This window comes from Rhinolophus sinicus, chromosome 15, assembly GCF_057876585.1.
Source record: "Rhinolophus sinicus isolate RSI-liver-muscle chromosome 15, RSI-T2T, whole genome shotgun sequence".
Lineage (NCBI taxonomy): Eukaryota > Metazoa > Chordata > Mammalia > Chiroptera > Rhinolophidae > Rhinolophus > Rhinolophus sinicus.
The window spans coordinates 115,601,410-115,745,588 of NC_142515.1; the positions used below are offsets into that span (position 1 = coordinate 115,601,410).

The 144,179-nt window shown below is 39.5% G+C and overlaps 1 protein-coding gene across 4 annotated transcripts; it reads right to left on the minus strand.

Annotated features, from left to right (window-relative positions):
- Positions 1-11,500: 11,500 nt before the first annotated feature.
- On the minus strand, positions 11,501-81,557 carry SMAD1 (SMAD family member 1). Of its 4 annotated transcripts, XM_088792589.1 has the most exons (8): positions 80,156-80,424; positions 79,754-79,865; positions 52,191-52,774; positions 27,465-27,722; positions 24,824-24,940; positions 21,472-21,693; positions 15,987-16,243; positions 11,501-12,878 (listed from the first exon to the last, which is right to left on the minus strand). In XM_088792589.1, exons 3-8 carry the CDS (start codon positions 52,588-52,590, stop codon positions 12,735-12,737), a joined length of 1,398 nt encoding a protein of 465 aa, XP_088648715.1. In that variant the 5' UTR covers positions 52,591-52,774; positions 79,754-79,865; positions 80,156-80,424; the 3' UTR covers positions 11,501-12,734. The 4 variants fall into 4 exon arrangements, with proteins under 4 accessions (XP_088648715.1, XP_088648713.1, XP_088648716.1 ...); XM_088792587.1 differs by lacking the exons at positions 79,754-79,865; positions 80,156-80,424 and adding an exon at positions 81,340-81,557; XM_088792590.1 differs by lacking the exons at positions 79,754-79,865; positions 80,156-80,424 and adding an exon at positions 80,516-80,571.
- Positions 81,558-144,179: the final 62,622 nt, after the last annotated feature.

Genomic DNA, 144,179 nt, shown 5'->3' on the forward strand with positions numbered 1-144,179 from the left:
GGTTTCTCACCAGGAATCCTAGATAGCAAAGAGCAACTCTTTCAGTGCCTTCAAAGTTCTTGGGGGAAATCATATTCAACCTGCAGAGCAAAATGTAAAACATTTTCTCGAAGCTATCTTCCATTTTCTTTTTAAAGAAGTAACTTAGCTACACTCCAACCAAATGAGAAAGTAAACCAACAAAGTGCATGAAACGGTATCCAAGAAACATAAGTTCAACCTGGGAGAACAGTGAAAGTGAGTCCTGGGAAGGTGGCTAGCTGTGCAGACCTGGAGAGTGAATTATGTAAATTGGAGGGGTAGGTAACCAGCTTCAGGAGGGAGGGCTCCAGAAAAAAGGAGGATTTGGTAGACTAAATAGTATAATAAAGACATTGGTAAACTTGAAGATGTGATAAATGAACAGAAGGATTCAAGGAGAAAAGCAAAACCAGTTAGAGATGATAGAAGACAGGGATAGATAGATAGAGATACATACATATATACATACATACATATAGGTAAATTTATTACAAAGAACTGGCTCACATGACTATGGGGCAAGTCTGAAATCCATAGGTGAGGTTATCAGGAAGGGAAGAAGACCACACAGGCTTGACTCCGCAGGCACAGAATGAAGCTGTAGCTTCAGGTGGAATTTCTTCTCTGTCTTGGAGGGAAACCAGCCCACCCACGTTAATCTGCCTTCCTTGGAATCAGCTGATTGGGAACTTTAATTACATCTTGAAAATCCCTTTACAGCAACACCTAGATTAGAGTTTAGTAACAGGACTCTAGCCTAGTCAAGATGACATATCAGAAACCCATCACATGCAAGCAAAAGAAAAGGAATCAGCAACTGCAAGAAAAAACAGAAAATTCCTTTATTAGGAAGTTATGGTCCAAATAAAAAGCAAACTAGAAAATGTTATTTTGATTACATGGTAGAACACAGAAAAGGAGAACTTTGAACTTGACTCTAGACTCATCTTCCACTTACAGGCCCAGTTGTTGTGATATTGGATCCATAGAGGAGGATGGATGATCTGAGCTCACCACTTGGTTCTAGATGGATACATTTACCTAGTTATGAACATGTAAATGCTGTGCGTTGGCTTGGAACCTTTAGAAACAACCTGTGGGCAAGTCACAGGAAACTTGACTCTGTTTAAGGAACACTATAAATGCCATCAACCTTGACATTCTACAAATAGAGGTTCAGGTTGTAAGGTTGGGAGGAGAAGTTGAGGGCAAAGTGACGGAAATAAGAATCTTTGAGAGGAGGTGGGAAGGGGATGTGGGAGCCACATAAGTTAGCTAAATCCTCCATCACAGGAGGGAATAAACGAGGTCTAGAATCGATATATTAAGAAACAGAAGTAGAGGCTTGTTAGTTAGAACTGCAGAGATGGCAACCAAAAAAACAAAACCAGAAAACAACAGCAGCAATAACCGATGTACCAATGGTTGCCTCAGAGCAGCAAAATTAGGAAAGGGGAGAGCGGAGTCTAGGATTGCTGCTTTTCAATTAGTATAAGTCCTTCTATACTCTTTGATTGTTAATCAATCCTGTGCATGTCACCTTTATAATAAAATTTTAAACAATTGTATTTTTAACCAAAGTCTCGATCAGAAACAAAGGGACCTGGGAGATACGTAAAAGAGGAAAGTTAGACAAAAGCGAGCACTGGAGGAATCATACTATTCACAGTGGGAATCCAGGATTACCATCTCTATTGCCCATGCCCTCAGTGAGGTCCCGCCCAGGTTGGTGTTTTGGGGTCAGCGTTCAGCATGGTAGAGCACACAGCCAGCCTGGACCAGGGAAGCATCCCAGAGAACAAGTATAGCGTCCTAACAAGACATCCCACCCCTAATCGATAGCAGAGGGCATTTCTCCCATTGCCTGGCGTCTCGGGACATCGGCACTGTGTCCACTCACCTGTACAGTCGGCTCAGATGAAACAGGGCTTGACTACCCTGGGAAGGAACCTGGGGACAGGGAACCATTTAGCCAGTGACCCCAATTCTATTAGATTGTAACCACACACTGCTGGTGATTATGGCTCTTGTTGGAACTGTCCCAGTGTTCATTTCCTCATCGCGATTTCCTGGCAGCCCTGCTCCAAGGCTAGATGAAATCTTGATTCTTGCCAGAAACCATTCTCAACAAACGTTTGCTGAATAAATGCTTGCATACATGAATGGATGATTAGAAGCGGGAGGAATAAGCTTCCAAGAGGAGCTTGGAGACAGCAGGGCAGCAAGCAGGGAGCTTGGGTATCTCTGCAAGTGGGGGTGCAGGGTGGGGACACGAGAAAGGTGCAGGAAGGGGGCTGGAGGGCAGACAGCAGCGCTGGCTTCTCTTCTCAGTCTCTTCCTGTTCCTTTACGTTGTCAGTTCTCAACTCTTGTTTCTCTCCTGCCCGTGTGTTTCTTTGCACCTGGCCCGGGCTTTGGTGCCTCTTTCAGGGACCCCTGCTCCTGTTCCTCCGGGTTCTGTTCTGCATTTGCCATGTGCGGGCATGTGACCCTCCCACGCACAATGAAAATGCTTTATTTCTCCATATTCACATAACATTCCTATCATTTTCCTTCTGGTCTTTCTTTCTCTGTCCCATCTAGTCTTTTTAGGAATTCCTAGAAAGGACAGAGCTCCACCCCGACATCTCCCCACCAAGCTAGCAGTCTTTTAATGATAGTGACGTATCTCATTGCGTTCTTCTGCAATTGGAGCTTCTTCTCCCTGCCTCCCGCTCTTGAAGCTCTCCTTGTGAGACTTTCCCAGCAATCATTCCAAGCTTTAAGTAGAATCACCATAGGCAGCTGTGCGACTGGGAAAGAACCTCCTGTTCTCCTTCAGTGTTATTTAAAAGCCAAGACAACGGCTCCTCGATGACAGATCATTCTTGTCACATTTGTCAGCAATCTCATCGAGGCCGTAGTAACTAAAGAGGGGCGCCTTCAATGAGAAACAGAAATACAGAACCTCTTTTCTTACGACTCCAAAACAGAGAGCCTGGATGCCTCTCTTGCTAAAATCATAAAAAATGGAGTTGAAACAAGAACTTTCCAGGGAACTTCTGACTGTCATTTCCTACAGAGAAAACAAAGTAACAAAACACATAGTAGTCCCTTTAAAAGAGTTCAGTAACTTGGCTCATGAATAAATAAAGCCAGTCGTCATAACTTTAGAAATTAAGAACCTACGAAAATGCAACTTTCAAAGCTCCAACACAGTTCAGTAATTTTATTGTAAAATTTGCATTCTGACCTGTAGTACAAATGCAAAAGATTCTCCAAAGTGTGTGGGGGAGAAAAAACTGGAAGTATCGAATAGCACTTAATCATAGCACAGTTAGATAATCTGGTGTAACACGGAAATCAAATGCAATAAGCGTATTCCTTACCTCTAGTTTTAAAGGGGTACCCTTTGATATTGTATCTGACTTAGCACATATGGGATACTGCCATCAGTTTAAGGAGCCTTTCTCAGGAAACTGCCGGAAGCATCAGACTTCTCTGACGGGACGGCACCACGGACAAACAGTACAAAGATCCCTGGAGACTGGGTGCTAGACACAGCTGTGACACTGACGTGCTGTGACGCCCGGGACAAAGCATCCAACTGCCCAGGCCTCAGTCTTCTTTGTAAAAGGAGAGGGGTTGATACTGGGCTACATCTTCACCTTTTATTGGTCTCGGATGGTTTTGAGAATTTGATGAAAGCTATGGGCCCGTCCACCCTCAGGGAATACACACCTCAGGACATACACAGAACATTTTATGCGCAACTTCAGGGGCTCAGCCCCCACCCCTAATGCCCACACATGGGCCATCTGAGGGCGTGGGGGGGCTATGTGAGCTCCCTGGTCCTTCAAGCTCTTGCCTCCACGATTGTCTGCTGGGCCATTTCAACGTAGTTATGAACCAGGCTGGGCCACGTCCTCCACTCTTGGAAACCCCACTGTAGTGTTATGGTCACTAATGCCCTCGAAAAAATATTGTTGAATTTCATGTATGTAAATATTCACCTGCCTGCACTCATCTCCTGGGTTTTTACGTAAAAATATTCTGGAGAGGAGGAACCTACAAATTCCAAAGAAAGAAAGTTCAGATCTCACCTTCTGACTCAGAGTGAGCTTTCCCTGTGGAAAAAGTGAATCGTGTTCAACTCTAAAAGGATAAAAATCATACTTAAAATAGCAGTTTCTGGGATACCCATTTATTCCAGCAAGAAGAGTTATGAAGCTTTAGGTGAATTCATTCTTTCATTGAGCCAAGCGTTTACTGAGTGCCTATTATATTCCAAGCCAGTGGGTAGCACTGGGGCTCCTAAGATGAACGAGATACAATCCTGTAATCAAGCAGCAGCGAGGGGAGTGGAGGAATGTGACGAGAAATATTGACTAGAAATGTTTATGGCTTGAATGGGGGTATGTAGAGAGAGCTATGGGAACATAATGGAGGGGACACCCAACGCTACCAGGGACAGACTACACAGAAAAGGTCATGCCTCAAATATTTTTGATGAGTTAGAATTTTCTGGGCAGCAGGGGGACCTCTCAGACAGGGGCTATGGGGAACGATGACAAATTTTCCAGTGTGACTGGAGCTCGGGGCCTGTGTAGGCACACGCTCGGAGACAGGTGGAGCCAGACTATCTTCCCATGGTCTGCAAAGAGGTGACACTTTGTTCGATCTCATTATTACACGTCATATACGGTGATAAGGACTTACTGAGGGATTTTCATCAGGTTAGAGAGGTAACATCGGTATTTTAGAGAGGGGGTGTAGGGAGGATGGATTGGAGGTGAGGGAGGCAGGTTAAGTAACACTCTTTACACACATCTCTTTTTGTATACTCTCCTCGATAAAAGTTTTATTCGCTTAAGCCCTGTGTCCATATGCCAATTTTTGATGCAGATAATTTGCTTTTTAGTGATCAATACCTGTTGGGAGTCATCTGACGTCATGTTCATCCATTAGGATTTTATTTTTAACCCCAGTTTGAGCAACATGGCACTTATATTAGACCCCTGCCCAACACATGCCCACAAATATATTTTAATAACGAACTACCACACCTCATTGGAAAAGAAGAGCTTGCCAAATACTGTGAATGTCACTTTCAGTTAGCACTAATTTGCAGTCTCTGAAATGGTGAATATGGGTACCATAGGTGCCGCCATATTGCTTCAAATGCTGAAACATTTTATTTCATAATGCAAAACTTTATAGTTTTGTATGTTGTAGAAGTATGAATCCTATTTACATATTACCACCAAGATGCTTTACCTGGCCTAACCTTTATCATTCTTTCATGCCATGGGCGGGAGAATGGAGGAGGTCACCTTGGGACAGTGTGTGCATGGAGCAGAGAAGGCAGCAGGAAAGCCGTGAGGGCCTCCAACACCATGAAATGAGGCACTCTAGTAATCATTCCATTAAGAGAAAACACCGAAGTTTTTACATTCATTTTAATGGGGATATTTAATGATGGATAACACCGGTTTTGTCTTATGAACAAAAATTTTGGAACTAATTATACTCATTTATCAAAGCATGAGAATGTACTTTTTCATGAATTTCAAATTATTTCCCAACGCATAAAGTGTGATTATCAAAACACTCTTACGATACAAAAGTTGTAGTTAATGTTTGGGTTACGCATAAAGTGTGATTATCAAAACACTCTTATGATACAAAAGTCGTAGTTAATGTTTGGGTTAAGGGCAAACTACCTAGTGTTCTCATGGAAAAGTAGATGAAGTCCACTCCTCAATATTGGTTGGTCATCTGCAGAATAGGCACGGAGGTGTTTCAGCTTAAAAATCTCTTATATTTTCTAAGGGAACTTCATAGGTTCCTTTTTCTGAATTTTAAAAATCTTTCTTTTTTACAGATTTATTGAGCTATAACTTGGATACCATACAACTTTAATGTTTTCGAATCTGAAGGCAGTTACAGTGAATTTTCAAATAGACACATAAATTAAAAACATCCCACCAGCTTAACCAAACATAATAATGGCACCTACTGTATATTAGGCACCAACTCAGGTGACAGGTATGAAAAGCAGCACTTTACATAACAGTTCCTAATCTTCACACCGTACCTGAAGAATACATCTCCCATTTAAAGCTGAGAAAATCCAGCTTTAAAGGCTCAGAGAACTTCACAGAGGTCACTAGGGAGGGAGTTCAAGGGTAGGACCTGGATGTAGGTCTGACTCAAGGCCTTTCTCTTCTGGACTTAATCCTGCTACCAGTCTCATGAAAGACAGAAGCTGGAGTCTGGAATATATATATATAGAAATCCTCTACCCGTTTTAAAGATAGAGCCATGTCACAACCCATTGCTTTGGTGTTGTCAAGGTTTAAATTTTAAAGCGTTTTACTATCATATGGGGATTAGCTTCAGAGACATTTCTTAGTGGTGTTACATTTAATGCCTTATGCTTAAGTAGAATTACATATCCTACAAAGGTTAAATTGGCTTTTCTTGTCTCCTTCCTCTCGAAAGGACCTGTGCTAATTGAAGTTTCTAAATATATTTAGGCAAGTGCCGGGGTGGAGAAGAAAAATTGGTAAGGACGTGAGTTAATGGATTTTACTAGATACAAATGAGTTATTAATATATGACGACTGGTAACGGTAGAATCTGCTGTGTATTTAGGCAGACACCCAGGGCAGAGTGGCTGCCAGGTCACCCAGTTGGGAACCATAAACTTCCAGAAGTAGCATAGGAGCTTTTGATGTCCTGACCAGAGGAGAGAAAATTACACTACCAAAATAAATCCTTCCCTACAAAGGGATAAACAAGAATTTAGAATGGAATTACACAGAAAGACAATAGCTAACGTTGTGGTGAAGGAATCCACTGGATGTGACTTGCCAGTGGGGCGTCCTTTCAGCAGATGAAGTAGAACGTGTGTGAAAGTCAGAAGCTAAGAAGAGCTTGAATCCTGGGGGGTTAGCGGCACTCTAAGACTGGTGCTGGGAATTCCAATTGGAGATCAGGTGTGGCCAACATCCAAGGTAGAATAACCCGGGATGGAACCAGGAATAAAGAAATTATATTACTATTGGAAATCACAAGGGTAAGAGGTGTCCTAACAGGCAGCTAGTCTATAAATTAAGGGTGGCTTAGGGAGTGATGCAAATGAAAGTCAATTATTAGTTTCAGGAATAGCATAATGGGTAGACATTTATATAACTTACAAAGTGGTCCCTCCGACAAGTCTAGTATGCCCGACACCATCCATAGTTATCACAATATTACTGACTATATCCCTGTGCTGTCTTTTCCATCCCTGTGACTATTTTGTAACTGCCGGTATGGACATTATTCCTGACATGGTAAGATCTGGGGAAGCAACAAATCCATAACCTGAAATACAAGACTCTCGGGAGGCTGGGAATTCTGCCCAGTGTGCTTCACCAATCGCATTTCTCTTCTCGCCTGTTCCCTTTTTCCTGAGTTCCTGCTTTAACTGTATCACAAACGCTATGTACTGAGCTAGAAATCCTTCCAAAACCTCAGGTATAGGGAATCTTTGAGAGACACAGATGACATAAGATTAACGTCTATGAAAAACACCGAGCTCTGGGATGATACCAGCCTCTGCCAAGTGCTGGGAGAAGGAAGCTCTTCACCTTTCAAAGTGCTCCTTTCCTGATTCCAGGATAAACTGATGGATGTCCCTGATTCTCTCTGGCTTTTTTTTTTTTCCCCTGTGTCTTTCTTCTCAGAGCCCTGTTCTTCTGGATTCTTGATGGTTTAATTTTTTCTTCACCACTATGTCTCTGCTCCTCCCTCGCCCTAATTCCACTGTCACCTTTCGGTGTCTCCTACATCACCCTAAATGACTTCGATGTCCATGTGACTAGACCATATCATTCATTCGTTCATTCATTCATTCATTCATTCATTGTTTATGGAGTGCCTACTATCAGTCAAGCACTATCTGGTGACAGCATAAGCAAAAACACCTAACTCCTCTCAGCCTGCTTCTTGGTTCCTTGATTTTTCTCTCCTCCAGTGACCTTCCCAACTCTCCACTACATCAGCATTCTTCATGAAGGGCCTTGGTTCAGGATTTATTGTCTGAGAATTTTGAGAGGCTGCGTTCTCAAATTCCTCTGAGTGAAGTCATGAGAGAAGGCCGGGGTCACTGACACTGAATGTGCTCTTTGCTCTCACCTCAGCTGCCCTGCAGCTGTTTTGGCTTCTTGTATCTAGTCGGCTTCTTAGCCTGGACCACAGAGGCCATCGTTCCGATGCTGGGCATTCATTTCCTAGAATTTTCCCAAGGCTGCATTGTCAATCCTCAACTTCAGGTATTTTACCACATTCTTTTTCTATAATCCTGCCCCCACATTCCAGAGCCTGTATGTAACCCTGCAGGTTGGATCTACAGGTGAGGCCACACCACCCAACCTCAGTTGTGCCACTGATGCTCTTCCCAGGGCTTGAGTTAACTGCTAGTTGACACCCCTCTTCACAGCAACTGCTCTGACCTTCCTGTTCCTCTTCAGCCCAGCTTTAGTCCCCTTCTAGCGGACGACCTCGCCATGGAGGCAGACATCACACATGCATGTTACAACTCTGTTCTAACAGAGCCTTCCTTTCACATCTACTCTCTCTCTAGCCACCACCTTCAGATCTCCGTGTCCTTCTCCTCACCAATAAACTTTCCTAGAATCAAATGCTGTTTGCCTCCACTTTTTCAGTTCAAACTCTCAAACCCTCACAGTCTGGCTTCATGCACGACCCCAAAATACTTCTTTGGTCACTAAAGACTTCCTGATGACCAAACATAAACATTTTCTACCTTCTCAATCCTGTACTATTATCCCCTTGCCCGTCAAGCCCTCCTTGTTGAAAACTCTCATGGCTTCTATTTCTGTCTTTCTTAGCTCTTCTCTGCTCCTTGTGTGTACGCCTCACTGTCTGTTCTCTCCTAGACCCTGGACTGTTTCTCTCAACCTTTCTAGGCTGAGCTCTCTAGGAGCTAAAATCCTGGGTGGCGAGGGGGGGGGGGGGCGCGGAACTCCCATTTCTTAGTATAATGTACACAAGCTCTGTATTGACCTGGCCGCTTCCTACCTCTCCATTCTTTACCTTCACTAGTTGCCCAGCACTCCAGCTACATGGCATCACTGTTCCCCAATGTGCCAGGCTCTCCCATTCTGTCCCTTCTGCCTTGTATACATCTTCCTCTCTCCATCCCTTGCCTGTAAATTCCGACTTAGCACACCATCTCCTTTGAGAAGTCCTCCCTTCCTCTTCCGGTCCAGTTTATGTTCCCTTCTGTAGCCTTGCTGCCACAGCACGGTGTCATTTTTATTCACTTGTCTGCCTTTCTCACGAGAGTGCAGGCTCCCTGAGGGTGGGGCTGGGGATCTGTTCACTTTTATCACCCAGCACAGAGGCTGGCACAGGATTGGTGCCAATACCTGCTTAACAAATGGAGCTGGTAAGACTAACCGTTAGATCCAAAATGCCTACATAATGCTGAATATCTCTATGACAAGTTGTCATAATCACCAAGTTCAAGGACAAACTAATTCAATTATCAAGTGTTAGTACAGGTGGCTTTTAATTTCTTCTTTTTTATTTTCTTGGACTTTAAAAATCTTTAGTGAACAAGTAAAGATAATTCTCTACAGAAATGAACTAGGAGTCATGTCTTGAGACAAGCTTTATTGCCTCTATGTTACAGATGAGGAATGGGTGCAGCAAAGTTAAGAAACTGGCTGGTGGTCACACACTACCAACGGAGGCAGTGAGGCAGTGCTACTAGCTCCAGGGCTGCCCTCTTCTAAGCAGCCCAGCTAGCCGTCTCTTAGTGGCAGAAAATACATCCACTAGGAGACAGTTTGCTTTGTTTTCCTTAGTTCAAACTAGCTTAATTTTTTTCTAGTAATCAAACAAATAGTTCCTTTGACTTTTTCATTCCTTTCGTCGAAAACTTCCAGGAGACTTAATAGCCTCGTATGGCTGATGAGATTGATTTTCACTAAGATTTTACCAAAAATACAAAGAGCTGCACACAAGCCAAGTTATGCACCAGGCTGCAAAGTCTGCGGCTCCCAATCCAGTAGCCTTCAATCTCCTGAGGATGCTGGGGTTTCTTCTTGGGTAAATCTCCAAGCGGCCAGCGCTGCTGCTACACCCAATTATCAGCTTGCATGACTGACCCGTGAGGCAGCCACGAGAACTCGGAGAAAAATTGCTGTTCACTAGGAAAAGGGTGAGAAACCCTGACCTGACCTCTTTAATGTTAGACAATTTCCAGTTATACCTCACTGTTGAAGCCCAGTAGTTTTAATTTAATCTTCTTTTATTATATCCCACCAATCATCATCATCGCTCCAGAACACCTGTGCCAGGAATGATTTAGCAGGTAAGTGGGAAAACAGAGTACGAGGGAGGGTTCAAGAAAACAGTGACCCTTATACTTACACAGCAGTTATGTCCCCAAGGTGTTTCCACATGTGTTTCTTCCAATAGATCTCACCTCAACTCTGTGGTGAGGATACAACATCATCTCCATCCATTTTACAGATGAGGAAACAGAAGTTCACAGATGCTAAGTGATCCGGCAAAGACACACATGAATTTGTGTTGTAACATTACGTCTTCTATCCGGGGTTTTCTCCATTTGCACTATGATGTTTCTGGAAATAGCAAGATGCGGTAGACATTTCTCCTTGGTCATAGTTTGATGACTAAGTGGGGTTGGTAAATAACTCTGGAAAGAGGTATGAAAATGTAAAGGAGAAAGAGTGGCATCTATTTGGCCAGGGAAGAATCTACATCTCCTCAAATCTGCGTCTTTAATGGGCAAACTTTGTTTTGGGGGTGAGGTAGGGGGTGGATGGAGGTGGGGATGGACAGAGAGGATGGGATCACCCCAGGCCGAGTAGATTGTAAAAGTACAGTAAGTCCTCATTTAGTGTCTGTAAACATTGTAAATGAAACCAATTTTACCACAGACTAGTTGATATATAAATGAGAGTTAAGTTCTTATGGCATTTCACCAACATTATGATGAACAGAATGACATTATTCGAGAACCTGCTGTAATCGCTTTGTCTTGTTGCGGTTTTAGTTCCCCTCCCCTCCACCCCCAATATTACATCCTTTCACATTCACCCTCGCATCCCATCTGAAGTTCAGAAATTGGGGGTACTTTTGCTTGACTGAATGGTATCCACTAAGAATTGCTGCTGCTGTAATTCCTCACATTAAAAAGTTTTTATATTTAGATCAGGAATTCCAGATTTTGCTATTTTGTTCTTTCTTAATTTTTAAAGTTCCACGTGTCCGCTCCTTTCTGATTAAATAGTGAGTCTGTTTTCTGCACGATTCAGTCTCCATGTCTCTGTGTTAGTAATTTAGTTTGTTACGTTTGGCAAAGAATATCTGAGAAAAATCTCTCAAGAGAGTAGTGAATCTTATGGATCGTAAAATCTAGTGTGTGAAGAAAGGAAATAACAAATTTTTAATCAAAGTAAGCAATAATGACAGGTTTATTTAAAATTTCCAGTAGAGAAAACCCACTAGTTTTGGAATAAAAGTACTCAATGTATGAGAGCATAAGTGAATATAAAAGATTAGCAGAAGAAAAACAAAACCAAACATAGTACAAAAAAATTTAAAAAGTTTGAAATGGATTTCAACAGGGATGTTCTTTAAACCCTCCAAATACTTAACAGTTACTAAGTTTGGCAAACAATTCACTTGAAAATTAAAGCCTATTTTTGTACTGTAAACTCCATAAAAACTGCTTATTAAAATTCAAGCACTCCATACAATTGATGTTGAAACATATAGGCAGTCAATTTCAGAATAGCAGGAATTATTCATTTGCTCTCACAGTTATATGAAATTAACCAGCTGCATAACTGCTTTCTGGAGCGAATGAGATAGAAGATGACAAAAAAAAAAAAAAAAAAAAAAGGTAGGATAAAATCTCTAAAAAATTGAAACACAGCAAAATTCAGACATCAGTTTGTTTCTTTAAAACAACAAACTGAAGTTTTACAGTATATTCTACATCTGCAGTTGTCATTTCCCTTACCTCCCCCCACCCCCTCAAATACTCCTAAATCCACTAGTCTAATCAATTCTTAGCTTCCAAATATTCTGTACAGATATATTTAGCAAAGAGCATATGCCTAACATTATTCTGACAGCAGTATGGTTAGCATACAATTTTAGGAAGATTACTATGTATATCATCAAGATTAACCTTTACTTAAAAAACAAACAAACAAAAACCATTACTAAACAAATAGTTTTAAAATATTATGAAAACCCATGAAAAGAAGACTCAACATGGGCTCTAAACCTGATAAAAACACACTTCAGAAAGACTATTAATGCTAAACTTTTGCCAAACGATGACCTTAAAGTGCCAAACACAAAAGAATCTCTTAGGACCGTTTTTTTCCAACAGATAATTTGTCCCTGGCTTGGCCATCTCTCCTTTAACTATACACAAAGTCCTGCTAAAAGTATGCATTGTAGGTGATTTTACAATAGAATGTTAGAATGTAAACTAAACAGGTTCTTGATATCAACAGTATGTTACCAAGGTTTTTTAAATTTCTGAATCCAACAGTTGGTCACAGAGGTCAAGTATTATCAAGGCTCCTTTGTCAGTTCTCAATCGTGTCTGACTCATCCATCCTTCAAGTACATGCAAGGCTCAATAGTTTGCAAGAGGCAGAAGCCCTAGGCCATTTAAGACACAGATGAAATAGGATTATGAGGTGATCCCATCTGAGTAAGAACTTTATCCAGCCACTGGAGGGGGCCGTGCAGATGGATCTCAATCCAGCAGGGGGTGCTAGTAACATCTTGGCGGTGGTATTCGGCTCCCCAACCCTAGAAACAACATATTGGAGGTCATTCAACTTGCTTAACTCAGTGCTTACACTTATTAAGGAAAAAGACTTCACATAATCAGACACTTAAAGATACGGGTGCTTTCCACACACTTGCACACACAAATGCACACAATTTGGCAGGCAATTTCAGGGTGTGTTCACAGATTCGTGACATTCATCTATGGATTCTGGATTAAGAAGTACTGGTCTTGGGGAATGAATGTTTTAAAATACATTATAAGGCTGTTTTAATCAAGACAGTTTTAAACTTCCATTTTCATTGCCCGTTATGTTACTGATGGTATTGTAATAAATATTATTAAATTCTCACTTGATCCTTAAGAAAATAAGGACAAAGTTATGTTAGACAAACAGACATGCTGTTTTTTCCCTATGCAGCCACTGAAGGTCCTCCTATTAACACGGATTTCTTGAGCTTTTAATCTCTAATCAGAACTGGCAGGAGCACGAAAGTATCCAAAAAGCTAATATTGACAGCTAATAATTGCCTTGAATCAACAGATTCCATTATTCATTTGTACAAGAAGGTAGCTTGCCAGATTATCTCCAGGATTACTGAATTAAGACACCAAGTTTGCAGAGAAGAAAGTCACTATGTGAAAGAGAAAAGTGAGTTAGCTATTGCAAAGATCAATAACTCACCGGTGTGGTGGACACGGAATATGAAATTCTGATAAACTCTTGTTTCATGAGGAACATCAGAGAAGACTGGGTTCTATTTCTTTGAAGGCAGGGATCAGGTTTTATTTATCTTTGATCTCAAACATCTAGCACAGTGATTGGCACACAGCAGAAGCTCTATAGAAATACTTGTTCAGCTGAACTGACACAGATTTTTTCAGACTTTACTGTGCAAATAATTTATAAAATATACGTTTTGTGGTAAAGTCCAAAAAAGATCATCTTACAAATAGCACAAGATTGGCTATTAATATTACTCAAATGTCCTGCACCATTTCTCTAAGATGCTAACTGTGAGAGGGCCAAGTATCCAGGCCTTATGATAATAAAGAACAATGTTGTACTGGGCGCAAATGTTTTGTTGCTAATGTATGATAAGCAGCTGCCCTTTATCATGTCTGCAGGAGTTTTAAAATAAGATTAGTTTATCCTTAACTCTTCATTCCAGCACTTATCACATTATAATTAAACACGGTACTAGGCCATAAGCATCTTGAAGCTAGAGACTTTAGGTGCTTTCTCACCTTTGTATTTAATTCTCTGGAATAGTACTAAAAGTATTTGTTGAATGAATGAAATCTAACACATTTTTAATGCATACCTTGTGTTATAAACACTTTTTATTAGCGTAAAGGTTGTTTTTACTTGTGTAAAAGTAAATAATTAAAAACGTGTAAAAGTAAAGTAATTAAAATTGATTGGGTAATCAATATGAAATGAGTTTGAGGAGAAAGCCAAATGAGCATTAGAGTCATAAATTCTTCTAGAACGGCCCTTCAATAATAAAAGCCTCAGCAAGGGACCTTAGCAATGACTGCCACAGTTCTCGACTCCATTCACCCATTTTAAAGAGGAAGAGCATGAGGGTCAGAAAAGAATCCCCAGGTCTTAACCACACAGTTAAAATGGCACACAGAACGAGAACCTCGATCTCTTACTCTCAGAGGTAGTCTTTCTTCCACACCAATAAAAGCAGCACACAAAAAACAATGCTGGCAAGTCACTGTCCTCATTTTAAAATTCATTTTAGCCCAAATGCTAAGTCAAAAATGTTAATAATGGATGAGAAAGGTCTGTGTCGTCTCATAGGTGCAAAACATACAGGTAAAAATCCTCCTTTAATACTAAAAAGGTGCCAGGCTCAGCTATGAAGCATTATAGAATTACGTTTCGAGAAAACAAACACTAAGAGAATACAATGAAAATCTGCTAACATGATTTAAAGCAGGGGTAAAAAAGATATTCAGGGAAAGATACCTTTGATCTAAAGGATGATTAACAAAGTCAGGTTCCAAAATTGCCCTCTGTAATAAATACATTACAAAACAGGTTTAACAACAAGTTAGGTGAGCTTCCGAAGAGAGGACATGAAAGGTGGTTGCCTCACCCAAATATATAATTAATTTTGTTTCTCAAGGTAACAGGATAAAAATTTATCTTTGAGAACTCAGAGATAAGTCAGTCACTAGAATAAGTTACTGACTCATGAAATCTAATCAGACATTTTAATTTTTTTACATTTCAATGGCATCTTAAATTCTTTTTTCATTTCCCAGAGGTAGAAAAGGAGGCAGCAAAGAAATCAATTATTGAGAGCAATGTCTTTAAACTTCTCCCTCCTCAAACCTTACAAGACAATCTTAGAGCTAAAGGCATCTATTTCTCTTTGGGCAAAGGCCTTATTAACTTTTGAATTATAAGAAAATCATGAGGTTTACTGGAACCATTTAAAAAATAATAAAAAAACCTCGACCAATCAAAAATAAATCTCACGAGACGAACTTCTATTTTTACAAAAAGATCACTTGGTTATAGTTGAAACAAAAGCAAGAGGTGTTACCATCATAAAAGTATGAAAAACAGAATGAAAAGAAAGGGGGGGATGTGTTTATTGAATTGATCTCAAAAGACAATCATACATTTAAACTATACCTACATGTTAAGTATAGAACATAACGTACTGTAATGGTATTACAATAGCTTAAATAGCGCTATTCAAATAAGGAAAAGTTATTACAGCCTGCTACTACTGACATTTAACACACACACTCCTATATTCTGATGATACTCAACTAACTCCTTACTTAATGTTCTTCAACTTTACATGAAACGATGTACAACGAATATAACGAAACCAATTTCACCACAGGCTAATTGATAGAAAAAAGAGTTAAGTCTCTGTGGTATCTCATCAATGTCATAACAAAATGACGTTGAATGAAACGATGTTATTCAAGGACCGGCTGTTTTCTCCTAATAACTGATATCCTTGTTGAAGTCTAAAAATGCCTAGATAACATGTGGGCTTCTATGGACATGTATCAAGAGGAAATAGATTTGCACATTGGGGGAAAGCGCAGCAAGGCGTGTGAAACCCCAACCAGAGGAGTCCGGGCTCACTTACCTTCACAAAGCTCATGCGTATAGTACACATTTTTGTGAGCTCGTAGACGGTCTCAAAGCCATGGTTCACAGACTGTGCCAGTAACTGAGCAAATTCTTGGTTATTAAAAATTTTCAAACTACACCCACTCGGGATCTTGCAAACAGTAGTAGGATGAAATCCGTGATGGTAGTTGCAGTTCCGACTTTGCACAAAGATGCTGCTGTCACTGAGGCACTCGGCATATACCTCCCCTCCAACATAATAAAGATGGACGCCTACAGGATGACAAAGCATAGAACTAGTCACTCTCGTTTTTTTACAGCTGAAAAGCATCTGTGTAGCTTCAGCGTATGAATTTACATGGATTTAAACTCTGGCTAATTAGAGAAATATTCTCCAACTCTTGCACAACTGAGAAAATCTTAACTAACTGTATTAGTTAATACAATGCCCATATGTCACCATGCATGTCTTGGTTTCTAGGAAATAATATAACAGTCTATTAAAAATTTGTGACAAAGTACAGCCATTTCATCTTGATAAGCATTTAATGCCCTATTTGGTCATGGATTGAAAGCACAGTCTCACTTAAATGTAGCACAATAAAGGTGGACTTTATTATGGGTTCCTGCAAGTATTTATCACATACGGTAGTTCTCTGGCATTTACTTTGCGGCTAAGCTGTTTGAAAATTTTTAGGGTAGGAGAAGGGAGGATCGAACAAAGTAAAAGAACTAGCAAACCACAGGTGGAGGAAGTATTGCTGAGAGCTGTAAGATGTAAGGTTCAGGGGGAAAAAAAACTAGAAAAATTACTCATACTGTGTGGAATCTGATCTCACTGAACTACCATCTGCTCCCAACTTCTTCCTGTGAGAGCTGGAGTGCCAGGAGTGTAGGAAATTGATCCTACCCAGACTTTAAATAAAGGAAAGGGGGGGAGAAAAACCATTCTGGCAAAGCCCCACACCATTAAGGGCGATTACTTTATTACAGGCCACCCAGCAAACACAGTCACATCCCCTGTGGCTTTAAACCATCTACCTTGCAGGGAACGATGGCCCGGCTTAGTGAACATTAACACTACGTCTCACACAAAGTATCACGTGTTGTGTTTATATGTACACAGGGTGGCTAAGATTTCTGTAACAATTAAATAGCTGCTGGACCAGAAGTCCATTTTTCTGTCTGACGTAGAGAAAACAATGTAAGAGTGTGTGTTGTGTGTTTTTGTTTTTCACTTTTTTCCCTTGATTATAAAAATGAGAAATTCTCATTTTAGACAATTTAGAAGGTAAAACAAAATATAAAGAAGCAGAGAATACTCTCACTCCTTTAGTGACCTAGAGGGAAGAACTGTTAGCAGTTCGATACACTATTCGGTTTTGAGTATCATTAAACTTTCTTCGCAAACATTTAAAATATCTACATGATTGTAGGGATACAACCATTTATTTAAGTATATTCCCGTTACTGGACCATTGTGTTTACAATAATTTTCTGCAGTTATAACAATGCCATGATAAATGTGTCTGGATCATTTTTTATAATATCCTTAGAAGAGATTCCTGGACATTAAATCATTGGATTGCAGGCTCTTGATTCACTTTGCCAAACGACTTTCCAGAATGCTTGTATCAATTTACACCCTCACCAGCAGCGTATGCGTGCCTCTCTCATATCCCTCATGCCAGCACTGAGTCTGAGTTTAAAACAAAAGCAAAATGTCCCTATTTTAAAGCTGAAAAACAGTATTGTTTTAATTTGCACATGAGGTTGGATATGACTTCATGCTTATTAGCCATCTATGTTTCTCTTATGAATTTACTGTTCATATTTCTTACCTATTTATCCCAGTGGGGTTCTAGTATTTTTAAGAATTTGTTTATGAGCTGCACCTATAGGAAAGATATAAATAATTTACTTCTTATTTGTTTCCTCATTAGTCCTTTGTCTTTTAATTTTGTTCATGGTATTTTTTTAAACCTATATAAGTTTGAAATCTTTCATTAGTCAAATCTCTTCCAATTTTTTCTACTGCTTTTTATGCTTAGAAAATTTCTACCTCTCTGATCAAATATATTTTCTTCTAGCTTTTTGATAGCTTGCTTTTTAAAAAAAATTCAATTCAATCTATTTGCATATATATTTGAACCCCTGGCCTCACCCAAAAGCTAACTTTGTTATTGCAGGACCATTAGAAGAATATTCTACTGATTTGTTTTGCTCCACTTAACATACATTAAATTTTTAAATATAGTATAGTCTGAGTTTAATTTATTCTACTGTTTTGTCTGCACACTGATTTAATTGTAGTTTCATGTTTTATTAACCCCAACATCAAGAATATTTTCTATACTCTTCCATTAAAAAATTTAGCTATTTTTACTTGTTTATAATATTCAAAATACATTTTCCAACTTTCAAAAAACATCACATTGTGATTCTGGCATAGATTGTTTTAAATTATAAATTAAATTAGGAAGAATGAATAGCCTCAAAAATTTTCTCACAATATTAGGCCTTCTCTTTAAGAAACACAGACTGTATATTTAATTTATTCAAATTTTCTCTCTCAGTAAAATTTGGTTTTCTTTACATAAATCTCACATATTGCTGGTTCCAATTATTTCCCACAAAATTATGTTTTCTGTTGCTACTGGGAATGTAATTTTCCCCTCCAGTATATCTTCTAATTGGTTATTGCCAGATTAAAGGAAACTGATATATAATTTCCAAAAATAGGTTCTTTAGGGGTTTCTAGATAAACAACCATATCATATGAATCGACACAATGACCATAAGTAATACTGACAGGGGAGAAGGAGGAAACGCACTCATAAATTTCTGACACAAGTAGAAATTAATAAAAACTTCCTGGAAAGTAAATTGGTCAAATACACCAAGAGCCTTTGACCTACTAATTTCACTTGAATCTATCCAAAGAATTTCAGCAATCAATTAATTAATCATATCATCTGCAAAAAACAATTATTTTGGCTTATTTACATTATCTGTAATTCTACATTTGAATAAACTACTCAAGGCATCTGGAAAGATTTTAACAGCATTCCCAGAATTCTTATTTTCTTCCTAATTTTTAATAGGAATGTTCCAGAGTACAATGGCTTTTTACTTCCTTGGGGCAATGGTCAACTTTAGAACTTAATGAAAAATATGTCCCTCTGTCCCAAATGTATGCAAAATTGTGTTTATCTACAATTTCAGGGGTTTACAAACCACAGAAAAATATCTATGTTATGAACCTAAGCATTTATCATTAAATGTGTAGTTTAGGGCTCCCCCCCAATCATATTAAGGAACTATCTATTAATTCCTGTATTTTTTTTGTTCAGGGTTAAATGTTATACTTCATGTCAAATGTCTTTTAAGTGTCTATTAACCTTTTAATTTGGTCCACTGTTCTAAATTTCACAGTCGGTCATTTTTAAAACCTGGTACTTTGGAAATAATTTCAAACTTACAGAACAAGAACAAACAACAACAAAAATAGAACAAAGAACACCCATATAACCATCATCCGGATTCATCTATTGTGGCAATTTACTCCATATGCTTTACTATTTGCAGCCCCGTCCCCTCTACTCTTCCACACACACCCATATATACACATATGTACATACATACATATACGCATATATACGTATATAAGCGTATACACACCCTCATATTCTCATACATACGCATATATATATTCTAACACAGGATTGTTTTAGATTGATATATACACAGAGGGTGCCAATAAAAAAGTATGCACATTTTAAGAAAGGAAAAAAACTATTAAAATTGTAATACTCAATATACACTGATAACAAAAGATAACAAACCATGTGCCTACATTTTTTTGGTACCCCTGGTATATAATATCTTCCTGAACCATTTCATCATGGCCTTTTACCTCTAAATACTTAAGCGTGTATTTCCTAACAGGGGTATTCTCTTCCATAGCCACAGTACATCAGCAATGCCAGTACATTTAACACTGACATAAATACTTTAATCTACCACTCATATTCTAATTTTACCTGTTGGCCTCAATAATGGCCTTTACAGTATTTTCCCCCCTGTCTGCTACAGGATCATGTCCAGGGTCAGGTTATAAGATAGAGCTGATCTATCTCTCTAATCTCTTTTAATTTGGTATATTCTCTCATCTTTGCCTTTTGACATTGATTATGTTGGGAGAATACAGTCCCTCCTCACTTTTTAATAGAACGTTCCTTATTTTGGATTTGTCTGAAGTTTCCTGATGATTAGATTTAGATTTGCATTCTCAGCTGGAATTCTGCACAGGTGGTGTTATTTCCTTCTCAGGATACTACATCTGGAGGTCTCTGACATCCATCTGTCTCTCACTAGTGATGACAATTTTGATCTCCCAGTCAAGATGTTGTCCAATTTCTCCACTGTATAATTGCTGATTTTTACTCTCTCTTGAAACGAATAGGCAGCCTGTGAGGAAACACTTTAAGACCATGTAAATATCCTGATTCTTATTTTAAAAAATCCTCTATACTCCGTATCCATTAATGATTCCTGCCTGATGACTACGAAATGATGACTTTCCAACTCCAGCACTCACTACATTTACCAATCATCCTTCCCCCTTCATTTACCTATTTATTATTGGCATGGACTTATGAATAACTATTGTTTTTCAGGGTTTAATATTCATCACTGTACTTTATTCTGGTGCTCAAATTACCCTAGAGTTGGCTAATGAAAGCCCCTCCAAGTTGCCTCCTGTGATATGTCCACATCATTTTCATAAGCATTTCTTTACTTCCTGACATAACAAAATGTTCCAGGCTCATCTTGTGCCTCCCTGTCCCAGTCTCCACAGGGTTTATTTTTTGCCCTCCTCCATATTTACACGTCTCTGATTTCACAGTGAAAACCTTATTTCACAGAACAATACTACACATTTAGTCATTTGCTTAATCTTACAATACCTTCTGAAAGTTTCAGAACTGATTCATTCATACTGCTACTAAGTAAACAAGTCTACTAAAAACACACAGGGTTCTTTGCAATTACTCTACCCTACCTGCCCCAAACTGAGGATATATAGCCAAGTACTATATTCATAAGTTGTTTTGGATTAATTCTCTTTTTTATTACCCAGTGAGTTGTTGTTCATCTGAAATACATTAGGTTTACTTGTTTTAATTTGCTTTTAGTTTTAGGTTATAAGCAATTTTTTAACAGCAGTTCTGTTCTGTAACAATAGATAACAATAGACTCGTGCTGCCAAACAGCAAATCACTACCTCAGCTAATTACTACCAATCATTATGAGTTGATAGACCACAAAAATCACCGATTGGAAGGTGAACTTCCTGAGAATGCAAACTGGGAAAATATTTACAAACTGCAGCAAGTACGTATTATCTGGTGTTTGCTACACTAGCTCGTACAGGAAAGACTAGGCAGCTCTGGGGAAGCAGGGACGGCGCAGACAAAGAGGTAAAAGGGAACACGCACCTTTTCCGATGTGCCGCCTAGTGTTTTCAATAGTGGAATTCCGATTAACATTGGATAGCAGCCCAAGACAGAAACGGTTCTTATTGTTGGAAGGATCAGTGAAGCCATCCACCAACACACTTGTGGAGGACGCATGGAACGCTTCACCCACGCGGTTATTGAGCTCGTAGTAGACAATAGAGCACCAGTGTTTTGGTTCCTCATAAGCAACAGCCTGAACATCTGTAAAAAAGGAAAGCTTACAGTCAACCACAGTTAGTGCCTCGGGCTCTCAAACACTGAAGCTGTGTTGTACGTCCAGTTGGTTCAGGATCATGGCACGAAGATATGGAAGAGCAATTGCTATTATAATGTATACGGTTTAGCTATGACGTCTGAAACAGGTACTGCTTACTAAGTATGACGTTCTCCTTTCGTTGGACAATAATATTCTCCGATCTGTCAGATCACCGAAATGCCAGCAAAGCAGGCATACCCGCAGCACATGCTGAACACGCACAATATGCTACTAGCTCTGTAATATGCCAAAATGGAAACTACCCCCATTCCAGACCCTGGCTCACCATCTAAAGAAATGCAACAAGTGGTAAGTGAAGTGAAAAAAAGGGGGAAGAGAACAATAGAGGAGAGGAAATATGCCAAAGGTGCTGGCCAAAAAAGGAATTCCTTTCTACAGAGCCGCAGTATGCCGATGCTTTTTCAAAGCAATGAAAATCAGTTTCTAATTATTGATAAGAAGTTACTTTACTTCACAGGGAGTTGCCAATAACTACCATAGCTACGCTCTGCTCCAGTCCTCAGAGGCAGGAAGAAACCTTGCCAGCTGGCTATTCTTACAGAATGAATCATATCTCTCTCATCCAGATTTCATGCTAACTTCCTTATATTTGCTTTAAGTCATGCAGAGCAGGTGTGTTTTGTCTCTCCATTCCCAGAATGGGCCAACAATGGAAATTACCCAACTTTACCGACAGGATGCAGCTTGTTAAGTCAAATCTCTTAAGACTAACAAATCTCCCAACAGAACATGCTTCTAAACATTTGCAACTAAAAAGGTTCTAAAGAGAAGTTCGTTCTGTAGTAAAATCTCTTATACCACCACGTTAAGACATTCCAGGAATACAAACTCCGTCTACCCAGTATGCCAATATGCAATGATTTGAGGTTTATGAAGTCTTGGGTGTACAATCATAAAAAAAGAAAGAAAATGCACACTGGCGGCATGAACTGTAACTGTTAAAGCGGAAAGTACTTCTGTTTTCTTAACATCAACCTCCACAAATATTAAAATGCACTTTACTTGAGAATTTGGTAAACAAGAAAAATGATCATTAAAAAAACCACACAAACATCAGCTGCTTTATACACTTAAGCAGGTGAGCCGAAAACAAACATACACTCTCTTCTGTTTGCTAAGGAGCTATCCCTTCTGAATTTGCTCTTATTTTAAAGAACAACATTTTAATGATTTGCAAGTGCCAAACCTTAAGTAAGGCCACAACATCATTAAGAGAGGGCTTTTATCAGCTATCAGGGTTGTTCAAAAAACTATCCATCTAGGTTGAAGGTTGACAATTTTTTTTTCTATAAAAGACCAGAAAGGTTTTGTGGGCCATATGGTCTCTACTGCAAGTATTCAACTGTGCCCTACTAGTGCAAAAGCAGCCACAGCTAATAGGTAATGAATGAACACAGCTGTACTGCAATAAAGCTTTATTTACAAAAAGAGGCAGCAGGCTGAATTGGCCTGTGGGCTATAGTTTGACGATTCCTGCTCTAAGAAAACCACCAAAGGTAAAAACAACAGCGACAAAAAGGCCAACATTCCTTCCTCATGAAAACATTCTCTGTAAACTTATTTTAACTGGGGGGGAAAAAAAAAAAGTAAGCAATTTAAAGGTCTAGTTCCTGAAATCTGACATTATAGGCTTAGCAATAGCCAGAGCGTCCACAAACTCATGAGTATACAGAAGTGCTGTGTCTGTTCTTTCCTGATATCCTGTTCTCCAAGTAAAAATTCCAAAGACATGTGAGATAGGAGTTATTTTCCCCAACCAGAATCTTTGTTGGCTCATAATTATACCATGTTTCCCCAAAAATAAGACCTAACTGGAAAATAAGCCCTAACACGATTTCTCAGGATGACATGCCCTGAACATAAGCCCTAATGCGTCTTTTGGAGCAAAAATTAATATAAGACCCGGTCTTATTTCCGGGGAAATGGTATGTTTGAGAGGATGTTCTAGAGATGATCAAGAGCCGTAAAATATGGAGCCAATAAAACAGGCATGAAAATCTGTTACAGATTAAAAGGGTGTACATTCCAGTTTATTACACTGTGCATCTAAGAAAGGTGCTTTCAGTTCACCGTCAAATTTTGAGAACTTAAATGCAAGCAACTGTGACAAAGTCTGAGGTATCTCCAATTTTAATTAAAACGTTGATAAGAATGAAATAAGACATACTCAGCAGTCGAATTGCATTTAACTTCAATTTGCATAACATTTATACAAGTTCCATGAGCCATGCCACGTGCGGAGTGCACCAGGGAAGCACTTTCCTCTTATTTGGGAACAGTTTTTATTCCCGGTGTGGCGATGACTTTCTCCTGACACTTCTTTCCCTGAGCTCCCTGAACCCTTCAGCCTACTCAACTCACCCCTGCAGTAGCTCTGGATGAATGAGGGCAACCTCGCCTCAGTCACTGCCAGGGCACATGCAGAGCTGGAAGCAGACTCACCCTCCACTAGAGAGGGCAAGAAATGTCTGGTTCTGCTTCAAGTTCTTCCAGGTGAGAACAGGAAAAACATGAGCCTCGATTCCTTTTTGGAACACGGTTAGAAACAAATGAATACAGCAAGAAAGAAATGCTATTAGTTTGTTCCTCTTGCAGTTATACGTAAATGAGGGCTAGAAAATAGATGGGGTTTATGAAGATCTATCCTAACTACAAAAGAACCTTTTGGAAAGCTTTGTTATATGAACTTCTAAGTCTGGAAATCACCAGTGGAAACTCTATTTCGGTATTGTTTGGCTCATTGTTTCTCAAAACCCTTTTGTCTTTCCCTTAAAAATATTCTTCTATCAGCAACTCAAAATTATTAAGTATTGAAGCTCTCAACAGATGACTACACAATTACACTCAGACCTTCACTAGTTAAATCTGTATTTGTTCTTCATGTAAGAGACTTATTAGTAAGCCAAATAACTCTTTCTATAGAGCTTCTCTTACTGGGCTGTCTTTCTCAAATTGCTATCTTTATAATGACTAACAGAAATTTGTGAGAGAAAGTAACATTTGGACAGATGAACTTTAGGCCCTAAAAAGGGAGTAAGCAGCCATGCATTTTACCTCCTCTGCTGATTTCTGAGGGCAGTGAAGGCGCCATCATATTTGTGTCCATTGGCTGAGAGCCATCCTGGGTCATGGGGTCTTCAGGAGGCAGGTAAGCAGGTGGGGGTGTATCCGCTACAAAGTTAAAAAAAAATGTTTTTTTTTTTATCTTCAGTAAACACACACTTGTTTACTAAAATTCTATGCTGAAATTCTCAAGAGATTAAGTTGCCATTTCAACCTTCCAATCAGAAGACTGGTTACTACAGACACTGGACTTGATGCAAACTTGCAGAATTACTATCATCTCACCGATGTTCTAAAATTTTAGTGAAAATTCAGTGAGGAGGGGGAAAAGCACGAAATGCCAGTTCCAAAAGCTGTCTGCCTACCCAGGATCATGCCATTTAAAAACAGTCAGAGGAGCATTTAAACATGCTTTCATGCACTCTATTTCGAGAGGGATCTCTGTTTTGTAGTTTCACCAGTGGATGGAAAACCTTTGAATGCTACACAGGACTTAACAGAAGGAGCTTCAGGGTCTCCTGCATTAAATCCATGGGCTCTTAGGAATTTCCCAACTGAGTTTCATCACAATCAACTTACTGACTTAAATTGTTCATCTCCCGAGACTTCTGGCAATCTGTTAGGACTCCCTTCTCCCTACCCACTAGTTTTAAAATCCCTAGTAGCAGGGTAATAGAAAACAAATCAGATTATCACGGTTATCTTTTATTTCAGAATTTACACATATGTTTCTTCTGGGACGCTCACTGCCAGCAGGCAAATAAGAGGCAAACAATATGATTTTTGAAACAAAGAACACTAACATAAGTCTTCTGTTTTCTTAAATAAAATAAAGGGTATGGGTTTCCCACAAACAATTCTTTGTGATCAAACTTCAAGTTCCTCAGTGGCTATGGTGAGCCACGTAGCTGTTACGCAGAGCGGGGAACAAAGTCTAACCTCAGGGAAGCAGGAACAACCTGGCTAAGTCCTCTGGACCACCCCCGGCCACTAACCGCCATAAACAGCTAATAGTGCTCCCTGGAGTTCTCAGACATTTTCAAGACCGACTCTGCAGCGGAATCACAACCCAGTGATTTCCACCGTCCAGCTGCTAAGAAGCAAGAACTCAGAGAACAAAGACAGGCCTGTGGGGACCTTCTCTGGATGCCTTGTTCACTCTTTCTCCATCTTCTTTTAATTCGGGTTCTTCCGTGCAGCCAGAACACTGACTCGGCTTTACTTCAAGCCAGGAATGAAGACAAAGAACCTCCTCTGAGACCAAATGCCACACATTTCTGCACACAAGCTGGTGAAGATTTCACGGGCAACCTCTGGCAGGCATTAGCACCAAGAGGGAGCAGAGTAGCTACTGGTGGTGTCCACTATTCCCTCAAGGACCTCTTCCACCCCGGGTGACTTTCTCTTCTCCATATTTCCTCTATTTGGCCTATGTCTTAATCCGTGGCAGCCAGGGGGAAAGTGTAAATTCAACCAATAATCTTCAGTTTTTTTCATTCTTGGGCCCACCCTGGGTTTGCCCCTGCAGCTATCTCCTCCACTACTCGCTGTTCATCAAACCCAATGGGTCTGGGAAGGAGTGGACAGGACATCACCAGATGATATTAGTTTGATTTTTAAACTAAGGAATGTCCCACCCTCATCCTGAACAGTTTTGGACTGAAAAACAAACAAAACAATGCAAAATAAACAGACTTGAAATAAAACGAAGCAATACAAATATCCATAAAAGATAGCAGTATCAAGTGTGAACCACTTTTCAATTTTTGAGGACATATCAGCACTGTTGTTGAATTCGAATTTACTTAAAAAGCACTGCAAGTGGCCCAATAAACACGCATGCCCACTCGTTTTCCCTTCTTGAAATGTTAATAGGTGTCAGGTATATCTTTGTTTAGAGTATCTTTCTTGAGGTCCACTGGCAAGAAATTTGGCACTAATCATTTTGTTCTTCGAGATGCTTGCTTATTCACCTATGAACTTGAAAAATGTACTCTCCTAATTAATCATTTATTTTGATAAATATTACACCACCAGTTAAGTCTAAAAAAGGAGGATAATTGTTTTTTGTCTTTGCTAAGTTAAACAAGCAGATGGTTTCCAGTACTTCTGTTGCAATTCCTTTGTTGCTAAAGTATATGTTTCTCGGGATTACATCACCACTTAGATGAATTTAATTAAGTAGGGGGCTGTGATCCCTCAGGAAATATTTTTTCTGAGGTTGCACTGATAGCAGAATTTTTTTCCCACATATGAAATGATGTTGATGGAGGCTGTGTTTCTCCTAAAGCAAATGTGTGCAACGCACAGTCTTTCTTTCTCTCTTTTATCACGAGTGAATCCTGTAACGATGATGCCACTCCCCGAAGGATACAGCTGTTTTAAAACCTTTCAAAATAAAAAAAAACAAAACTTATTCAAGCAACTGTGGCTGAGGAATAAAATGAGGCATGTGCTTATTACTTGGCCCCGGGTGTTCTTTCAGCCACAGTCGAATGCTGGGTTCTAGAGCACAGCACCAAGTACCAGAGAAGAAAAGCTCCCTTCATTCCAGGTGTACCAGCTTCTCCTGGACACTGTGATACCAACCATCTAATCTGACCACAGAACAGCACCCAACATTCCAACCTACCTGGCATCTGAAAAGGGCTTCCTGGGTCTGAGCTGGTGGGAGAGTGAGGGTAGGTGCTACTGCTGCTTCCAGGAGAGTTCGGGTAGCTGCTATTGGGAGAATGGGGAAACGGATGGTTGTTGGGTTGCTGGAAGGAATCCGGGAACGTGGCATTGAGTGGCATGTGAGGCTCATTTTGTCCTAAGTTACGGAACTGAGCTAAGAGGCTGTGCTGCGGATTATATTCGCTGTGTCTTGGAACCAGCACTGGAGGAAGAACTGGGAAAAAGGAAAGAGAAAAAAAAAGAGACAAAAATGAAAATGTTGAAAATCTGTAACAACGTCACAATAAAGTTGAAACATGATCTGTAAGTAACAACAAATTATCTGAACCCTGTCCTGCTGCCAGCTCAAAAGCACCATTCAAATGAAAAGGCATTTTCCACTCAGGAACAAATGCAGTAAAAAAGTAGTGTCCTTAGTTAGCATTACTGATGACTTACGCCTGAGACCTGCAGCATTGCAGACAGAGGAAAGGCGGCAAAATACATTCTTTTTGGTTAAAATGTTAAGTGACGCTTCCCTACCTTTAATGTTTTACTAAAAATCAACGCATAATTAAGAACCTGTATCACCACTGACAGTTCCACTTTCATCCTGGCTGACAAGATTTTACATTTAAGAGTTAATATTTATTGAATAATATGTATTATTCACCACAAATGTTTTAAATTGACACATTAACTCACTTTCAACCAACAGGAAGCACAGTAAAGAAAGTTGAGAGGGTAAGTATAGTGAGTAGTATAAAATCCAAATGCCAATGAACATAGTTAATTAGACAAAATATGATGTTTTGTGGGACAGACTTTACATTGTGTTCTACTAGTCATACAGTCACATGCCGCTCAATAACAGGGACACGTTCTGAAAACATATATTCGTTGTTAGGCGATTTCGTGGTTGTGCGAACATCGTAGAGTGTATGTACACAGAGACAGATAGATAGGTAGGTAGGTAGATAGACAGACAGATGATAGACAGACAGACAGACCTAGATATACACAGCCCATTACTGTACTTGTACATGCTATACTTTCACAGGACTGGCAGCACAGGTATGTTTGCAGCAGCGTCCTCACAGGTACGTAACGCCTTATACTACATCACCACAGCTCTACAACTAGGTGATAAGAATTCTTTAGCTTCCATTATAATCTTATGGGACCATCAGCATATATGTGGTCCATCACGGACTGAAAAGTCGCCGTGCAGAGCATGACTGTACGTTACAAACCCCTTTTCTCTAAGGATCTTAATGTTTTTACCCACCTCTCAGTAATCCTTATCATTATCTGATATGAAAAAAAAAAGAAATAGGTTATAAAATCCACATTCCATTAACCAAATACTTAAGTATAAAGGTCAAAAATGTTTGTACCAGTAGAGAAGGAAAGAAAACAAGTCAAGGGCCGGCCTGGTGGCTCAGGCGGTTTTGCTCCTAACACCAAAGGCGGCCAGTTCCATTCCCACATGGGCCAGTGCCAGATGTGGCTCAGTTGGTTGGAGAGAGGGTTTTCAACCACAAGGTTGCTAGTTCAACTCCTCGAGTCCCGCAAGGGATGGTGCGCAGTGCACCCTGCAACTAAGGTTGAACACAGCACCTTGAGCTGAGCTGCCACTGGGCTCCCGGATGGCTCAGTTGGTTGGAGCACGTCCTCTCAACCACAAGGTTGCCGGTTCGACTCCTGCAAGGGATGGTGGGCTGCGCCCCCTGTAACTAAGAACGGCAACTGGACCTGGAGCTGAGCTGTGCCCTCCACAAGTAAGATTGAATGGACAACAACTTGACTTGGAAAAAATCCTGGAAGTACACACTGTTCCCCAATAAAGTCCTGTTCACCTTCCCCAATAAAAAAAAAAAAAAAGAAAAAAAGAAAGAAAACAAGTCATTCCTAAAAGCTCTATGTGATAGGAACCTAAGGAGTTAATAGTTAGCATGGTCAGAAGCCTCCAGAGGCAGAGCCACCACAAACGCAGTGATAATCAAAGGGAAGGGTGACTAACAGCCCTAAGCAGGGTTAGAGCCTCAGCTTCCTGCCAGAGGCACCAGATGGCTCTTCCCAATAATAAAGGCCCTTGGATTCCCTAGCTCGCGGCCTTGGCTAGAAAGAGAAACACAGCCCATTTGGTCAACTGTATGGGAGGAGAGAGGAAGAGATTTAAAATGTTACTGTTACTGGAAGTTAGGACTCAGAATCTATTTTCCCAAAGAAACAATACTTAGTGGCATTGGGAATTAAGTAGATTGTTGTGGGCTTTCCTGAGTATCAATCCATAATTTCTAAGCTTTCTATAGGAAAAAATGTTCTTACCACTTGGATTATCATGTACTCATGAGCTGAGACTAAGTGAAAATACGTTTTGAAGGTATTAAAATTTCTCATACACTGTTTAAGTTTCACATAATCCTGTACTCGTAGCAATAAGATTTGCTTATTTCCCTACTATTTGACCCCTTAGAAACGAATCTTTTTAGTGTAAGAAACGTATTTTATTTTTAGCACTGATGGAATCTGCCCAAACCAAGTCATCAAAAGAATTCCTCCTTCCACCTTTCAATCGCCATCTGAAATGTAAACTCCTTTGTTTTGCTGAACACAAACATTCCCGATAGTCATAAAGGCTCCCCCAACGCCAACAGAAGTCTATATTCCAAAATAAACTCATGCTATGAAATATCTCAATGCTTTTAAATTCCTTATGCAATCCAACATTCTCTTTTTCTTTTAGCTGCTGCAGCTTGAGTTACGCTTCCCAACTTGCCTTTTTTGGTCATCCAGCTATAGCCTCAATTCTGATTCATACCTTTAAAAGGGGGCAAATATTGGCCTCATCCCCTCCCCGCAAGTGCAGCACCAGACAGCAATCTGAGTCAATCCTCCAGCTCATCCCTTCAGAGGACCCCCTACCCCCCAAAACACACATTCTCCCCCCGAACCATCTCTCTTACTGGATCCCGTTTTTAGTGACGCCTATTGCCTGACAGGTTTAGAACTGGAATTCGCCTCTTCCTGTTGCAGAGGGCACTGTATTTGTGCACCCTGAGTTGCTCCTGCAGCAACTGCTGTGTGGTGAGTAGGGGTCTGGCTCTAAGGCACAGCGCTGTCCTTACTGCGCGTTACAGGTGAGATCCATCAGCTTTTGCAGGTAACCTGGGAAGTGAGCCACCAGCTACAACAAATCAGCATCCTATAGATGAACTTGACAAGGAAAACAACCTTTTTCCTCCCTCTGATTGTTAACATATTTTGACACTGCTGACATAGGTACAGGCATCTTTAGTAAACTTAAGAAATGTATTGAGGTATCACACATCTATACTGAAATGCACAAATCTTCATATAAATGCAATCGCATGTACTCTAGTGTCTAGCTTGTTTGGTTCAACAGTATGTCTGTTAAGACTCACCCAATTTTGTGTGTAGCATCTTATATGGAAACATTAGAATTTCTTACTTAGTTCCCCCACTTAACCTCCTCAGAAGATAATCAATTTCCTTTTGCTAGTGTATCCTTCCTGGGTTTCTTCTTGAAAAAAATCAAGCACATAAATATATGCTTTCAGAGTTCATTTTTGTCACTAAAAAGAAAGGCAGCCTACTATACATACTTCTGTACTTCGCTTCACTATCTCCTAGAATTCACTTCATTTTAGTTTATAGCAATCTTCCTCATTTGTTTTTACAGCTAATAGCACCACAGTTTATTCAACCATTCTCCCGTGTCTGGCCATGGGAGACAAGGGAGACAAAATACTGTCTAGTTTACAATATTTTACCATCATATGTAACACTGCAGTGAATAACTGAGTGGATGTATACTGTAGGACTGTTATAGGTGTATCTCCAGGGCAAATTCCTAGACGTGGAAAGACTGGGTGAAACGGTAAATGCAGGTATCATTTTGTTTTCATCAAGTACTCCGTACTAGGGTTGTACCCTTTTGCATTGCCACCAGCAACGTATGAGAGCGAATTTTTCCCCATAGCTTCCAGAAGAGATTATCTTTTGTCACGCTTTTTTTTTTTTTTTGACAATTTGATGGGCTAGAAATGGTATTTTGGTGCAATTTTAATTTACATCTCTCTTAATATGGTGAAAGTTAATCAACTTTTCATGTATTTCAGGGGACATTTTAGTATCTTTTTGTGAATTGTCTGCTTGTGTCTTTTGACCACTTTTGGTCTTTTTCATTTAATAATATATGAGATACTAGCTCATGATTTATTATACATTACAAGTATTTTATCACGATCTGTCTTTGACTTTGCTTATATGCAAAAGTTTATTTTTTAATTTTTTGGTAATCAAATTTATCAGTATTTCCTCTTATTGAATATGGATTTTGGTTCATAGAAAGCTTTCTCCTACACCCAGATTGTAAGGAGGAATTCATCCATGCATAGTCGGAATGCACATACAGTTTCTTATTATTTCAGATCTCTGATCCATTTGGAGTTGGCTTATTTATAGTATGAGGAATAGATCTAATTTTATCTTTTTCAAAGTGGTTAGCCAGTTGCCCCAACACCATTTATTAAAAAGCCCGTCTTTGTCCCTGAGATTGAAGGTACCACCATTCTCATAAACTTCCATACATTTATAGGCATTCCATTCCATTTTATTCCAGTCTGTGCCCTAGTACCACTCTGTTTTAATTATAGAAGCTTTATAGTATGTTTTAATATCTGATAGACTAAGTCAGCTTTACCAGTTCTTCCTTTTCAGTGTTTTGCTTGCATGCATCTTCTTCCATACAAACTTCATTATCACCTTGTCTACCTCCAGAAAGAAAAGATTATTGTTACTTTTACTGAGATCACATTATATTTATACACTAACTTAGTAAGAATTCATGTCTTGATGATGTTGAAATATCCTAGTTAAGAACCTAGTCAAGGTCTGCTCCAGTCTACTTTTGTGTATTTCAGAAGAGTTCCACCACTACTGTCTGCATTAGTTTGCTCGGCTTACCATAACAAAATACCACAGACCAGGGGCTTAAACAACAGAAATTTATTTCCTCAAAGTTCAGGTGGCTGGAAGTCCAAGGTCAAGGTGCGGGCAGGTTGGTTTGTCCTGAGGTTTCTCTTCTTGGCTGGTAGATGGCCACTTCCTCACTGTGACTTCACATGGCTTCTTTCCCTAGTGTTTTCCTGTGTGTCCTAATCTCTTCTTCTTATAAGGACACCAGTCAGATTGGATAAGGGCTCACTCCAATGGCCTCATTTTAACTTCTTTTACGGCCCTATCTCCAAATAGTCACATACTGAGGAACTTATGATTAGGGCTTCGGGTATATAAATTTTGAGGGAACACAATTCAATCTATAACACAGCATATAGGTTTAGACATTTCTTATTAAATGTATTCATACGTATTCTGTATTTTCTGTTGCTCTTTTAAATGGGGTTTTCTCTTCCATTGTATCTTCTAATGGGTAATGATTTATATATACATGAAGGTTACTGATATTTCTATGTTACTTCTATATCCGATTACCTGGCTAAATTCGTTTGTTGTCTGAGTTAGTTTTACCATTGATTTTTTTATATAGAGTTCTCCAGATAAACAATCATATCACCAACAAATAGATAAAGTTTTAATTTTTCCTTTTCAATTGTTGTCTCCTGTCTAATTGCATTGGCTAACAGTGCCAATATAATGTTAAAAAGGTAGTAGAGACAGTCAACTTCCTTGACTTCTTCTTAACCTTGGTGGGAATGCTTCTACTCTTTCCCCATTAAGAAGCTGACTTTAGGGCTGAGGGTATGTGCGTATATTTAAGGAAGTATCCACTTGTAACACTGTCATAAATCCAGTGCAAAAGTATTTCCCAAGTTCTTGCACATTTAAATCTTTTTTCTGTAGCCTTGACACATGAAGGAGAATTTGGCTTGCCTTTCATTTCTTTAAACTTCTAATGTTTTTTCACTAATGCCCATTTCTGTATGATGCTTTGAGAAGTCTGATTTCACCCTACTTTCTTGCCTTTGCAAGTAATGTGCTTTTTTTGCCCTAAAGACTTTTCTTTGTCTTCAAAGTCTAAGTTTTACTAGGATGTGTCTCAAGTTAATCATTGTATGTGGATTTTACAAGTACATGGCAGGTCCTTTCGATATGCAGATTTAGGTTTTCTCTAATTTCTGGAGTTTCCCTTGAATTATAGTTTTACATTCGTTCTGTTCTGCTGTCTCCGGGAACTTGGGAGCTGGAATTATTCATATGTTGGATCTTCTTTGTTGTTCATTCCAATCGCTTTCTCTTAGACCTTTTTCTATGTCTTTTTAAATCTCCTACTTATTCTTTTAGTTGTTTTCTTGCCTTTCTTCAATGAACCCCATTACATTTTAACATGAATCTATTCTCCCTTTGACATATTGAAATTTATTCTTTATTTATGAAGTGTTTTTGTCATTTAAATTTATTTTGAGTGTCATCAACTCTCATAGATTTTCTTTCAATTTTTGTCAATTTCTGTACTTAAGTTTCTGAATTTCTAATTACCCCCTCCCAAAAGCTAAAGGAAAATATTTTTAAATCACATATGAGGAAAAAAATAATTTGTCCTGAATAAAGAACCTCAAAACTCATTAAAAAAAATAAAATCCAGTTAAAAATTAGGCAAAAGATTTGAATAGACGCTTCACTAAAGAAGATGGAGCTTAAAAACATTATGCTTACTGAAATAAGACCCAGAAGAACAAATATTTTATCATTCTAATTATATGATGAACTTAGAGACAAAAGTTAGGATAGCGGTTACCAGGGGCCGAGGGAAAAGGAAGAGTTGTTGTTAATAGGTAGAGTTTTGTCGAGGGATGATGAGAAAGCTCTGGACATGGATAGTGGTAATGGTTATAGAACACTGTGAATGTACTTAATGCAATGGAATTGTACATTTACAAATGGTTGAAATGATAAGTAGCGTAATTCCCCAAAAATGAGACCTAGCCGGACAATCAGCTCTAATGCGTGTTTTGGAGCAAAAATTAATATAAGACCCAGTATTATATATTATATTACATTATGTATTATATTATACCCAGTCTTATATTATAGTAAAATAAAACCGGGTCTTATAGGTATTAATTTTTGCTCCAAAAGATGCATTAGAACTGATTATCTGGCTAGGTCTTATTTTCAGAGAAATGCAATATGATGTTATGCATATTTTACCACAGTAATTTTTTTTTTTAATTAAAAGGGTTGACCATACCAAGTGTTGACAACAGGAATTCTCGTACATTGCTGGCTATAATATAAAACTGTACAACCACTTTAGACAACATTTTGGAAGTTTCTTATGAAGTTAAACATGCACTTACCATATGACCCAGCCATTCTATTTATAGATATTTACCCAAATAAAATGAAAACATGTCTGTACACAGAGGTGTGTATTTTATTTGTGGTAGCAAAAAACTGGAAACAAACCAAATATCCATCAACAAGTGAATGAATAAACAGATTATGGTACATCCATTCAACGGACTACTACTCAACAATAAAAAGGAATGAAGTATTGATTCACATGACATGAATGAAGGTGAAAATATTGAGAGAAGGCAGACAAAAAAGAGTGCAAATGGTATGATTTCATGCACATAAAATCTAGAATATGCAAACAAATGTATCAGTAGTTCAGTAGTTGCCTGCGGATGAGGCTAAGGGCTGGAGGGAGAGATTGCAAAGGTGCAGGAATAAACCTGTGTGCGTATGATGAGTGTATTCATTACCATGACTGTGGTGATGCTTTCAGAGATATACATCAAAAATAATCACAATGTACATTTTAAACATGTGTAGTTTATTCTATACCAACTATTATTCTCAGTAACGCTGTTAAAAAAAAAATGTGAAAAGGCAATTAAAATTGTCCTTTGCCAATTTTTAAAAATGGCTAAAGTTTTCTATTATCTAGTCCTTTTCCAGTCCCATCTGCAAGGTTTGGGAACCAATCACTCTGAGCTCTCAACAGAATATTCCCAACTAAAAGTTTAGTTTTACCATCTCCATGACCTACCATGTGCTACTTTGGGGCCTCTAAAATGCGTATCTCCCAACTCAGAATCCCCATCCAGGAAAGGAATTCCAGTTCACTATCACAGATACAGCAGCTCTTACAGCAAAAACCAACAAAAGATACTGAAAGGGAAGAAGAGGAGCAGAAAGCCACATGTGAAAGTGGTGGTAACACTTAAGATGTTTTTTTGGGGGCCATTAAAATGCTAATAAGCAGAGCAGCAAGATAAACAATCTTTCTAAGAGATATTTCCCCAGTATTTCTCAACATTTACCACCAAAGTAAACATCAGTGCCAGAGGAGAGTAAACTCTTTGGGGGTCCCAGCAGCCCCACTGGAATAGTGAAATTACATTCAAATTTGCTTTATCTTACCAAATTCACATACGTTTTAGATTCTACTCCTCTTTACTTCTCAAATGTAAAAGAATGATATTTTAAGTAATTTACAATGAAGTAAAACTGGTACTCCGGGAGGCGTGCCATGCTACCTATGGCACTGAGGACTCGGTATGGCACACTGTGCTGGGGTGGGTGGTGCCCTCGTTTGAATGTGTGGGTTTCTGATGTACTCAGTGTCATCATTCTAACAAGTTATTAATTTCACAGAAAATGACAGTAAAACGTGGCTGGTAACAGCAAGGAGGGAGACAGTTATAGTATAAAATTAGACTCTAGAGCTAAGAGCATACATATAGAAGCAAGGAAACACTCATCCAGTTGATTTTAGGTGACCACCATGTTCTACAGAATTCCCACTATCACCACCACGAATATTTGCTCCAGGCCTGGAACCATGCTGAGCACATCAGACCGCTGTGCAAGTAAGAGTGTTAGGCTCACTTACACCAAGTATCAAGCATTGGCAAGGCAACGAGCGCCCTCTAGCACGATGATTACCGCATCATGTCCGCCCAAGTCTCCAGGAATGTTCAATTATGTTCTACACAGTTGGCTTGAGAGAGGGATGCGTAAAATAAATTCCAGAATGTCTATGACAAATGCAAGTTACGGTCACTCAATGTAAAGGAGAAAACTTTAGTCTAATGTAGTAAGTTCCATTATGAGAAGTACCTAATTTCCTGATGGTGTGTAATAAATGAATCATTATCAAATCTGATTTGTATCATTTGATGATTTCTAAGTAGGGCATCTGTGACGTCTGGCTTGCCCGTGACAGTCCCAATGCATACCTGTTGTCTCATGGAATTATTAATAGGTGACCCCGGTCACTCTCAAAAGTGTCCTGGTTTGGACAATAAATTACATGACCACCCAAACTATAAACAATAACTAATTAAATTTAGGAGAAGAAAGAGATGAGTATGGGGTCCGGAACAGCTGCTAGCCCTAGAGAGAAATGCTAACGTGGAAGAGAAGAGACACACGGAAGCTAGTTAGGCCAGGCTGAGCTTACACACACAAGTTGTGCTACAGTAACAAGGCCCGGGCACCTCTCACCTGTGTGGGAACTTAAGGGGCAACGCTGACGTGCTCTAAGATTTCTCTCCACCTCGCCCTGTTCTTCCTTCCACTTCACCAATATTTCAGGTAAGGCATAACAATGGTATCTGTTTTCTGTTGGTGGACGAGGAAAGAATAAACACCCAGACTAATTATCCATGTTTAAACACACCTACGTATGTGCGATTCTTATTTCTTAGGTGAGCGGCTGAAAGAATTAGGATTTCTGTACCAATGGGTAGCAGCTAGGTATTATCCATCATGCCTGTGCCGACAAACCATGGGCATGGGCCTGGCATAGCACAGCACAAGAAACACAGTCAATAATATTATAATAACTATAAAGAAAAAGAATTAAGATTTGCAAACTCTAGGCCTGACTCAGGTCAGAAATAGAAAGGAAGAGAGAGTGAAGAATGTCTTCCTCTGAATCTCTTCTTTCCCTGTTTCAGGCTATTTCTATTTGATGGGAACAAACATGGGAGCCCTGACTCCCCTTGGGGGCTGTTTTCTTCAGTGCACTGAATAAGGTTCCTCCCTCTTGGCACCATCAGAGAAGGGCTGAAGTCTGCGGCTTCCCTTTAAGGGTTGATCTTACTGCTTAATCTGAATTACAAGAATCTCCTTTGAAAGAGGAGGCCAACATGAAAACACTTTCTTTATACCCCCACATTTCTCTTAGATTTGAATCATTTAAAAATCAGACTGTGTTGTGTCATTCCCACATCCTAGGAGTTCCAACCCAGGTAAAAAGCCCTAACGTAGTTTCGCATCACCTCTTCAGATGTATCCTGGAGGGAGAAAGCAAGGCTCCTCTTGCGTGATTTCACCACCCCTCCCCGCCACCCACTTGCAAATCTCTAATTGCTGTATTCCTTTAAAAGAAGGAAGTGTTCTTCCCTTCTTCCCCTGACTTCTCGGGAGGAAAAACAGTCAGATTTCTGCCTTTTCTCAATGATGCACCTCTGCTTTTCAAAGTATTTATGCATCTCTTTCAGTTAAGAAATAAATAAAATCCCTTTTCTAGTCAGCAGGGAAACCAAACTAAGAAAGTTTCAGGAGATATTTTTGTTTCAGGAAGCAAGTTTCAAGAGACATTTGTGATTCTGCTACTGGACTCGGCTTTACAGCGTTGCCAAGGCACAAGGAAAAGCAATGAGAAAGAAACAGCTAAAACTGGAAAGCGGGGCTGAGCTCTGGGAAGCATTCCTGTACACCCTCCAGACTGGTGAGCTTTTTCAAGATTTGGAAAAACTGTTTGAAATTCTATCACCACGTTCTCAGTAGTGAAGTCGTCTAGAAACCGGATGAAGGCTGACAAGATCCCACCTGGGTGGGAACCCCCGAAATGTTCGTGGACAAGCTCTTTTGTTTTCAACAAACAAGTTCTGATAGCAAAGTTGCCAGGCCCATGTTTGTCCGCATAGACATAATGGAAAATAGCTAGCTGCTACCTACTCAGAGGTACAGAAACGCTTTTTAGTTCTGAAGCCTCGGAAAAGGCATTTAGGTAAGGAGTCAAGACTCCCAGTGCCGGCTCTGGCTTTGCCTTCGATCAAATCGCTTGACTTTTCAGGGTGTCAATTCCCTCCTGCAGAAAAGCCAGGGATTTGAACTCCAATTTACTGCTCTCAGCTGTCAAGTCTTCTGACTGATGGCAATGCTGCTTTATGTATGTCTGGAGCTTCACAGTGTACCAAGTTCAGGGCCAGTCTGCATCTCGGGACATGTCACTGAGGTCACCTAAGAGACGGATAGTGGCCGGGGATAATCAGGAATGGTCTGAGAGCAGGTCCCGCTGCAGCAATTCTCACTTAAGGACAGGCTGAAGGGGAGGGGCAGCCACGCTGCCAAAGCAGCTGTGCCCAGTGGAATATCGAGACCAGATACACGGCCCTGGATACAGTGTGCATCCAGTGACCTTCTAAACAGAAACATTTCAGGCAGAAGGTGGGGGAGAGGGGAAGATCACTTCCAAGTTAGCAGTATATGCATTTGTGAAATTGAATTCCTACCTGGGGATACGGCAGGGAAACTTTACACTGAAAAAAACACCCTCAGAACCTTTCACCGAGGTTCAATGAAAATATATATATATCTCCAGAGTACATCCTCGAAGATGCCAGGTTAGCGTTCCAGCCTCCAGTTCCAGGTTAGCGTCGGGGGTGACTGTCCTCTCACCCTACTCTTCACCCAGCCCTCGAAGCTTCTTGCAGTTTCTACCTGCTAGTTTCATACTTCTGTACCCTTTACTGACTTGGCCATATTTCCAAGTCCAGTTCTAATGTCATCTCCTTCAGGGTCTTTCTACCCACTCCCAGTAAAAACAAATTCCTCTTTGCTTTTTGCCCCACTGTGGCCTAAACAGACTTCCATCACAGCATCTGTAACATTTCATTGCTAATTTGACTTTATCTCATCCAGACCATAAGCCCCTTGAGAGTAGAACTGGGTTTTCTTTCTTGTGAATCATCCAGTGTCCGGCACACAGTAGGTCCTCAATGTTTTGTGTTTTGTTTTGTTTTTGTTTTTCAATTAATGTGTATTTGTGAACCATATGACTATTCCTGGACTTTTTATTTAAGCTGATTAATACAGAACAGCCTTTCTCAAAGTATAGTCCTCAGACTTGCTGTATCTAAATGAGCAAGATCCTTGTATAAACAGGCAGATTCTTGTACCTCATCCCAGACACGGTAACTCAGAACCTCCTGGAGTTTGGCTGAAAACAGCCTGAGTGAAGAAAGACAGGAGCACTGGTGGTGCTGGTGGTGGTGCTGTGGTCACTGGTAACATAGCACTAGGTGTCTTGCTCTCTAGATCTCTAACTACCTGTGGAATTTGAACTTCAATTTTCTCATCTTAAGTCAAATTTCTAGCAATCATCCGTCTCACCTCTAAAACCCTATACAGTGTCAGTCCTGATTCTCAGGACTACAGATTAAAATTAGGGTGATACAGAAAAGACCAATATGGCGTTACACTAAGCTGACAAGAAAATTCACAAAGTGTCCAGTTTTTTGGCCAGGCAACACGGTATCGTGTAAAAAGCAAGGGTTTTGTTTGGATCAAGATGGCACAGGATCCTAGCTGTATAATTTAGGCAGCATACGTTCTTGCCTGTGTTTCCACGTAGGGATGATAAAATAAGTTCCCAGCAGCTCTGTGAGGACTGAGCACGCTGGCTCGTGGCAGGCGCTCAAACCCTGGCAGGGATCCCTCCCTGTATCTTCTCCTCCTATCCTTACCCGTTTCCTTTCCTTTGCCCAATTATTTATTTGCTTAACTACCACAGAAGGAAGGTGCTATGTTTATTAGAGACTTCATAGCTTGTTAGAGGTAGAGAACTTCAGAGTGCAATCTAAAAATATCAGGGAAAACTTCAAAAGACACACGTGATGTATAACAACAGGTAAAGGGGTTTTAGTTTTAGACTGGGGAAATTGGAAGCCCTGCACAATTATTTTCTAGCCAATTAACGGTGGCAATTTATCATTATTATTTTTAGTTAGCAATTTGTTCTTTAAAATTCACTTCTTTCTTCTTAAAATGGAAATAACAGTACTTCTCTCAGATTTTCTTTTTACTTAACATTTATATAGTTCTTATACATGCCAAGCGCTGTCCCAAACATCAAGTCATTTTATCCTAACAACTCTGACCTACGCACTGTTATTACCTCCATTTTATAAAACTGGATATTGAGGTGAGACATGAAGTGGCTTGCCTGTGAGTGTGTAACCAGAGGAGGCAGGCGTCCCACCCAGGCAGTCTGGCTTCGGAATCCAGACTCTCACCACAGTCCTTGGTGTGTCTCTCAGAGCTGCACAAGTTACTTCTGACAAGGTCCTGGGCCACGGTGAGCGCTCAGGGAGGGCAGTTACTATTACACTAACGCAGCCGGCGGGCCTAATCATGTTAGACACGTCTCATATGGAAATGACACTTCCCCAGGTGTCACGCTTGGCAATGCGGCTTGATTTGTAGTTGAAGTTGAATGTAATTAGTCCTCATGCTGAGTTCAAATTTGATTCGTGTAATATATTAAACAGACACTAATCTATGAAACAGACACTAGCTGTCAATGATGAAGACTGACCAATGGGAAATAAAGTCTCCATAAACACTTGAAGCACAGGTGTGGACTTTCTCAATTTATCATCGTCAACCCAAATTCATGCATTTCAGGTCACATACATGTGCTACTACCATGTTTTCCCGAAAATAAGACCTCGCCAGACAATCAGCTCTAATGCGTCTTTTGGAGCAAAAATTAATATAAGATCCGGTCTTATTTTACTATAAGACCGAGTCTTATATTTAATATAATATAATATAATATAATATAATATAATATAGTATAGTATAGTATAGTATAGTATAGTATAGTATAGTATAGTATAATATAATATAATATAATATAATATAATATAATATAATATAATACAGGGTCTTATGTTAATTTTTGCTCCAAAAGACGCATTCGAGCTGATTGTCTGGTTAGGTCTTATTTTCGGGGAAACACAGCACTAAAAAGTCTGCATACCCTTCCCCTTTGAGAAAGAGAAAAACTGATTAAAGGGGGAAAACACTGCTTCTATGGGAAGCAGCACAGTTTGGTGGATTCTGGATTTAGACTGGATTTTGGAGTTAGACTTCTATTTGAATTCTGGCTCTCCGGTTAATTACAAGTTGTGACAACTTACTCAGCTGCATCTCAGTGGCCCTGCTGGTACCTCTACTTCTCACAGTTGTGGTCGGGATTAAATGAGAAAACATGGAAAGTGATAAACACAGTGCCTGACACACAGTAGGCATTAAAAGTTGCTATTTTAATTTTTATCATTACTATTACTGTTGCAACCATGATCCTCCGTTTTCCGAAGATTTGTTTAGTGAAAACTTATTTAATGTTATATTCTAAAGAAGAAGTGCACAAAAGTTGCATTGCTTATTTCACTATTGTGGCCACATTACGTTTCAGGAATGCATAGTCTTTTCACAAGCATTATTTATCTGAATCCTTGCCACAACCCTGGACAGTAGGTATGTTCACTCCCCATGTCACAGGTTAGCCAACACTAGTTCAAAGAAGACAAGTAACTCGCTCAAGGTCAAAGATATCAAGGGCCAAAATTTTAGTCCAGGTCTTCTGACCCAACATTCTCCCTGACCATATTTTCACCTTACAGCTAAAGAGAAATATGTATCTCCTTTAAATTATCTTATTTGTCCTGAATAAAAGAAAAATCCACATTTATCAGTCAGCAACCGGCATTCTACTGTGAGCCAGAGCCCCTCCCAACTCCCCAATTCATTCTCAGCATGGATTCCTGTTTTTATCCCCCAGTGGTTTATATTATAATTCATTTCTGTCCTTATTTTGTTGATCAAACTGTCTGATTTAGCCAGGGGCAGCCTCTTTGGGCTGCCCCATGTCCTTATGACATGCTCCTATCAGCTTTCTTTTTAAAAAAATAACTCATTTTAAAATTAGCTGTTGTTCTTATTTAAAAGCTGCAGGTTACCTGTCCCAAAAGCATTTACCCAGAACTGTTCCCAACTTGATCTTACCTAAATACCTGTCCAGTGCACTACCATACTCTGGATAAACTTTTTAGATGCTCAGAGAAAAATACTGTCAGAAAAAAAAAAAATACTGCTGAATCTGCTACAGAGCCAGCCAGGTATAACAGAGGGACATTAAAGGGAAACATAAAGGAGAAAACATACCAGGCAATTCTACTGTATTGTCATATATGTTTACTTTTAGTTTACAGGAAGTGCCCAAATCTCACTTATAAAAATTAGAGGCTCTCCTCTTGCCTTATTGTGACTGAAGACCCCAGACAGCCAAGCAGGCAGGTGGTCAGGTGACAGTGATGTGACTACGTAAGCCAGGTAACTACTTAGACATGGCTTCTTTCCTGTGAAAGAGTGAAGAGCTAAGAATAGCAGCATCTCGTGGAGAGGTGGTTTAGAACTGAGGTGGTGATGTAGTAGCACGTAAACCTCATCTTTCATTATAAGGTCTGCTACGATTCCAGAGCGTAAAAATGACAATTCAAAGTACTGGGGGGGAAATATGCCAAACAGTCCCTTGTTGACCTAAATCATTTCATTTACGTGTAGCCCATGTTTCCAGACTCTAGCTCTTTTATCAGGGAAGTTCCAGTTACTCCTGGTTGCATAACCCAGGTCACTCCTCGTAGTTGTACGAAGAGCACGTGTGCAATAGAGCAGCACAAGCGGCTTCAGTGCTAATGGTCACAGGCGCGGAGAAACCTTGCTGAGGGCACGGATGACAGTGGGATGGGTAAGCGGGCAAGTTCAGTTATCTCTCCATCTCCCACACAAGGGGAAGAACTCTGTTGACACAGTGGAAGCCCAGAGCAGACTAGACGCAGGGAAACAGAAGTCTGCAGCTTTTCAAACTAGTCCTAAAAGCAGTGTCTAAGGACTGCACTCATCCCCAGCCAAGATGGCAAAGTAACAAAATTGGGGTTTTGCAGCTCTCCCACACTTCAGGTCCTGAGATGGCTAGCACAGTGCTCGTGGGACCAACAGCGGCCCAACGTCCCCGAACTTTCCTCTTTAAATATTCTTTTTGCTTCCCTGTCTCCTTCCCAAACAAATCTCATTTTTCCAAGTATCGTGGCAGAGGTCTGATGACTTGGCTAATTCTTATCATTAGGTCCGATGCTGAGTCTTTCAAGAGAACATTTGCATTTCAAAGTGGAAAAAGACAAAGGGGTGGGATATACATTTGGGGGTAAGAAATCTCCAGTCTTTTCTTTGCCTTTTGGTATCTAGTACCAAGGCGGCTGAAAGTAAAACTGAGATAATCAGCCTGAGATTATGTAAACCCACCCTGCCTTCCATGTCTCTCACTTTTGAGAGCATAAGGTACTCCCAGCATGAGGCGAGTCACCTGTCACTCCTCCACCCCAACCACACAAAACACTCCCAAACCTACAAAAAAAATGGCTGTCTGAGGATGAGCCACAGGTGGGCAAAATAAGCCAAAAAGTATAACTCGCAGGTCTCAATATTATTTCACCCAAAGCTAGTCTCAGAAGTATTAGCCAGGGTTTTCCTTATTGTCACACAATTGCAATCAGTTCTTTCATTTATTATAACAAACATTTTTTTGCTGTGGTTTTCGAAATTGTTCCTTTTCCTCAGCCATGTTTTCTTGTGTTGTTTCTAACATTAGCTGGCTAGTGTTCCTTTGCCTTATAAACTAGCAGTGTTGGATCAAAGAGCATTGGACTTTAAGTAAATCAGAAAGTTCTGAAAATGTTTTCTCTCGCCCACCTAATGTGGCACACGTGAAAAATGAATGGAGCTAATGGTCAGGAAAGCAAAAGTATGAGAAAAAGATATTTGTATCATCTGTAACATACAATCTCATAATTTCGAATTGGAGCAGATTTGGCAACAGAAAAATTCCACCCCAAAACAAATCACATAATTGTCTAGATGCCTGCTTCAAAGTATATAATTCATGTAAAAATCATGTACAGTAACTGCTAAAACTTTCCATATGTTCTTTGATTAATAAGTAACACAAAACCAATGCCCCAAATAAGGCATTAGAAACAGTTGTTCAGGAAAAAAAAAATCAGAATAATAAACTACATTTTGCCTTGGATTTAAGAATATGGAATCCACTGAAAGATCTGGGTATAAAATCCTACTTGTGACTATATTACTTCCTCTGTTCTAGTAACAGGGTAGATGACAACAGTGAAATTACCAAACACAAGCCACATGCCAATGGTAGCAGTCTCTTGGAGGAAAGTTCACCATCTCCACGTCCACTTGGCTATGTGTGGAGCTTGGACAGAAGCAGAAATAGTGACCAAATGCTTTTGTTCAGAATAGAGCTTCCACATGGGTGGCAGAACGGCTTCCTGAGCAGACTGGGAGCGTGGCTGCACAGGCCGGGACACTCCTTGCCCCAAGGCGTGGCTCCCGAGGAAGCCTCTGCAAACCGACTCGGTGGCTTTTCCCAGCACCCACTCACTCGTTAGGCACACGTGCCTGGATCTGCACCTCTCACAGCTTTTAAAGCATTCTTCTTCATCCCAGTGGTACATGTATGGCTCCCCTACAGCAAAAGGTACTAGAGAACCATCCTGACTAGGGCTAGGAACGTAGTAACTATACACAGCAGTATGTCTGTACCACAGTAACTCTTATAGAACACATATGTGCTAATTGTCCTAAGTCTTGACCTTCTATTTTAATTTGTTTCTCCGGTCTACTTTATTTGTAACAATTTCTACTTTGCTGTATGTCTTCTTATAAACCGATTTAAATCCTCTGTACAATGAAATATCCACATGTATCTGTACCACCACATAGACTGGAACAGAATATCCAGATGTGTTAGGGTTGAGTGAGCTTCTTTTGTGGCCCCTCTCAAGCTTATAGGAGTTACTTAGTTGCATGCCCTGAGCACACTTGTTATTCAGTTTAGCACACTGTGCTGTAATTCATTACACACCAGTCTTTCCTGGGCGGACTCAGTTCCTGAGGAGCTGCATTAGGTCAGTGCAAAAGTAACTGCGGTTTTCGTAATTATGTTCAACCATTTAAACCGCAATGACTTTTGCACCAACCTACATGCACCATAAATGCTTGAAGAGAAATCTAGACGTAGATGAACACAGTATGTGACGGTTAATTATATGTGTCAACGTGACTGGGCTGAGGGATGCCCAGAGAGCTGGTAACACATTATTTCTGGCTGTGTCTGTGTGTCTTTGGAGGAGACTGGCATTTGAATCACTGGACTGAGTAAACAGGTTGCCCTCATTCATACAGGTGGGCATCATCCAATCTGCTGAGCACCTGAACAGAAGAAAAAGGCAGAAGAAGGCAAATGTGCTGTTTTGCCTGAGCTGGGACATCCATCTTCTGCCCTCAGACATTAGTGCTCCTGGTTCTCAGGTCTTTGCACCGGGACTTACACCAGCGGCTTTCCTGGGTCTCCTGCTTGCAGACAGCAGGTTAGGAGACATCTCAGCCTCCATATGCACAGGAGCCAATTCCTATAATAAATCTCCTCTCATCCATCCATCCATCCATCCATCTATCTATCTATCTATCTATCTATCTATCTAATCTATCTAATCTATCTATCTAATCTATCTATCTATCTATCTATCTATCTATCTATCTATCTATCTATCTACCTATCTATCTAGCTATCGGTTCAGTTTCTCTAGAGAACCCTAATATACAGGTCACCATGTTTTACTTTGATTTTTATAGTTAAGATTGTTGCTATTTAATCCCAAATTTTCAAAACACTTGTAATGACCATATCTTGACATCTGGATTGTAACTTTAGTTATCAGACACCTGGAATTCATCACTCAGATAAACTTAAAGGTCGATATTTCTCCTGTCCCTTCCCTTTGAATGGATAAGCTAACACAAGACTTAAAAACAAAACAAAACAAAAAAAACACAATAAACCCAAACTTGAATTAGATAGACATTTCTGTCACCGCTGGTTCAAATAAAGACATTCACACTATAAACACATTTTAAAATTTCTTTCTCTTTTTAAAAATACTAATTTTACTAAACCTTGATCCTTGAGTGTCTTTTTAATATTCTGCGTGACAAATAAGTACACAGAGCACCTTTGTTGCACATCCACGTACAGGGCTGTCTTGAGGAAAAGCACTAGTGGGACTGTTGGAGTCGTGAGCTGAACTAGTTGTGAGCTGCTTTTTCCCTGAATCACTATTTTTTAAATTGATGTAATTGCAGATATACGTGCAGCTATAAGAAATAATACAGAGAAATCTTGCCTGCCCTTTACCCAATTTCTTCCAATGGTAACATCTTGCAAAACTACTGAACAACATGACAATCAGAGTACCGACACTGTACAGTCAGACGTGGACAATTTCCATCAACCCCAGGATCCCTCATGTTGCCCTTTTATAGCCACACCCACTCCCTTTCTGCCCCTCTCAACCTCCTCAACCCCTGGCAACACCCATTCGTTCTCCATTTCTATAATTTTAAGACTCTCTTCTTAAGGTAAAATTTACCAAGTGATGAATTACATGGTGACTGAGGCAGCCAGAGTCAGAAACTTCATTCAGTCACCAGTGAAGAGGATTTTAGGTGTATTTTATTTTTAAACAGCCAGGAGCTGTGATACTGAAAATGAAAGCACCTAGAAGATAACTCCAGGGTGTTAAACATCAAAATTGAAATCTCAGAATTTCAAGCTCAGGTTTAAGATGGCCTTTCAAGTTGATTAAGTTCAAAGTACAGAAAGTGATTTTCAAGAACCATGTGACAAACATTAAAAAAAAAAAAAAAAAAAAGCCCAAATGACAGGAAGTGTCCATGAAGGCATTTTAACGGCAGCAGATAGCAACTGAATGGTCTTCTCAGTACCACAGTCAGATAGCTTACTTCACCACTGGCAGCATTTCCTTTGGTGAAGAAAAAGAAAACCTGCATTTAACCCAACCACTAATAAGTAGCCTTGATTCTAAAGGCTACTAAAAATCCAAGTAAATAGTCACCTGTTACATCACCAGTAGGGTCATAGCCTTCAGAAGCTACACAAACTTTCTCTTTTCTGTAACCGTCCACGCACTTGCAGAAAAAGAAATTCTTAACATCATGTACCCAAACATAATATTGTTTGCATCTACAATCATGCCTCAACGACATGGGGATGCATTCTGGGAAAGGCATCGTTAGGCGATTTTGTCGTTTTGTGAACCTCATAGAGCGCACGTACACAGACCTAGAAGGTGCAGCCTCCTGCTCACCCGGCCATATGGTCTGGCCTTCTGCTCCTAGGCTGCAAGCCTGTACAGCACGTTACTGTAAAGAACAGTGTAAGCAACTATAACACAGTTTTAAGTATCTGTGCATCTAAACACATCTAAACACAAAAAAGGTACAGTAAAAATATGGTATAAAAGATAAAGAATGGTCCACCTGTACCGGGCATTTACCGTGAATGGCTTACAGGGCTGGACGCTGCTCTGGGTGAGCCAGTGAGTGAGTGGGGAGTGAGTGAGAAGGCCTCGGACGTGACTGCACACTGCTGTAGCTTTCTAAACACTGTACCCTTAGGCTACACTAAATTTATGAAAATATTTTTTCTTTCTTCATAGATTACTGTAACTATTTTACTTTATAAACTTTTAATGTTTTTAACTTTTCAACTCTTGTAACAACATCTAGCTTAGAACACAAACATTGTACAGATGTACAAAAACATGTTCTTTCTTTATATCTTTATAAGCTTTTTCTATTTTTAATTTTTTTTTGTTTTTTTTACTTTTTAAACTTTGTTATTAAAAATTAAGACACAGACACACACGAGCCCAGGCCTCCACGGGGTCACCGTCAGCATCACTGTCTCCGCTTCCACGTCTTGTCCCATTGGAAGGTGTTCAGGGGCAGGAAAACACAGGGAGCTGGCTGTCTTCTGTGACAAAGGCCTTCTTCTGGAAGACCTGCCTGAGGCTCTTTTCCAGGAGGTGTCACCCTTTTCAGAAATATGTCCATAGTGGTTTGCATGGTTTGTTTCTTTTTTCATCACAGATTTTCTTATAAGCAGATAATGCACCATGAACATTCCTCAGTATGAATGAAAACCTTTCAATGTGGGGGCCCGTGTTTTGAAACTTTTTAAGGAGATTGGTGAGGTCTGCAAATGTTTCTGCTAAATGCTACCCTGTGAATTTTCTTGGGGGTTCTTCTTTTCTTCTCCCGCAGTTTCCTTTTCTCTTGCCCCTTCGTCAGCTGTGCGTTCCTGTTCCAGCTCCCACGACGACTCCTTAGTCAGTTCTTCAGGAACCCCCTCCTGGAGCAATAGTGTCTTCTTCCAGATGCCGTTCACACACTCCTTGGTGATGACACCACCCCAAGTTCAAGCAAGGTGTTTAATGCAAAACCTTGAATATCACAGATGCAGTGATCTTTCCAAAACTGCATCAGTGTCTCCTCAGCTGCAGCAATGGCCTGAGCAAAGGTCCTCCTCAGGCAGGAGGCCTTAAAAGCTGGTACAACTCCTTGATCCATTGGTGGGATCAAAGAGGTGGTGTCTGAGGGACAAACACCACTTTGATATTGGGATGAAGATCCCCAAGCAAAGGTCCAGGAGCCTGAGCAACAAGAAGTGAAATCTTGAAAGGCACATTATTCTCCAAACCGCACTTCTCCATTTCTCTGGCATAGCAATGAGGGCATCCTGGAAGGAGCTGGGTCATCCACGCCTTCTTACGCTCCTGTAGGACCCTGCAGGCGTGTGCTTACTGATATGCTTGAAGGCCCTGGGTTCTCACTGCCAGATCACAAAGGGGTTTAATTTGTAGCCTGCAACACGGCTGAGCATGACTGTTACCCTGTCCTTAACAGCCATGAAACCTGGCCTGGATTTGGCCTCCTTACACACGGAAGTCCTTTCAGGCATCCATTTCCAGAATAGGGAGATTTCATCCATATTGAATATTTCTCTGGCAAGTAACTTCCCCCCGTTATTAGCTTATCTAGAGTTTCCCAAAATTCTTCAGCTGCCTTCACATCAGCACTCACAGTAAATTCAGCATCATAGTCAGGTCCAGTCTTTTTTTCAACATCGCAAACACACTCTTCGCTTTGGCCATGATCTTCCCGGTGCTGACAGACAGACACTTCTGTGTCTGGTCTTCCATCCAGGTCACTGGAAGCCTCTTCATGTCTGACATAGGCCCTTCTCGAAATTTTGTTAGTCTCACTGCCTTCAATGAAGAGCTCCTCTAACAGCTCCTGTCACTTTGTTCTAGCTCAAGATTGTAGCCATGGTGGGATGCGACGTGCCTCCCTGGACGGAAAGCAGAAACTATCACTGATTTTCCACCTTCATAGTCCTTCATCACTTTTCATTTCGTTTTCAGGTCAACCACTCGATGTGGCCCCTTACTGGCAACACTAGCAGTGGGTTCTGTACACGTAGGGGCCATGATGAACAAAACAACACAAGAGTAAATCAAGCACAAGAGAAAAGGACACAATCAAGAGACTCGGCAAACGTGAGACGTATGAGGCTGCTGCTGATCAACACGGCAAAGTAGAAAGAGCACACTCTTAAAATAATGATAGAAAGTGTAGTACAGTAAATGCATACACCAGTAACAGTCTTTTTTATCATTATCAAATATTATGTGCTGTACATGATTGTATGTGCTGTACTTTTATATGACTAGCCGTGCAGTGGGCTTGTTTGCAGCGGCACCACCACAAACACACGAGGGACGCATTGTGTTACGATGTACGATAGCATAGGCCTCACGAAGTGACAGGAATTGTTCAGCACCATGATAATCCGATGGGACCCCTGTCGTATATGTGGTCAGCTGTTGACCGAAACGCCGTTACATGGCACATAACTACATTACCTAGACACTACTTTTTACTCTCCAAAACTCTTAACTCCATTTCAGTGTTTGGATAAAAGACCATGTATCTCTGTGTTGAATTTTTAAAAAAATTAACATCACAGCAGATAGGTAACGAGCAGTAAGAATGTCTATATTAGAATGAGGGGAATTCAGTAAAGTTGTTGGAAAAAAGCAAGTACAGGCCCAGCAAGAGCAAGTGTAACAAAATGTAACTTTAAAAGGGACACAATAAAACGCAAACAGTTATCTATAAATAAATCGAAGAAAAGATGTATAAGAACTTTCTGGAGGAAAATGAAAGAAAAAGACCTAAATAAATTTAGAAAAATATTATGCTCAAGAGCATAAATATGTCAATCTGCCCTCAAATGAAATCACTGAAATTCCAACAAAATCTCTGGAGGATTTTTCACAGAACTCGACAAGGTAATCCTAAAGGATCTGACAGAGAAATCACAAAAGCATAGTGCTAATGAATGAATATAACAAGTTGTAGAAAGATCCTCCAATATCATTATATAATACTTTTAAATATACAAGATAATATTAGATACTGCTGTGAATTCATACACATGTACTAACAGTGTGAGAGTATGCACGGGAACGATAAACATCAAATTCAACCGTCAAGTAATTCAAAATACTAGTTACTGAAGGGAACAGGATCATAGACGCATAAACTGGAGTTTATGTTTTATTTGTAATCTTTTATTTCTTAAAACTGGGTGGTGGATACGAAGATGTGATTAGATTATTCCCTGGTCTTTAAACTTTTTTTACGTGTCTTAAATATTCCATTAAAAAAACCCAGAATGCCTTTGATTTAAGAACCATGTTATTCCATGATCTAACAAATATCAATCCAACAGCTACATCAACAACACCTGAAGTACTTGTTAAATACGGATCACCAGGCTACGCCAGAATCAGAATTTCTGGGAGGGGAGCCATGGGATTCCAACCAACGCACAGCCTCATTTGGGAACTCTTGGTAACCACTAGCTATGAATGACTAATCCATCAGCAAAACTGGTTCCAATCTGAAGATGAGATATTTAAGTGGTTAAGATTGCCTAACCACTTTCCAATTGATGCAAATGTCTAGAATGTGGACTCTGATTTGAGAGCTAACCCGTATGAATTTTCAAGCAGTAATATCCTTTGCCCTACCCGCTCTCCCCCCAAAGGTCATACGAGTACATGGAAAAACTGCTAATATCGTATAAAGTAACAGTATCGAAGGATTCCACAGCAGAACATAATTCCTTTATATCCTCCATAGTGAGAATGTCACAGCAAAACTCCACCAAAGATGATAAAAGGTGCTATTCTCAAGGACACCGTGGTACAAATCCCTGGCAACTGCCCTCAACATGTATATCCCTCAAGTTCGTAGACGGCAACAGCATGCTTCTTTACTTTGCTAATTGTCTTCCCTTGTATTAAAATCATAGCTAAATTTGTCTAGAGAAATGCACAGAACCAATGGGAAACATAAAAAATTAATTTAGAAAGAAAACAATTAACTAAAAGTTCCAAGTACGAGTACCATGATGACAACTGTATCCCCTGCTCCTAGGAAATGCAGTTAACTAGGGAGGATTAAGTTGTTAGGATGCATGACATATTCGAGGGCTGACAAATATATATATTTTCCCTGATATTTAAAAGTCACAACTGAAAACAGGAAGAGGAATTACTGTGTTATTTTAAAGGACACAAATCGGCTAAATGCCCTCAATCACAAGGGCCGCACTTACCAGGGCTTTCCACTCGCTTATAGTGGTAGGGATTGATGCACACCTCCTTTTGCTTGGAACCAAAAGGAAACTCGCAGCATTCCAGTGGTTTTAGTTCATGGTGGCTCTGCAGGTCGGGCCAGCGCCACACGCGGCAGTAAATGACATGAGGCAGTCCCTTCCGGTGGGAAACTTGCAGCCTGCCATCCAGAGAGCGGGGAATGGTGACACAGTTACTGGGCTGCCCCGGGCAGCTCAGGGCCTTCTCCAGTTCCTCCATGGCCCCTTTCTTCTTCTTCAGTTTTTTCACCAAAGCATCAACAGCTTTCTCTGCCCATTTTTCTTCTTCATCGCCCTGTTTCCACCCAAGAAGTCTCTTCACCGCTGGACTTGTGAAGGAAAACAAACTGGTCACATTCATAGTGATGGCACTAGGTACACACTCCTTGAGTGTGGTGAAACGAAGGAGTCTCCAAAATGCGAAATGCCAAGAGAAGACAGTTCCCTTTAATTATATAGAATTCTCTTTAGCTGCTTAGTTTTGAGGTCATGAAAAGTAGAAATTACCATTCCTAGTGTTGCAAAACGTAACCCAAAGTCAGCACCTAGAAAAGACAAAAGGAAAAAAAAAATGTTTAAAATCATTTCTACCACAAAAACCACAATTTCTTAAAGAATGACTATGGCCAGGTCCAATTTTGAGTGCTTTTATGTACTTCAGTATGCTATGGACTGAATTATGGCCTCCCTGAAACTCATGTTGAAACCCTAGCCCCCAATGTCACTATATCTGGAGACGGAGGCTCTAAAGAAGGAGGATAAATGAGGTCATGACAGTGGGGCCATCATCTGATAGGATTGGTGGCTTTCTAAGAGGAAGGGAGAGCCCTCTCTCTCTCTCTCTCCCCATGCACTGAGGAAAGGCCATGTGAGGACACAGAGAGAAGGCAGCCATCTGCAAGACTGGAAGAAAAAACCAGAAACCAAATTGGCTGAAACCTTGATCTTGGACTTCCTAGCCTCCCCAACTGTGACAAATAAATTTCTGTTCTTTAAACCACCCAGTCTATGGTACATTAAGTCCTCGCTTAACCTCGATAGTTTCTGTATCTTTAAGCACACGAGGTATAAGAAAACCAATTTCACCATAGGCTACTCCATACAAACAAGAGTTATGCTCCTATGGCATCACATCAACATTATAACAAAACAACATTGAACAAAATGACATTATTCAAGGACATGTATTTTGCTATGGCAGCCCAAGCAGACTAATAATACACAGTACTTAATCCTTTAAATAATCCTTTCAACTAGGTAATAAAATCACTGCCGTTTCAGACTGAGACACAGATTAAACTGAGACACACTTTAAAAAGTAGCATGTTACTGTTTACATGAGTTCTGAGATAGAAGCAACAGACACCGTAGTGCAAAGAAGTCCAAGTTCTCAACAGATACTGTTTTCTATTTAGATTCATTTATAGGTACTAAAAATATATTTCAAGACACACCTCAATCAACAAAAATTGAAAGCCACAGGAAAAAAATAAAAATACAATAGTTTTAACATCTTTTTTTTTTCTATTAACATCTGTTTTTAGTTTGTTCCTTGAGTATTTCTTGTGCTAAGAGGAAAGGTAGATTATACTTCTACTACATAAATGTAGCAGCATTGGAGGGTATTTATTCCGTGAACAAGCCTGTGCCGATGGGCCACAGGGCAAGTGAGGTTAGGGAATTTATGTCCCACTTTTTTAAATTTGCTTTTTATTGACATGAGAGAAATGAAGCCCATGAACACATACTGTACCAAACTCTTTAGTCAAGTTGTCTCATTTAAAACTTCCAGTTATTCTTCACCAGATGAAAACATGAAAGGTGAGAAAGATTAAAGAGGATGCCTTTACACAAACTCTGGCTAAGATATCCCGGCTTTTAAAAGGAATGAAAAAGCCACCAAGGTCCTCAGGACTAGAGCGGCCAAGATGCTGGAGAGAAGGAAAAAGTAATGAAATGAGCTGAACGTGCTTCACAGTGTTTCTGCCTAAGGCAGTTGCCAAAGCCTATGCTATAAGCAGCACGAGGCCTAGTAGCCAAGCCGAAAAAGAACTAGGCAGAGATTTCAGTGGCCTCACAGTATTGAGGAGACCAAAAAAAAGTTAAGAGTTGAGGGCCTGCTGAGAAGGCAGACCTACCTGGTAAATACACTAGGTTTTCAGTTCAGACCACTAAGCGGGTATGGCCCGGTGTAAGGGCAAAAATAAAATGGAGCCATTTTTATACTGAAACACATCCTAGAATTGGATCAAGGTGATGGGAGAAGAGGAGAAAAAACTTACAGAAGAGACAATATTTTCAGATACTAGCCAAGGCTTTCCCAAAACTGACAATACACCTCTAGCCACAGATTCATGAAAGCCTACAAATTCCAAGAAGGACACATACAAAGAAATCTACAAGTTTTGATGTATCGTATCAAAGAAAAATTACTGAAACCCTATGACAAAATTCTTTGAAGACAGATTATTCTCAAATGTACAGTAAGGCTGACAGCTGACATTTCAACAGAAATGATGGAAACAAGAAGACAGTGAAATATCATGTCAGTGTACCAAATGTCAATAAATAGCTGGTGACTTAGAATTCTATGCTTAGTGGTAAAAACATGCAAAAAATGATTGTGAAATAAGGATGCTTTCCAACAAACAAGATCTGAGAGAACTGGCTTCCAGCAGGAATTCGTCAGGCAGAAGGAAAAAGATCCTAGAAAGCAAGCAACTGCAGGAAAGAATGAGTTCCAGAGGGTAAATAAGGGTAAATCTAAATGAATATTGACTTTACAAAACAATAATAGGAATCTCTTGTGGTGTTTAAAATATACAATTAAAATGCATGATAAAAACAGGGGAAAAGGGTAAATGAAGTTGGTATTCTAAGGTCCCTCCCTGTATTACCCAGGCTGTGATAAAGCATTAAATTATTACTGATATAATTAGTTTTGAAGTACGTCATAATAAAACAACCACTGAAAGAATAATTTAAAAACTATTAAGAGGTAATAGAGGAGTTAAAAAATATGACATGATTTTTTTAAAATATGACTAATACAAAAAATATGAGAAAGGAGAAAAAGGAGCAAATAATGGATGGGACAAATAAAAAACACTATGATTTAGATCTAATCCCTGAAATATCAGCAATTACTTAAATATAAACAGATTAAATATGCAAGTAGAAGGCAGGGGTGGGATGCGGAGTACCACTTAACTATGGTGACTTGCCAGAGACACACATTAAAATAAGAACAAAGAAAGGTTGGGGAAAAAAGGATATAAAAAGATACCCACACATATTCTAGCCAATAAAGCTGGCAAAGCTATCCAATTAGACAAAATAGACTTTAAACTAAGGAGCATCACCAGAGATAAAAAAGAGACATTTCAGGCTGCCCCAGTGGCTCAGGCGGTTAGAGCTCCATGCTCCTAACTCGGAAGGCGGCCAGTTCGATTATTCCCACATGGGCCAGTGGGCTCTCAACCGCAAGTTTGCTGGTTCAACTCCTCGAGTCCCACAAACGATGGTGGGCTCTGCCCCCTGCAACTAAGATTGAACATGGCACCTTGAGCTGAGCTGCCGCTGAGCTGCTGCTGAGCTCCCGGATGGCTCAGTTGGTTGGAGCGCGGGCTCTCAACCACAAGGTTGCCGGTTCAACTTCCACAAGGGATGGTGGGCTGCGCCCCCTGCAACTAGAAATAGCAACTAGACCTGGAGCTGAGCTGTGCCCTCCACAACTAAGACTGAAAGGACAACAACTTGACTTGGAAAAAAGGCCTGGAAGTACACACTATTCCCCAATAAAGTCCTGTTCCCCTGCCCCAATTAAAAAAAAATAGATTTCAAATAATAATAAAATCGGTATGAAAATCTCAAAACCAGAAGAAGACATGGTTTTAGAACAAAATTTTTAAAAAAAGGACATTTCATTTAAGAGTTGATCCACCATGACTAGATCACAGTCACACCATGAATATATCAAATTTTCAGCATGTAATTAGTCTCAAAATACATAAAGCAGAAACTGACAGAATTAAAATGACAGACACAAACCCACAAGTTAGTAAGTACCATACTAACAGATACACAAAAATCAATAGATATAGAAGATTAACAACGTTTAAAAACTTGATCCAACTCATGTACAAAGACCACTGAACCCAACAACAGTGAATGCATATGCGTAATACTTTCAAATACACACGGAATACTTACCCAAATTGACCATATAATGAACCATAAAGCAAATCTCTACACATATCAAACCCGTACGAAATGTCCTTTGATCACAGCATAACTAAGAAGTTAATAACAAAAATTTTGTTATTGAAAATAATTATACTTTTCAATAACTCACGGGTCAAAGAAGAAAACGACTACAAGAACAACAACAAAAAAGGAAAAGTAAATTAAACCCAAAGAAAGTAGAGGGAAATGAGAGCAGAAAAAAGCATAACAGAGAACACCTATAAAATCAAAGTTGGTTCTCTGAAAATACTGATAACCTGGGGTAAATGTCTAGGAAAACTAATCAGTGAAAGAGAAGGTACAGATTACCAATCACAGGAATAAAAGGGGAAAATCATTACTGATCCTCAGAAATTGAAAAGCTAAAGACACTGAACAGCTGTCACAGTGAATTGTGCATGTACACAGTACCACGCGGCCGTCCACACGTCCGTCTCCTCACAATAGGAAAACGATGGGGGAATTAATTCAATCTTACTGTCTTCCTGTCTTTAGAGCCCCAGACTGTACCTCGACAGAGCAGATTCTCAATGAATGTTTAATGAATGATTTAGCTCCCTGAAGAAATTAGAAGGCCAAGTGTGGGGCTTCAACTTTATTCAATAAAATATGAATGAATATCACTAAATGTAAGTATTCCATAAGCTGTAGGGAATCAGTTGTTTCTTTTTTTTAAAATAAAGAATTTTATCCAAATTTACCAGTTTTTTGAAACTGGTATTATTTTTAGTTAACAGAAAACAAAACTATGCTATTATCAAAAGTCACACTTGGCCAGAGTGTTACCTATTGAAATGATCATTTACTAAAGGTTAGTTTTGCAAAAGAACGAGAAAGACATCTAGTCCTTCGTCACCACTGATGAAGGGAATATATTTATTATTATCCTGGATATCTTGTTCTTCTATTCCAAAGACTGCTTTTTATATTTTTGCCAATGACTTTCAAATAGAGGGGGTGTGTTTGTATCAAAATCACTTGGGGCTATTTCAAATTCTATCACGGATAGGTTTGTTATATAAGGTACGTGTCTTGAGAGTGTGGGGAGGATTAAGAGCCACCCTTTCAGACCTTTGTTTTAACTATTCAAATTGACATTCATTCAACACAACTGCACTGAGCGCCTGCTAAGTACCTGGCGCTGGGCTGTACACGAGGACACAGGCAAAGATGGCTACCCCCAACCCCGAAGGAGCTCACAATCCAAGGCAAGAGCCAGTGTGGAAACAACTAAGTCTGCTGGGGCGGACTGGTTTCCTGGCATGACAACACCAGAGGTTTGCGGGGAGAAGGCGTAGGCTGTCTGAGAGCCTCAGCCAGGAGAGCGTGACTGTCCCAAGGTCAGCCAGGAGCACAGGACTAGGAGAACAGGAGGCCCATGGACGGTGCATTTGCCCACCATGAACGAACTACAATCCTGTGTGACAAGCGCTTGAAAACAGGTATAAACAGTAACATATAAAAGCAGAAAAAGAGAGAACCAATAATTTCAGGGATTTCAGGAAGTTTTTCCGAGGAAATATCAAACAGGTCTTCAAGGATGAGCAGAATTCTGTGAAACAATAGAGCTAACATTTTGAGTGATCATTGCATGACAGACAATGTCCCAGGTACTTTCCATCTATTAACTAGTTTAATCTTTGCAACAAACCCTCCAAAGTCAACACTGCCATATGCTTCATTTTATAGGTAAGGAAAGTGCAATATAGAAAAGTTTAATAACTTGCCCAAAGTTTACGTACACGGCTATCTGGCAGAGCCAGGGTTTGAACTCCTGATATTGGGCTCTAGAGCCTCAATTTGTTAACCACTTTTCTAAATTGCCAGTCCTAACAGACACATGACAGAAATGCCAAGGTTCAAGGTGGTTGGAGGCAATCCAGGCTGATAGCAAGGGCAAGGGCCAGGCTGTGAAGGGCCTGGGATACATCTTATCCCGCAGACAAGTGGAAGGTTTCAAATCAGAGCATTGCCATGATGAGATACATGTTTTAGAAAGACAGCTACGATGATATCCTCAATACAGGAAGTATTCTCCATACAGAAAACAAAAATCTAAAACAAAACAAAACAGAAAAACTACCACCTCCAAACACCGCAGGGGCCAGTCAGGAGGTGAACATCTTGATGCCACTCACAAAAATTAAAGTGACAAGATCACAAACTTTTGCATAGGAATGTGCATCGATGAAACAAAATGCAGGCTGATCACTAATTTTTGCCTTATTGAGTTAAGCTTTTTTTTTTTTTAAATACGCAAGTCAAATAAGTCATCTACCTCCCATTAGGAATCCAAATGAGTCCATGATACTATGGCCTTGGCAAAACAACTCCTTTTTTTCTCTGTCCCTTTTTTGTACTTCCTGCTTTAGTTTATGTCAAAAGTTAAGTGCCCTTATCAGTTTAAAGTGCAAAATAAAAACATGAGTCAGCAAACAGAGATTTCCTTCCCTCTTCTCCAAATACAAACATTTAACGCTGACCCAAAAAAAAAAAAAAAAAAAAAGCATTCATCCAGGAAAGAAACCCCCAGAAGCCTTAAAAAAAAAAAAACTTACTCTAAGTAAATATTCTGAACCAGAAAAGGTAAAAAGTTTTCATACAAGATTTTCATCAGAGCATTATTTACTAAAAGAGAAAAAAAATCTAATAATTAGGAAATAGTTACATAAGCTTAGAACAATTCACTTTAAACATTATGTTCATGAAAACTATGTAATAACTTGGGAAAAAACCTTAAGCAGAACATAAAACAGTATAGCATAAACAATTATGTAAATATACTAAAATATTAATAGTGGCTGAGTTTGGAAGGTTTGTCATACCTCTCTCCTACTTTTCTAAACCTTTCAAACACTCTTTAATGAAAAATTGTAACTTCCAATTTTTAAAAAAAGCCTCTATATGTAATTTAATAATTACCCAAAAAAATCAATTTCATAAGCTCAAGCCACACACGAACTCTACTTATACATCAGATTGGACTTGGAGTGTGATCTGATTTCAGAAGTAATAAAAACACAGTTTAAAATAGGGTTCTGAATTCAGAACCCTTTCCTATGGAGTCTTGCCCCTAAGAAGGGTTTCTATAGCACTGCCAGAAGTCAAATGAGAAAAATACTCTTATAATGCTCCTTTTGACTTGGATATTTAATTTTGCAACTTATGTGATATTCCTTAATGTTAAAAGTAAAGCAAAAAAAAAAAAATTTAAATACCTTTAACAGCTATGTAACTTGCTTTATATTTAAAGGCAAGCTAATTAGCCAACTGCACAATAGGTATTTTCTTCATCTTGGCCTCATCTAGTAAAGAAACATGTAATTATCCAACTGTGGGAATATCAACAAAATATACTCTCTGCCGTTCAACCTTTCAGATCCCAGTATCCCACAGAAAGTTTTAAAAGAAAATTATTCTAATGTGTATCTGAAGATACATTTAAAAAGGCAGGGGGAGGATAGCCGCGAAGTGTTACAAATGTAGTACCTTTAATAAAAGAATGAGGGGGAGAGACAGGTTAATGACCAACGGCCTCTGTAGCTTCAGACTAGTGCCATTTTATAATTCTTGCACTGGCATGGAATTCAGTGAGCTAGACAAAATAAACGATCCCATTAAATATTGACAAAATAATTAGATCATTCAATAAAATAAACATAAAATATAGGCTCCAAAAAGTGACTGGGGGGAAAAAGACTCCTAGTACCTTAAAATAAGGAACTGACAGAGATAAATGGTCTATTTTCAGTGAAGCAAGCAACTCATTTTTTTAATTCACTTCTTGTTCTTTGGTTCATTATTCTATCTTAACTCTAATGGTAAAACATCAAAGCATAAAAGATCAAAAGAATGAAGGAACTAAAATCACAGGGTATTGATTAACTGCACTTTGAAACTGTTTACCAGTTGGATAAGCTATTTAAGAAACAAGACTTTATAAAAATTATTTTTCTATAAAAATGTTTGATCCTTTTTTGGGGAAACAAGTATTTCCAAGTAAGTAAATAAACTAACTTTGTGCGTATTTCCTGACTTAAACCACTAGCTTTCTTCTTAAACAGATGATCCTGTGAATAAACAGAAAAAGACTTGAGCTTCCAAAGACGAGCTACGGTGGGGCTTCAGAGAAATTGTAAGCAAACTGTTATGATTTTTGTAGTTCAGTAGTTTTTAGATCTATAACACATCAGCATACAGAATGCTATGGAGATGTAAAAGACCTCAGAGATGTGTTCTACAAAGTGATCAGTGGCAATATTAATCAATATTATGGAAAGGTATGTGTCATCTATCCTAACACCCAATGTTAGATAGGCCTGATGAGAAATCTTGCTTCCCCTGAGACGCTTAGCTCAAGTAAAAAGTCAAAAAGGGTCAAAAAGTGAACATGCCAGGGGCTCCATCTTGTAATATAATTTTTCATTACTCCAAAATGGACTATTTTTTTTTAACCTACTTGATTTCATTTAGGTACCCAAGTCAACTGTATACTCCTACTATGAAAATGAATAAAGAAAAACCTCATTCAAAATGGAGTCATGAAGGGAGGGCTCTCACATACATACCACAAATCTAGCTTATTTTACGTACCCCAGCAGGAAAGAGCTTACTTTACATAGCCTCCTGCAGGAAGAGGCAGATTTTCTCCTTGCCCAGCAACAACTCAACCAATGAGAGGCTGCCACAATCCCAAATTCTTGCTAAAGACCTTTAGTTCAAAACCTGCCCTCCCAACTTCCTCCCTTCGTCTAAAAAAACATGTTCCTCTCTCTTCTCCGGAATGGTGTGCTTGTCCCAAATTGCTTTTCCTGAGTAAATTCATTTGCTGCTTCATAACCTTTGTTGTTTAATTTTTAAGGTTGACACTACCAAAGGCAGAATTGTCAAGAAAGATCATGATTCCCAAGGAAGATGAAACCAAGATGCCCTAAAAATTCCTAACACTCATAAAAACCATAGAATCACAGAAGACTAAACACTACAGATTAGGGTTAAAAATGCTTAAAAAGATGAAGGCTACAAAGGAGAATGTTTGAGATTCAATACCAGTAAATATTTTAAAACATAAAGAGCAAGCCATCATTAAGCCAAGAATTGCAATTATTGGTAAGGGTAAGGTAGAGAATTCACAAAATGGGGGAGGGGGGAGAGCAGGGGGGAGTCATAACCATGTCCATTAGACTTAAATAAATTAAGACTACAGAATTAATCAAAAGTCCTCAAGAATTGGGAACTTCCAAACTTTTGATAAACAAACCTGAATACCTATCACTCGCAAGTGGAACAGCAGGCAATCCGGTTGCCCGCATAGCAGGATGGCCAAGGTAGAAGCAGCACATATACTCCCGTCCCAGATGGAGAACAACCCTATGAGCAGTACCCACAAAAACCAGTACAGTAGTCTCCCCCTTATCCGCGTTTTCAACCGTGACCCGAAAATATTAAGCAGAAAATTCCAGAAATAAACAATTCTTAAGTTTTAAACTGCACACTGTTCTGAGTAGCGTGATGAAACTGTGCGCCACCCACTCTGCTACCTGGGACATGAATCACCCCTGTGTCCAGCGTCCCCACGCAGTAGACGCTCCCGCCCATTAGCTACTTAGTAGCTGTCTTGGTTATCATTGGACGGGCTATCAAGGCATCGCAGTGCTTGTGTTAAGTAATCCTAGTTTACTTGCTAATGGCCCCAAAGCACAAGATTAGTGATGCTGCCAATTTGGATACGACAAAAAGAAGCTGTAAAGTGCCTCTTTTAAGTGAAAAAAAGGTGAGTACAGTAAATATTTTGAGAGAGCACATTCACTTAACTTTTATTAATCTGTTATTGTGCCTAACTGATAAACTTTCGCACGGGTATGTATGTATAAAGAAAAACATAATATATAGAGGGTTTGGAACAATCTGCAGTTTCAGGCATCCACCGGGGGTCTCAGAATGTCATCTCCCACAGATAAGGGAGGGGCTACTGTAATGAAGACGTGTGGAGACAGCACTCTGGAACAAGAACACAACTCTGAGCGGTTCCTAATACCATGTTGCTCCGAAAATAAGACCTAGTCGGACTATCAGGCCTAATGTGTCTTTTGGAGCAAAAATTTATATAAGACCTGGTATAATATAATATATAATATTAAAATAAGACCGGGTCGTATACTAATTTTTGCTCCAAAAGACACATTAGGGCTGATAGTCCGGCTAGGTCTTATTTTCGGGGAAACACAGTAAAAGCATCAGAGAGTATTTATTATACGGCTCCTTAAGAAAAATGATACATCTTTACTCCAAGCCAAACAGGAAAAAAAAGTTTGCTACACAAGAATAATGCCATTACAACAATGAATATAAAAACAGAGCTGGGTTTTCTCTAGCTATTTCAGTCTTAGAAAATACCCCAAAGTAACAATGCTCTGTGACTTGGTTTCAACAAATAATCTGTTCAAATGTTTCTTCTCCCCTGTTACGCCAATTAGGCACTAACTTGGTTTTGAGATAGTTGTTTTGCAGGAGAAAACAGGTCAAGGGCCTCTGCATTTCTTTTTCCTGTTTTAAAACAGCAGTTAGCACAGGACTTTCAACATTTCTCAATTTCAAATGGGTCAGATGTAGCTAAATAAAACTTATTACTAACCAAAATAAGGGGGGGGGGGGAATCCTAGAAGAAGAAGAAAGGGAGGATGGATCTAACCTCTCTTCATTTCTCTCATAGATTCTAAAGCACCTGTTTAACTACCTACTCCATTGCTTAGGAGTTGGGCTAAGAGGAACTCGACTTCAACTGAGTCCTCAGAAAATGAAAACATATTTAAACAAACTTCCTAGGCAACAAAGCGATATGAAGATCCACTGGAGATCACAGAAGAGTTCTGCCCCGTCTTAAAGCAGAAGCTATGTCCTGCTCTCACCAACACCCAGATGTCACATTTCACCTTACTGAGCCTTTCACTATGAAGCCTTGTTTTGGTTACTTCCAAACATGTCCCAACTTTCTAAATGTGTGATTGACGCCACAGAATAGCTAGTTTGCCACTTTCTCACTAAATTGTTTTTCCAGAGATTAATTTTCCAGATCTGAGTAGCATGATGAAATTGTGCGCCATCCAGTATGCTACCTGGGACACGAATCACCCCTGTGTCCGGCGTCTCATGCTGAAGAAACTGGGGGGTGAAGGTGGGAGAGCGGACAAGCTCTTGAAAGCCTGTTTTTAGTAATGCAATTATGCGGACACTAACAGCTAGTCTTCCAGTCTCTCAGGTGTGACTTAAGTGACATGCTAGTGAGAGACGTGATGGGGTCTCTCAGGAGTGTGAAGTGAGTGGGAATCTTAGGAACCAAAAAGGAAAAAAAGAAAAGAAAAAAAGGAGTAACACATAAGCTTTGAATTCCAGCTTACCACTTACTTCTCACTTGTAAGTTCACTGCAAGCTGTGACATTTCAGTCAAATGATTTCAAAAGTGGTGTCCCCATGATGAAAATGAAGCAAGGAATTTATGGATGTCACAATTACATGAGTTTCTAAGGATACAACTGTAGTTTATAGATTTAGGTGTGTCAAGTATTGCTACTCAATATATCTCCATTGTGTTAGAAACTCTTTAACACAAGAACTCTTTCATGTTCTGCTCTGCACACACAAGTCCCTCCATCCTGACAAATCTGGACGGCTTGTAGGGCAACTTGTCAATTTCTCTTAGTCATAGAGATTCCCTACAGAATAGCAAGTGTCAGTTCTCTTTTGTTTTAATAGATGATTATTTGTTAAGTAGACTGAAGGCACTTAAGTTTTCTTACTGTCCTCAATTCCAACAAACAAAGTTGGCTTCTTTCGCTATCTCCTTGGCACTTCTTCTAAAAGTTTACAACATTCCTGAATCCCACTGAATCCCAAATCCCAATTCCAAAACTCATGCTTCTAACAGAAAACTGAACTTCAGTACATGCTGGCCTTCAAGAAGGCCAGGTCCTAACTACCTCACACTGATAACTTTCAATTGTATTCATCTCAGCTCAAAAGCTGTAGTGTTATTTGCCCTGTAAGTGCTCTTTTCTGACGACCAAAGGCATTTTAAAATTTAATTTCACTGACTGCAGAGGGAAAAAGCCTACAGTAGTTGTCTCTTAGAAAAAACTAGTATTCTCTTTGACTCCTTGCTATTGTAGAATAGCAATTTTATAGACAGCAAAGAATGCTAAATGTGGTAAATTTCCGTAAGGGGCCAGTTCTGAATGATTCATCATTAACAAATGAATGAAATTATTTTAATTGACCTATTCACTTACGTCAGCATTATATTGATTGTTTTTACAAACATCTTATTGACTCCTTACAGGAATTCTTCAAGGTGTATGTCATTATCTCAATTTTATTAATTAACTTGAGGATCAAGACCATATTCTAGCAAAGGGTACATCTGCATTTTAAACCAGAACAGATACGAAAGTCTACCAATCAGGTTAGAAAAAAAAAAAAAAAAAGGCAATGCAAATTCCAAATTCACAGATGAAAATGGAACAGGCTAGAGGAAGAAAAAAAACTATCCCTTTTATTTAAAAAAAAAAAAAAAATCCTGCTTTATTTCATTTTTGGGAACATATTTTTCTTGTTCCACTGATCTCACAGGTGCTGTTTATGACAACAAACACCGACATCTGTAGGGCTGAGCTGACTGACATTCACAAGGCAGGACAGCCTGAACCCTCTCCCTATATTTAGATCCTTCAGCTCAGATCTTAATTGAATAATTTAATCAGGACCCTCTAGAAGGGAAACACATCCATATTCATCACAGGCATCAAAGGAAACATCTTTGCAAGTTATATCCTTTTACAAACCAACATATGGTCTCACGCCATTCTCCCAATTGTTGAACTCCTCCTCTGGGAAGAACATGGAATTTTATTTCTTTTTATCACTTGAAAAAATCACTTCCCTCCTAATTCAGTAAAACTGGGTGGAGGCCACTTCCTCCACAGGTGAGAGAAATAAAACTTGTTGATATGTCATTGTCAGGAATTTTAAAGTTAACCATTTATTTTATGTACTTTCAAATGGAAACAAAAGGCAGACTAAATCCAGAGTAAAAAATCAGGCACATTCTTCACACTTTCAAATAAAACCCCTACAAATTTTTCTGTCATTTTTAAGATGTTTTTAAAAATGGAATAAGAGACAGATTTGAACAGCAGCTTTCTACTTAGTAGCTGCACTGTGAACCAAACATTTCTCTGAGCCTCAATTTTCTTCTCCACAAAACTTTGTTTCTACCACCTACCCCACTGGTTGTTATGAGGACCAAATATGAATATGTGAAACTGATCTGAAAACTGTAACATGCGGAAAACTGTGACGTACTCTATTAAGAGCAGTTTCACAAATAAGAAAGCTAATTTTAATATTTCACATATATCAAAAAGCAAAGTTTCTGTCCTAGTTCTAACGTTCTGTTTTTAAAAATGGTAAAAAGAAAATCCGATAAGCCCCACAGTCATTCAGTTTATTTGACAAACACGAACTTGTGCCAGACACTATTCTAAGCATGGACATAGCACTGCACAAAAGACCCAAAACAGTATTGTTTAGAATGAGACCCACATTCTCGTGGTTATGGGAGGCCCTACTGAGAAGGTGATGTCCCCACAGAAGCCTGAGAAGGTGAGGGGCTGCGCCACGTGGCACCTGGGGGAGCGCACTGCCAGCAGAGGGAAAGGCAAGTGCAAAGGACCGAAGGCAGGACCGGGGCTGAAATGTTCACACAGCAAGGAGGCCGATAAGGTGGGAATGGACGGAGGAGGAGCGAGTGGTGGGAGACGACGCTGGGGAGGGGAGCAGACACGTAGGAACGCAGAGGCACTTCTTAGCTTTCACTCGGAAAAAGACGGGGACCACCGGGAGATGCGAGCAGAGATGTCAGCCATGACTGACTCACGGTTTACGGGAGCTCTGCGCTGACTGGGTTGAGAACAGACGAAAACGATGGAAGGAGGACATCGTAGGGAGACCAGCTGGGAAGCTATGGCAATTGTTAAGGTTTCAGATGATAAAAGGTTTGGATCAGCGTGGCAGAAAGGGTCAGATTCTGGATGTATTCTGAAGGTCCCACCATGAACAAATACATTTTCCTGCTTAAGAAAGAAAATAATCAACCCTAAACTTAGAGAAATCTGTTCAATTGTTACAAGTGTAAAAAAGTCCCTTCTGATGGGACTGAGTACCTGAGGTGAGATCAAAGGTCAGCGGGGAGAGAAGTCCCGGAATGATCACAGGAGCAGTGCGGAGGAAACGATGGCTAGAAGCTAAAATCTTGTAGGGATGAGGGTGAATGATGGGGAGTGAAGCAGTGAGTGAGTCACAAGGAAGGGAAGTGAGTCGCAGAAGCTGACATAATGTTCAAAGCTGGGTTTTTCATGGAGGGTGGTGGGAGGATGGGCCAAGGGTGGCAATGAAGGGGACACCACCTCCTGGCCCCATGCTATGAGGGTTAGAAAACAGCCAGCACCTAAGGGACCTACCAGGAAAGCTGCATCCTTAGATGAGCTTGGTCTATGCCCAAGGTCACTCACGTTCCAAACAACCCAGATGTCTAACGGTAAGGGAATGATTACATAATTTACGGTACACCCGACAATGATATAACTGCTAAAAAAGAAAAAAAAAGACACTTTAATGTCTAACATGGAAACAAAAACCATACCATAATTGTTCAGTTCAAAAAAGTTGCAGAACAATATACATAATGTGATCCCATTTTAAAAACAGACAGAAGCAAAACTTGTATTACATGTATAAATACATGTGCATCTTTCAAGGCCTGAAAGGAAATAAACGAAACTGAACAGGTTACCTTCAGGAGTGAGGTAGGAAGGAGAAGGGAGTGCAGGAGAGTACTGTTTTTTTCTTCTAATCAATTATGGTTTTCAATTTTAAAACTCCAATACTACAAATAAAAACTGAAAGTAGGTAAGAGATTTATTCTCTGTGGCTCCAAAAGACAGCATTATGACCAAGAGGTGGTAAGATTTATCTTTTTATAAAGGAAAAAAATAATTGAAAGTGTTTCTGCACAGAATGGAAATACCACTGAACTGGGATTTTTCAGAGAAATTTATTCCTGTACACAGGGCTGGAATATATGGCCTAATTCTGGGAGAACATGGTATGGGTGGGAATGTAACTTTTTTTATTAAGCAATTCAGGCACATGATCATAAAATTCAATTTTACAAAGAGCCATAATATAACAAAAAAGTAAGTTTCCTTCCCATTCTAGTTCTCTAGTCCCCTTTCCATTAACAGTTCCAATATCGTTCAAAATTTTCAGTGCATGAATCTCACCCCAAAATGTTTTGTGTTACTCGAATATCTCAAGAGTAATTTGGTCCTGTGCATTTTCCAGTACATAAATCTGTTATTTAGAAGAATAAAATAACTTCTAAAAATCAAAGTTTACATAATCACTGAAACAAACACTGAGATCAGCCAGATTTCATTCTCCTCCACATGACAATCAATGACATCCTGTTTTCAATCTGCCAAAAACTGGACTCGACTTAGAAACGTTCACTTGGCCACCTCACAGGAGAAAATGAACAAAGAGCAGCAGCCCTCTTCCAGCATTGTAAGAGCTCCCTCCAGCTAAGAGCTAAAAGCAGCCAACGCCACGTCTTTCCCTGGGTCAGAGACATAATGCTGAGGATACCGGCATCTCCTGCAGGACGCGGTGAGCCAGTGAGACCTGCACCAGAAACGCAGCCCTTTGCTGCCTCATCACTGTTCAGCCCAGGGCTGTCCGTTAACCTCCCCACAGGGACCGACTTACCAACCAGAATGGGAAACCCTAAGAGTGCCCTTTGAAGGCTTAAGAACTCAAGGTCTCCCCCTTCTCACGTTCCACTAAGAGCGCGTTGGTCGCCACTAATGCACTATTTAACTGAACAGTTCTTTTAAGCGCGTGCCACATAAAGGTGCCGTGGAAAGAGAATGAGTATGAGACAGTTCCCATTCCCATCACTACCAAGCTTACAGCTATAAAGCGCGCGGGAGGGATGGGAGGGCCATGTTATAAGGTTGATGGTGATAAGTCACATGACACGATCAGGCTGTTTAAGGAGGAACAGACATGGAGAGTGGCCAATTCTTTGCTGCAACTACATCTCCCGGGCATCCGGGGCTCTGTGACACCGACTGTGCAATGGAAATCCAAATGAGTTCAACCGACTACCACCCAGGGGGGTCAATGGTGTGAACTGTGGAACGGATCATCCAAAGCAGACTTAGTAAGAATTAGCCGTTGCTTTTGGAATGTATTCTGCTTTATCAGAGAAAGCTTTCAATTCCTTGTCATGTTTTGCTTACACTAATAATAAAACTATTAAATACCCTGAGAAGACAGTAAATTCTAAAGAAATGCCTGTTCAAGACTCAAATATTTCTGTGGAAAATCTGTAAGTGGATGACGAACAGTTAACTACAATGGTTTTATTGTCCTATAAAAACTTACAAATGTATTTTATAATATGAATCACTCTATCTTCCTCTCAAAATTCTATAGACAAAAAGGCTTTATAGAGCATCTGAAACATCCCAGCTGAGGACTCAATAACCTCTCTTTACCATCAGCACCAACTTCCAAGGCAGAGAGTTGTCGTGCAGGCATGGGAGACTGCGTCCGAGTACATGCGTGGCCTCTGTCAATTTTCAGCTCAAGGAGTCAGAAAGAGTCAAATGCCATTCTCAGACCATCAGCACGCCACCACAAAGCGCGGAGCACTGTTCTGAGCACTTGAGACCTATTAACTCTCCTAATCCTTACGAGAATCCCATAAGGTAAGGACTATTTCAGAGATGATGAAACTGAGGTGCAGAAAGGTGACGGGACTTGCCAAGGCAGCCCCTCTCCCAGCCCGCTTCTCCTAAGTACCCTCCTCCTCTGTCTCGTGCAGAAAGCAGAGGGACTGACAAGCAAGGATTTGCTTCGAGTTTTATTTTAATCCCTCCAATTCCTTCCCTTCCCAATTCATTTTTTTATTGTTGTTACCTTCCTTCTTTCCTTCTTCCCACTTTCCTAGAGTTTTATGAGGGTAGCAGTGACAAAATTAAGCTCATTTTAACCTAAAGAGCCTAGAACAGGATAAGAAGTTATAAGCGATCCCTCAACAAGGCATAGGAAATTGACACCATTACATCACACCAACAGCCCACGTATGTGTTCAACTATTGATACTCTTTTCTTATGATGAGACTGTGGAACATTAAAATTAAACTCCTTTTAAGAAATTCATTTTCTTTACATTCGCACCGATTATTCTTAGAGTCCTGTACTGAAAACATAAACAAAACAGAACACAAATAACTGGCTCATTTTTCTTGAAGTAATTCTTTTCCATCCAAGCAAATGTAGAGGAGAAAATTTAACTAAAGAACTCTTTCAAGTATTGTATTTTATTACAGGTAAAATATTAAAATACTCATTTGAATGGCTCGTGCACAGCTGGCAGTCACAATGCTATCTACAGATACTGGCAAAAAATACTCCTCTCCACCGCGCAGGATGTGGGTACAGCGGGGGCTGACAAAGCAAACCGTGTCCCAGAGGGGCAGAAATGGGTCAGTGACACTCACTTCAGTATCCCCTCTGCCTCCTGATACCCCCTTTCCTCCTCTCTTCCAGGGTTTCTCAACCTTAGCTTTATAGGCTATTTAGCAGCACCCTGGTCTCTGCTCACCAGATGCTGGCAGAAACACCCGTCACCCTCCCGCAAGGGAACAACCAAAAGTTCTCCATGGAGACGTGGCCAGATGAACCGCTATATTCAACCCCCCTTTGCTATTCCTTTTCTCCTTCTAATCTAAGCACCTTGGGCCTCCACACCTTTGCTTAGCTCCACTTCTGGATTCCAGGACGCAAGGATTGCTGATGTCTGCAGGAAGGAATCAGGGAAAGACATCAAACACACATACCTGGTCTTCCTAGCACTTTCCTCCTCAAATAAGAAAAGGGGGAGCAAATAGTTAATCCTCAGAATTAACTGATATGTCTAGCTCACAAAGCACCAAGTGCTGCTGAGTATAAAACACACGTGCACACTCAAAACAAACTTACAACACAACACAGGTCATGTGGCTGTGATTCTCATGGGCAGGCAAGGTGAGGACCACTCACTGTGCCGACAGAGATCGTAGAGCCACTGTCCATACTTACACCCTCGAGGAACTGTCTAAAGAACAACTGTAATAAAAGTGATTAAAACAGAAGCTAGATGAGACAAGCAGGTAGGTATTACTCCTCAAAGATACAAGATCCTCAGCATAAGCCCTACATTTATGACCCCTTATCCCAACTTTATGAAGTTGCATAAAAAATATACTATGAACAGAAGTATAAATATAAATACACTCAAAAACTTGCTGAAAGAATCAATTAAGGTAGAAATGGGCTCTACCAACTGCATCAGATTTCTCTCCCAATCCTTGATCTTGAAAGACTATCCCAATTATAAGAGAAATACCTTCAAGCTAAGATGATGTAGCATCAATAACAATGCTTGGTGTTTACCTTTTCCTATCATCATATTCTCCCCTTCCCAGTAAGATCGCTTCTTCAGGGCAGAAACTGACTCACACATTTCTCTGTCCCTCTCAAAACAGGGCCCGGTGCTGGATACACAGTAGGAATCCATGAAATACTTGCTGAATTATTTATCAGCTTAACAAAAAACAGAACCCCACCGTAGGGATGCACCTTTTTTAAAGGAGGTTTTCCCGGCCAATGCGACAAGACAAACCTTTTTGGTGTTTAAATGCGAATACGTGCTGTAAGTACAGCTTGGGTGCCAATCACTTAAATGATAAGCTAATTTTGCTCACAGTTAACCAAAAACATTTAAAATCAATCAAACGTTCCCTCAAGCTTGAACAAACTAAACCAAAGTCCTGAGCACACAAACATGAGCAGAGGGACAATAAAGAGGTTCTTATTAATTACTCCAGACTGCAAAGCCAGCAACAGGCAAAAAGCAAAACAGGGAGCTGAAACGGAGGAGCTGGCAAGCTTTACACCACTATCAGCCGTGCTGAGCGTTAGTAGGGCTACACGTACAATTTCTAAGGCAGCATTCACTGCGTCATTCTTCTCTTTCATGAACAGCTACTCCCTTTCACAAAATTCAGACCCATTTGCTCTGCGTTCATCCCGCCTCTCCAACTCCAGCTTTCAGAGTCTGAAGGACGGTCCGACTTAGCATCCCAGTGCAGGCTCCCTCCTCCCTGTCACTGTCATTCAGAAAGGACCTAAGAATGGGGAGGGATGGTAGCTGGCCAAGTGCTGAGCCTGGAGGTGAGATTTAAAGCCTTTTCTTTTTCTAACTTTGAAATATCTGCAGATCATTTACAAGAAAGAAGATGGTGAGGCAGAAGACGCTGTCGAGTGGCTAGGAAAGCGCTCACTGCTGAGCTAAGACTGCATTTCGCTTAGGTGAGGCTCCCACCAATGGCCAGCACAGTGTTCCCTTACGGCAGCCTATGAAAAGCCTTTTTCATACCCACGACCCAGCCATCACCCTTAAGAGAAAATCTGGGAAATTAAATGCTGATGCCTAATTGTTTCAATTTTGTTTTTCATTTTATAAGGGATTTTACTACTTGGGGGAACTTTTCTCACTTTATTTTAATGCATTATTTACTAGTCCATCTCAATCATCAAAACCGTATTCTAAGACCGTCTCTGAGTCTCATAAGAATGAGGAAAGATCACTATAAATAAACGCGAAGACTGCAGGTAGGAGAGAAAGAGGCCCATTTCAATGTGCTCTATTAAGCACTGGTGTCTGTAAGGTTCGTCGATCGTGCGCCACTTGACTAAGAAACTGCATCACTGACAGGACCCTGAAGATCTGGGAACACCTCACACTCTAACGAGGAGTCTTCTATCCCAAATTCATGACCTGGAGGGCAGTACGGTAATATCAAGGAAATGGGACGGAGAAGGCTTATCTCTTAAAACACCAGCTTACGTATACCAGGTACCTCCTTGGAACTCCAGCTTCTCTTAGGAGGCAGGGAAACTGTGGTTCCCTTTCCTTCAATGAGAACAGCCCAGTTTTCCCAGTCTGATAACTTCCTGGTCAACAAACAGTAATACAATACAGAAAAAGAGAAGACTTCGCCCCCATTCCGGTAAAGACTCTGGTCAAGGACACCAAAAACTTTTTATGTTTAGTAGCTGTTTGCGTTTCATTTGTTTGTGAATTGTTTGGTCACATGCTTTACCAATTTTTCTATCGGGGCGGTGTTTCCCACTGATTTAAAAAGATTCTTACAAGAACAGTAACTCACTGCAAATCTGTTACCTGAAAGATCGTTTGTGAGTGTGTACTTGGTCATTTGCATGTGTTCGGTCACATAAGTCCTGTCAAATGTATACATTTTTCCTTTACGTTTTCTGCCTTTGGAGCCACATTTTGAAAAGCTCTCTCTACAGCTGTTTATACCGCTCCATCTCTTGAAATGGCACAAATCAATCCCCCTTTCCTCCTGACACTATGACAAGAATCCATGCCACCCACAATCTTTCTGCATTGAGCATATATTACTCAAATGAAAAAAAAAATTAACACTAATGAATGCTATAAGAAAGGCCACTGATAAATTCAGAATACTTACTTTTTAAAGCTCTGGGCAATTTAAATAACTTTTTAAAAATCATTACAGGGCATTCTTCTCTTAGTCCAATTAACTATACTTTTCTTAAAAACTTTTATCTAGACTCGTCAGGGAAATGCTCTATTTACAAATTCCCACACTTGATATTTCACAACTTCGTTACCAGCATTCCCATTGCTTAACGCTTCTCAGTTCATTTGGTTCATTAGACTCCTTATAACCTGTGACCCCCTTATCTAGATTGGATTCGATACTGTGCTCATTAACATTCTAGACCCTAAAATCACATTGATTTTTATAAATGTTACAAATAACATTTCCCAAGTGCTTAGCACGTGCCAGGTCCTATGCTATGCCCGTGGGGTATTCTGCATTTTACTGACTGTAAAAGATGCACCTCCCTCCCCCCCTCCCATTTTAACAACTCTGAAACCAGGAAACTTATAATCAATGGTATGTCATGTCTAATTGCCAGCTTTTTCGATAGTGCATGAAATAGTTATCTTACAATCGGCATTATCTTCGATTAGATGAACTATGGAAGTACAACTCATTTCATGTTCCAATCAATCCTAAGGCTGGTATGTGCTTTTTCAGATGAGGAAAAGCAAGGTACTAAAGTTAATGGTAGGTAGCTTTCCCAAAGTTATAAAAAGCCAAGCACGGTTTGGGACTTGGACTTAAACCCAAGTACCCTGATTCTAGAACCTCATTTCTTAACCGATTTGCTATCCCGAGGCCAGACTCATCTCTGCCAACATTTCCCTCCAACCTTACTATCAGGCCACCAAGTTCTAGTAGAAAGCAACAACTAGCTCATCTTCTCCAGTCACACTGCACTTTACCTCAGGTTCCCCCCTACTGTTTAGACTTTGAATTCTCTATAGATTTCCTGACACGCCAGCTACAGCTCTTCCAAAGCTTCTCCAATATTCTTAGTCTCCCAGGGCCATCTGCTGATTCCCCCACCTCACGATCCAGACGAAGGCACTTGCCTCTACACTACAGGCGAGGCCGGCACCGGCGGGCATGAGCTCTGCCATGCTTTCCTTCCTAACCCCATTTTGCTTCTTTCTCAGCCAGGACTCCCTCCTTAGCATGGCTAATACTGCGGCACCTGGGCTCTAGATCACTAACTCTGCCATCTTTGACTGTTTCCTATCCATTAACTGTTGTCCAATACTATAGCCACAGGTGACTATTTAAACATAAATTAGAATTTAAAACGCAGCTCTCCAAGGTTGCACCAGCCACGTTTTCAGTGCTCAGTAGCCACGCGTGGCCAGTGGCTGCCGTGTTGGACAGAGCTGCTCCAGAGATCTCAACACTCACGCTTCCCTCCCAAGGCTTCCGCTTCGTGACTGCCCAGGACGCCCGCCTTGTACCTGCGCAAACCGGCAAGTCCTCGGACACCAGCGGTCCTCCCCGAGGGTCTCTACAACTCACTCCTATAACACCTCGAAACAACTCCTGCAATGTTGTTGCATTTCATGTTTTTCATTTTTGTGTGTCTTCTTACCAATGACTGACTAAGCTGCTCAGAACTAACAAATACTCACTGAATAAATTAAGCATACACTTACATTACAGCATCAAAATGATCAAATAAGGGCATATTTAAAATCCTTCTTCCATTAAAATGACACATTTTCTTTCCATCTAACAAACAAAAGGTCCTGCATTTGGCTAACTAACTAATGACTTAATTTACTGTCTAATTATAATACTTAATAGATAATTAGTTCCCTTTTTTCTTGTGGTGTTTGAAATTGAAAGAAAAAGCTGTACAAGTGTGAAATACTTCCACTTTTCATAAGCACACCGCAAAGAAACCACAAAAGACAGACAATCAGAGGAAAATGAATGAATAGCTTTAGTAACTATACCCTAACTATCTGAGATTGTAGGAAAAAAATAGCTATAATACAGCTGCCCTAAAAATTCAGGGGAAACTACAAATAAAGCATTAAAAATTATGTACATAAATATATTTTTGAATAAAAAGCTAGACTCCTCTCGCCTCCTCTTCCCAAGCTTGACCCGGTGAGGAGTACTGACTTACATTCTGAGCTCAAAAGCACACAGATATATAATTAACTGTTGTGTGTGTATGTGTTCCTTTAAATTCAGACTTGTCCAGAAAATTAGTTAAAAAACCAATCCACCACACCACAGACCTGGGTTCTTACAAGGGAACAAGGCTCTGCCTTATTCCAAACACTAGGAACCAAGTAAAGGTTTGAGAGAATCGCCAGGTACAGATTCCCATGAACCTTGGAGGGTCTGGTGCTTTATTTTCAAGAGGCAGTGTTCCCTAAAGTTCTGATTTTAGCTTGTAACAAATATTACAACGATGTGAAAATGCTCAAATCCTGCAGTTTCCAGTACCTTCCTGAGAAACTGATGTATTCACTGGAGTCACTGTTTATGAGTTTTGGCTTTTCTCAACTGAAATAAAGCTTCCTGTACACAAATGACTCTTCTACAGAACCTGCTCGTTTCTGCAAGTCAGCAAGCAGTTGCTATAAATGTTGTAATGCTTCTACCTATAGTACTAGTCATGTATCTCTAAACCTGATACCATCTTAATAATGCACACCAAAGTGAAGATTTTAATTTAGATTTTAAGTATGTACATTCATGCTACCTAGCTTAGCGATTTTTTTTTTTTTTAAAGGAAGTTACTCCAGAATAAGTGTTAAAAATATTTCAGGTGTTTTGTGGCAAATCAGATGACAGATCACCAGATTAGACTGAATAGTTGCACTACCAGGTAGTAGCAGAAAAGGAATATAAAGAGTCAAAGAGATTTCGGTTTGGGGCCACATGGCGACGCCTCCCTGTGTTATCAAAGCACACCTGGCTAATCTTGGTACCAAAAGGAAAACCAGAGCTGCCAGGTTGTTGAACTCATCCAGGTGCTGTGACAGTGGCACACCTGGAGAGGGCATGGCAGTTCTGGCCCCTCCCCCCGACCTTGCCCTATGTATTGGCTACTCCTGAGTTGTATCCTTTATAATAAAACTAGTAATAGTAAGTTTTAAAAATAAGAAAAACCACATATAGAAGTACAAGTACAGAAAACACATCAGCCTTAATGGCATTTTATAACGTATATCAAACCTCTCTACCTTTTTATATTTAAATTATCCTTTTTCTTCTCAGATCTTTCCAATTCTCTCTCCAGAACCCCCGCTCTTTCTGTACATACCCCAACGTTTAGCTTTTGGTTAGGTATGTGAGTTGCTTTTCAGAGTCAAGACATGAGATTCGTATAGCATAATCGCCTGATTTAATTTGAACTTTGTACAGTCTCGGATCCCCCATTTTCTAGTAAGGTCCATTTGATTAAATCAGACACAGGTCTTTTCCATCTCTAAAATGAAAAAAAAATTCCATTTTAATCTGTAAAAAAAAATCTCTCTGAGGTTGTCAGACTTGATTCCTACTCAGCTCCAACAACATTAGGTACAAAAAATAAGTATCATACCAAGAACTTCTTTGCTCCCCTCCCCAAATTACCATACACTGGATATGCTCACACCAAAGCCTCAGGAACACTGCGAGTGTGGTGGGAAAAAACAAAGAAACAAATGGGAACTGAACAACAAGAAGAGTGACACAGGGTCTGGCTTTCCCTCTTCCGATCACTAGATGGGTGACTTTAGGCAAGTCAGCTATCTTCTCTCGACCTCAGATTGCACAACTTGATACAAACCAACTGGATCAGAAAATCTTCAAAGCAACTTTTAACACTAAATAGCTCTATTCTCTACGAAGAAAAATAAAAATCTTAATGTTTACGAAAGCACTTAGCAAGGCAGTGCTATGGATGCCATCATCTGAAATATCACGCAATTTGGATACGTAAGTGTACACACAAGCCTCCCAGGGCATGTAAGAACATTTGGATCAGAGGATGGGAGTGAGAAGAGGGTACAGGAGTCACGGTTTCATCAGATTCTTCAACTGACCGGACCAAAAAAAAAAAAAGTTAAGAATGACTGAACTATAAAGACTACACAAAAGTCGACATTAAATATAAGGAAAAAAATGCTAAGGAATTTGCAAAAAAACTATTCGCATCTCAAGCTGCAGTGTTTACGAGCCAAGGGAAGAATAATTTTGATGAGATAAATTGAACTACTAGAACTTCCTTTTTCAGTACCACCAGCTTATGATTATACAAGAAAAAATGCAAGGGGAAAGTGGCAGGAATTATCCAGAATAGCAAAGATACAACTAAATTGGCTTTGAAATGCATTATTTTTATGTCAGATTTATTCTTCCCATTCTGTTCTGCTTAGCTATGTATTAACATTATGTTTCCTTTCCTTCAAACACTGAAAAGATAACCAAGAAAAGCGTAATAGCACAAAATTTGTCTAAAGGCCTAAAAAATAAAAGCACAGTCGTCTCTACTGGAATAATCGAGTCCGGCAGAACAAGGATTATGTGGGTGTACGTAATAGTTAGGAGTGAGGCTCTAGTCAGCCCTCCTCGTTCACATCGTCACCACTAGGTGTGCAGCCTGAGGCAAGGCAGTGAATCACACCAAACTCAGTTTCTTTAGCTGTCAAATGACTCAAAGTTACAACAGTACTCAGGAAAGTTTGGAAGCTTAAATGACATAGCGGTATTAGAAACAAAGCAACAGTAAAAAGTCAGAAAAGAAATAGCTACAATTATTTCTCCTACCCATAGCTCTACGTCCAATTAGAACCCGCGACACCAATGACAAATACCCGTAATCAACCTCATTTTCTCTAGTAGCTTCAATGGTCACATCCCAACTGTTTTCTACCAAGAGCAACTAATAATCGCTTAGTAGCAAAATTAACTGATATATCTTTCTTTCTTTGGCCCCACAAACTCCTGTAACAAGCTGAGAACTAACTGAAAGATGAGTAAAAAGGGAGGAAAAGGAGAAGTCAAGGTCCCAGAGCAGCACCGTTAATAGAATCTTCTACGAGGGAAATGTTCTACGCGGACACTGTCCAGTATGGTAACCACTAACCATACGTGGCTACTGAACACCTGAAATGTAGCCAGTGCTACTGAGAAGACACATTTTTATTTTTACTTAATTTTAATTAATTTCAACTTAAATGCCCGCATGCAGTTATTGGCTACCTTACTGGACAGCACAGCTTTAGATGACCCATAAATTGAATAAAGGTTGCCAGAAAACTAAGCAAAAAACAAGGGTCTTCTTTTTCTGAATTGTTCATATGTGCAATTCAAATATATTTTTCAGTGGAGACCTGATAACTATGACTAGATAAAGATATAACATGTCAGCGGATACGTCAATACAGGGCAACTCGGTTCTAATAAAGGGATCAGAAATAAGAAGGATGTTGTCCTCTGATATTTTAGAAGGTCCCTAAGGTCAAGTTAAATTCAAGCTCATACGAAGCGTGACCCACTACAGGGATCAGAGCTGCCAAGGTCCTTATCAGCACCCCCAAAGCATCTGTCTCTCCACTACCAAATGGAAAGCTACTTAAACAATGCAGACTAGACATCTCTGCATTTCTGTTCAATTTTTTCAAAAATTCAGAGTTCTGTAAACCTTCTGCTCTTTCAGAAAAAAATCAGCATTCCTGGCCAGTTCAGCCTTTCCACTATAAACAAAATCCATGTACCACCCATATCTGAAGTATAACGCCAGACTCCTGCTTAGCTGCCCCTGTAATATGGTTTAATTATGATGACTGAACTAATAGGCTGACATCATAGACTTTTACAGGCTGACCCCATGTCATCCTGATGTATCATTTTGCACCAGTTCAGTGCTGTAAATCAATTTAAGATCTCGAGCAGGTTGAAAAGGCTGGTAATGATGCTTTCTCTGCTGTCTCTGGAGACTCTACATTATACACAACTTACATTATTTATAAAGCCTCAATGATGCCTCCATTAGCCTTGTAAGACTACACAAATGAGATCTTTTATACACACAACTTGGCCTTGATTATGTAGGCGACTGCAGTTTAAATATACTCGTCTAATTACACTCAAGTTTATTCTTTTTGCTCAAGTTTATTCTTTTTCCAATCTAACCAAGTTACTATGTTTTATCTTTAAGCCAGAATTATTAGAAATCACAATTACAGTCTGAAATTTAGTTTTTAACTAACAAATATATTGGGGAAAATGAGACTTACTTCCTCTTAATATACTTTAATGAACTCGGTAGAAAGGAATTATCAAGCTCCAAGAGGTGGAAGAGCTTAAAATTTTTAATTGCCTAAAAACTGTCATTCCTCCAAAATGCAAAGGTCCTCAGCTCTTCAAGAGTATAAAATCAAAGGGTTCTGAAAATAGGAAAAATGGATTTGGTTACATACCTAAGGTTGGAGGGATCAAAACTAAATCAAGGACAAATCCCTACCCTTAGAAGAAACCCGATACCACCTGGATCCTCCAGAGGCTCTAGCATCACCCACCTCTAGAAAATCATCTCTCAGGACCCTGGTTACAGTTTCCTAAAAATTGCAATGTTACACAAATGTACACCACCTGCACAGAAATATCAAATGACTGCAAATGGGAAAGAGGGCGGGAGAGGGGAGAGCAAACACTTTAATCAGTATAGCCTAGCAGGCCAGGTACCTCATTCAGAATAACACCGACGCAAAATACTTATACGAATTGAAAATGCTGGGGCAGTGAACACTGCCTCTACCTCCATTCTTTTTCAATCGTTCCAGTGCAGCTCATCCACCTCCAATAAAATGTAAAGTGGTAATTATCAGCACGGTGAAAAATCAACATGGGCAGAGAACAGTTTTCTCATTACTGAACGTAGGCATGTTACCCACCGCAGGCAGTTAGAGCAAGAAACGTTGGGAAATAAAGGCATTCTGTGATTTAGGTGCTGAGACTGTCAGTCAGAGAGGAAAGACAGACAGAAATCATGCAACTTCTGCATCAATTTCACCTACTTTGCAACTTCAGATACAATGGAAAGAGAACATTAGGAGGAAGAAAAAGGCCAGATGTCACAGCACTCACGAAAACGATGCTTTCTCAGGAGATGGTTCTGAGCCGCGCCTCATTTTCAGAAGGGAAGCCTTCGCCTCCCTGGTGATCTCGCGCAGTGTATTTAAAAACCGTACGCGCCTCAAAATAAACAAAAGCCGCACCAGTGTAGTTGTGAGATCCGGCAGGCGTCTGTCCTTCCTCACTCCCTAAGTACAGTAAGGAAACGCTCTCCCTTTAAGCCGTCATATATATTTGGCAACTAGAAAAACAAGCCCACGTCTCTCTCTGCTCTCACACCCACCACCCCCACCTTCTACAGAAACAACCCCGAGAAACCCTCACAAAGCCAGGGAGCAAAGTAAAAGAACAGTTGTTCAACAGCGAACTCACAAATACACATGCAGTGAGGCAATCGAATCCGGTCAAGGGAAAGGAATGAGACGACACTTGGAGACGCAGGCGGGTGTAGGCGGAAGAGAAAAAAAAAAAAAAATTACGCGCCGCCGCCAAATCTTTGAATAAATTAGAGGGAATTTCGGTACGAACTTCCCTTGACCTCGACCCCCAAGAGGGTCGTTGGGGCAGAGAAGGGAACCTGTCTGGACGCGGAGGGACCCAGGGCACCGGTGTCCCCTTCGTGCGAGACCGGCTCCCCGAGGAGCCGAGTGCTTAAAGGGCAGCGCCGGCGGCCGCCCTCCAACTCCCGCAAGGGTGGCCCGGGCCGGCGCGGGACACAATGGGCCCGCGGGCCGCGCGGACGGGCCTGGGCCCGGCTGCCGAAAAGGAAAGGGAAACAGAGAGCGGGCGGAGGGGGAGGGTGGCCCGGAGGTCCCGCAGGTCCCGCCGCGGCCAGGGCCGGGGGCGAGGCTCCAGCGAAGGAACGCGGCTTCCCCACCGCAGACCCAACAAAGACGCGAGGGAATCCCGGCCGAGCCCGGTGCGGCCGGCTGGGGCGAGAGAAGAAGGTGGCAGGTTCGCTCCTCAGAGCGACTGGGAGACGCCATCATGGGGGAGGGGGGGTCCCCGTTCCGACCCACGCGGGGAAGAGCCGCCTCCCCGCCGCGGCCCGCGCCCGGCCCTGACGATCGCGGCCGCCCTGCGGGCCCGCGCCCGTCCCATCTGAGGCGGCGGCGGCGCTGGAAAGTCCAGGGTGCCGACAGGCGGGCGGGGACGCGGCAGAGGGGAAAGTTGGGTTCGGGTATGTTTCGTTTTACCGGGTTGGCGACGCGCCCGTCCGCGCGGGCGCAGGAGTGGCCGGACGAGCGGGGTCCCGCGGCCCCGGTCCGGCCGGCCAGGCGCTGCGCTCGCAGGGTCCCTCCCCGCGCCTCGGCCCGGGCTGAGCCGCTCGGCCTCTCCTTCCTCCTCCCGCCCGCCCTCTCGCTCCCGGAGCCTGGATTGATCTGGTCGTGCTGGCGTCAGGGAGTCGGAGCCGCCCAGCCTCCACTCCTCCGCTGCCAATACCCAGCGCACTCGCCCGCCCGCCCGCTCGTTTGCTCACACGCGCACCCGCGCGCCGCCGCCGCCGCCGCGCGACCAGGGATCCTCTCCAAATTCCCCGCCCCGCCGGCGCGAGCGCGGCGCTGGGAGGCCCGAGGACCGCGAGGGGAGCGGCCCCAGCCCCCGGCCCCCTTGATTCCAGCAGGAAAAACAACGCGCATTCTTGCCTCCCCCCGCCTCCTTTCGTCCGGGTGAGCGGACTTGGTGCATTATCTGCAAGTGAAGTTCTGTGTTCAGCGTTTATTTTCTGAAATGCTCATTTACACGTCCACCGCGCCCACCGGAACGTACTGTTAATGTGGAGTACATGTTTGACAATTATCGTTTCAGACTCGCTTTTTGTGTCTCGTTTTCATTGCCCCTCACTTACTCCCCAATGATTTGCAAGCCTCAGAAGTTGCACGTACTCAGAATTGGATAGCCTGTGAACCAATACATGCGTGAGAATCGATTGCATGTGAATCAATACATGCGTTTCGTGCCTAATGGTTCGAGTAGGTAACTTCATTGCTCCAAATCATGACAGATGCCACAATAGCACTCTAAATTTTTGACCCAATTTCTACAATCTTTTCGATGACACCCCTCCCCTCAATTAAAACAGACTAGCTCTCATCTACCTGAGCTGCATAGACATTGAAAATACCTTTTTGTAAGAATTAATTTTTCTATTAACTAGCTCTCTGGAAGCTGGCATGAAATCTTGGATAATGTACCATAACATTATGTTTAGAGATGAATCCTAAGGAATAAATTTTACATGAACCACAAGTATCATTACCACCAAAATAAAATGTCAAAGATCTCTGTAAATTAATGGTACTTCTAGTTGTTCACATACGTTTACATGTACACATTCCATTTAAAATTCTTACTTATTAACTATTTTACTATTTCTGCATTCCATGTTTAATTATCCAAAGAAAATGTAACAAACCCCACAAAACACAAAATAACAGTTTATAAATTATAGATCAGAATATTTCTGCTAATTTTTTTGTTAAACTACTTGAGCACTTACTGGTCAACTCTTGGTCCTCATCTTATTTTTCCTAAAAGCAGCATTTGACACAGTTCGTCATTCTCTGCTCCTTGGAACAACACCTGGAGTGAGCCTTGTTAAATGCCACTCAGATCAGGTCGCTATGTTCAAAACCCTTGATAAATAGAATGTGCTATCTCCATCCAATGGAATATTATTCAGTCATAAAAAGGAATGGAGTTATGACACATGCTACATGGATAAACCTTGAGAACATTGTTAAGTGAAAGAAGTCAGGCACAGAAGACCACAAATCGTATACTTCTACTTACTGTATATAAAATATCCAGAATAGGCAAATAATCTATAGAGACAGAAAGCAGAATGGTGGTTGTCTATGTTTGGGGGAACGGAGGAGGTTAGATGGTGATAGCTAAAGGTTATGGGGTTTCTTTTGGGGGCTAACAAAATGTTCTAAAACTAGTTTGTGGTGATGGTTGCACAATTCTGTGGATGTACTAAAAACCATTGAATCATACACTTGAAATGGGTGAATTACGTGGTATGTGAATTTTAGTTCAATAAAGCTTTTTTTTTTTTTAAAGGCATGACAAATAAATGCAGTGTATGCTCCTCGACTGGATCCTGGGTTAGGGAGAAAAGCTGTAAAAATGACATTATAAAACTGTTAATTTTTTTAGCCAATGGATGACCTTTCTTAGTGAAATCCTACTAGCCCCAAATAGTAATTATTGATACTACACAATCTATGAAATTTGATTTTGCCCCTTGTGCAACTTATTTCTGTAAACAGTGATAGAAAATTGGACTTTAAAATAAAAGGACATTGCCATGGCCAAGCATTTGGTATTCAACGCCAAGAAGTAGAAAAATAAAGAATTAAAAAAAAAGGATATTATTGGAACAATTATGAAAACTTGAATATGGGTTGTATACTAATATAGTATCAAAACAACAAAATCCTCCCTTGGCTTCCCATTTCACTCAAAATAAAAGTTCTCACAATGTGTACAAGACTGTACATGATTTTTCCTCCCCGCCCTTCTCTACCACTCTATCCTCGTCTCCTATTCTCTACCTTGCTCACTTCCTCAAGTCACTCTGGCCTCCTTACAAGTCCTGGAAAAACCTGGGCACACTGCCACGTCAGGACCTTTGCACTAGCTGTTTCCTCTCTGGAAAGCCGGTACCACAGATGTTCACATGGCCCACTCCCTCACCTCCCTCACGTTCTTCACTCAAGGTTTCCTCTTGCAATGAAGTCTACCCTGGCCACTTTATTTAAAATTTCACACACACACACACACACACACACACACACTGCATACCCCTCCCATTTTATATTCTCTTTCCCTGTTTGGCATGGATATTTTACTTATCAGTACCTAACTTCTTACTTAGTCAAAAGCAACGTTCTGTTTATTACTATACTTTCAAGCTCATTAAATACCTGTTGAATGAACGAATCAAGTATTGTTCAAGTCACAGGAGACATGGTGGCAAAACAGAGAAAAATCCCTACTCTCATCACGGAAGACAAATCATGAATACATACGGGCATGCACCACAGAAGGACACTTCGGTCAACAACAGACCACATATACAATGGTGGTCCTATAAGATTATAATGGAGCTGAAAAATTCCTATTGTGATGTCATAGCACAAGGCATTGCTCGTGTGTTTGTGGTGACGCTGGTGTAAACAAGCCTGCTGTGCTGCCCGTCCTATAAAAGTATACTGCAGACAATCATGTCCAGTCCATGAGAATTGATAATGATAATAAACGACTATGTAACTGGTTTATGTATTTACTATGATAGACTTTATCATTACTTTAGAGTGTACTCTTTCTTCTTATAAAAAAATAAAAAGTTTCCTAAATGCCAGGTTAGCAGCAGCCTCATACAGCTCATGCTTATCGAGTTTCTTGATTGCATCATTTTCTCTTGTGCTTGATTTAATCTCATGTTGTTTCATACACTAAGGTGCTGTCCAGGCTTGTAGCCTAGGAGCAATAGGCCAGATCACATGACCTAGTATGTAATAGGCTACACCATCTAGGTTCCTGTACGTACATTCTGTGATATGTTCATACAACAATAAAATAGCCTAAGAATGTATTTCTCAGTATCCACATCATTAAGCGGCCCTTGACTATATACGAATATGCTAGGTGGTCATACATGGGATAGAAGCAGCAAGATTAGAGGGGTTGGGAACAGGGAGGTTGATATTTCCATAGGGGAAGGGAAAAGCTCACTGACAAGAGGTCCTGAAGGAAGAGGCAGCATGCCACATGATCTGGGAGGAGGTTTTCCAACCTCCCAAGCAGAGGTAAGAGAAGGGCAAAGACCTTCCCCCATGAGTCTCCTTCCCCCATTCACAGAAGAGCCACAAAGAGCCAGCCACAGGAGCAGAGGCGGAGTGTGTGGGCCCAAGTGCTCATGGGCTGGTGGTTGTGGAGTTGGAAACACAGGAACCTTCTTTTCTGTCTGCTTCTCTTATCTTGGTGGAATAGCCATGGACCCTTTTTCCTGAGAATGGTGAGCGTGGAAGAGATGTTGGAGGTTGGAAAAGAGGAGCCAATATGAAGCACTGATATTCTGGGAGAGTTTGAGAGCAAATGAACATTGGGAATGTGGTGAGATTGCCAGGCAGAGCTTCTAAGTGCCTCTTTGAGGTTAGTGGTCATGAATTTAAAGCAAGGCCAGTCAGCACGGCTGTGGATTCTTCTCCAGCCTCCTCAGCCATAGGGGGCAGAGCTGGGTTTAACCAGGGATGCAGTTGTACAGGTGGCTGTGATGGAAGGAGAGTATCCGAGAGCAGAGGGTGTTAGCAAGGGTGTGACTATGCAGAACTGTGAGAAGGAGGGAAGAGAGGATATAAAGGAGTGGGGGCCAAGGGAGAGGCGATAGGATAATAGATTGAAGGTCTCAGTGGGGTCCAAGAATTGCTGGAGTTAGGAACCATTCCCAACACCTGGGGAACAGCCTGAGAATAGGATGCTTGAAATTGAAATCACAGAGCTGGGACAGTTTGGGGTAATGCCAAGATCTAGTGTTGTGACCAGAGACAGCAGATGGCTGAGGCAGGTAGAGGACAGGATCCTGGATCCCAAGGTCCCTCCAAGTATGACTCTGATACGCATTTTTGCCTGGTCTCCTTCACACTCCCACACACACGCTGGCAAATTTGCAACGATATTCCTCTATTTTATTTAAATATCATATCCTTTGTTCATACTTGGATATGATATTCCTCCTTTTTCATATTTAAAAGACATTTAAACATGATATCCTTTGTTCATCCTTGGTATATGATCCTGGCTCCTCCAATTTTCAAAATTCTACCTATTCTTTAAGGCCTGACATCGTCTTCTAGATAGTAAGCAAACAAACAAAAATGATTTTTAAAGCTGCAATGGATGGGTTTGTTGAGCTCAAAATTCTCATTTTAACAAATGAGAGAAATGGCATCTAGAAAAGTTAAGTAATTTGCTCAAGGCCAAAACACTAGTAAGTGGCAGAATCAGGTCCAATTCCAGGTGTCCTAACAGAGTTCTCTCTTCTCTATTCCAAAGCCTCATCCCTGAGGCCTTCTCTGCTCCCTTCCTCTTGCTGTGCCATGAATTATACTTGTATATTATGAAACCCCGTATGTATATTATAGAAATGGATAAATAATGACTAGCCTTCCCTTCCACAAAAAACTAGTTTTTTTTTCTTTACCGACGCAGTATTTTGGCACAAATCTCACTAAAAGAGCCTCATTCGAGTGCTGCTATTGCATCAAGCTCATAATACGTAAGGAGCTCATACTAGCTAGAGTTTACTGAGTGCTACATGCTAAATGCTTGAGAAGCATCATCTCTTTCTAGTCTTAGAATCCCTCTGAGATAGATGCCATTATCCTCATCTGCTGGTAATATCAGTGCCTATTGAATAGGGCTTGTGGGGAGTAATAATAATGATGATAACAGCTAACACTTATTTAGTGTTTACTATTTGCCAGGCATTGTTTTGAACAGTACTTTATCCTTAAAAACAACCCTAATGATACATCTCTTATATTATCTCCATTTCACAGGTGAGGAAACTGAGGCACCAAGATATTAAGTGAATTGCTCAAGGTCGTACAACATGGTATGTAGTATAATATATGTGTTCAATAGAGGCAGACAATATTCTTTTCACTCAGTGTTCATAGAGATGTGGTGAGAATAAATTTCTGCCTCCAAGGTCAAGTATTTTAGGTAGACTCACACCAGAAAAATTATTTAGTGGATTATTCAGTTTTTAAAAGTTTTAATGACTGTAATTATCAGGAAAAAAATTAATTTTGTTTCTGGTAGTAATTTCTCTTCACTAGACCTGCATCCATTGGCAAGTTCACCCGAGTTGAAAGGCTGGCTTTGGCTGCATTTAACACAAAACCTAAATGACAGTGGCTTAAGCGAAAATAGGAATTTATCTTATCTCTTGAAAAAAGAAGATCAGAAATAGGAATTTCAGGAATGAGGAGGCGACTCAGGATGTCAAGGCCAAGGTCTCTGTGATTTCCTTGGCCTCTCCTTCATTGTTGATTATAAAATGGGTGCTGTAGCTCCAGTCATCATGTCTGCATTCCAGGCAGGGGAAAAGAAAAAGGATCAAGACAAAAGGAGTGGACTGAGTCTAAAGCCCCTTTAGAGAACACACCACCAGCACCACCATCTATGGTGGGCCATCACCACTACCATGACATCCACCTTCTTCTCATCAATAAATACTGTCTTATGGTCTCCCCTATCTGCAAAGATGGCTACAAAATGTCATGTTTTTTACTTTTAATCTTAGAAAATTGCCAGTGCAACCAAATGGAATTTTTGCTAGTGAAAGAGAAGGGAGAATGAATGTAGCAATGTGCTCCAAATGGCTCACTCTGGCTTGTGAGAGCCGATGGTTAAATTTTTAGGTTTTTTACAAGGCGGTTGTTAAACGCATTGGTAGCTTGAAATTGGTCACAGTGGGAGTATTTACACCACAAAAATCAGCAAACACCACAAATTAAGTCCCCCCCCCCCGTGTTTTTTTTTCTTTTTTTTTGAGAGCCAGTTGTTAAACATTTACCAGCACCCCACTGAATATTGGATAGGTAACTAAGAGTCCCTGCCACAGAAGGCTTTTCATTTTCCTTATTATATTTGTCATTTATCTCTGACTATAATGCTTGAGACTTATGAACACTTAGGCAGGTAATCTTTTGAAGTACTTGGTATATTAATAATCCCCCTCTTTATCCCTTAAAGATGATAGGCACATTCATTTACATTAGGCTTTAGTATTTCCCAGAGAATGTGCAAGTTGTTCTTCGGTATTAAGCTAGGGATGTCATGAAACTATTGTAAATTTCTGTTCAGGAACTTGAAAAAGTTTTATGTAAAAATATTCTGTTCTGGTCAGATTCAGACCTGTGCAGCCTCTGCATTTTGTATTTGAGACAACTGTCATATTAAGTTATTGCTAAGACAGATCAGCTTTTCTAAGTTAAGGTATAACTTTACTGAAGTATTTTACTTTAAAATAAATTCTTCTTCCAAAATTTAACCCTGGAAAATGAGTAAAGTGGAACAATTTTTCCTCCTGGGTATAAGGAGGAATCAACAGTTTTTCATTTGTAAGGAGGAGACTCCCCAGGTGGGTCTTTTCGTTTTTCTTTTGAACACAAACAGGCACTTAAAAACACAGCCCTGATAAGACAGTATAAATTCAGTTGGAAGATATACCAACTGAATTTCATATATAAATATATATAAATTCAGTTGGAAGATATACCGAAGGTTTTTATTTTTATTTTTCATGATAAATGGACAAAACTGACAAAAAGAAGCCTTCGAAATTTTGCATTAAACTTTAACTTTTTATTTCTTTGGATAATATATTTTATGACAGGAATTTTTACTGTTGTTTTGTCACCTTTAGAGTCCATTGTACAAATAAAGATAGTAAATCCTTTACTGTCCAAAAGATTTCTCTTTTTAAAATCTTGCTTTGTATGATATACATTAACTAATGTTATCCAACTGTAGCAGTTGTGATGAAGAATCTTATTCGAAAATAAAAACAATGATCAGTAGCAATCAATCTATAAGGCTTGTGTATCCCATTGAATCAACTATATTTGAGCACTGTCCGTTTAGGGTTTTTTGGAGGATGGTCAACAAATAACATCTGCTTCCTCTCCTGAGTATGGAGACAAATAAAAACCACACCCAGAAGTCAGACAGATGGAACTCAAAATATGATCGTTATGATCTATAAAGCGGATTGGAATATTTAGCCATAGATCTGTGGCCAAATTGGTTTGCCAATATTTTACCTCCAGATTAGAAAGCCTCAGGCATTAACACAGTGGGACAGCCACAGGCTGAAATTTACTTGTACAACTGTGGATCACAAGGGTCACTCCCTTTCAGAGAATGCCCTTCTTCTGGTTTCCTAAAGGATTCTTCCACTCTGCATCAGCATATACCCTGACTTAGCTCATCTTTCAAAAGAAAGGCTAATGTTGCACTTTCCCACTTGAGACAAGGTGATCAGGTTTTTTTCCAGTTAACCCAGGGATACTCCACTTTGCCTAAATAAAGCTCCCTGAAGTTTGCATTTTGTTTTTAGGGAGCTCAAACTCAAATTTTTTCCACTTCAAATTTCTGCAGTTGTTTTGACCGCAAGAGCCATTAACAGTTAAATTGAAATGCTGTGTGTAAAATCAAAGGAGAGAAACTAATATGTAAAAAGATGGGAAGATGACTTACTATAGAAGGTCCCAGCAAAAGTCAAAGAACAATATTAATTCAGTCAGCAAATGCATATTGAGTGCCTACTGTATGCTGGGCACAGTTTAAGGCACTAGAGTTACTACAATGAAGAAGGAGCTTTTGCTTTTGGTTGGCACATATTTTAAGTGGGGAGATAGACAATGAAGAAAGCAACACAAGTTAAGATGTGATCTTATAAGCTACGAGGACAATAAAACAAGGCAATTAGATAGATTATGACTTTAGGGAATGGGTAGGGTTCTGTTTTAGATAAAGTGGCAAGAAAAAGGCCTCTCTGAGGGAAGAGCTTTGAGCTGAGGTGTCGACAATGAGAAGGAGGCTGAAGAAGGTGCAGCTAATCATTTCAGACCCTCACAAGGACTTTGGAGTTCTGCTAAGTGCAACAGGAAATCACCGAATGCTTTAAAGCAGGGGACAGACAGGATTTGGGCTACATTGTCCTGGCTTCTCTGTAGAAAAGTAGGAACTACAGATGACCTTAAAAGGCTCCTAACATGGTCACAAAAGAAGATGGCAGCATGAACTAGGGGTTAGTGATAGTGATGGATCAAAAAGGATAGAACACTATAGCAAGGATAACGGATAAATGCTTCTTTTATTACAAGCTTCTAGAGGACAAGAGTCAGGCCAGTGAAATTTGCCTTTTCATAGTGACATGAGTTCCTGTAAATTTCAGAAAATGTATTTTAAAACAATGCTTGTCTCACATTTATATTTTCCAATCATACTTTCAACAACCTCAAGAGTTTTCTCTCCCAAAATGAAGAAGTACAGAATTTCCCTGCTTACAACACCTTCTTTTCCTCTTTTTTTTAACTTTTTCTCTTTATGGCTCCTTCCCCGATACAATAAACATTCTCTACTAACATCTTCCATCCTAAAAATACAGCTACACATTTATAAACATATAAAACAGAGCCTCGAAAACAAAACCCCTCTTGTTCTGAAATATTTCTCTACTTATGGCTCCATGTCTCTGCTCGTCCACACTTCCTGAAAGAGTAGTTTATACTTCCTGCTGCCTCCATTTTCTTATGTTACATTCACCCCGTAACCTGCTATACTCTGATTTCAGTTTGGATCATAACACTGAAACTATTCTTGCTCAGCTAGGGCCACGCGTACTGCTGGGTAGGTTGTGTTTGTACAACTTAGCCCTGGTTAATACTTCACTGACCTTCTCATTGCCAAACCCAATGAATATCTTTCTGTCTTCTATTGGATGGGTTGGATTCACTGGACACCACCAGTCATTCTCTCATTCTCAAAAAACTTCAGCTTTGTAAAAATTAGGAAACAACCCAAATATCCATTCCGAGAGGACTGGTTGAATTAAAATAATGGAATACATTGGAGCTGTAATAAGGAGTATGGGCTATTTCCCATAGGCTACATGAAGTAATCTCCAGGGTATCTTGTTAAATAAAAATGTGAGGTGGAAAAAAAAGCATGTATAGTATGTTATCATCTGTTTTAATAAAGTGGAGGGATATGAAAATATATCTATGTATATTTGCTCATAACGAAACAATAATGGAAGGATAAACCAAAACTTTTTTTAAGAAGCTACGTACAGGGATGAGAGAGAATAAGACGGAGGAAACAGGGACGGAGCTAGATTTCTCTGATTATACCACGCTTGTGGATTTCACTTTGGAACCATGGAAATGTTTTACCTAATTATAAAGCAAAAGTAATTTTTAAAAAAGAATCAATTAAAACTAAAATCAAAATGAAACAAGTGAACCTAACTGTAAATCAAGACTGTGACATAAACACACAGAGAGGAATTATTTTAATGACAAAAAAAAATACAGTGATCTGACTGTAAATTCCTACTGTACCATAATTTAAGGACAAAGAGAACTAAACAAAATCTTAAACTGTTTTCAGTATCATTAGTAATATTAATAATATTTGGCTTTTTTGTTCTGAAATTATCATAAAAACATATTTAAAAGTAATTATTTTAACATTGTTGCAAACCACACTTTTCAGCATAAGAAAAAAGCAACACAAATACTAATTTAACTAAAGATGTTTTAATCTTAATTTGAATTGGGAATATTAGCATGAACTCATGATGCATTTTATCTAAAAATACATATTCTCTGGCCTTTTGAAGGAAAATTCCTAGACACAATTACGAATGCAAAGGGAATGAGATTGTGGTCCGTAAAAGAAACCAGAACATTTTAGAGAAATAACTGAATCTAGATGTGGACCAACAAATAGGTAAGATGACTATGGATCATCTTGTCATACAGAAAGCAAAAAAATAAAAATAAAATTCTACTGGAGTTAATTCAGAAAACTCAGGAAACAACTTAGAAAAACTCCGATGGGACAATTTGTACAGTGATAATAAGATTCTCTATGAGTTCACCACTGTTGATGGCTTTATGGGAAATCACTATACTCTATTTTTATGTTTGAAATTTTATATAATAAAAAGCAAAACAAACAAATAAATAAAAAACCCTTGGCTCCCATGACAGTGTACTCCCCCAGTTCTCTCCTCCTTCCCTGACCACTTCTTTTGTCCCTCTTTCACGGGATCCTTTTTTGCCTCGTCCATAAAATTTGGTGTTTCATTCTTAGCTCACTGCTCTTCTCACTCTACCTACTTCCCGTGGGCGATTTCATTCTGCAATCTCACGGCTCTGACTACCACTTCTGGCTCTAACGACCACGTATTTGCCAGTGGGTTCCAAATAGGAACCTCTCTCTCTGGCCCAGAGCTCTCACTCTCTGAGCTTTAGAGCTCACGTCCAACCACCTAATGATTTATTCTGGAACTCTCACACATCCTTCAAACACAACACATCCAAAACAGATGATCTTTATCCTGGAGTGTGGGCGGCGGTTAGTGGCATTGCTCATAGCCATCCAGAGTAGAAATCTGGAAGTCAGGCTTGTTTTGTTCTATCTCACCTCCCACATCATCAGGTAGGGTCAGTTTTATCTCCTGAGTATTTCTTGAATCTATTATTCATTTATTCATTTGGTGGCTGTTTATTGAGCACCTACTATGTGATAGGCACTAATCTAGGTGCTGGAAATACAGAACTAAACAAAATAGACAAAATCCCTGCTCTCGTAGAGCTTATATTCTAGTTCTAGATTTTAATTTAGATGTTCCTTTCTCTTTCCTGAATTACTGACCTATCCTCCTAAGAGGTCTCCAGCCGTGCCCTCTTTGACTACATCCTCTACAACAGTACTTCTGAAAATGTGGTTCCTGCAGCTGCAGTGACATCACCTGCCACTTGCCAGGAAGCAGATTCTCAGGCCTCACACCAAGCCCACTGAATAAGAAACTCAGGCAGCCTCAGGGTGACGTGGACACATATGCTGAAGTTTGACATCCACTCTCTAAGGAAACCATTGGAGAAAGCTATCTAAAATGCAAGACTGGCCATGTGGTTTCCCCGCTTCGAACCTTTCAGTGAATCTCCCTGAATACAGAAAAAGCCCAAGCTCTGGGGGAGGACACACAGGGCTCTCCATGGTCATGTTAGCCGTCCACTTATAGTGCCTGCTCATCTTTTAGGGCTTACTTCCTTCGTTGTTCTCTCCACCCCAGTCAAAACCCTGAGTCTGTGTTTTTACAATACTGTGCATTTATCCATCATTTGCATGTCCATCATCTGCATATACATATAAGTAGAGGAATGTTTCAAGGGCTCTGGAACCAGATTAGCCGTGAATTTGGCCAAGAAACTCAAGATCTTTGCTCCTTCATCTATACGAGGAATGATTAAAAAAAAAAAAAGAAAACAGTTAATGCTTACATAAAAAAATTCATTACAGTAAAAGACACATTGCCATTAATCCCCCTCAAAATACTCCCCCTCGCTTCAAACACACTTATCCCATCGTTCTTGCCACTTTCTGAAGCAGTTCTGGAAGTCCTCTTTTGTGAGTGTCTTTACTTCAGCCTCCATCATGACAATGCTCCGTGTCACACATCGCTTCTGGTACGGCAACTTCTGTCCCATAAAAACATTACGGTGTGTCCTCATTCAACTTATTCACCGGATCTGGCACCGTGTGACTTCTGGCTCTTCCCCAAAGTCAAAATGACTATGAAAGTTAAACATTTTGAATTGATTCAGGACATGGAGGCAGCCATGACAGCACAACTAAAAACAGTCACAAAGAGGACTTCCAGAACTGCTTCAGAAAGTGGCAAGAATGATGGGATAAGTATGTTAGAAGTGAGAGGGAGTATTCTGAGGGGGATTAATGGCAATGTGTCTTTTACTGTAATACATTTTTTTATTTAAACATTCACTGCATTTTATGATCACATCTCATATAATGGATTAACAGGCTACACCGTAAGGGTGTGAGAATTATGTACAGTGCTGGCTTGTGCTTGGTAAGAGCTCAGTGCTACCTATTTTTATGATTTATCTCTGTGTATGCATCTCCTCACTAGATTATGTGCTGCTACCGGGCAAGTGCCTGGGTGCTATTCAGCAGTGTGTTCAAAAGACTTACCACAGGGTCTGCCAACATAAGAAATGTACCATACATACCTGTAAATGAGTTAATTTCCCAAATGTTCATTTAAAATAGAAGACTCAATGGTTGGGCTCTAAATCTCTGTTGCTAAGTGATCAATATATTGCTTATAGTGAAACATTTATTACTAGAGTAATGCATGAAATCTAAATGGAAAAGTATGATAAATACAGGTAATTTAGTTGACTATTCTACTTAAGTTTCTTAATAATGCTAATTGTGTAAAACGATCTCACTACTAGTTTATTCTTTTGGCAAAACTGTTTTTCACACATTTAAATGGTCCTTTTTTTAAATCAAAGATAAAATATTCTTGTCCTTGAAGCTATTCTGACCCTTTCAGTCACTCTTTGGAGAAATCAATTTTTAGCACATGCTCAGCCACAGGAATCCTTGGATAAGGTACATCTTCCCGTCTTCCCATTTCTTCTCACTTAGTCTAGACATCACAATATGACTTAGGCCTCAAGCCTCCCTCACAGTGTAGCTCCTAAAATTATAGAGGAAACAGCAGAAAACTTCTTTCCCCACATTCTCTGTTATAGTAAGCCCTCACTTAATGTCTTCAATAAGTTCTTGGAATCTGTGACGTTAAGCGAAACAATGTATAACAAACCAATTTTACCATAGGCTCATTGATAGAAACAAGTGTTCAGTCCCATGACATATTTCTGTTCACAGAAACATCCCCAAACTTCTAAATAAAGACCCAAAACACTTCTAATATTAAACATCAAAACAAAGTGAACTATACATACATTTAGAAAGATGAGTATAAACAAGTAAGGTAATTCTTTTCCAACCTGCTTTTTACAGTTCAGGGTCCCGGTGGCTGGCGCTCAGGACACGAGGCAGGACCCCACCCTGGACAGGACACCCCTCTATCACAAAGCCACTCCCATCCACACACATACACGCACTCATACTGGGACAACTGAGACAGGTCAATTCACCTAACACCTAACACCTTTGGGATGTGGGAGGAAACCAGAGTGCCCCGAGAAAACCCACGCAGACATGGGGAGAATATGCACACTCTACACAGACAGTGGCACCGGCCAGGAATCAAACATTTTTTTTCTCTCATCAACATTATAACAAAATGATGTTATTCAAGGACGTGCCGTATTTCCCGGACACACATCACACAAGGCCGACTAACCCACACAGGGAGGAAAACGTACAATCTGAAATAAGTCTTAAGGTATTGTCTCTTTTGCCTGTCACCTGCTGGAATATCTGGCATCAGGCCCAGAAAATCGAGATTTATTTCCCCTTCTTGGAAGCTCTCTATTTCCTCTAGGTAGAGATCCTCATCAGTAAGCAAATGTTCTTTGGCTCAGTGTGGCTTAAAGGGGCCTAGACTGAAGCCCTCCATCACATAAGCCTTCTCCCCAGTGCATTTGTATTAATGTGTTCCTTCCTCTCTCCAGCCTCTCCCAGGAAACTTCTCCCTCCCTGGTAGTGTTTTCAATGGACAGAAATGAACCCTCATCAATCTTCACTCCTACAATGTAGTGTTTGGATACCTTCACGTCCGTTAGCTCACTAGATTCATTTGTTTGTTCAATAAACATTTACTGAGCATCTACCAGGCCCTCTTATAGGGCAAGAAGCAATGCACAACTCTTGCTTTCCAGGCAGTATGCAAGTATGGACGGAACAGCATAAAGAACTGGACTAGCAAGTGCAGATTTCCTGTTCTCAAAGCTCTCGTTATATTACATATAAAAATGGGTCCACTTTTCCCATAGACGGGCTGCATGCTTTACTTCTTATATTCCCAGAAACATTGGGCTAACTGCAGGTGTTGTGGGAATATGTTTAAGCAATTTTAAGACATACCATAAGGGAAATGACTCATGTCAATAGTATATCTGGAATGATCCACTTTATTGACTTGGAGTACAAACACAATCGCCTCACTTTTACTTACTCAATTTATTGCTTGAGCACCCACCTGCCCTTAGTGACAGGAAGTGCACTTACTTCCCAAGGCCTCCCCTAAACCTGCTATTTGGGCAGGAATACTAGGAACTTACTTCACAGGACATGAGTCCTGCTGCAGAAAGCTAGGAAGAGAGAGAAAGCCAGAAGTGTGACCATTCCACTAACGTCATGGCTTGGGTTTCTGCCACATAAGGTTACAGGTGGGTCCTGCACATTCTGTTGTCAGGAAATTTGTTCGTGATTGCTATGATACACGGACTCCTATTGATTCAGCTCTTTCCTTCCCATTAGCTCAGCAGTGTCCCGGCTGAGCTCTGAGGCCACACCTCTTTTAGCTCACACTCCATGCTCAGCCAGCCATTTGCCCTAATGCTTAGGACAGTGCCAGGTGGGCCACAGCTGCAGAAGAACCCAGCCGCAACCTCCTGTCACACTGGAGTAAGTCTTCCCCACGAAGCCTGGTTCGGTCCACGTGGCATCTTCCCTGCGTGGGACCACCTCAGCACATCCCAACAAGGGGTCTCCCTGATGCACATAAAGGCGAAAGACAGGTGTTACTAAGCGATAAACACACACATTTTGCACACCTACATCTACATACAGGCTTTCATAGGCAAGGATTGCCTGTTTGCCTTAAGTTTTCATAACTTGGAGGGTGTTTTAAATGATTCTCTACAGTGAAGCAACATTCTCCAAGCTACTGTTCTTGGCTGTATAATGTAGAAGTGGCAACCCATTCCAACACCAATGTTTCATAAAGAAAAGTCTGCTTCTTGGACTATGGCTTTTGAGTGAGGCCAAGAAATCATCTTTCAGGTCTTGAATGCTCTGCGGAGATGAGGGAGGTAGTTAATTAGACCGTTTGCATCTCCCCTTAACATCTGGTAGTTCTACTGAGCATTACCCTTTTAATAACTGAAGAAAATATTAAAGGGAGAATGTTAGTGTGCTATTTGTGTTGCTTTAAATAGGGAGGGTGGTGTTGAACAAATACAAACCAACGGTGGTGACGACATCCCAGATTCTCCGAGGACAGAGCACTCATTTTAAGGCTCAGCTCTGCTCCTTTCTCCTTCAAACACCTCATCAACTTTCAATGACACGACATGGACTGCAGAACCAAGTCAACATCTTCAGCCAAGCATTCAAAGTCTTCTACAATCTCGGCCTTACCCACCGGTTCATCTTAATTTACCACGATTTTCCTAACCAATTTCTGAGCCTCGGTTATATTTGTTTACTCACTATCTCACGAACTCAGCTCACACGTTTTTGAAGATAAACTTTAATTTGGAATCACTTTAAATTTACAGAAAATCTGCGAAGATGGTACAGAAACTTCCTATATACACCTCACTTAGTGTCTCCTAATGTTAACCTCTTTTGTTATCATGGTACATTGATCAAAATAAAGAAAACAACATCGATATGTTACTGTTAGCTAAACACCAGTTTTCCTTCCAACGTCCTTTGGCTGTTCCAGGGTGCACTCCAGGACGCCAGGTTGCATTTAGACCACACACATTTTCTTTGTCTCTAGCCTCTGTTTACCACATTTTTCCTCCCTCATTCCCTTTCCTCTCCTGACCTATTTAAGTTCTACCTATTCTTCAAGTCCATCCAAATCTTATCTCTGCAATGTCTTTCCTAATTGTTTCTGTCCTCAGGGATTTCTCTCACCTTCAAATTCCAGGACTGCTTTGGTCTGGATCACTATTTGGAATGTGACATATGTTGGCCTGTATTGTTATGTATGTTTTGTTTTTTTAAATTTCATTTGGCAGTTAGCATTTAAGGAAAGGATAAGGTCTCATTCATTTTCTGGCACACCTGGAAGCATTGTGTTCTCAATGAATGTTTATTGGTCATGAATTTATATATTCATGATGTTATTTTATCATTAGCATACATAACTGGGAGTAGGCTGTAAATATTAATTGAATTCTTAGAGGCCCAAGGTTACTACATTTACATTTTATAATGTAATAGAAGGAAATACAATTTGATGAGCAATAATGAGAACGAATATTTACTGAGTGCAGACCATATGTCAGGCAACCTGCTAAATGTTCATAATTCTTAAGAAACTTTATGTGGCAAATACTACAGTTATCCCCATTTGAGGTTAAGTAATTCGCCCAAGACTATCCAACAAGAAAGAGGATGGAGCCAGGACTCATGCCCAAGCAGTATGGCTCTAGAGCTTCTAACCACTTCTCTATAAAATGCTTGTTGTCCCAACAATGACTTCTGATGAGTGATTTGCACGTAATGCTCCTTTTCATCAGCATGCAGTCTTTTCCTAAACTTCTAAATCCCGGTGTCCCCAGTAGCCCACTCACACTGTTCCTGAAAGTTTCACATTACTTTTTTTCTTATTTGTTCCAGTCGCCTTATAATTTGTGTCATGATGTTTCTATTCTCCACACTGAGTTTGAACTTAGAAGCTGTTTTGCATCATGTCCCATTTGTACTCTCCGAGGGCAGGGACTTTGTATCCTCGGCCCAGGACTAAGCTTTGAACACCACAGAATACAACACCAACTGTATTTCCTCTTTGTGACAATATTTTGACTGTCTTAAATTTTTTAAGTTATAGAAGAAGTTTATGCTCATTAAGAAATTCTAAAGCATATAGAGAGAGAGTAGTGAGAGATACCTTCTTTCCTTCCTAGTCCTCGGGGATAGTGTTTAAAATTGGGGCCTTGACACAGATTGTTAAAAATGATGAATATTTTTAATTATTAAAAAAAAAAATACTGACCCATGATTAAAAAACAGAAAACTTTCCAATTATATAGAAGCATATACAAAAACAAAAGCTCCCTAAATTCTGCGTTTCACAGTAAATTGCTCTTAAAAGTTGACTATTGTGAAACCTCCAGAATATTTCTACACGTATAAGCATTTGGGGTTTTGATTTTGTTTTGGGCAGGGATAGAAGCTGGCATGCACTGTGACAGGTGTCTTAGACTTCTGTTGTCTTTAACAGTTACCCATTCTTCCCCCACACACACACACATTCTAGCCACTCTCATTTCCTAGACACTAATCAATCCTTTTCCTCTTTCTTAGTCTTCCCCTTTCTGACTCCAGTTTATCACGATGTCTGTTCCTTCTCTGAATATCTTTATCCTCAGAAAGTTTACCCATTCTCTGGGCAGGCTACCACCTTCTCTCACTCTACTCTCTTGCTGCCACAATTCTTTTTAGACTTTCTCAACGCACCCTCATTTCTCAGCCCCTTGGTATCTGCCTCACATCCGCCACTCCAGTAAAATTACATCTGAAGGTTCCTGAGACGTCTCTTAATCACAGCAATCCCCTTAGACTCCCACCGTAAGTGCTTCTGAGTGTCCTTTTGTCTCCTTTCTGTTAGAAGCACGCCCTTCTGGCTTCTGAGACATTGCAAACTCGCAGTTCTTCCTTCATCTTTAGGTTTGGAGCCTCCCCTGCTGCTGGCCCTCTGGGTCTTTCGTTCTGATCTCTATCTCTCCCAGTGTGCTTCTCCCTGGGGAATGTCTTCACCTCTCACAACCTCAAACATTGCCCAACTCCACGTGCCCAACAAGAACTAACCTCTCTCAAATTCCAAGTCCACATTTCCAACTATCTGCTGGTCAGAGTCACAATTTTACCTCAAGGCCAGCATGTCAAAGCTTAAAGTCACACCACCTAAAAACATGTCCTCTTCCTGACTTCCTTATTTCTGTTATTAGGTTGGTGCAAAAGTAATTGCGGTTTTTGCAATTGTTTTTAACCTTTTAAACCACAATTACTTTTGCACTAACCTAATAATATTGCTACCACTATCTTGGTCAACTAGGGAACATACTGGTCATTTTCTTCTCCAGTGCCCCTTGCGTCTCATCAATCGTCTCTCCCATGAATTCTACTGCAGTCTCTTTTTGCCTGCTTCTTCTATCTAGACCCACCACCTCATGGCTTGGCTTCTCGACTTCACCCTTACCACCTTCTGATTGTTTTATCTTCACACAACGCCCCTTCATTGTCTGTCTCCCCACAAATTGCCAGATAAGTCTTCCCCAAAGCCCGACTCTAATCTTGCACTTCCCTGCTCAGAACTCTTCAGTGAAAAGCCACTGCCTGTGAGTGAAAGACAAATTTTTCAACATAGTTTTAGAAATCCTCTGTAACAGCCATTCTCAAACATTTTTCACTCTGAAAAATTATTGACCCCAAAGTGCTTTCATGTATATGGGCTGTATCTATCGCTATTTATTGTATTAGAAGTTATGACTGCATAAAGTTTTTAACTATTTCCTTATGTATTTAAATATAACATGAACAAACCCATTCCATGTTAACATGAATACCACATTTTATGAAACAATAACTGTTTTCTAAAACAAAAAAATGAATGAGGAGAGTAGCATTCTTTCACAGTTTTGTCAAATCTCTCCAAGGTCTGACTTGATAGAAGATAGCTGTAATCTCCTATCTGCTTCTGTATTTAATCTGTTATAATATCACAAGCCATGGAGCCACTGGAAAATTCCATTGTGTCCTTAGAGAGGAGTGTGAAAAGGCAAATAACGCCTCAGCATGGATGGGAAAACAGCTTTGGCCTCACAGCCCCTTTGAAAGGGTGGCAGGTCCCAGACCATGCACTGAAAACCACGGCTGTGTCCTCTCTCACTGCTCCTCAACCAAACTTCATACTTCAGTTAATGCAGACTGTCCTTTATCCCCTAAACGTATCCACATTCTCACAGCTCTCCTCTGAAATAATTTTGGTAAACACTTTTGTTTATTGGGATTGACCTATGGTTTGCCAGGGTACAGGGAGTTAGTGAAAAAACAAAAAAGAGATGAGATTCTCCCCCCCCCCCTCTGATTTGCTGGGAGGCACTCTAGACTGGGAATCAAGGAAATTACACAGTAGTGACAATTCTGTAACTAACATTTTATGTCACCTTGGACAAGTCATTTAACTTAGTTAACATCTTGGTTCTCAGTTCTTGAATTTATAAACAGAGGAAACACGATCTCTGGAAGTTGTTCCAGTTCTAAAATAATCAGTGATTTAGAATTAAATGATCCTGAAGTCTATTCTGAATAAATAGTAAAGATGTGCTACCTACAATCTTCGTATGCATCTCTCTCTCGTTCTTTCTCTCTCCCTCCCTCCCACCCTCCCTCTCTTAAGTAGAAATTGCTGTCTTTTTATGAGTGCATAAAAAATCAAGTTCTCTGTGTTTACAGTTTCTAATGACTGTCTTGAAGGGCTTCAACAAAGAACCCAGTAGAACCTTTGTTGAATTTTTTTTAAAACTGAGATATAACTGATGTATAACATCATATTAGTTTCAGGTGTGCAACGTAATGATTCGATATTTGTATATATTGCAGAATGATCACAAGTCTAGTTATCCATCACCACACATAGTTACAACTTTTTTCTTATTACGATAATTTTTAAGATCTACTCTCTTAACTTTCAAATATACAATACTAACTACAGTCACCATGCTGCACATTACATCTCTGTGACTTATTTACCTTATCACTGGATGTTTGTACCTTTTGGCCCCCTTTATCGATTTTGCCCACCTCTCACTCACAGTGACTACCAATCAATCTCTTCTCTGTATCTGTAGTTCAGTTTTTGGTTTTTCTTTAATTTTATCTTTTAAGATTCTCCATGTAAGTGAGATCATACGGTATATGTCTTTCTCCTTTTGACTTATTTCACTTAGCATAATGCCCTCAAGTTTCATCCATGTTGTTACAAATGACAAAATTTCCTTCTTTCTTGTGGCTAAATGATATATATATATGCCACATTTTCTTTTTTTTCTATTGGAGAACAGTGTGTTTTCCGAGGACCCCTCAGCTCCAAATCATTGTCCTTCAATCTAGTTGTGGAGCGAGCAACTCAGCTCCAAGTCCAGTTGCCGCTTTCAATCTTTAGTTACAGGGGGCATAACCCATCATCCCATGCGGGAATTGAACCAGCAGCCTTGTTGTTAAGAGCTCGTGCTCTAACCAACTGAGCCATCCGGCCGCCCACCACACTTTTTTAATTCATTCATCCATCGATGGCCACTTAGGAGTTGCTTGAATTGCAGGTAGTTTTAATTAAACTGAGAATAAATTTCCAATACATTTCATGAAATCTGGAATAATTTCAGCCATTATTTCCTCAGTCCTTTCAGCATTCCTTTCTTCTTTGCTCCTCTCCTGCAGGAACTCCACTTGTCACACACCCATGGTGCTCTGTTATTTTTCTTCTTTTTTTCTCTCTGTGTTTCATTTTGGATAGTTTCTATGGCTATGTCTTCAAATTTGTTAATCTTTTCTTAAAACAGTGTTTACTCTCTGTTAATCCCATCCGGTGTAGTTTTCATCTCTAGCAGTTTATTTGGGTCTTTTTTTCTTTATCCCTTTCAAGTCTCTTAACATGCTCATGTTTGCCTCTACTTTCTACAACTTATGGAGTATATTTATGACAGCTGTTTTAACATCCTTATCCACTAATTCTATAATTTATTTCATTGGGTCTGTTCTTATTGATTTTTCTGCTCATTATAGATCATATTTTTCTTTTCTTTGGCAAAGTTTTCTTCTTGCTTGCTTGCCTGGAAATTTCTATTGGATGCCAGACATTGTGAATTTCACATTGTGCATGCTGGATGTATCTTTATTCCTTTAAGTATTCTTGAACTGTGATCTGGGATGCAGTTAAGCTACTTGGAAACAGTTTGGTCTTTTCAAAACTTGCTTTTAAGCTTGTTTAGGTGGGACCAGAGCAGCCTTCAGTCTAGGGTTAATTTGGCCCCATTCTGGAGCAGTACCTTTCTCAATGAGTACTCTGTTGCCCTGTGGAGTGTGAGGTTTTTCCATTCTGGCTGCATGAGCCCTGTGTGATCTCTGGAGATTATTCCAACTGCTCCTTTCTGATGATTCTTTCCCGGCCTCTCAGCACATGCATGAGATGATCGATCTTCAAGGGGAAACCTCTGCAAATCTCCAGAGCTCTCTTTATGCAGGTCTTTCCTGGCTGTGCAGCAATCTCTTCGGTACTCTGTTGTACAATTCCAGCGGCCGTGTCCTCCCTGAATTCTCAACTCTGTCTCCTTAACTCTGGGAGCCACCAGGCTCTATTTGGGTTCCTCCTCCCTGCACTGCAGCCTGGAAATTTTCTTTACGCACTAAATTGGGGGTAATTCCAGGGCTTACTTGGTTAGTTTCCATTCTCTCAGGGATTGCTGACCTGAGCTGCCTGATGTCCAATGTCTGAAAACTCTTGCTTCATATCTATGTTCTCTTTAAGTTTTGTTAAAGTGTTAAAGGTTTTGTCTTTCACATTTAAGCCTTTGATCAAGCTGTAATAAATTTTTCTTTTCAATGGTACATAGTCGGTGTTATGTACTGAACTGTGTCCCTTCCAGATTCGTATGTGGAAGCCCTAACCCCCCAATGTGGATGTATTTGGATATGGGGCTTAGGGAGTTAATTAAGGTTAAATAAGGTCATAAGGGTGGGGCTCTAATGTAATAGGACTGGTGTTCTTATAAAGAGATAAACAGACACCAGGAGAGCATGCACACATAGAGGAAAGGCCGTGTGAGGACACCGGGGAAAGGCGCCATGTGTAAGCCAAGCAGGAAGGTCTCATCAGAAACCAACCCTGCTGACACCTTGATCTTGGACTTCCAGCCTCCAGAACTGTGAGGAAAATAAATTTCTGTTGTTTAAGCCACCCAGTCTGTGGTACTTTTTATGGCAACCCTAGCAGACAAATACAGTAGGATCTAACTTCATTTATACATGTTATCCTACCATGTGTTCTGACAGTCTCATCTTTTCTCCACAGAACTGTGACCTCTGCCATATACTAAATGTCCTGTCTCTGAGCTTTCTATTCTGTTCCACTGGTTAGTTCATCTCTTCCTGCACCAAAACAATACTGTCTTAATTATTATGATTTTATAATGTTTTACTATCTGGTGGGCTAATGTATTGACCTTCATCTTTGTTAGGAGTATTGGTAATTCCTAGTACACCGCTCTTCTGTATGCATTTTAGAAGCAGTTTGTCAAGTGCTACCAAAAGCAATGTAGGGGTTTTAATTGTGTTGCATTGGAACTAAAGATCCTCTTAGGGAGTATTGATATATTTCAAATACTGAGTCTTCCTGTTCATGAATATGGGATCTTCCTTACTTCTTCTTTAATGTCTTTCAATAACATTCTATAGATTATCTATAACAGTCTTGCATATTTCTTGTGAGATTTGTTCTTAAATACTTTTTATTGTTGTTGTCATTGTAAATAAATGTTCAGAGTCCATTTGAGTTTTGTGGCTGGTATATATAAATGCAGTTGATTTTTGTGTTTTGAGCTTTTGGCCAACCTCTTTGCCAAATTCATAATTTCAGTAATTGGTCTACAGATTCTTTTGTGTTTCTGTGTATGTCTATCATCTATGAAAAATGACTACTTTTGTTTCTTCTTTCCATTCCTTGTTCTTATTTCTTTCTCTTGACGTATTGCACTGGCTTAGGATATGTAGCAGGTGGAACTTTAAAAAGCAGGCGGAACTTTTTGTGTTGGTCCTGATTTTAAAGGGAATATTTTCAGTGTTCGTCATTTAAAATGACAGTGTATATAAGTTTTTGGTAGTTATCCTTTATCAGGTTGAGAAATTTCTCTTCTGTTTCTAATTTAATAGGCAGTTTTTATGAAAAACGAGTGATACATTTATACTATTTTTATGCTACATCTGTTGAAAATATCACATGGTTTTTCTCCTTTAACACTGTGTAAGCGGGCGTTTTCCCGCCAAATCGCGTGGTAACGCGGGGCTTTTTTGACATTTTCTCGCCAAAATGAGACTTTCCGTAAAATATTCATATCTTTCGATCTATTTGATATTTTTCTATGAAACTTTCAGTGTTTTAGTTTAAAAAGAGGTCTCTATTTATTTACTTTGCAAAATTTTTGCCGGTTCCAACTAGAGGCGATATGACGAGTTTACTCGTTTCCCACAAACAATGTAATATTTATGTGGCAATTGACATATACAGAGTTTCTAATATTAAACCACTCTTGCATTCTTAGGATAAACACACAACTTAGTTATGGTATATCTTCTTTTTCTGTACATGCTAGATTCAGTTTGCTAATATTTTAAGCTTTTGCATTGTGTTCCTAAATTAGATTGACTTATAATTGCCTTTTGTACTATTCTTTATTAATTTAAAAATGCCTCTCAGAGAATGCATTCCTGTTTTTCCTCTTTTTACAATTCTGTGTAAGTCTGTATGAGACTAGAATTATTCATTTCATAAAGTTTGGTAAAATTTGCCTATTGCATTTATATAACAGATACACACCTGAGTCAATTTCAGGATATATTTATCTAAGAATTTGTGCATTTTGCCTTTATTTTCAAATTTATGTTGACATAAGCTTGTTCATAGTACTCAATATTATAACCATGGATAGAACACAAATGTTATGACTCCCTTTTCAATCCAATACTGATCATGTGGTCTGTCTCTGTCACTCTCTCCTTCTTCCTTGATCAATTTTACAAGAGATTGACCTCTTAATAACTATTTGTAAAGAACAAACTTTATAGTTTTGTTGATTTTCTCTTTTGTAATTGTTTCCTAATTTATTAATTTCCATTCTTACTTTTATTACCTCCTTCCTGCCAGCTTATACTGCTTTTTTCCCTAACTTATTAGTTGAATATTTAACACAATTTTCAATCTCTATTCTTTTCTATAACACTCCCTCAAAGTGCCATTTTCACCTCATTCCACAAGTTTTGATAAGTTAAGTTTCATTCATTTGTAAGTGTCTTAAAATTTATTTTTGAACCATGATTTAGTAGTCTATTCTCAATTTCCAAGTGTACATGGATTTTATGTATCTTTTCATTATTGATGTTGCCTCATAAATTTTTAGCATTATTGTCTAATTTGGGAAAACTTCAATCCAGTTTCTTTAATGTATGGGCTATAAGATTTCAGGGCATTTCAAGCTTTCTAATGCAGGACACATTTTAAATAAATAGTCTTTGAACTGAAAACACTAAATAAGTAACTTGTCATAGAAGGTTGACGTTCTTGTTCAGTAGAGCATTATGAATTTTATGCTATCTTGGATTACATTTAGAATTTTGACAAATCAGCAAGGAATTTATATTTTTCCTATGGATTTATATGCATAATTTTCTTAATTAATTGCACCACACCATCAGAAACCTAGTCATTATTTCTGTTTGAAATGGATCTATTTTTCTTAATGAATTATGATTTTTTGGAATGACCTGAAAAATTTTTTGCTTTATGTCAAAATTATGTCAAATAATTCCTATTGATTTCATCAATCATCTTTATTATTTTCATATTCTAGTAGTTTTAATTGAGTTTCCTTCTGTTGTTGAATATATAAATTTATAGATGACAAAAGAAAATACTCTTCATATATGTCCAAATCAGGCATTTTTAATGTTTCAAACATCTGTGCAAATTGCAGTTAAAATGGCATAATTGGCTACATCAATTTTTTGAATAAACATTTTTCATAAAGGAAAATGGATTTGGATTTGGGTTTCTCTTCCAATTCTTTGAAAATTTGGTTATCCCTAAAATGCAAGATGTGAACTGCCTTACAGAGGACAAACCATTTGGGTACATACAGTTTCTTTACAGAAAAATCCAAGTTAGCATATACGAGTATATTAGTTCACTAGGGTTATCATTAAAAAATACACTACAGACTAGGTAACCTAAACAACAGAAATTTATTTTCTCATACTTCTGGAGTCCAAGATCTAAGTTTTGGCAGTATTGGTTTCTGATGAGGCCTCTCCCGTTGGTTTACAGACGGCCATCTTCTCCCTGTGTCTTCACATGATTCCCCTTCTGTGCGGGTCTGTGTCTAAATCTCTTCTCGTAAGGACACTAGTCAAATTGGATTACTGCCCACCTGACCGCCTCATTTTAACTTAATCACCGCTGCAAGGGCCTGTCTCCAAGTACAGTCCCATTCTGAGGTATTGAGGGTTACGAACTTCAACATATGAATTTTAGGGGGCAATAATTCAGCTCATGACAACCTACATATTTAAAATGGTCCATCTTTTGGGTAAACTGGAAAGACTTTGCAAAACATGAATGAGATGAAAGAAATGAGCCTTATGTGGCCTGTATGCAAACATATGAATGTTTTAAGTTGGACTTGAACTCCTTTGTCCTCACTTTCACAGCAAGAGTATTGTCCTTCGATTGACAATGGCTGTTGTTCAACGGCAGGTTATAATCATCCAGAACTTCACTTTGTTGAACAACAGAAAGATGATTTTCCATTAACAATAAAAGTTAAAAATTGCTCTTAGGGTTTCCCATCATAACTGTGTCATACAATAATTACCATCTGATTAGTATTTGTCACATCTGGTGTGGCATCTCTAAGAATGGAATAATATCTGTTGTCTGGTGAATTTATTCATTTTGTACATATTTCCACCTTGTTTTTGTTAATTCTTCATAAACTATTATGGATAAATAAACCATGTTGAGTTTTTATTTTCACATGTTTCCATGTGCCCATGGGTGGAAAAAAGAACAAATTCAGCACTGGTTTGATGTAGTCCATGAAATTTTCATCGTTTGAAGTGCACCACGTTCCACTGTGATCTCAGAACATATCCCCGTTGTTAAGGGCACGAGACTGAGCACATGAAAAAGGGGCAAAGCTCATGCTTTCCAAACAGCTATTGGAGACCAGTTCTGAAGGACGGATAGAAATCCAATTATTTTCTAACCAAGGATAACACTACAAAACAAAGTGTATTTTCAAGATACAAACTTAGTAAAATTGGTAGTCCCAACAAATCCTACCGTTTCCCCGAAAATAAGACCTAGCCAGATCATCAGCTCTAATGTGTCTTTTGGAGAAAAAATTAATATAAGACCCAGTCTTATTTTACTATAATATAAGACCAGGTCTTTATAATATTATAATATAATATAATATAATATAATATAATATAATATAATATAATATAATATAATATAATATAAAATAAAATACTGGGTGTTATATTAATGTTTGCTCCAAAAGACGCATTAGAGCTGATTGTCCGGCTAGGTCTTATTTTCGGGGAAACGGTAGGTACTTTATAACAAGGTTTGTGAAAGAAAAGGCTGAAGGTTCTTAGCATTAAGCTTCCATGTACTTGGAGTCAATTATGAGAACAACCTGCTTACACTGTTTAGACAATCCTGACTCAAAAGAGAGTTTCACAAATAATAGTGATCACCCCAAAGCAACGCTGGGACAATCCAGCCTACACATCAGTCAGGCCAATTCCGAGTCATCAGAGGCACTGAAGCAGAAGCCAGTTGTCATTTACTGTGGCGCAGGTATTTTTAAAAGCTGAGCACAGCAGAGCCTCCCCCATCAATTCTGACTGGCCTCAATCTGTTGCCTGGAGCTATACTGCAGAACCTCTGATGTACTGCCAGAGGGGTCACTGGAGAATTGTGTATTTGCTCAAAGGTACTCTAACCCTCTTGTCCTTGCCCATAAGTCATAGCATTGAAATGCTCGAATTGGCAAAAACTACTCCAGCTGCCCAGGGCTTCTTATGACAAGCCCTTCAGATCTTCTGCCATCATATCTAACAGTATGTGGAAAACACAGAGATACCTATATCTCTTGAAATAATAAGCACAGCACCAGGACTGGGGAGTCTGAAGGAAATCCAAGAGGTTAACAACACGTCATAGCAACAACTTGAGGCAGCCAAGTTCCACATCTATAAGAGCATCCCTTATTCATACAAAGAATTAGAACTGCTCACTATTAGAAAGTACAAGCAGTGAAGCATGAGGATAAACTGCAGCTTCCTCAAGTAGATGGTGTCACTAGGGTACAAACAGTATCCTAATTGTGGCCTCCCCTCTGCTCAGCCCAGGACTACAGAGGGGGCACCGTTTCTAACCGGTCAGTCAAAAGGTGATACATTTTTGTAAGCCCGACCCAGAGGGATCTGGATGGGATTTCCGTCTCCTCTGTTAAAAGGCACTTTATGTTCTAGCATCAGCCCTGCAGGCAGGGACATTGTGCCATTCATATTTTAACCCTCAGTGACAGGTGCAGTGAAAGACATGGGGACAGGCAATAAGATACAAGTTGGTTGAACTGAATGTCAAACTGGGGTTTAACATCCTGGCGTCTGCCTCCAAGAGTACGCTCACAGTAAAGCTGATGAATCCATCTTCTCTGCCTCCCCCACTACATGGACAGTTGGCGTTTTGAGAGTGGGAATCATGTGTCCACTTCCTTTATGATCCTCGAAGCAACATGCATGGTGTTATGCCCAAAGTAGGTATTCAATGAACATTGGTGAATGGCTCGTCCACGTGAAATAGAGGGTTTGTTTTAAAACCCATGTCGTAGGCCTACGCCATTTGAGAACCACTAGAGCTGATTTGCGGGAACTCTCCACTTCAATGTAACTTTTGACACAAAACTCTGAAGTCCCTACAGGCAAATTTTAATTTATACAAGTGTTCAAAAGAGACTACCCTGAAGGTATGCAGGTGTTTCTTAACACAGGCGAGTCAAGCCTGGCAATGGGAACAAAAAAGTTTCTGGGTTCCTTAAAGAAACAGTATGTATAGGAAAAGAGAGAGAATCCTTCTTCTCTTATTTCCTAGAGCTTAGCTAAAACATAGATATAACATGTTTACAGGCAAATTACATGGCCTAATTGGTTTCCAATTCCATCTCACCTTCCTCAGAAAGCATAAATCAAACACTCACAAGTAGAAACTGAAATAACATGCTAAATAACTGGCTGGCCCTACTGATCCCTCCCTTATTTTCCAAGAGAAATTATTCATAAAAAGGAAGAAAATGTTCCAAAAGGTTAATGGTGGCCCACTATGGATGGTGAAATATTTATATTCTCTTTTTTTATACTTGTCTAAAATTTCCACAATTTTTATAAATGACAAATTTTAATTAAAAAAATATGCTTAAAAAAATAACACAGTATCCTGCTTTCCCTTGGCCAATGGGTGGGCGCATGTTCTGGGCTGACTGGAGTCCTTGATTTTTAGTATTCCTTACATAGCCCGGCTTTCTGCAGATATCACGGATGATATTTCCAAGCTGCTACCTTCATTCTTCCAGCTATGGGACTCGAGAGATAAGACCCCTTGTCCTCCAGCTCCAAATGGAAAAATCATAGAGAAGGGAAGGACTCTTCCACCCTTAAGTATTTATCCAAGAAAAATGAAAGCATATGTCCATTCTGAAATGAGCGGACATTCTGAAATAAAAGCCTCCTGTCCACTTGTACAGATGTGTGCATAGCAGCTTTATTTGTAAAAGCCCAAAACTAAAAAGACCATAGTGTCTACCAAAAGGAGAATGGGTAAGTAAATGATGACATAATCATTTAATGGAATACTGCTGCATAACACAAAGGAATAAACTATTGATACATGTAACACATGAATAATCCTCTACCCCACCCCCACACAAAAGAATCTATACAATATACATAATCCATGTGTATAAAATTCCAAAAGATGAAAACTAGTTTCTAGTGACAATGCAGACCAGTGGGTTTTGGGGGACAGGAGGAATGCCGGGGCAGGGAGGAGGGACTAGAAAAGGAGTCAGAAGAAACTTTTGATGGTGATGGATATGTTCATTAATCCTGACTGTGCTAATGGCTCCACAGGGGTTTATACCGGGGGTGTCAAAAAAATCTATACACATGACTTGTATTCATCTTTTGTTATCGGTATATATTGATTATTACAATTTTAATAGTTTTTCCTTTCTTAAAATGTGTGTACATTTTTTTGCACCCTCTGTATGTGTCAAAACTTATCAGACTTTACACTTAAAATAGACGCAGTTTACTATATGTCAGGTATACTTTAATAAAGCTGTTTTTTAAAAAACACAAGGCAATAACAATTAAATCTCTCTTAGATTCCATTTTAGGGGCTATCGTTATTCACTGATATAGTAAAAGAAATGTGCTCCATGTCAGTTTTGTTCACTTGTCCAGTGGCAAGGAGTTCCAGAGGGACTGCCCGAACACAAAGTCACCTATTCTAGTTACCTGTTCTAATATGATTGTGATGCCTTCCTCTCTGTTTGCTTAGCAAGCTGTGTGTACTTCATCCGTGCAATCTTCCTTTTCTTCCACCCAGCTCTTTGTACAAAAAACAAAAGTAAATTTCACCTCTGCAATATCATTTGGAAATGTTAAAGAGCATCAGAAACAAACAAAGAAACAAAACATAGTTCAAGTGGAAAGGGAAAATCCAGAGGCAATTGGATAATATAACTTTGGCTAATTAGGAGGCTGTCAGTCTGTTTTTTGCACCATAAACCCAGGCCCTACATTTTCAGGAATGGTGTTTTAAAGATTCTAAACATCATAAGGAAGACCAATGCCTTTCACTTCTTCTGTGACATCCACAAACGTAGCTTGCCTCAGGTAGGGTACAGGGTACTGATTAAACACAACAGACTGGTGTGATTGATGGCTGTGGAAACTTGAACAAGTTGCTTAATCTCTCTGACACACAATTTCATTACCTGTAAAATGGAGTAACAGTTCTTACCTAGGAAGCGTTGTTTTGAGTCTAAAATGAGAGGCTTTCTTAGAGCAACTGTCCAATGATACATTTTGAGTTCTAGATGTTTTAGGGTAATTCACTTAATCTTCATGACACCCTTGCAAAATGGGCATTATCGCACACCCACACACACTTTACAAATTAAGAAACTGAAGCTCAAAAGTTAAATAATTTATCAAGACAATAGAATTGGTGGCAAAGCAGATTAATCTGACTCAAAAGGCCAATCTTTTCACTAAGCCATATTATTTTTCTGACATAGTTAATAAATATTTGCTGATTGGCTGGTATTCAAGATATGACTTTAAAAGTTACTATAATTTAAATATCCAAACCATGGGGGCGGGGTTCTCTATGGAAAGTAGTTAGTTATGCTGTCTGTGCTCAAATGTTTTAAATAGAAATACCATAAGAATCTAGTTCATGCTTTTTAATGTGCTCAATGGTGGCAAAATTTTAAGATGGATATGATTAAGGAAAGTAGACAAACACATTAAATACATTAGTGTGAATGACTAACTAATCTAGGTAGTTTGGGATAAAAAGCTAGATGGTAATATTGATCCTGTTTTTTCTTTGTAGTTGTCAAAGATAATTTCAAAGAAGGATTGCGAAAAATTCATCAGGTAATGATGGTATCAATAGAAATAAGTGGGTAGTCTTTTATGGTGCCCATTTTAAAGTGGCAAATACTAATTTTAGTGAGATCTGATGCTTAATTGAAAAATATGAAACTCATATCACAGTCATAGCTCATTTAGCTTTGATCTGACTCTGGTTCAAGCAGTGATTCAAGGGTGGCAAATCATTTAAGCTTCTGCTACAGTAGCTTTGCCTGTATAAACATTATAGTTGAGCGTATTGTTAATAGCTGGTTAGTTGTCTTTGAATGTTAATTTGGAATAATTTTAAAATCTATTACATAGGTAGTATCTATGCTTGTTTGAATATTATAGATTTTTCACTACTGCAATTTTTTAACATTGAAAAAGAATAATAGTTATTCTAACTAATTTAAATTTAGAACCTGGGTTTATAAATAAAGTTAATTATAACAGCAATTCACAGATTTATTGCTGCTAGACAAGAAAGAGGCTGAGTGTCAAAATGCCCGGTTTCAGTTCCAGCTGGAGCTGCTGAGTGACTGCAGACAAATGGTAATTCCCTCTGATCTATCTTTCTCCTATTTTAGAAAGTTAAGTGATATGTCACATTTCTTGTTAATGGCAGCACCTCGGCATTTTTGGATAGACTATAAGTTTAAACAGCTTTTTTGGATTTAAACTCCATTTTCACTGCAGCTATGAGAAACTAATTAAATGTTTTGATGGCAAGGGCTTTTCCTTTACCCAGTGCTTGAAATACGGGGAGAAAATGTTATCCTGTTATTAATCAAGTGAATGTTGTCAAAAAGGATGTAATTGGAAGATAACCTCAATATCTATAAAGACTATCCTGTAGGGAGAAAGAACCTTGAGTAAAATATACAACTTTATCAACTATAAATTTTCTTATATAGAACTGAGTCATACACATTATAATTTGTAATAAATTGAATGCACAAATCATTCTGCTCATTTCCACCTATGACCTAGAATACCTGGTGGAACAAAGCTTTCAAAAGTGAAAGACCAATTGGCCAACTTCCAAGTCATCCGGCACACTAATGTTAATCATTTAAGATTCACATAGCTACACAGCTTCATTGCTTATTCCCAAAGCACACAATACAAAGTATGGCCTAGTTTCTGGTGAACACTGCTATTTAAATTCTTTGTTGTAAACTATTTTCCAAATGCCCCACAGAGAATTCATTTCTTTTTTGCCAGCTGATTAGTCGGGAACCAAACAAGACGACCATCAATAAGTGATGCCTATGTTTGATGTCTTTGGAAGGCGGCCACACTGCACACACGCACGCGCGCGCACACACACACACACACACACACACACGGAAAAATAATTAACTGAACATCTGTTATTTTCTTTCAAATTTGGGCTTGGCTAAAAGGACACAAAGTACACAGCAACAACCAGCTGCTGACAAGCAAAGTTCAAACATTTTAAGTCTGTGCCAAACTGCGTACTACCTCTTCCTCTGTAAAATTTGATTGTGAAATACAGAATCACAAAATATATAGGACTCTTAATTATGGAACATAATCCGAATTAAGACAGGCTAAATTTGTATGCTACCATGAGAATACACGCTACTAGAATCACGTTTTATCTTTAAAGATAAGAATTCACCTCTAAGAATTCAGTCTGATGCTAGCAACCTAGACTTTTTAGATTTGGCATCTAGACTTTAATGGGCCAATGCATGTGGACCCCTAATCAACACATTTTAGTTATAACCTTCAACATCTCAGGTTGTACTTTGTCACTTTATTGCCTTTCAATTTTCTGAATGCACAAATAAAAAATGTAGCAATTAACACGTGTGTATACTCTGAGAGACATTGGCAAATTAACCAGAGTACCTCTTGTCATCTTTAGGCATATACAGCAGTCTATTCACTTATTTCTACAAATATTCACAGCACTTACTATGTGCCCAGCATGATCTCTGTGGATACAACTATGCACAAGACACTCTCCTTTCTCCAAAGAGGTTATTATACCATATTGCAAACAAGAAGCAAGTACTTTCATCTCAAATAACCAAGTAAAAGAGCTTTGTGCAAAAGGGGAAGATTTTTACAGCTTCTTTTTCATTCATCAATTTGGGGATATGCCTAGAAGTGTGAAGCATTTGTTAGCTACTAACCATACTTAGGAAACTCTATCTGTGGGATTTCAGTAGGGAAACTATGCTAGGCATTTGCAAATGAAGATGTGAACACCTAGCAGCTAACATTAAAATTACTTCCAGTAGTGGAGACATATTTCCGAGGCATGCAGGAGTTCAGTTGTAGGAAATGCCATCAATCTTATGGGGATTTAGTGACTGGTGGTGTATAAAATGAGAAGAAAAATGATGATATAAAAATGTTTTACAGCGTTTAAGACAAAAAATTTAGACATAGTCAATTTCTGTTTTCTAATCATATACTCATAGCTTTTACCCAATTACACCCAACCTCAGTTTTCACCAAGTGGGAATAAACTCAATGATAAATTTTAATATTTTCCTGGTTGCCCATACCCCAAGGACATAACTCTCTTTAACAGCTGCCCAACAACATTAAAGACCTCAGCTTCTAGACACAATAGAATGACAAGGATCAGATTTATTTCCCCATCTTAAACAAATATAAAACTAGACAAAATATAATTACAAAATATAATAGCATACATGATAATTAATAGAAAAGGACATTAAGCTATCTATACCAATAATACATATATTTAAAAAGGTAGAGAAAAGCAGAAACATGATAAAGCAAGAAATGGAAGACATAAAAAAGACCCAAATGTAACTTTTAGAGATAAAATATATAATACCTGAGACAAAAAAAAATGCATTGGATGAAATTAACAGGAGATTAGATACTGCAGAAGAAAAAAAACAGTGAACTTGAAGACCTAGCAATAGAAACTATTGAAATAAAACACAGAGGATAAAAAGACTGGAAAAAAGTGAATAGGACATCAGCAAGCTGTAGAACAAGCCTACTGTATTTGTAGTTGGAGCCCCAGAAAAGGTACGTCAGAGAAGAGAACAGAAAAGTTATTTAAATAAACAATGGCCACAATTTTCTAAATTTGATGGAAAGTATAAACTCACAGATCCAAGCTCAACAAACCCCAAGTAGAAAACACAAAGGAAATCACACGATGGTATAATCAAATTGCTGGAAACCAGTAATAAAGAGAAAACAGAAATGTTACATATAGAAGAATAAAGAAATATTAGTCAGCTCTAGCTTCCATAACAAAACGCTATAGTTGGAGTGGCTTAAATCATGGAAATTTATCTTCTCTCAGTTCTGGAAGCTGAAAGTTCAAGATCATGTGCCAGAATGGTTGAGTTACGATGAGGGATCTCCTCCTGGTTTGCAGATGGCAGCTTTCTGGCTGTTTGCTCACATGGCCTTTTCTCTGTGCAGGCACATGGAGAAAGACAGAGCGTGAGAAAGAGATTTTTCTCTTTAAAAGATAATTGATTGCTAAAAGTAATCATGTATTGTAGGACTTATAACACGTAAAAGTGAAATGTATGATAGCAATACCACTAAGGTTAAGGTTTGGAATAAGCATATATTGCTATAAGGTATATAAAAATGATATGTTATTTGAAGGCAAACTGTAATCAGTGGAAAATGTACACTGTAAACCCAAGAGGAATCACACACACACACACACACACACACACACACACACACACAGGGGGGGGGGGAAACAAAAGCCAATAACAGACGTAAAATGAAATCATAAAAAACATAAACCAAAAAAAGGCAGGAAAAGAAGAAAAAGGTCACAAAGGACAGATGAAAAAAACAAAACAAATAGGAAGATAGTTACTATAGACTGAATGTTTATGTTCCCCCAAAACTCACATGTTGAAACCTAATCCTCAATATGATAGGTTTGGAGGTGGGGCCTTTGGGATGTAATTAATTAGATTATGAGAGCGGAGCCCTTGTGAATGTGATTGGTGCCCTTGTAAGAAGCCCCAGAGGCCTTCCTTGCCCTCTTCCACCATGTGAGGACAGTGAAAAGACAGCAGTCCAGGAATCAGGAAGTGCTCCTCACAAGACACTTGGATGTTGGGCTTCGCAGCTTCCAGAAGTGTAAAAAATAAATTCCTGTAGTTTATAAGCCACCCAGTCTATAGTATTTTTTTATAGTAGGCTTAACTAAGGGTATGATAGATTTAAAACCAACCATCCTGAAATTACTTTAAGTGTAATTGGGCTAAACACCCAATATAAAAGGCAGAGATTGTGAGCTCTGAACAACAGGGTTGCTGGTTTGATTCCCACATGAGCCAGTGAGCTGCGCCCTCCACAACTAGATTGAAGATAACGAGATGCCGCTGAGCTTTCAGAGAGATGGCCAAATGGCTCAGTTGGTTAGAGCAAGAGCTTTTAACAATAAGGCTGCCGGTTCAATTCCTGCATGGGATGGTGGGCTGCACCCCCTGCAACTAAAGATTGAAAGTGGCAACTGGACTTGGAGCTGAGCTGCGCCCTCCACAACTAGATTGAAGGACAACGACTTGGAGCTGATGGGCCCTGGAGAAACACACTGTTCCCCAATATTCCCCAATTAAAAAATTTTTAAAAGGCAGAGATTATCAGATGAGATGAAAAGCAAGATCCAAGCATATGCTATCTTTCAGAAGCCCACTTTAAATATAAAGCCATATAAGTTAAAGTACAAGGATAGAAAATATACCATGTTAAAATGAATTTCATAAAAGCCGAGCGGCTCTAATTAATATCAGACAAAGTAAATTTCAGAACATAGAAAATCACCAGGAACCAAAGGAGTCATTTCATAAAGATAACCAATTCATCAAGACTTAAAATACTAAATATTTATGTATCTAATAACAGAGTTTTAAAGTACACGAAATAAAACCTCCTAGAACCAAAAGGAAAAAAAAATGAATGCACAATTATGGTTGGAGATTTCAACATCCTCCTCTCAAGAATTGGTTATGATGAATTATTCCCTTTTTGCTTAACAAATGTTAAGCAAAATAATAATCAGTTTGTCCTGGACACTCTTACTTCTCTTCTACTCAACTCTTTGTACAAGAACAAACTACCTTTCATCTCTGAGGTAGTATGTTAGAGATGCTAAAGAGAATGAAAAAAAAAAGAAGAAAAGAGAAAATAACCAAGTTGGAAAGAGAAAACCAAGGAACAATTGGGTAATACAGCTTTGGGAGGTCAGATACAAATGTCAATTAGGCGGTTGTCTGTCTGTTTTTGTGCGATACACCTAATTCCTATATTTTTAGGAATGGTGTTTTAAAGATTCTAAGTCACGAGGAAGAAGACTAGTGTCTTTTTCTGTGATGCTCATAATACATAGCAGGTATCAGGTGGGACACAGTGTAATGATTAATTACAACAGGTTTAGATCAAAAAAGTCAAGTTTGACAGATGGCTATGGAACCTTGAAAGTTACTTAATCTCTCTGGCACATAGTTTTACTATCTGCAAAATGAGGGTAATAGAACCGTATTTGTTTCTTAGGGCTGCCATACAAATTATCACAAACTAGGGGGCTTAAAACAACAGAAATGTATTCTCTCACAGTTCTGGAAACCAGAAGGCTGAAATCCAGGCATCAGCAGGGCTGTGCTGCCTCTGAAGTCTCTAGGGGAGAAACCTTCCTTGCTTCTTCCAGATTCTAGTGGCCCCAGGTGTTCTTTGGCTTTTTCCATTGTTAATGAAGTGCTCGTTTAGGCACACTGATTTGGTCTTTTGGTGGCAACATGAATACATTTAGGGTAATGGTCTACATGGTAATAAATGGCACCCAGGACCCAAAAATCTGTAGTATAGCCAGGTGAGGTTTAAGTGAAAGAGCTTTCTATTATAGAGCATATCTATATGGTTTGTTAAGTCTATATGGTTTGTCTCATTGTTAGGTCAAAACTCCTAGAGTGTCATGGTTAAGAGAACTTTAGGGACTCGTGGAAGGTAAACATGTAATGGACATCATTGGCCACTTGCCCTGTTACAGACTGTAATAATCGGACTACAGTTTTTGATGTTTTACTGCTGACAGCTTTTAAGCCTCAGCGCTTCTTTTGTCCCACATCTGAGCAAGATGGTAAGAAAGCCAGGGTGCCCTCCTTTGGCATCAATGGAAAATTCAAACCACAAAAGGTCCTGCTCTCAGCCTGCCCCAACTCCTAACCACAAAGAAAAAAAAACAACCCCTAACCAATCTCCTTAACTTGCTCTTTCAAGACATTTTTGGACCAGTTTGGGAGGCTTGCCATGCTCTCCCCAAAAAGCCTCATCATAATAAGCCCTTTAACACCCTCCTGGTATGTGTGTAGCTTCACCAGTATTGGCACTTGTATCCAGTTGTACATGGGAGTGGCTCCCATGCCCTGGGATGGCCACAACACACACTCTTCTAAGCATTTTACACGGGTTTCCCATTATACAGCTGAGGAAACTGAGAAGCAGGGTAACTGGCTAAGGGTCGCAGGGTGAGTAGTAGACCTACTACTAGGATTCACACCAAAGGCCAAGCTGTCAGGAAAGACAGCTTTCTGCTGATCAAACCAGAACGACAATGGTGACAAGCAGCAGCACGAGGATGAGACATGTCGTTGTTATTGAAAGTATCAAGACACTGAAGGGATTTTGAAAGGCTGCTTCAAAATCGGATGCAACAGCCTTGCCTTAGCTATCTGGTAATTCAGGCTGCTGTTAGGTTAGCCTAACACGTTCAACCTACGAGTGTTAAAGATGCAGCTCTAGAAAGCCAAGGCTGGTCAATTTGGCACTAGAAAGAATTGTTTCAGGAATGTCTCCTTTTGACCCTCTCCTGGTATTAGGTGGCCCCAGCAATCGGCACACTTTATCTAGATAAAGAAACAGAGGACTCTATTTCAAATGTCTTTCCAAAACTGGCGGATGACCCACAAATTAAAGAATGTGTCACGTAGTTACAAGGTGGCTTTGCTGTTATGGAAGTATCAAATGGGTGAAGCCTTCCTGGAATTTTGGCAGTAGAAAGAGGTAGCTTATATGGGATCCCCTACAAATAGAACCAAAACAGTTAAAAATGCAGTCATGGGTAAATTACCCAGGCGGGGAGGGGGGCAGTCAGGAGTTCCTTTGGAAGTAAATGCTGCTTTTTCTTGATCTTTTACACTGATATAATATTTAACACCAAAGTATGCAGTAGTAGGTGTCATGTTTGAAAGATGTGCAAAAGGACAGTTAAAGGTACTTAAAAAAAAGAAAAAAAGATTGACTAGAGGCCCAAACAAGGGATGAGAAGAATATCAGAACAACCACGTTTGACATTTCTGAGATCTTCCTGTTTCTCAGGTACGCAAAGCACTTCCCATTTGTCATCTCACTCAGCCCCTATAGAAATCCTTAGAAGGAGAGATTATTCCCATTTTACAAGTGAGCAAGCGGAGACTCAGAGAGATGCAGTACCTTATCCAAGGTTACACTCCTGGTAGGTGGCGAAGTCCCAATGCGACCCTCACTCCAAAGACCACACACACCCTGTAATACCGTCTCTGAACGGCTGCCTCCTGACTGCTTCCCCAAGCCTGTGTGGGAACCAGAACGCTATCTATCATTTGAAGATCCAACTTCATTTCCCGCCCCCCCACCGTCATTTGCATTTAAGATAAATGACTATCGATTCGCTCCTCAATATACAATAACTCTTAAGTACACCAGTGGTACATTTACTTCCAAATATTTCCTAAACAATGTTTTACACACTTCATTTTTTCGTATCTACTTAATGTTTTCCTTTAGCTGTTTCTTTTTACTTTAGCGTCTTCCTAAGTCGTAATACTCATCACGTCATAGGTTTGATATGTTACTTACATTTTTCCAACAAATATGAAACACATTTAATTATTAACATAAAAATGTCCACCTGATTCCACAGTGGCTCACATTCCACCACCTGGGAAACTGTTCTTGAACTTGTAAGCAAGGAAAATTGAAATGCGCCCCACCCCACGCCCCACAGAACTGACCTTTTCATAAAGAATGCCATCCCTGTTCCCTAAGGTAGATATTTTTGTTTCAGCCTCATCCAACCAAACGGTGAGATGTCTTCCCAGTTTCCAGAATCTAAAACCTTCTGCCCTCACTTGGTAGAATTGACCATCCAATGATGTGGAGAGAACTGTGTCAGGACCCTGAGACCTTCCCCTGATCTGTTTCTAACTGCTCCCCACTCTGGTTCAGAGTTGTACCACCAAATTGTACCACGACTTGTCCGTCTCCCGTCATCCCCCAACCCAAGCAGGGTCCTCTACTCATCTTCAAAATCTCCTTTAATCTTGAGACATTTCTCCAGGGTACAGTACAATTTCCCATCTTATTATGCCAAGTGTGGAATTAATAAATGAATGCAACGCGTCTCCCAGGTAAAATATTTGCACGTGAATTGGTCTGTCTGGAGGCCACAGTACAGCTCTAAAGGTGGAACTCCAGGTATTTGGGCAGCCTGTGGTGAGACAGTCCTTCCGTGTCCTTCAGCTGATGGCATCAGGTACGTGGCCACCAGTCCCCTCTCGGTATGGTCTGATCCTGCCTCCACCAGGTATCCCTGAGGCCCAGGATAACATGGCTAAGCTTGGAAGTTTACCCCTGTGATATTTCTGAGGGATTGGTTTGGCTCTCCTTCTATTACAAAAGCCGCCTTTTTAAAAATAATAATAATCTCTCCTGTCAACATTTCCAGAAGACATCCCACTATTTGTAAAAAATTTATCATTGTGTTCACTATTTTAAAATCTACTTTATTATTAATATGTTTTCCCATTATTACCCCATTGTTCGTATGTAAAAAAACACATGTCTATATATTAATTATATATCACTTAATTTTGCCTAACTTTGTTTTGTTTTGGTGATCAAAGCACAAAACTGTCACTCCTGGGGATCTTGCAGACCCAACTTTTATGCCTGAAGATTGAAAGAATAAAAGTATCTCCTCCATTAATCTAAAAGTCAGAAACTAGGACCCGCTCTAGAATGGTCCTGCAAAGTTCAAGACAATTTTACGTCTAGTCTAAGAGAAAACAACCAAATGATGTTGAATAAGATATGAGATATCGAATGCAGTTGGGAGAACATGATACATTGCTATCTGTGCTCTTGATCTTTCAATTTGCCTTTATTTATGTATTTCAGGCTCAGCAGCTGCCTCCACACCTAACTGAGGAACTATTGGTATGTTCACTCCCTCTTCTTCCTGGAGGGTGCATCTCCTGGTCCGCGTGGTTTTGGGGTTTTTCTTTTCTTTTCTTTCTTTCTTTTTTTTTCCACTGCTGCTAAAAGAACATCCACAAAAAGTGAGAGAGGGCTGACCAAAAGGAGTTGGATTTGGCCAAAAACATATGACTATTTCTTGGCATCTGAGAAAGGAAGAAACTTCTTATTATTAAGAATAGTAATGTCCTCCCTGTTCCCTAAACATATGCTGTCTTGAGCAGCTGTGTGTCCCGGGAGCCCTTCTGTTAACTTAGGAAACACTCTAAATGTGGCCCCGTCACCTTTTCATCAAAGAAATCAAACATTCTATCAGATTTTTCCTTCCCAGCTAAAAATGGACATGTTGGGAACTGTAGAACTTGCTCAGACAAGTCTTTTACTAAATATAAAAGCACCCCATTTCTTAGAACTGTAGAGTTGATTCTCCTCCCTCAAATAGCAACATGGGGAAATGTTGGCAAAATATGTCTTTATTCCTAGAGCCCTCAGTCTGAAAATTGTACGTTTGTGACTTAAATATAAAGCACTGGCATCAATTAAAGCAAATGGGAATTTACAAGTCTGTGGTTACATTCTTCATGCATATAAGTGAAAATGATGCCTTTTCTTTTTTTTCCCCCAAGGCAAATTTTGTCACATTTTAAAGTTTGAGTAAATAAAGCTTTTGAACATATTGGGATTAATCAAGAATACCTAAAACCAAATTCTTGTATCTCTAGGAAGAGCAAAAAGGTGGCCAGTTTATTTCTACTGACTTATACCATTACTGATGTAATGATTACTTGCCATCAACATGTCTATTTGTATCAGAGATACCTCGGCGGAAAGTAAATGCTCCTTCATTATTTTCCTCATCTGAGTATGAAAATATTAGTATTTTTTTAAGCTCATATTCTATGCCTGGCACTGTGCTGGCCCTGGGGATAGGAAAGTAAATAAGACACAGTTCATACTCTTGAGAAAAGGTTTCTGTGGAGCCCAGCCCCAGACAAAGAAGTCAAATGTCTACCAAGTCTATTCTTTGGATGAACAAGTTTCATAATTCAACCTGCAGAGAAGGTTGGAATGAATGGTAGTGCAGGCACGGGAAGTGGACATGAGACAACTAGGACATCCCCTAGTCGGTCGGCCTCGTAACATCTGGCTACATTTTGGCAGGCCTGTGTAAAGACAGCACTGGTGAGTAAACTATACATAAGCCATAGCTGTTCTTCAGTTTGTTTTGGCCCCAAACATTGCCTAGAAGTGAATGAAGCAAGAGGCACCCATTATTCAGGCTATCACCTAGGCCTAAACAAAGAGAATACTGCTGTTGTAAAAGACATTAGATTATCTATCTGGTTTTCACCTGTTGTCTCTCAATTTCAAGCCTATCCTTATGGAGTCCCTGACATACCAGGAGGGAGGAGAAACTGGTAGTTGTTTCTTTGACCCCACCATAGTTCCTTAGGATGGTTCTCAGCAGGACTGGGACCACAGATAGCTCTCCTTTAGTTGAGTCTCTAAGGAATATCTGTATGTTGCCCAAGAACAGTGTTTCTCAAAGGATGAGTCAACCAGGGTGGATTTTTTCTTAAAAACAAGGATTCTTGGACACACCCAAATTTGCTGACCCAGAATCTCTAAAAATGGAGCCTGAAATCAACAATTTTAACATCTTTCAAGGGTATTCTTTGGCATACTGAAGTTTGGGAAAAAGTCCACTGCAGAATAGCCTGAAGAGACTGATTTGGGTTTAAGGAACTCAGTGAATGTAGTTAATGTTTACAGGAGAATTAAGATGCTTTGAAGAATCCTAGATACCCATAATGTAAAAAGAGCCAGTGGGTGACAGATGAAACCCTTCAGTTAGTCACACCACTTGAAATTCTTCAATAGTCAAATACTGATTTGATTAAATAAGCTTAAGTCTTTCAATTTGTATGTTCTCTGATGGATTCCAGGAGGAGCTATCGGTCAATTACATTTTGGTATAAATTAATCTTAATGGCTTTATATAAGATAATGGGATAAAAGATAAAAAAAGGAATGTTAGCCCACTTAATGTGTCTCTCACAGCTCAATTGAAAATGCATATATTCCTAAGACTGCCCTTGATGGTCAGTTTTATGTATCATGTTGGCAAGGCTATAATATTCAGTTATTTAATGATAACTACCGTGTTTCCCCGAAAATAAAACCTAGCCGGACCATCAGCTCTAATGCCTCTTTTGGAGCAAAAATTAATATAAGACCCGGCTTTATATTATATTATGTTAGATAAGACCTGATCTTATATTATAGTAAAATAAGACCGGGTCTTACATTAATTTTTGCTCCAAAAGATGCATTAGAGCTGATGGTCCGGCTAGGTCAAATTTTCGGGGAAACAGGGTAATCTAACAATTGTGAGAGTATTTTGTGTGGTTAAATCAGCTGACTTTAAGGAGATTATCTTTGATAATCTGGCTGGGCCTTATCCAATCAACTGAAAAGTCCATAAAAGGAAAACAGGTTTTTCTGAAAAGTAGAAATTGTGCCTTCAGACTGCAGCGTCCACTCCTGACAATGTCTGCAGACCTGCCCTACAAATTTCAGGTTTGCCAGTCCCTCCACAATCATGTAAATCAATTCCTTTAAATAAATGTCTCTGAATAGCTAGATAGATAAGATTATATATATAATATTCCTTTATATTATATATGATATGTACCATTATATATATATACACCCACGTGTGTGTGTGTGTGTGTGTGTGTGTGTGTGTGTGTGTCCTACTAGTTCTATTTCTCTGGAAAACCCTGACCAATACACCATCTTACAAACTTTTCTCTTCCTATCTTAACAGAAGGGAGTTGGGGTGGGGGAAGTGTGATGCTCTCAAGGGAAAAGAATGCCACATCCTTGGACGTCATGTTCCTGCCTCAGAGGAAGAAGGCAGGGATACAAGACGAAGTGGCTCCCTGCTCTACTAGAGCAACAAGGGCTCTTAGGCTCAAGGGCAAATAGACTCCTTTTATTTCCAAAACGCCTCCAGAGATGCCATCTGACCCTGACTTAAAGTACCATTCCCATGCTCTGCCCAGGCTTCTAAACCTACCTTCCCTGCACCCCTCACCTGCAGAGCCATGTGAGGGAGAATGGGTGAGCAGTCTACCAGAAGACCATTAGGCTGGACTTCAATGTTGAAACCCTCAAGTGTACACACTTCCTGCTTTGTCCCCACTTCAAGTTCACTCCCTTATTTGTTCCTCAGATTAATTTTTTTTAAAAAAACAAAACTGAAGTTTTCCTGGTTGAAGGCCAAAAAAGGTCTATAAAATGTCCTCCCTTTGAAAATCTTCCTTATAGCAAGTGAACTAACCCTCAGAGCTCTATTTCACTGGCCATTAATAATAACCTTAGAATCCAGAAATAACTTGCCATTTGTGGTTTCCTATGCCTGCTCCCTACAACACACCCCATTAAAGACTCACCTTATTGAAATGGAGTTGGATCAAAGCTGTTGCCTTTGTTTGCTACACCTGTGAGGTGCCTGAAAGTGCTGACACTATAGAAATATTAGAAAGAAAGAAGTGCCACAGGTCAGCAGTTATTTGCCCAGCCAAGGTAATTCATCTTATCAAAAACCAAGCATGGTGTCCATTCCACAATTCTTACTGCCTTCCTCAGTAGATGAGGTCATTAAGTGATTTGGCATTTAAAGGTTCAGCAGTTGCAAGTGCTGGCAACAATTAAAGGAAATAAAAGCTGATTCTCAAAAATCATCCTAGCAAGCAGTGGTTTCCCACCACAAAGAATCTCTTATTTTATCACACCATAGACTTTAGATTTCATGTTGAGATATGTTTTAGGCATTGCTCTTTCTACTTAAAAATTTAATGTAAGGTTTCACATAAGAAAACTACAAAAGGACTTGGCACTGACTTCTGGAATTTATCCAGAACACAGCTTTTATTGTGTTCCACAGCAATTTATCTGTTTAACAAGTGCCACAGCTAGTAAGGGGCAGAAACAGGATTTCAAACCCCCTCTGATCAGGTTCAAAGCCCATATGCATTCTTTCATTCACTCATTTAACAGAGACTTATTAGTCACTCACTCAGTACCAGGCAGTGTGTTATATATGTCAGATCATCTGAAAGAAAGGTTAAGAAGGAATAGTGGTGGTGCCTGCCCAAATCTACCTCCCACCAATCGGAAGTCATGGAAAGGGACTCAGACAGCTCCTGAGACTACAATAGATTGAGCAAAATCTGTGATTACACTATTTACAAATAAGAAACATCACTCAGAAAAGTTATCCATTCCTCTCGTGTTAACACAGACCCAGTCCACTTCTACCCTTCGATGTCCTAAAACGAAACCATTTGGAAAAACCTGCACTTTCGGGTGAAACAGGTAATCCTCATTGTTTACTATTTAACCATTTATGTGCACTGAACAAGAAATGTAATTTCTGGAAATATATCTTTGTCGTGCAGGGTGCCAGGCAGGGTCTCGGCTCCCGCTCCCCACATAAGAACACAGGACATGGTGAGGCCAAAAAGGAACACCCACGGAGCCATAAGTAGAGAAGTCATACCACTATATTCTCGCTGGCGGCATCCGCTTCTCTGCAATCCGCTCTTGCTAGCTCAGCCACCATCTTCTTGCTAGTCCCCATTTGCTGCTAGCGTAGCCACAGCAGTTATATTAGTGGCCAATGGCTCACTGGTTACAGCTGACGGCCAACTAGCCACAGCTGATGGCCATGCAATCACAGTTGATGGCCATTTACTACCTGAGCCAGCACCTGTCTATGTGAGGCCGAGAGCCTGGAAACTGCACTCCTGGCTCTGTCCCCACAATCTTTTAAAAATAATCCAAAATATGGACCATGTTTCATGCATGAAAATCTTTACTGCCATGTTATTTATAATTAAAAGTTGGGAAAGAGTGGATAAATTATGGTGTGTCTGGGCAAATAATGGTATTCTGCAGTCATTAAAAAAATGTGTAGATTATTAATCATATGAAAATTGTTATGAAACAATGTTAAGGGGAAAAAGCGACCTACAGTACTGTATGGGTATACTATGATTAAAACCTTTTTTTTTTTAACATACCCCAAAAAGACCAAAATGAACCATGATGCTAAAAGTGGTTGTTTTAAAATGGTAGGCTATCTATTACGTGGTAGCTTTCCCTTGTTTTTTAAGCATTCTTTGTAGAGAAAATAAATAAAATAAAAAAAGTTAATACCCTAGTAATAGACAGGACACCCCATGCTAAGTGAATTGATGGCAATTACTATCCCAGTGTGTGGGGAGAAGTCATGCTGGAGGCAAATTAAAAACAGGTAATGAACAGCAAAAAATCTTCTACAGATGTGGTTACTACTCTCCGAACTAATCCTTCACAGGCATAACACTTTAATTTTATTGCAATTTGTTTGCTTTATAGTTTTTTTCTGTTTTATCTTAACACAGTGACTAGAGAGACACCATTCCTTGCCAAAAGCCGTCTAGATCTAAAACTCTTCTGCTAATGGAATATCTTATCTGCCTGAAGCCAGAGAATTGAGCCAAATGGTTTCTTGGATTCTCTGTCAGCTCTAGGGTCTAAGCTTTGGTGACTTCACTTCTTAGTGTCACTGTGCTGGCAGCCTGGCAGCCCTGTTTTGACTTCATACCATTTCAAGAAAATAGCTGACAAATCAAAACAGAGCTGGGAAGACTGTGAGAGCCCGGCAGATATTAGTGAAAAGCTGGGCACGATTTCTGCAGGGGCTGCTCCCTGTCAGAAAGCTGGAAGAACAGCAGGAGGAAGACTTTTCCTGAATGAATCCCTCAGCTTTCCACCTGGCTGGGCAAGATACCAATCCTAAGAAATCGCATTTTAGAGAAAACCAAACAATTGGATGCAACAGTTTGAGAAACATTGGCCAAAAGTGTAGATGTCGCTTTTACATATCTCTACTTAAGAGATGTTTCACTTTTTATAACTGTCTTGGATTCGATTAAGCAATATTGAGCAAAACACATTAAAAACGTTCCTGCCCCTTGACCAAGGAATTCTAGGACCTAATAATTCATCTAAAGGAGACAATCAGAGAAGGTAGGAAGAAATTTAGGTACTAGACAATGTATGATAAAATATCAGTATCATAAGCAGGAGAAACAGCAACTCTATTAGATTTCTCCAGAGAAACAGAACCAATAGGATATATATAATAATATAATATGATAAATAAAGTTTTATATATATATATATATATATATATATATATATATATATATATATATATATATATATATATAAAATGAGGAGTTGGCTTATGTGATGATGGAGGCTGAGAAGTCCCAAAATCTGTCCTCTGAAAGTTGGCAACGCAGAAAAGCTGGTGATGTAATTCAGTCCGAAGGTCCGAGAACCAGAGAAGCTGATGGTGTACATTCCAGTCCAAGAGCAGAAGATGGGATGAGATGTTGCAGCTCAAGTGGACAGACACATAGAAAAAGGGACCAGTTCCTCCTTCCTCTGCTTTTTGTTCTCTTAGCTCCCCCCACACACACACACACTGGGGAGAGCTATCTACTTTACTATCAATTAAAATGTTTATCTCTTCTGGAAACACTCTCACAGATATACCCAGAGTAATAACCTTGAATCTGGATACTCCATGACTCAATCAAGTTGACACATTAAAGTAACCAAAACAACAAATGGAAACACTCCAAATATCCAACAGTAAAGGATGAGTTAAATTATGGTATATCCAAACAACGGAATACCACATGGCCATTCAAAGTGATATTGTATCGCTATTGTTACTGATGCTGATGGATTTTCATAACATATTAAATGACAGAAAGATTATAAGAGACTATCTAGTGTATACCACTTCCATACATGAACTGCTAGCAACTTTGGTTCCCTGAAGGCCATGTAAGGAAGTGTTAACTTTATCCTGAGAACCAATGGAAATCATACAAAGACTGAGATGTACAGAAGAAAAATGGGAGCAGGGAAGAGAGGTTTCTGGGAGGTCATGTGAGAGATGATTGGTGGCTGGTAGTGGAGGTGGAGAGGAGGAAAAAGTGGAAAAATATGTAGGAGATGTGAAGGTCTGGGAAGGAAAATGTTCACAGGCAAACCTTTGGGCTTTGGCTTAAATGGTATAGAAAAGTCAATGTCACAGATTCATGTTAGTAGGCAGAGTCCAGAATATCTGTGAAGGCTTATAAGATAAGGCTTAGGGGGTTTGGTTACTGAGACACCCATCCCTTAACTAGGTCTTCAACTACATCTTGCCTCACTCTCTCCTTTAATTATTGTACTCCAGCCATACTGTCTTTTAGCTTGCTCTGATGTGGGGATTGAAAACCTTTAGTGCTATAGGAGGCTGGCAGGTAAATGAGTGACGCAGGTCCAGTGCAGACTGTGAACTGGGAAAGCTTATGTCAAGTGCAAAAGGGTAGCAGCTAACCCCTGTCTTCCCACTGTCTTCTGCATTAGACCTTAAGCTCTATCAGGGCAAAGTTCAAGTTTGTTTTTACTCATCATCATATCCTCAGCAAAGTGCCTGACATATAATAAACACTCAGTGAATGCTTAGGAATAGATGCAGGGATGGCAGGATGTATAATTCAATAATGGCAGAAGCCATGTTTTGATGTACTGCAGTCAATGAGATTTTAGCTATCCAATGCAAAGTAAAATTGTGCCTTCATAATTGTATGTAGGATGAGTGAAAATGTTATTACTCCCAAATCTCAGTGTCTGAATAAAATAAAAGCTTAGCTCTACCTTAGACAACGGTTCACCATGGGTGCCCCTAGTCTGCTGGCTTTCCTCCCAGTGGTGGCTGTGACTGAGGAGCCAGGCTCCTTCTATCCAGTGTTTCTCTCATTCCCTAGAGCAGGGATTGGCAAGCTTTTTTCTGTAGTGGTCCCACTAGTCAGTATTCTAGGTTTTATAGGCCACGTGAAGGTCACAGCTGCTCATGAAAGCAGCCATAGACCATAAGCTTATTGGCTCTTTGTGGATTCCTGACCTAGGGTATCAGACCTTCCTTGGAGCTCTGCTTCTGGCCAACAAAAGAAGAGAGAGTATGGATGATTATATAGGAGATTATGAACCATACCTAGAAGTGGCAATTTTTGCCTATATCTCACTGGTCATAACTCAGTTTCCTGGCCCCAGCCAACTTCCGGGTGAGGGGGACTGGGAAATGTAGTCTAGCTATGTATCCAGGAAGAAAAGAAAACTAGCTTTGGTGAGTTCATAGCATGTCTTTGCCTCAGTCTGCCCTTCTACTCAACAAAGATCTGTTAACTATATGGGAAGATCTCTTCCTATACATAGAACACACTTAAGTTTTTCCCAACGAGGCAATTCAAAATCCGAAGTAGTCCTTGCACGCGGCTCAAAGTCCAGGATCTCCTGGTGAAGCCAGACCTTGCCATCAGGTCCAGATGTAATTCCTCATGGCTGTAAAAGACAGCCATGAGGAATTACTATCCCTGTCCCGTAACTCCCCTCCCTAATGAACAACTATGGGACAGGGATAGTACTCCCACAATAACAACCCCTATTTGGAAAGGATAAGAAGACACAAAGCAGGCATTGGTCTGCATTTATCAAAGCCCACAGTGCAGGCCTTCTGAAAGCGCTCTACGCTCTGATCAGGCTCTGACTCAGACCGCTGTCAGGAGCACCACTGTCCATTGCTCTCCCTATCCTCTGCCTCCACCCTCTTGGAGGTCCCATCTTGTCCATCATCTTTGTCGGCCACATCTGAAACAGGCCCTGAATGGGGAGGGACCATGTTCTCTTTAGGGCCTTCCCAGCTTTGTAGATTGCTCTCTGTTGGATTGACTTTTGGCCTTAAAAGTTTTTCCCCATTTCAAAGACATTTTAAAGATGGTCATGATGTCTTTGACACTAAAATTACTTTAAAAAATTAAAAAGCTTCTGGCCAGTTCCTTGTACCACTAGACTCAAAATTATTGCCTACACATAAAATCTCAAATTAACGTTATTTCTTAATCTACTCACTATAAGCCATTATCCTTCAATATAATGACCTCTACCCTATGTCCATCTAAAAGATTATGTGGGAAGGACACATTCCTAACATGATCTTTGCCCCAGGGCTGAGTCTTTTGTTTAACTGAAGAGTAGGGTTTCCAGGTGGGAATTCCCACCTGTTCACAGGAAATTTTTTCACTTTCCCATTCCCAAATCCTGAGACACAAACTGTTTTCTGTTTTCCACGATGCATCGTGTCCACAAAGTGACAGCTGATACTACCAACTACCTGGGTTCAAGAAGCCGATTTTCCTGATTTCCTGACCAACTTTTCTCGGTATTCAGGAACAGGAAAGCGAAAAAAATTTCCTGAGAACAGGCAGGTATTCCCACCCTGAAACCCTACTGAAGAGTGTCACTGGCTCAAAGACTTACCGCTTACTCTTTGGGAACCTAAAAGGTATCATCTATCCTAACATTTCAACACCCCAGATTTCTTGACTCTCTATTCCCTTTCATTTCAGCTTGCAAACCAGCCAGTTCATTCCTGAACACATTTCTTGCCTACAAAACATTAGCAAAGACAGCTAATAGTAGCCAATACTCATTAGTGCTCAAATTATCCCAACCACTTCCCCTAGAGCTCTGGTTCAGTAAGCACATGGTCTTTTGAGATACTACAGGTGACAATTTTTCAAAGTGTCTTGCCACTTTATAGCATAGTATCTATCATTCTAGCTACTGCCATCAGTTTTCTTATCATTCACAACTCACTCACATATTTCAGGTTTCTGCTATGGCAGCACCCCACTTCAAGGTACCGGTTTCTGAATTGTAACAAAAGTATCAACATTTCAGTGGTTTAAAATGATTTTAAAAAAACTAATTTTGACCTGAAACAGTTCAACACAGGTGTCCATGGCTGGATGGATCTCCCAGGTATCTTTCTTCCATATGGCAACTCGGGAACCCAGATTGCTTCCAATGTAGTGGCTTTACTATCCTCCAGGCTGTTGGAATTCACCAGATCTCTGCATCCAGCCATTAGACACATGATTGATCAATGTCCCATTGGCTAGAACTCAGTTAGATGGCTCTGCCCAACAGCATAGGAGCCTAGGAAATACAGCCCAGTTGGATGCCCAGGAGGGAAAAAATGATGTTGGTGAACAAATAGCATTCTCTCTGAGAGATGGTTTATGTAGCACAGTTTTCCTGATACCTAGTAGGCAGTCGTGGGTCACCAGGAATATAGGAGAGTGACCCCATTCTCTCCCTTCCTCAGCTTCTATGTTCTTTCTAGTCATGAAAGAAAAGAAAGAAGTTGAGAGTTGTAGCGAGAAGCACAAGCGGCAAGAAACAGACACAGCGAGGTAGGGAGAGCAAATAGGGAAAGCCTGTGAGGTAAAAGCCTCTCAACTGACAGCTGAAACTGTGGACAGCTGTAAAAAGGCAAACCCGGTGTCAAACGGCTTCAATCTGTGAACACAGTCCAGGGATCTTAGCACTGTGAGTTGAAATATAGTTGAAACTTTCTAATGTGGATAGGGAAAGCTAGAGAACTACATTCAGGAGTGATTTAATAGAGTTCAATGTGAGAAGGTGAGGTATTTATAGCTAGACAGTTACATATCTTTGAATAATATTCTTATTTTATGCTTTTGTTCTTTTTCATTTCACATTTTAGGGTTAGCTATCTGTTTATTTTTGGAAATCGCAATTGATTGAATTATGAACCTTTCTCACTCTTTTTACTTGGCTGCATTCACTAATTAATTCATCCATTGATTCAATACATATTTATTAAAGTCCTATTAAGTGCTAGACACTGTATTAAATATTATTATTAAAGTGCAAATTGGTCCCTGCCCTCATGGAATTTGCAGTCTACTGGGAAAAACAAACATTAAATAAATACTCTGGGACCAACAATGATTTGTTTTAGCATGACATACAAAGTATGATGTTAAGGTTGTAATAGTATCTGGTTATGAAGGAGAAGCACAGAAAGCTTTCAGATGGATTATACAAAAGCCTGAGGAGTCGAGGACAGCTTCCTTGGTAAAATGACATTTCGTTTTCAATTAAATGTTATTTATTTAAAACTTACAAAAGCATATATAGTGAACAGTGTTTTACTGCCTACCCCTCTGTCCCAGCCTCCTGGAAGTAACTATCATTCTAAGTGCTTTACATATATTAACTTGCTAAATCTTCCCCAAAATTTTGTGAGTGAACTTTAGTTAATATACCCATTTTAGTAAGGAGGAAACTGAGGCACTGGGAAATTAAATAAGTTGACTTGGGTCACATAGACTTAGGTCTAGGCAGCTTGGCTCCACAATTGTTAATGGACTCTCCTTTATGGTGCCTTGTACCCAGGGTGTGGTTGAGGTTGTTGTTTTAAAACAGCCAATTAGATTTTTTGTTTTAAATAGGTGATTTTAGCCCATTTGTACTTCTTGCTTTGACAGAGGTATTTGGATTTACTTGTGCCATTTTTGAGCTGTTTTATTGCTTAAAAATTTTTTTTTCATTATTTCCTTTCCTTGTGTGCGTATGTGTGTAATATTTCTGATTACTTGGAAGGTTTGTGTGTTTGTTTTAGTGATTATCTTTATGTACTGTAATTTTATATTATATATATATAAATATATATATATTTTTTGTATATATATATATATATATATATATATATATATATATAGAGAGAGAGAGAGAGAGAGAGAGAGAGAGAGAATTTAATTCTCTATTTCTTTAGGAACTATTGACTGGCTTCTTACTCAAGCATAAGCAAGTCAATTCATTAACTTCGTCCAAAGCTAGTTCTCTGAACCAATTCACCAAAAGTCAATTTGCTGTAATGCCAACTTGTTAAATGACTTTTAAAAAACTGTCCTGAAGCCATTCCGAATAATAGTAAAATTAACATATTTCCTTTCCTTCCTTACCTCCCACTGTGAAAGAAAGAATTATTCATGACACTTGTTAAAGAAAGTAAGGCTGACTTTATTCAGAGGGATGACTACAATAGGTTTTGTACTTTTCTGACTACAACAAGAACAAAGTGGGAATTGATAGCCCAGGAGCAGGGGGGAGAGTCAATGGACGGAAAATTACCAAGAGGAAAGATGAAGGCTAGGGGGATTCTTGCTAGACCAACTCAACAGGATTCTTGCTGAAGGTAGGCCAGGGTGATAAGACACCAAGTATGGCGAATGAGGAATGTGATCAGATATCAACAGTGAAAGATTTGCCCCAAACTGACCCAGCAGGATTCTTGCTGAAACTGGACTAAATGGGCCACAGGCAGAGTCCAAGACCAGGGACTAGTCAGAAAGGGGACTCAGAAGAGCCTGATTCAAGTCTGGTCAAAAGAGAGTCTTTGCCACTACCCCTCCACCACTTATTTTAGTTAGTTATGTTTTTTTCTTAGTGTTTATTGTTACAACTTGAAGTAAAATTATACTTGGTGTTTCTTGATTTATCTTTATCTTTTTACCCCTGGTCATAAAAGATGGGGACATCTGCATATTTATCTTTCATCGTGTCTCCCTTTCTCTCCCACTTTTTTTCAGTTATTTCATTTATGCTTTGTCATGAGTGATAACATTGATAGTCTGTTGTGGACCATTATCCTCACAATTTGCTTTGATTTTACAAATTAAATGGATTGACTGTTTCCTGTTAATCTGTTCACTGTAGTGTTTTTTTGTTTGTTTGTTTGTTTTTATTGGGGAAGGGGAACAGGACTTTTATTAGGGAACGGTGTGTATGTCCAGGACTTTTTTTCCAAGTCAAGTTGTCCTTTCAGTCTTAGTTGTGGAGGGCGCAGCTCAGCTCCAGGTCCAGTTGCTGTTGTTAGTTGCAGGGGGTGCAGCCCACCATCCCTTGTGGGAGTTGAACTGGCAACCTTGTTGTTGAGAGGACTCGCTCCAACCAACTGAGCCATCTGGGAACTCAGCAGCAGCTCAGCTCAAGGTGCCGTGTTCAATCTTAGTTGCAGGGGGCGCTGCCCACCATCCTTTGTGGGATTCGAGGAATCGAACTGGCAACCTTGTGGTTGAGAGCCCACTGGCCCATGTGGGAATCCAACCAGCAGGCAGCCTTTGGAGTTAGGAGCACGGAGCTCCAACCACCTGAGCCACAGGGCCAGCCCTGACTGTAATGTTTTTACTTATCATTTGATTGGCTGAAATTTCACTTCCTCAAGAGCATCATGAGGGGAGCATTTGAAATCTTGCTCCCTGGCATATGCTGTCAGTTTGGCTCAAATAGACTCTTATAAAAATTCAAAAAACAAAGAGGATCATGGGATCTTTATTCCTTGAGTTTTTGTATGTTCAAAAATATTTGTCAGGGAAAAGGACAAGAACCACATGATTTCACTCATCTGTGGGCTATAAAACAGAAACCAACAAATGAACACACAAAACAAAGAAACCTCATTGACACAGACAACAGTACGGTGGTTACCAAAGGGACGGGTGAGTAGGGGGAGGTTGAAGAGGGTAAAGGGGGTCATATATATAGTGATGGAGGGAGACAACTTTGGGTGGTGAACACAATGCAATATACAGATGATGAATTATAGAACTGTACATTTGAAACTTATCTAATGTTACTAATTAATGTCACACCAATAAATGCAATAAAAATATATTTGTTTGTTGCCTTAATACTTGAAAAACAGGAGTAAAATTTTAGATAACAATTTATTTCTTAAATATATGGTAAGTACTACTGCACTTTTTTCTAGTGCTAAATGTTGATATGAGAGGTATGAAATCATCTGTTGGTTTCTTCTTATGGGTGACATATATTTTGACAGAATACTCAAAACTATTCACCTTTTCAAGTGTTAATTTTTACCTGTCCCAACTAATCCCAATTCCCATTACCCTGAGGCAGTAACTTTCATTTTCTCACATATTTTTTCTATGTTTCTCTGTATTAATTAGTGATGCTATTTCATAATTTTTCAGATATAGATATTATGCATTGATTTCCTACAATGGAGCATTTAGTTCTTTTACAACCCAACCCCAACCCACATTATCTATATGTACACACATACTTACTACTATACACTTCCCCTCCTTTCCCCTTCCTCGCCATTTGGAGTTAAATCAATATTCAGTGGTCATATTATGACTGTATAACTATTTCATAGCAGAACTACATAGTGGACAATGATTGTATTTCCTTTCTTGAACAAATTCTTTTGTTTTTTGTTTTTTCTTGTTTGGTTTTTTGGAGTTAAAATTTGCTTCCTTTTTGTATAATTTTCCACGTAGCAGTACCAAACCCTTACCAGAACTGAAAACTTCATTAAAATATATTCAAACATATCAAGTATTGTATACACTTCATATTCTTCTTGAAAATGTCTCTCCTGTATTCCTGTGTCTTTCTGCTCCAGCCAGGATTGTGCCATCGAGGGCTCTGGTCAGCTCTCAGCCTAGGACTTCCCTTCATCATCCATCCTGGCAATTCCTTTCCTCTCTAGAGCCCTTCTTATCTGTACGATTTCTTCATTCTTGGTTATGTCCTCATTTCATTTCCCATTAACCTTCTGGGAAGGTAGGCTTGGGAGAAAAATTGAGACCTTGCACTTTCAAATTATCTTTGTTCCACCCTCCGAATGTATCATTTGGTTGGGTATGGCATTCTAAGTGGAAAATAATTACATCAGAAATTTAAAGAAATTGTTTCACTGTCTTCTAGTGCTAATGTAAAATGTTGCTCCAACTAAATGCTGAAAGAAAAGCACTATCATTCGGAATTCTTTATCTAACAGGATATAGTTCAGGAATAAAGGGAGGGAAAATCAAGACCTTCTCAGATGAAGGAAAAAGGAAATTTGTCACCAGCAGACCTATCCTAAATGAATGGCTAAAGGAAGTTCTTAAAACAAAAACAAAGAAAGGGAGGGGGTGTAGAGAGAGAGAGAGAGAAGAAGGAAGGGAGGAAGGAAGGAAGGAAGGAAGGAAGGAAGGAAGGAAGGAAGGAAGGAAGGAAGGAAGGAATAATTGGTGGTTGGAACATCAAGAAAGAAGAAAGTACAACAAAAAGAGTATAAATATGGGTAAACACATAGACCTTCTATCTCCTCTTGAGTTTTCTGAAGTATGTTTTATGGAAGCAAAAGAGAAGACAAACAATTCCCAGATTAAGTACAAAGGGAATAAAGGAGAACTCACTGCCACAATAAATAGGAGGTCTGGGCAAAGCTTCCCAATTTATGTAGAAATAAGATAAAACAAAACAAAATTAGAAAAAACAACAACAGTGTCAAACCCTGTTGACATTTACAGGCAGAAAGGAATATGTAATTCACAAAAGAGATGAATAACCAATCTGTCTGAAAACATAACCTATGAATCAGAAAGTAATTCTCCAGAAGTATTTCATGATGTGGAAAAACCTTATAAAAACATCAGTATAATAGAACAAGATGCAAGATCCTGGTGATAAACACAAGAAAAATTGAAAGTGGAGATTGAAGAGCTGGGGAAAAAAACTGAAGTAAACAAAAACTCCATTTCAAAATCAATAAACTAGAAACTTCAAGGAATAACATAGATCTGGCTAAAATACAGAAAAGACTTGTGTTAATTATATAAATGCAGAGGTATTTCTTTTTAATTTTACGATTATAGAAAAGGTAATAGATATGGAAGAAAGACAAAGATGATCCACCATAAAGATATCTTCTGAAGTAGAGAATCCCACAAATAAACACAAAAGGTACACAATATAGAAAAAAATTTCCCAAAATATAATGTATGAATGTGCAGATTGAAACGGTACACCACATTTTAGCTAAAATTGACAGAACTATCAACATAAAATCAACTAAAACATAACAAAAAATTCTCAGCATTCAGAAAAATACAATCTAAGTCACCTGGAGGTCATCTTCCAACTAACTTGGCCCCATTACTGGGTCTAATAATTTTTTGACAGCTCTAGTTGATTGTTTCAATTGTTAAAAGGTCTTTCTCCTCTGGCTAGTGGGAAGATGCATTATTTCCAAATCTGTGTGATTTTCAAGAATTGTTGCAGCTGCTCCTTTCTAGCAGTTCTTTCTCTGACAGGATCGCTTTCCCAACACATAACCTGATCAATACTTAAGCAAAGATTTAAGGAAAATGCTCTGTAGATTGCCAGAGCTCTTTCTCTCTGAAGATTTTCCTTCCCTGTGACTGTCTCATGAATTCTATGCATCTTGACCTCCCTCAACTAAGAACTCTGACTTCGCATCTCAGTGAGGGTACTGGGTTCGTTTGGGTGCACACTCCCTGTTCTGAGACATGGAGACTCTCTCTAGGAAGCGAGGTGAGCCAATCATAGGATTTTTCTTATTTGTTTTCCTTGTCTCAGAAATCATTCTTCTGTACTATTTGTTGTCCAACGTCTAAAAGTCATTGTTTCATAGATTTCATTCAGCTCTTTAATACTTTAAAGTAGGCAGAGGGATAAATCAAGTCCCTGTTATTCCATAGGGACTAGCAAAAGTCTCAAGCTTCTCTCTCTTTTGTTTTCTTCAAAACCCTAGAGATTTTTCTTAGGAAATAATATTTATGTTGGTTAAGAGACATTTGTTTAAAGTTCCTCAATTCCTTCAGTTTTATTTCTATATTTCTATGGATTTCAAGTAAAAATAAACTTAATATTTTTAATTTAAAAGTAGTTTGATTTTTCTAGGAATTATATCTGTTTATTGTTGTTTCTTTCCATGTGTAAGTATAAAGAGACATCTGAAATAATGGTCAGATGTGTTAATGATAGTGATTCTAGGTGGTAGGAGCTGGGGTGACTTTCCACTCTTCTTCTACCTGGATATTTGTATGTATCACTTTTTACAAAAAATTTAAAGACATCTTGCGATATTTTTAAGGTAAATAGAAAGATTAGGCCAAATGTGGGAGTAATTTTTACAAGGATACTTCAGAGGAGGAAAAATACCTTTTTTCTCTGAGATAAAAGGATAAAAAGATAATTGTAGAGATTTAAAAAAATAATCTGTGTTAAGGGATACAGTTCACACCAGATGTTCAGATGAGCTCCATCATTTTAGAAAAGTAAGAGGTGAGGTCATTTCCAGTGAAATCATTTTTTCATAAGAAACACTTCATGAAAAACATGGACTCCAGGTTTTGAGGCAATTGAATCTTCTGATCTGAGAATTAAATGAGTGTGTCAGTTTTCTGACACCATTATTCCCTGTCTAAATTATAATGTAGTTGAATAAAATGTGAGGGATGAAAATGTAAATAGGCAAGTGGGAACATGGTGAATTGAAGGGGAATAATAATAATAGTAGCAGTAGTAGCAGCAGCAACAGCTACCATTTATTAAATGCATGCTATATGCCAAGCAGAATGATAAATGCTTTCCCTATATTTGGTCCTCTTAGCAACTAAGTTTTATAGAGGTTAAGAAATCTGCCCACGATCACACAGCTAGCCAATGGCAGAATTAGAATCTGAACCCAGACTGTCTGACAAAGATAAAGCTTCAGTTTTTAAATAAGAGTTTTTGATATATCTTTTCTTTATATACTTCTCAAATAGAGATCTACTTTTTAATAGTTTTAATGGCCTTATTGAATTTTGTGTTTCCTTAAATATATTAAAAGAACACCCGATGGCTCAGGTGGTTGGAGCTCCATGCTCCTAACTCCGAAGGCTTCAGGTTCGATTCCCACATGGGCCAGTGGGCTCTCAACCACAAGATTGCCAGTTCAATTCCTCGAGTCCTGCAACGGATGGTGGGCCCCACCCCCTGCAACTAAGATTGAACACGGCACCTTGAGCTGAGCTGCCACTGAGCTCATGGATGGCTCACTTGGTTGAAGCTCCTCCTCTCAACCACAAGGTTGCAGGTTAGACTCCCGCAAGGGATGGTGGGCTGCGCCCCATGCAACTAACAACTGACAAAAGCAACTGGACCTGGAGCTGAGCTGTGCCCTCCACAAGACTGAAAGGACAACAACTTGACTTGGAAAAAAGTCCTGGAAGTACACACTATTCCCCAATAAAGTCCTGTTCCCCTTCCCCAATTAAAAAAAAAAACAAAAAGCAAACAAACAAACAAAAAAAACACACACTCAAATGCCCTCCAAGTGTTCTCATCACTGCATGATGAAAATTGAGTTTCCTCTATCTTCTTTCTTGCCTCTTATGTTACTTTCATTTTTGCAAACTCAATTTCTTCCAAAATCATTGGAATGGCACCTTCTAACTCAGCCTGGATAGAGTATCCATCCTTATCTCCTCCTGTTTGGTAATGTGATACCCGGATGTGGATCCAGGACTTCAATTTCAAGTGCCGACACACATTCTCTCTTTGACCCTGGCCAATCTTTTTGCTTTCTTGCCCTTATATGTATAAAGCCAGCAGTGAGAACTGCATGTAAGAATACTCAAGGCCTAGAATATTTATTTTTAAAGCGTTGGAAAGGTCTTTGACAAAACACTGAATTGTGAAGTATTAATTATTTATTGCTTCAAAATAAGGTAAAGTTTCCTAACACAGTATTAAAATAACTCAAACTCCTACTGTGTTTCCCCGAAAATAAGATCTAACTGGAAAATATGCCTTAGCATGATTTTTCAGGCTGCTCGTAATGTAAAATAAGCCCTACCGTATTTCCCCCAAAATAAGACTGGGTCTTATATTAACTTTTGCTCCAAAAGACGCATTAAGGCTTATTTCATATTACGAGCATCCTGAAAAATCATGCTAGGGCTTATTATCTGGTTAGGTCTTATTTTGGAGGAAACACGGTATGAATAATTCACTAGTCTATAGCATTTCCACCAATGCACCCCACATGTGAAAAGTACAAAGTAATTATGCTCACTGACAGTTTGACCCAGGATATGGCTAAAGGCAGTAAAATGCAGCATCTCAAGGGTACCGGTCTTTATTAATATATTTTCTCAACTGCTGCCTAGATTCTTTTTTTATTTGCCCTAATATTTTCAGATCCTGGACTGGAACCTGGGGCTACCATGAACAATCAACCAAACTCAAAAGACTTTAGAAGCTCCAATTTTTCTTTACATTTGGGGGCTATGTTTGAGGGAAAATAGCAAATAAATATGCCTACGAATGCCCATCTTGTGCTCAAGGCTAATGGATCTGAAACTTGGGGACAGAGTAAGATCAATCCACTTTCTTGGTGAGAGAAAACAAAACGTTAGTACTTTGGTATACTAACTTAGCACTTTTCTTTTGTGAAATCAGAGTACATCACATACTTTCACTTCTGATCTGCAGTTTGTTTACTAAAGAATAACACTGGTTAGGTGGGCTTTCTAAGATACGAAGGGAAGATGAAATCTTCCAGGTCTTACTGCAATAAATACAGAGCCTGCATACAGGTATATGATAATCATCTAGTTATTTCTTCTCTTTTAACTCAGGAGAACGTATCTACTTGCCTTCCTTCAGAGAGGCTACACTTTCCCCTATCTTCTGACATTCTTTAGACTCTGAGCTGGTGTTTGAAAGACTTAATTTAAAGGTGGGTAAGAAAGCCCACTTGAGGAATTAGCAAAATGACAAAGTTCACTGTGTCTGTTCTTTGGCTCACATGGGAAGCAGTGTGGTGCAGTAGCAAGGACCTTAGAGCAGGCAATATAAATTATCTATGTTATAGTTCTGTGATTTATATTTATGTCTATAATCCATTTTGAATTAATTTTTGTGAGAGGTATAAGTTCTCCATCTAGATTTATTTGTTAATAGTAACGTCCAATTGTTTCATCACCATTTGTGAAAAGACTATCTTTTCTTCAATGAATTGCCTTTACTCCTTTGAGAAAATCAGTTGACTACATTTGTGTGTGTCTATTTCTGGGCTCCCTAGTCTGTTCCATTGATCAATGTGTCCTTTCTTTTGCTGTTACCCTGCTGCCTTGATTTCCATAGCTTTATAGTAAGTCCTAAAGTTGGATAACATGTCAGTTCTTGACTTTATTCTTTTTTCTCAATATTGTGTTTGCTATTCTCAATCTTTTGCCTTTCCATACAAACTTTAGTATTAATTTGTCAATATCCACAAAATAGTTTGCTGACATTTTGATGGGGATTGCATTGAATCTATACATCGGGGGGAAGAACTGACATCTTGACAATCTTGAGTCATCCTATACATGAACATGGAATATCTCTCCATTTATTTAGATTAATTTTTTTCATGAGAGTTTTGTAGTTTTCCTCATATAGATTCCTCATATAGATTTGTATCTGGGTATTTCATTTTGGGGGGCCTAATATAAATGGCAAAATATTTTTAATTTTAAGTTCAAATTTGTTTTGAATTTTGTTGCTGGGATATAGGAAAACAATTGACTTTTGTATATTAGCCTGGTATCTTGCAAACTTGCTGTAATTGTTTATTAACTCCAGGATTTTTTTTTTTTTTTGTCAATTCTTTAGGATTTTCTACATAGACAGTCATTTCATCTGCAAACCAACAGTTTTATTTCTCCTTTCCCAATCTACATTCCTTTTATTTCTTCTTGTTGTCTTAATGCACTATCTAGGACTTCCAGTATGATGTTGAATAGGAGAGAGGACATCCTTATCATGGTCTGATCTCAGGGCAAAATCATCTGTTTCTCTTCATTAAGTATGGTGATAGTTGTAATTTTTTTGTAGATGTTCTTTATCAAGTGAGGAAGTCCCTTCTATTCTTAGTTTGCTAACAGTTTTTATCTTGAATGGATATTGAATATTGTCAGGCTCTTTTTCTGCATCAATTGTTATGAGCATATAATTTTTATTCTTTATCCTGTTGATGAGCTCAGTTTAATTAATTGATTTTTGAATATTGAACCAGCCTTATATACCTGTTATAAATCCCAATGGCTTGTGGTATATAATTCTTTTTATACATTGTTTGATATGATTTGCTAATATTTTATTGAGGATTTTTGCATCTATATTCACAAAAGATATTGATCTATAGTTTTCCTTCTTGTAATGTCTTTATTTGGTTTAGTAACAGGATAATTCTGGCTTCATAGAATCGGTTAGGAAGTATTCCCTTCATTTCTATTTTCTGAAAGTGACTATAGAAAATTGGTATTATTTCTTCCTTAAATGTTTTATAGAATTCACTAGTAAAAGTATCTGGGGCTGGTGCTTTCTTTTTCTCGAGGTTATCAGTTATTGTTTCAGTTGCTTCAGCAGTTACAGACTGTGATGGTTCATTTTTTGTGTCAGTTTGGCTGGGCCATAGGGTGCTCAGATATTTGGTCAAATATTATTCCGGTGTTTCTGGATGAGATTAAATCTGTGGACTTTGAGTAAAGTAGATTGCCTTCCATAATGTGGGTGGGCCTTATCCAATTGGTTGAAAGTCTGAATATAACAAACAGACTGGCCCCCTCCCCAAGCAAGAGAAAAATTCTCCAGCAGACTGCCTTCAGACCTCATCTGCAACACTGGCACTTCCTGATTCTACAGCAGACAGCCTTAGGAATAGAACTGTAGCATTGATTTTCCTGGGTCTCCAGCCTGCTGGCCCACCCTGCAGATTTTGGAGTAAGTCAATACTTCGCAATAAATCATACATGTATACATATGTAATTGATATATACGTGTGTATATATACATGTATATATTGATATATACATGTATATGTATACATGTATATATACATACACGTGTATACATATACACATATATACATATAAATATATACATGTATATATGTATAAATATATACATGTATATGTATATATAAATATAGACATACACAAATCTTGTTGGTTATGTTTTTCTGAAGAACCCCGATTAATATGTGGAACTATTCAGATTATCTATTTTTTCTTGTGTTGATTTTGATAATTGGTATCTTTTAAGAAATTAGTACACGTCATCTAAATGATCAAATTTGTCGGCATAAAATTGTTAATAGTAATTCCCTAATTATCATTTTATTGCCCATGAGTTCAGTAGTAATGAATCCTTTCACTCCTGATATTATTAATTTGTGTCTTTTTTCTTGGTTAGCCTTGCTGGAAGTTCATCCCTTTTATTGATATTTTCAAAGAACCAGTTTTTGATTTCTCTGTTGATTTCCTGTTTTTAATTTCATTGATTCCTGCTTTAATTTCAATTATTTTTCTTCTGTTTGCTTCAGGCTTAAATTGTTCTTTCCCTAGTTTCCTAAGATGGAAGCTTAGATTATTGATTTTAGCTTTCTTCTTTTCTAATAGAGGCACTTGATATTACAAATTTCCCTCTATGGCTTTCACTACATCTCACAAATGTGGATAGACTGTATTTTCTTATTTTCATGTAGCACAAAACACAGGGCCTGTGTCGATGAATGTTCTGGGTGAGCCATCAACTCCATTTTAATTTTAAAAAATTAACATAGATTCAAAGTGAATTTACAAAATGAACGAGGCAAAATGGAAGTTGAAGCAAGACTAGGGAAGAATTAAGACGTTCCTCCTTCAGTTGACTACAGTGATAAAATAAATTTCCCAACTTGACTTACCACATACCTGTCTAACCATCCATGTAAACAGCCTTTTGAAATAGTTTTTATTTAATTTTTTATTTTTAGGTGAGCTGTCTGCATCAGAGATCTTAAAAGATGGAGAAACTGCAATCTGTTAACTCTGACTCTTCAGTTATGTCCCGGTGTGGCATTGTTGCATCTAATGCAGTGCCATGTAGTTATTGG

What these genes read in the sequence shown, in the direction of transcription:
- SMAD1 (XM_088792587.1), bottom strand. Translation starts at nt 52,590, where the DNA reads ATGAATGTGACCAGTTTGTTTTCCTTCACAAGTCCAGCGGTGAAGAGA. An exon ending in AAGCCCTTTTCAGATGCCAG is followed by an intron (nt 24,941 to 27,464) that starts GTAGGTTGGAAT and finishes TTAACTTTGTAG; the next exon opens with CGGATACACCCCCACCTGCT. An exon ending in TAGGCGGCACATCGGAAAAG is followed by an intron (nt 16,244 to 21,471) that starts GTGCGTGTTCCC and finishes GTCATCCTGTAG; the next exon opens with GCGTCCATCTTTATTATGTT.